Below are 144,179 nucleotides of genomic sequence, written 5' to 3'. Positions count from 1 at the left end.
AATGTTGCTCTGAGTTTGATTTAGAGTCTGATTTCTGTGTACTACCCATCAAACTAATTCGCACACCATTCATTTTGCCATCCAAGTTGAAGGTGTCTAACAAAATGCACTGATTAGAACGTAATAGTAATGACAAGGACAAACTCAGTCCAAAGCCTTTGCAGTTTGTTCACATTGCAGCCTTGCACTATATATGCACACGAGTTTGCCCATGCACTTAAATGCCGTACAACACTGAGAAGAAGCACTGATGTGTGACAGACTTGCCTGATGGCTGGCAATGTGCTTTGCAGGCCATATCAATGGAAGTGTCTTCCTTGCTTCCCCTAAATGCACTCAGACAGTGACAAAGACAGAGGCTGCAGTCTGAATCACTGAAATGGACAGCCTTAGGACGCTGAGTGAAAGTCAGACAGTTTAGTGGAAAGTAGTTAGAGACTGAAGCCTAGTCTCCCGGATCCTGGTGAAACAGGTGAGTGTTGCAGTGGTGCAGAAGCTGACATATGCCAAGGTGGAGGGATAAGACCTCCTGGCTTCAATGTCATCTGTCGCCATTAGAAAATATGTGCCCATGTGGTCAAAAGAAAGAAAAATTATAGAGAAAGGGCAGAAAACCTAGGGAAGAAGGAAATGCAGCTCTGTATTCAGAAAGATAGGCTGGTATATTTCATAATCCAGAGCTGACAATCTAAACTATCAGTAGTACTCAACATAAAAGTGAAAACTTACTTAAACTTACTTAAAACTTACCAGCTTGACATTTAAAATTGTCTTTATAGTTGTGGATGTTGGATCTTTTTATCAGAAAAACTAAAGAGACTCAATGTTATTTAATTTCAAAGTCTTAAAAGGTCTCAACCACTGTGCAGTGTCAAGGTACATTATTGTGAGGTCAAGCTGGCACTTAATTGATATATATATATTTGATAGAAATGCTGCCTATTCCTTCCCTAGATTAAAAAGAAGCCATGCATTAAAGAAGCTTGATTCATTAGACATTTGTACTAACAAAGACAGATATTTTACCAGACTGCAGTTATATTCAATATACCCAATTCTCTATGTCCCTTCAACTTTGCTCTTTTGGTACACTCTCACTGCTGTGATATAAATTTCAGATGGTGCACTCACCTGCAGTCTAAAAACAACTGGCCCTTATCTGCCCACTATCAAATGTCCAGCAAACACGATTAGAAACTGGCAGGTGAACATAGTGGTGCATTCAGCAGCTAAGTGGCTAGGTATTTCCCTCAGCACCTGGTGGCAACCAAAACCAGGAGTAAATGAGAACTATTACTTCATGCTCATGAGACCTCTGTATCAAATTATAAATATTGTTGTGTTCAAAGGTTGTTTTCCTGTCCCCAAATGTCCCGAGAATCAGTTCAATAAGGACAGATCATTCGAAAGAATTGGACATGATTTATAGAAGAACAGAGTTTGAGTAAAAAGTTGTTTGGTGATTACGCCAAGTTACACAGCAGAGTGGAGTCCAAAGTGGTAGAAGTAGGTCAGGACCCCCCGGAATCTCGACACTGGTTGTAGCGGAAGAAATGTGGCAGGTGGAGACTTGGATGAGGATCTCTAACTGGCCAGAATGAGCTGGAGGCAGGAAGGATGCAGGTTGCACGAATGAGACCTGACAGGTGGAATGACACTGCCTCTGAGTTGTGGAAAATGCAATTAGAAAGACAGTAACGATAGCTGGTAACTTGGTGGGAATTGCATTACCAAGCTTAGAAAACATTTATAGGGACCAGGCAAATAACATTGTGAGTGATTTGAGACACCCACTTGCCTCCTCCTTTGAATTTCTACCATCTGCACAGTGCTGTTGCTCACCCATTGTTCACCAAAAACAGGTCCAAATGGTCTTTTATTCCTCAAGCCATCAAACTTCTGAACACGAGCAACACATAGGCTGCCAAGCTGGCCAAAATCGTCCTTAAAATACAAGGAGAGTGAAAGCCTCATCATGTGCTTTATGTTTTTTGTTGATTCATTTTTTTCTTTTCTTTTTTGTCCTGTCCTGTCCATGTAGCAACCAGAATTCTAGCATGAAGGCCAAAAAAATTCCCAACAGATTAACTTTTCCAAGTGGACCATTATGGCATTTGCTATAATGGTCCTCTTAATAGTTATTAGATCTTTATTAGGAGTTTTTTTATTTTGAGTTTTTACAATTACAGCGGACAAGACTGGGAGATGGAAAAGAAAAGAATAATGAAAGAGAAGTTGGAGAGAAAGTTATCAGAAGGGGAGGGAGAGGGAAAATGGAGAAGAAGATGGATAGAGAGAGAAGACAACAACAACACAGCTGACAAACCACAGCAACAACCGACACATGCATTAATTATAGTAAATAATAAATATTAAATGTTCCTGAACAGAATACTTGTTTTACTCATTTAGTGAGTAAATGAGCCTCAGTCATTTGACATCGTAACAGATGAGGTTCCTCTTGCTAAACACCTTGGCCAGCATACACTATGAAAAAGTCGGTTTCTTCTATAGTAGATTAACAAGGAATGGCGTAACCATGATGGAGAGGAGACAGCAGCTCTGACCATATTCGGTCTAAGTTGAGCAGGTGCAGGCTCACCAGCACTTTCAGGTTAGCATTTATAAGAATGTCTGAATCTAGCAAATGTTGACAGTTAACCATGTCACCCAATGCTCAAGCCTTTTTAATTCAGTTCGTTTTTTGCTATTGTTACATTTTAATATACTTTTAAAAAAAAAATTCATTTGTAGATCAGTGTTTCTGAGCTCATGAGCAACAATTTTTTTTTCAGGACAGCTGCAATAAACGTATGATTTATAGGATATGATGCTGGACATTAAACAGAATATAAAGCACTTATAATGAGATTAATCTTAAACATATACTGAAGCAGTAATGCTAATCCATTTAACACCGATTTAAGTCTTCAGCCAGGATGGAGTGCAGAAAGGTGAAGACGTCCTGGTGGGGTACTGACAGGCAGCACAACGGAGGTCATTTCTGCTTGCCTTTGTGTAAAAGTCACTGCACGCCACTGACATGGTGTATACAAATGTGTAATGATTTCTGCTGTAATCAAATTTCTTGACGGGAACAAATAAATTGATCTAGCTATCATTAGAAACACATGAAACAGAGACTGACTGGTTCACAGAATGCGGGCCAGAAAATGATTGGGCCAGAGTGATGATGACAGAATTACGTTGTTATTATTAATGTAGATAAGGGTAAAGAGTTAGACTTCTGCTAATTAAATCAAAATGTATTTCAACATTTGGTAGATTAAAAATATTCCACAGATTACAGAGCAAGCTTAGCTTCAACTTTACAGATGCAATAAGTAAACTTTTTTTGTCTGTTTTCCCATCCTTTGGGGGCCTATGCAACGTTCTTCAGTGGCTTACAAAAGTCATTTTCACTAAATCTAAAATATTCTGTCATCACCAAAGACTTCCCTTGCAGAGCCTGAAATAAAGCTGGATGAGAAAAAGTTCATTCAGCAGAGCCAAACTTCAAGAATTCACACACACTTGAGCATATAGGCACTATACTTTATCATTCAAGTAATGCAAGCAATTTCTCATTTTATTCGTACTCCCCCCCAACCCCCTTTTGATGACAAGCTGCAAAGCCAGGCCCTTACATGACACACTTTCTTTTTGAGCCTATAACACCTTATAACCCCTCTTGAGTTCCAATTTATTATCAGGCAGCTGAATGAATAGTAGTTGAGGGACTTACAACCTATAGGTTGTAAGTCCCTCAACTACTATTCAACTACTCAACTACTACTAAAGGGAACATCATATATGATGTTCCCTTTCTTCCTTTTGTAGTCAAGGTAAAAAGGACACAGCTCAGCAATAAAGCCGTAAAGCTAATCACAGCTCAATGTGTGCCCAGCATGCATTTAATACTTTAATACATTTACTGCGCAATCTACATTGTGCCTCTACCCATCCATGCACTTTTATAGGTGGACTTAATAATTAAAACAAATTTGAGGACGTTGTTCTTTAGTATAACACAATTTAATTTACTGACTAGAATTTCCAATTAACTTCACCCACATCAAAACAAAACGTTTAATTGTTTGTGAATTAAATAACATATTTGGTCCTCTTTTCTTTTATACCACAATATGTATCTGTTTGGAGAGTTTGGCCTGTCAAAAATGCTACTTAATCCGCCTCCCTCTCGATTTAGTAAAGACCTCGCTTCACCTCCATCACTGCACTGTGAAACATTTTGTTCTGAATACAGAGCCTTCTGCTTCTGCCCAGTGTCTGCCTATTTTTCTTTTTTCATTTACTTCTTTTCTTCTCTTTTGCCGCAGGGCACAGCATGTCATTGTGCATAGCCGGTATTGCTGACAGAGTGTGACGTTTAGGTGAGAATGCACAATGGCCTTGCAGGTCACTTTTATTCATTATCAAACTTAGATCACAGTGAAATATTCAGCACAGCTCTTAATACGCGTCACCTGCATTGTCACTGTCGAGGTTGAGTCAAATCTCCCGAGTGTAATATCTGCCAATAGCCAGATGAGCTGATCACTTATTCTGAAATTACTTTCCACCTTCCCCAGAGCTCTCCTGTTGTGCTTTGAAATTATCTCTCTGGGTTCTAATATGCTGCTTTCAGAGGTAATCTAACAACATTACAATGTTAAATTGCTTTTGCTTAAGACTTGTGGAAGTGGTCACTATAATAAATCATTTTCTTTATGCAATGAAGTCAAATGGATGCTTTTGTTGTTAGCGCAGTTACTTTACAATCACTGCTGAGGAGGTGCAGGTGTTTGCTTTGACTTATTTATTCCTTATGAATATATGAAATGTAATCACTCAAAATAAATATTCTGTTTGTTGACAGCCACTGCGTCTCCTACATTAATATTCTTAAATGTGACCAAATGTAGATCCAAATAGTGTGTGTGTGTGTGTGTGCGTGTGCGTGTGCGTATATATATATATATATTGTTTTCATTTACAGAATTTGATCCATTCAGTTCATTAGGACTAGAAGACTGTTTTCTCCCATTGATGTGTGTGCAGTGCAGCAAATGAAGGATACTAATGCGTATGCTCTACAGGCCTTAAATTGAAGAGTCCAGCATCCGGTATTCATTTCTGCATAATACATTAATAATGAGTCCTTGCAGGCAGTGAGGGTGATGGTGTTAGCTTTTGGTTAGACCAATCTGTAATGTAGGTACGCCTTTTATTATTCTGATTTGATCTGAATCACTAGGTGTGTGAGCGTTGAGAATGACTCAGTAGGTTTTGAAATAACAAAAATGAATAGGCCTAATAATGTTATACATGAGATGATTAAGTTTAGATGTTATTAAATACAAACTGTAATTTAGGCTGATGATAAGCATTTGAGTTTATTTTAAATCCATGTTTAAGAATCTATTCTGTACACATGTACTTTTGAATATAAGAATATGAAGGATGGATGTGACCACCATGACATTTGTGATCTTTAAAACTTTTCAGTTGAGCCTTATGGCATTGACAGACCATATTTAAATGAGAGGGTGGAATGCTAAGTTATCAACTATTACTATCAAGTTAGCAAGCTGCAGCTATTAAGTGTATTATGAGTACAACGCAGACTATTAAAATTTCATTTTCACACACCAAAACATGACCACAGACTTCTTTGTGAGAGTATACTTCACAGCAAGTTGCATTACTTCCATTAAAAAGCCATCAGCGCCACAAACACAGTGGAGAGGTCCAGCTCAATTACTTAAATTAGAGGACTTAGAGCTCAGCAGACAGCTGTTGGCTACATTTACTCGTGTCGGCACACCTGACATTTTAACACACCTAACTATAAACCTTGAAAAATTCCAAATATAGGGATTTACACAAAAAAAATAATTCACCCACTGTACATTTGTTGTGAAGGGCCAAACCAGCTATAGATGAAGTTCTTCCCTGGAGTTGGACTTTTTAGAGGCAGTATCAAATCATCATTTCATGTTGAATTGCTGCTTTTGGGACTTCTGCACTGGCTTCGTATTCATTCATCCAGCCACCCATTACTGTCTGCCACTGGTCTATCTGTGTTTTGATCTTTTGTCTTGGAAGTGCAGAAGCTCTCCACCCCTTTAGGGTGGAATTGGAGCCTTTTCCACTCCCTGGCTGGACCACCTGTGCCTCATCAGTTTAATCAGCTGCAGTGCAAAGGGACCAGCTCAGCCACTCAGACCATGTCAGATTATCACTTAACTCAGTGTGCTAAACAGGCCAGTCTCTTTGCTGATCCTTTTGTAATAATTTCCTTTGAGAACAAACAATGTGTTCATTATCTCTAGTGTCTGCCTCTGCCGGTGGTTTAGCCATCACACTCACCTTTCTCCACAGAACGTTGGTTATCTCTCTTTCCTTAACCAATCGGACACTCAACTGCTTCCTTCACTGATCGTCCTCCTCAAACTAACACCTGCCTGCTCACTCTCTGATGGCTCCTTCTTTCTCACCGATGACAGTACTCCTCGCTGGCGCACTGGCGATGCACTTTGCCCGGTGCAGTGGAAACCGTTATTGTGTGCCGCAAGCAATCGACCCTTATCCCCTCTCCACCATAAGACTCATGTTTGTGTGTTTGTGTGTGTGAACCACAAGGACCACACTGCTGTCCTTGTGCAGTTCTTGCGCTTGAGTCCATTAGCCTCCGGTTTAGCCGGTCATGACACCATCCATCCATCTTCTTCCGCTTATCTATGACCTACCCCAGCTGTCATAGAGCGTGAGATAAGGTAGACTCTGGACAGGTCGACAGTCTATTGCAGGGCTAACACAGGGAGATAGACAACCACTCATACTCATAGCCAACTAAATGCCTTCTTACTGTACCAGAGAGAAGCCACACAGACACAAGGACAACATTGACCCCTTATTGCTAATATGAGGAATTTGGAGATACAGTGGGGCAAAAAAGTATTTAGTCAGCCACCGATTGTGCAAGTTCCCCCACTTAAAATGATGACAGAGGTCAGTAATTTGCACCAGAGGTACACTTCAACTGTGAGAGACAGAATGTGAAAAAAAAAAAATCCATGAATCCACATGGTAGGATTTGTAAAGAATTTATTCGTAAATCAGGGTGGAAAATAAGTATTTGGTCAATAACAAAAATACAACTCAATACTTTGTAACATAACCTTTGTTGGCAATAACAGAGGTCAAACGTTTACTATATGTTAGGATGCCTGGGTCGTTGACCCAGGGTATTTGAGTTTATTATATTATTTAGACTTTTTAGTCTTTGGTTTCTTTGAGTTCTGTCTTATGGTTTATGTCTCTGTCTTCTTTAGTTGCTCTGTCTCCCCTATCACCTGTATCCCCTTGTCTAGTTCGCGTCTCTTAGTTCCTATATCCCCGTGTTCAGTCAGTGTTTGTGTCTGCCCTGGTCCCACGTCTCTGTTCCCTCTGTAGTGCCTGCATGTGAGTCTGTGTTATGTGTTTCCTGTTTTACTTTGAAGGTCTCTGTCTTATCTCAGTGTGTTCAGTTTACGCTTCCTTTTGTCTCGTCAGTTCTGATTTGCCCCAGCTGTTTTTCCCTCCTGTTACTCATTCCCTGATTGCTCCCTCTGTGTATTTAAGCCCTGTGTTTCTCTGTGTCCATGTCGCGATCTACCGTTTATTTGCTGTGTGTTTTTGCCAGTCCACCGGTGTTAGTTTATTTGAGTTTTTTGCAGTTATGTTATGTTTGCGTTCAGCATTAAAGCTGTTTTGGTTTAAGTTTGGCTTTGGAGTCTGCATCTTGGGTCCTATCCCTGTCCGCACACAGCCGTCACCTAACACTATAGGTCTTTACCAGGTTTGCACACACAGTAGCTGGTATTTTGGCCCATTCCTCCATGCAGATCTTCCCGAGAGCAGTGATGTTTTGGGGCTGTCGCCGAGCAACACGGACTTTCAACTCCCGCCACAGATTTTCTATGGGGTTGAGGTCTGGAGACTGGCTAGGCCACTCCAGGACTTTCAAATGCTTCTTACGGAGCCACTCCTTTGTTGCCCGGGCGGTGTGTTTTGGATCATTGTCATGTTGGAAGACCCAGCCTCGTTTCATCTTCAAAGTTCTCACTGATGGAAGGAGGTTTTGGCTCAAAATCTCACGATACATGGCCCCATTCATTCTGTCCTTAACACGGATCAGTCGTCCTGTCCCCTTGGCAGAAAAACAGCCCCATAGCATGATGTTTCCACCCCCATGCTTCACAGTAGGTATGGTGTTCTTGGGATGCAACTCAGTATTCTTCTTCCTCCAAACACGACGAGTTGAGTTTATACCAAAAAGTTCTACTTTGGTTTCATCTGACCACATGACATTCTCCCAATCCTCTGCTGTATCATCCATGTGCTCTCTGGCAAACTTCAGACGAGCCTGGACATGCACTGGCTTCAGCAGCGGAACACGTCTGGCACTGCGGGATTTGATTCCCTGCCGTTGTAGTGTGTTACTGATGGTGACCTTTGTTACTTTGGTCCCAGCTCTCTGCAGGTCATTCACCAGGTCCCCCAGGGTGGTCCTGGGATCTTTGCCCACCGTTCTCATGATCATTTTGACCCCACGGGATGAGATCTTGCGTGGAGCCCCAGATCGAGGGAGATTATCAGTGGTCTTGTATGTCTTCCATTTTCTGATGATTGCTCCCACAGTTGATTTTTTCACACCAAGCTGCTTGCCTATTGTAGATTCACTCTTCCCAGTCTGGTGCAGGTCTACAATACTTTTCCTGGTGTCCTTCGAAAGCTCTTTGGTCTTGGCCATGGCGGAGTTTGGAGTCTGACTGTTTGAGGCTGTGGACAGGTGTCTTTTATACAGATGATGAGTTCAAACAGGTGCCATTCATACAGGTAACGAGTGGGGGACAGAAAAGCTTCTTACAGAAGACGTTACAGGTCTGTGAGAGCCAGAGATTTTCCTTGTTTGAGGTGACCAAATACTTATTTTCCACCCTGATTTACGAATAAATTCTTTACAAATCCTACCATGTGGATTCATGGATTTTTTTTCACATTCTGTCTCTCACAGTTGAAGTGTACCTCTGGTGCAAATTACTGACCTCTGTCATCATTTTAAGTGGGGGAACTTGCACAATCGGTGGCTGACTAAATACTTTTTTGCCCCACTGTATAATAACTACATTTGTTTAATTCAGTTTGATTTATTTTACAGTTGCATTAAGACAACTGAAAAGAGCCACATTTTGTGAACAGCCTTTGACCTCTGATGGGTGAGTATGTCTGATGAATGAATAATAAGCACACCCTAACTGGTCAGATGTCTTTTTGAGTTTGCCTTTGAACTCATTTGTGTAACAATAGCTAGAATATATGTTCCTGCTTCATGACTTCTGTATTTCAAACCTATAATTACTTGATATCTTTTTCTCTTGTGTATGAAAACGTTGCCTGTGATTCTATAGTTTGTGGTTCAAGTCAGACCTTAACTTGTATCAGATCTCTTGTGACCTCATATTAATTTGAACTCCTTCCTAAAGTTACTTACAGCTAGTTAAAAATACTTATTATAAAAAAAGAAACTAAAATATTTATTCAGCTGACAGTTAGACTGTGTAACTGGACACCATAGTCAAGCTAATTTTGCCATATGGATGTTAATGAGTTAAACATATTTTTCTCTGGCAGTAAATTATAAGGGTTCAAGATTGTGTGACTCACAAACCATTTGGAGCAAACTGAAGCCACACTCTTAGTCAAAAATATGAGGGAACTGAGTTCAACAGGGAAATGCATCCTACTTGGATGGAAGACCAGCAGTGCATCTTGAAGCTAAGCTTTTGGAAGCAGCCACCCAGAAGTGGTGCCTGAAGCTAGAATTATACTGCTCCACTCTCAGAGTCAATCTTTGCTGTGGGGAAATTGGCACTTTTGGCCTCCTTAAGCAGGCTCAGCATCCAACACCTGCTGCAGTCTTGGGTTACAGGTGCATTTCTGTCCCTTTAGGGCACTAGTTAGCAGCTCAGCCCATCATCCCAAGACAGGAATGATGCAAACTCATGTCAAATGTTATCTGAAAGACAACAGAATCCATAGCATGAGATTAGTGATTATTTGAAAATGCATTTGACATGTACAAGCATGCAAGCTCTTGGGAATATTTTGCATATAAAATACTTTTTGTCACCCACATTTCATTTAGTGTATCCTGGGAGTATATCCCCATTTGAATTTTGTGATTTTTATCACAACACAATCAGCAGAGCAATGTGCTTATGCAACTGCCTTAAAAAAAAAACATGTCTTTCTGGAAAACCTTGAGAGAAATGTTTTTCTCAAGGCAGCTTTTTCATTGCCTTCACAGTGAGAAACCTTTCACAGCAAGCCTTAAATGCTTGGGCCTACATGAGGGCCATCACTCACTGACGCCTTCTGCCAAAGCCACTTTCTACCGATGAAGCTTGGCACATCTTCTTTTTTAAAAAAGTCAAATTCTAAGCAGTGTTTTTAGAGTGTCAAGACCTTGTGTCATGTCGGTTCAAAGACAAAGGACCAGAGGAGTCCCAGAGAATCAGATTCTCCACTTTTATTCTGTCAATCACAGCGTCGCAAGCATTTCTGCTGTGGAAGGATTTTTTGAAGGCACTGGAGGGAAAAAAAAGGGGACACAGAACGAGATCAGTGAACACTTCTCCACTTTCCCAGGGAGGACTTCTCCAAAGGTCACAGTGCCCATTCACACACCAATTTACATTGAGTAGCACTCTCCACAGTTCTTCTGCGCCAAGAGTTTTGCCCAGAAAGCCCGCCATAAATCAGTCATGGACTGAATCCAGCATCAAGTAAAATCTAAAATCTCTTCTTCCATATAGACAATAGCTGCAAAGGAAGCTTTTTTTTCTTGAGATATTTCTTTGTGATGTTAGATATCGCTTGGTTTTGCTTCTCTAAGTTTAGTTTGCAATTGATCTAGATCAAAGCACAGAACATTTCACAAAGAATCAGACTGTGAATCCCAGCGGTCACTTGAAAGCACTGACAAAATCAGTAAATAAAGAGTGATGATAAATTCTCCTGACATTTATTCAGTTAATCTGTGTTTGAACATTGTTGAGCTGTTTGTATGATTAATATATCACTGCACGCTTGTCTTAATTGAGGTAAAGTGAACAATTATTATGATGATCAAGTCAGAGTTAACCCTCTATTTTGCTGTGTCTTCTTTTTGTTGCTCTGCACCTTCAGTTGTTTTCCCAGGACACCAGATATTAGACTTGCATGTGCATCTCAGCCAGCTGAATATATGCATACTACAACACATGCAAGATCATGAATATGAAAACTGAGCACACCAGGTGGTGAGAACCTAACAGCAATGTATGATTTTTCTTAGTATATATGTAACAAATGTGTAGTCATGTGGAACTCGGCACCAGAGCAACTGCTTCAGCATCACCACATAGACAAGCAGCATACAGAAAAGCCATTATCGTCTGTCATCACTCTCATAGTTATTGTTTAGACATTTTTGTTGCCAATACAGAAGGTGTGTTATCTTGCTGTGATAAACAGAAAACAACAAGTATGTAGTACACTTCAACCTTTTCAAGTGAATAAGTCAGTGAAGAGTTTCTGTGAAGTTATTAAATGCTATCCTTGAAAATGTTTGTAGAATGAAGTTGATATTGTGAAAAGTTGATGTTTTTCCAACTCCAATCAAGTCATTGTTAGTACTTATTAATTACCTTAGTACTTATTTAGTGCCTTATTAAGTAGTTTTGTTCTCCAAACCTAACCAAAAGACTGACATTGTGAAACATTAATTTTAAAATCAGGTGTCAAAGTCATGTCACTGTCATTATACTGATTAGTTGTGGTAGAGGTTTTCGTCTAACTAGAGCTATAGAAGTAATATCAACTGATAATAGCTATTCATTTCAGGTATTATTCAAAATATGACACAAAAAGCTATAGGCGGATACAGTTAGCAATTTATGAGATTATTTAATAGGAAAAGAACAAATACATGTGTTATCACAAGTTCAAATACTTTTATGTATGTAGATAGAGAGTAGCAACATACTTACCTTATGTCACTTCTAATGTAAAAATCACAGACAAGCTATAAATGCCCATATAACATGTCTTTCTTGTCCTGCTCTCTCCCTCTTCCCTTTCCACCTCATCCTCTTCCTCCTCTTCTCAAGCCTCACTTCCTGAGCTGAAGTCGGGGCTCTGACACATGAAAACGTGTATAAACATTTTTATTTATTCTTGATATTATTGCAGTTACTTACAGGGCTTTGGAGCGTGATGTCACGGGGGTGGGCGTGGAAAGGATTTTGGCCTGATGCGCCATTTTCGGGGTCAAAACATCTTATAGCCAACAATATGGCTGTATCTTGGTCATATTACCCAGCAAAACCCAGTATGCAGGTTCATCTGTAACAGTCCTTGTGCCACGATCAACACTGTTGCTTCTACATTAAACAGAAGAGCAGCGACATGGGTGCAGGTCTCCGCGACTCCGGCCATACAGGTGCAGTGGGCGGCTTCAACCTTTCCTGTGATGCTCACAATGACCCATGGCTGCAATGCTGGCTCATTCAGTCTTTGAGAGTGCAGTACCTGAAACACACACAGACAAAGTTCATTTAAAGACAAGAACTATGAGCCAAGGCCAACACAAATGTGTTTCATCTACTTTATCATAAATGTAACAAAGTGTAATTTTTCATTTTTTTATGTATTCATCTATAGAACGCTGCATGTTATATTCTAACATGCGGCGGGTTCTCTGTCAGAAACCCACCTGCAGAAAATGAACCTAAAGTATCTAATGCAAGGATGTAATCACTTTAGAGATGGAGAAAGCATAAAGTGACAATTATGAATCCCTTAATATGATAAGGAGATTCTGCAGGTCATTAATCAATGTATAAAATTAAAATAAAATGTATTTTTTAGTGACACAGGATACAAACATGGAAGCAATATGTATTATTAGAATTATTTATAATAAATATAAATAAATCATTGGAATTTCTTTAACCATAAAGAATAACTAAATCCTTCAGGACAATGTCACATCAATGCACTGAACTCACTATGTTATCCCTCTAACAGCCTCCACATGTTCTCACTGTAATTTCCCCCTTATGAATGAATTTATGCTGCACTAATCTGAATGTTTGGAGGGAAATCAAACGCATTTCACACGTAGTACCTGAGCTGACTTACCTTTGTTTGAATGACGACTTGTAAGCGCTGACTCCACAGACAAGGTACGAAAATATGTCAGGCTACATCAATAGCGGTTGGTCTTCAGGGTTTCTACTCCACGGCCGTATTTCATACGGGTCCACATTTCCAATGCACGCTATTTTCTGCGAGTACCGCCGCTTCGCCTCTGAACGCAATCGGTCTCCATACAGTCCATTCTCTTTTGAGCTGCTTTTAAGCATCTTTCTTGTAGTCGTCGTTCCAACACAGTGTGTTTGTTTTGATTTGTAGACCCCGAAAATGGCGCCACGCTCCCACAATGCATTGCGGCGTGACGTCAACTCCAAAGCCCTACTGTCAGCAGATTAGACACACGACTCTCCCACCTCCATTCAGCAAGCTAGCTACAGAACAACAGTTGATTATAAGCTAAGTCATGCCGAGCAATGTAAGGCTTGAGTATCCTATAAAATCACATTTTTCCTCTAATAAACAGTTCAATTACATTCTCACATCATATGAGTTTATTTGCTAACCATCCAAGTCCAGCAATTTTAGATCTACAATGAAGAAACTTTGACTAATGCTGACTAACAGCAGCTAACAGCGGCAAAAACAACAGCACTTACTGACAGACAGCCGCCTCCAGAGTTAATGGACATCGACACCAGACATATTGCTAAGGTAAATGGCAGGCTGACAGTCTACACTCACTACAGATGAATGGTCTCCATAACTAGGATAATACACTTGATTTAGGAAGGGTAAAGTCGGCTGGTTTCGGTCATTATGCAAATGTACTGTTTATAAGATTGGGGAAACCTGCAGTCAGCTGAGACTGAAGAAGTCACTTGGATGAGTGACGAAACGTTTCTCCCACTGAAAACGCTACGTCCAGATTAGCACAATCAACTTTTGGAGATTTACTTACCTGCATGATTGAGCATGCATCAAGACATAATCCAGTAGATTGAAGTATGCAATGTATTGATATCTAGTATTGACATTTTACACACCATACCTTTCATAAATCATCTGATACATCCTAATTCTGATTAATATGATGAACTGACAAAAAATACATAACTAAACTAAACTAAAGACAAACTGTGAGAGCAGGAACACAAAGCAGAGAACCAGGAGAACATAGGAGGTAGACTCAGGAAGGCGAGCAGACAATCTGACAAAGACAGAGTGAAAGACAAAACTAAAGGCTTTTCTCATATCTCTAATTTGTGCCTTATTGTCTCCTCTGTCCTCTGTCCTGTGATCCAGAAATCAATCTCAGTGTGCCATGCTGAAGAGTGTCTCAGTGATATTGCAATTCCTAAAATGCATCTGGAGGACAGACGAGATTTGAGACAGCAGGCTTGCTAGTTGTAATCGAGGATGCACAGGTGTGTCCTTTGCAGAAATGTTCTTACCTTTGATGACAGCATGACACACAGCTGCAATAAACACAACACAGTGGGAGGAGGAGTCTTCTGAAAATCAGTCCTTTGTATTTATAGCTCGTTTCAGTTAGTTGATCAACTGCATGACTGAAATGACTGAACTGCATTTCACTGTACGTCTGTGTGGGTGATTAAAATTGGCCTCATATCGTATCATATTATACCGCATTGGGAACTTAATCAGAAGTAGTCCCATATATAAAAAATGTCATGAATGCTCTGAGATCATAAAATACAGCAATAGTTTATTGATTTGTTGAGCTAGAACAATTTATGATGCAGCTGAGCCTACGGTCATATTTAATTGACATGGCTTTAAAATGACAGCTCAGAAGCAAAGATGTCTCATTCAGTTAAACAACGCTGTTGCCACAGCTTCTCTCTCCTCGTGTATATTCCTCATCTCCCCCTCTTGCATCTTTGGTGAGAGACACTAAGGCTGTGCTCACAAATTTCCCTCAGAAAGTTCTTAACTGAGTGAAGTAACCCAGACGTTTCTGCTTAGCCGACTATTTGGAAAGGTGCTTCAGTGCTTTCTTATTTTAGCACAGGATATACTGGCACATCCTTTATGAAAGGAAAAGCGATAAGGCCATCCCATAATTCATAGCAACACATCATCAAAGAAACCAACTTGTGGCAGTAATGGCATGTGAGTGTTCATTTTTATTTGATGCCATAAGCTGCTGATGTGTTTTTGCCTTGTGGTGTTTTCAGTCGAGGTCAAGGAAAAGCGATTAGGAAATGGAGGCAGGGAGTGAATTTTATTTTATTTTTTTGAAAGAAACAAGGAGATAAATCTAGGATGTATAACTGAGAAAGAGGTTAAATATCCACAGAGGGTTGATTGAGATAGAGGTGGGAACAAATCACATGTGAAAGCACTTAAGGTGGGGCAGATGGTCAGTAAACGAGGGAAAGGAACAACGGCACAAAGTAAACACCACAACAAGAAACAAGGAAACCTTGTAGCACAAAAACAAGCAAAAGTATTAAAGGGACATGTCAAAACCATCATATAATAACATTTGAAGCAGGTGAATAAGACCTTGATTTCCCCCACTTATTCTATAGTTCATTATAGTCATGAAAATAACAAAACTGATGTCTTAGAGCCAAAGCCTTTAGCATCTTTATCTGCCATTGTCCTGCATTTCCAAAGCGCTATGAACACATGTAAGTAAGCCACACCTTGGGCTGCGATTCTTAAATTGTCATAAGTAAAAGTATCAAGATGGTATATCCGATATGTTAACATGTAACACGATTATATGTTACTTGTCTAGGTATGCTCTGCTTTTATGTGTATATATTAGAGATGGCACGATACCACTTTTTTATGTCCGATACCGATACCGATATCATAAATTTGGATATCTGCCGATACCGATATGAATCCGATATAGTGTTTTTTAATCAACAAAACTGTTTTTTAAAATATCTTGCTGCATTTTGCAAGTCTGCAAGTTCATACTCAAGTTTAAAACAACAACTACACTAAAGCTATTCTGTTATACCTGTATACAAAAAAAATATTTCATAGTTCAGCAATACTGATCAATCTAATAAACTTAGACCTACACCATCCTCCCTATTCTGGTATTTTATGGTAAATGGTAAATGGCCTGTATTTGTATAGCGCTTTTCTAGTCCCTAAGGACCCCAAAGCGCTTTACACAACCTGTCATCCACCCATTCACACACTGGTGATGGCAAGCTACATTGTAGCCACAGCCACCCTGGGGCGCACTGACAGAGGCGAGGCTGCCGGACACTGGCGCCACCGGGCCCTCTGACCACCACCAGTAGGCAACGGGTGAAGTGTCTTGCCCAAGGACACAACGACCGAGACTGTCCAAGCCGGGGCTCGAACCGGCAACCTTCCGATTACAAGGCGAACTCCCAACTCTTGAGCCACGATCGCCCCTTAGCGTAAATATTAAGCAACCTAACTAATAGGGTTCCAACTCCCAGCAACAACAAAAATAAATAAATAAAAAATAGGGAACCACCCCTCACGCTCCACCTCATGATGCTTAATCGACGTAATCAACCTTAATTTGATGCAGTGTGAAAAAAAATGCACAGAAATCAATTATTTTTCAAGAAATATTAAATAGATTCAACATCTTTCTTCAACAAAATTGCAGACTGCACAGATGGTACCTTCCCAAAGTAAAAAGTACTATAGCTTACTAGGGTATATATATTAGACTTAATAGTCACTATGTACAGTAATTGACTTCTATTCATTTTACATCAAATTAAAACTTTGGGTGTCAGATAATTATTTATTAAAAGCTAGACATTTTAAATGAGAATAAGAAAGAAAAGTATGTCTTTGTGCCCCCTTTTCCCAGTTAATGCCCTATCGGCCCCCCTGGCTAAACTTTGCTAGATCCGCCCCTGTACAGTTACCAGCCGTCAGCTACGTAGAAAAAGATCCTGGTGTAGAAATTAATATTAAATAAATTCTAACAACAGCTGATCAAGCTTAAACGTGCTGCTGTTGTTCAGCCGCTGGTTTGCTCTTTCTGGCGCAAAGTGGACCAAAAACAAACGAGAGACGGACTCGCGACAGAAAAGCCGATCAGCTGATTTAAGCAGTTTCACGATTGAAGTAGCAGCCGGAGAGCGAGAGGCAGTCGCTTGTTAAGCTTAACGTGGGAATGCTTTACAAACATTCAGAGATGGACTTACACACTTGCTTTACTTCTCTCGGGGATAACTTTGTCGGAGATGAAATGCCAGGTTGCTAGCGAAGCTCCACATGCTATCCAGACCACCGACAGGTCCTGCATGCCACAGCTGCTCTATCACGTGATGCATACGTTCTGAGGTGAGTTACGGCGTGTTGCAAGTTTTGTGAGGTGCTTTCGTGATATTTAATGGATCGGATTACATTTTTTATTTTTCTCCGATATCCGATCCAGTAATTTAGGTCAGTATCGGACCGATACCGATACGTAATATCGGATCGGTCCATCTCTAGTATATATATATATATATATATATATATATATATATATATATATATATATATATATATATATATATATGTGTGTGTGTGTGTGTGTGTGTGTGTGTGTGTGTGTGTATTGCAGGCCTTTTATGACTACTGCACTAAACACTGTCTCCCTCCTATAGCACAAATGCATTCTTTTTAATGTGCAATTCAAAATTGGCTGTAGGTGTTAATGCGTGGGTTGATAATTGTCTATTTTCAGTGTTATCCCAGCTCTCACCTTATAGCTCCATCTGCTACACAAACCTAAGCTGGATAAATGGTTCAATAGGTGGATGGATGCATGGATGGATGGAATACTTTGATTGTGGCTGCTGTTTGTAAATTGTTCCTTAGAAGTCCCATTCTAACTATTTGTTTAACTTTCCTAGAGTGTGCGACTAGTATGGGTGCTGTGTTGGTGTGGCTTAAAAAAAACACTTCAGTATACTGTAATGAGCCGTACACCGGCATTTTACGCTACACATCATATTTGCACCAAAATGTCTCCTTCAGATGCCTCAGGACATTTCAGTAGAACCTGAGGAATTCTACTTGAACTGGCTATTAGTGCGCAAAAAAAGATGACCAAGCAAATGTTTGTGCTCCTGCTGCCTGATGCCTCACCTCGTAGTTATATTCTGCAGCGTCATCCAATGAAAACTGCTGTTTGGTCTCTGGGAAACAGCCTGAAGCCCCCTGGTGATGATCCTTGACAAGAACACTCAGACAGTTTTACACAGAAGTTGACGTTTGCTTTCTCTGCAAGTCTGAGGTCCATTGTGAAATGTCATACATGGAGGTGACCAAAATAGGACATCAAGGGGTCTAAAAATAGTAACTGGTCTGGGAAGAGGTCAACATGACATGACCTGAAGAAGATCAAGAAGAAATCTGTTTGTTATAAATCAGGTATGTTTATGATTTTTCATGACCTGCCTTGTAACATCTTTACAGTATATAGCACACTTATGTTTACGCATTAACACAAAGCGTGGACATGTAATTATTCTGGTATTTGGCCATAAACAAGTGTGGACTATGGAAAAACAAGATAACGTTATAATTTAATGTAACAGTTCAGTTTCAGTTTCTCAGTTTCAGTCTGAGTCAATGTGGTTGACAAACCAGCCAATATTCCCATCCTAAGAATCACACAAGTCATTAGCATGGCTGCAGAGCAAAGTGCCCATCTATTTTAGAAAATTGAATTATATATTTGGATGCATTTTTAAAGATTTGTACTTGGAGTTGAGTGGCAGACACAATATTGCTTTTGGACTTAATAAGACAAATGTAATGGTAACACCTCCATTATCCTTTTATTCAATAATTTTGTCTCATAAAAAATGATTTTCAGAGTTGGTGGCCTCCTAACAGGTGGCATGCTGCCACGGTCTCAATGCCAAAATAGATTATCCTAAAGGTGATGCTATTTTGCAAATGCATGATAATGAGATTCTCACTGAGTTGCAAATCTGTTAGCGTCAGAAATTTCACTGAACGGCATTATAGCAACATCTGCCGTCCTGTCATGACAACTCTATCAAACAAGACAAAGCATTCGGTCTCAGTGTTCATTTCCACCCCAAATTGTCCTGTATCATTTCGCTAAGAACATTACAGTTCAAAAATAACACCCAAAACTTGGACACGACATCTGGTTAAACTTGATCAATGTGAATCCAGAAAAGAGATTTTGAGGGAGGTCAAAAGCGATGGAAGAAAAAGCTGCAGGGGCTGAGAGATAGATGGATATCAGCTGGGTGATTGAAATGCAGAGCAACACGGACGGACAAGTTGAGAAGCCGGTGATGCATCATTGATTGGCACCGTCTCAGAGTCAGGACAGATACTGTATCACCGCTGAGGTGTTCGATTCAAATTGACAAATGTTCAATCATGTTTTGGAAGGGTAGAATGTGTTTAATTATTGGGTGAAATGAGGGGTATATGTGACCAGTAAGCAGGGCAGAGGGGAAGGGCAAAACTGTAACTCCTATACACAAATTGCAGAGAAGCTTGGCGCTGTCAACAATCAATACATTAATTACGGTAGTGTGTGATAATCAAGGAGCGATGCTGATGACAGTCCTACTTTGATTAATGATTTCACTGGGAATCGGTCCAAGCTCAAAGCAAATGTGCCAGAACCGTGACATTAACAGTATAGCATATCTGGTATACGACTGTTTAAATGTCTCTTGATAGACCACGGTAAATGGGTTAAGGCACAGCCAAGAAATGAATGGCAGCACCATAAACAATCAAACATTTAATGGCACATTCCATTCCACTTAGTGTATTCAGTTCTGTGCAGTAATTGATTTTAAAAGCCAACTAGTTTGGTATCAAGAGTGCTGAATCTGTGTCTGGATAGAATTGAATGCACTGTAAGCATATTAAAGTCATGTTGAAACCTTTAATACTTCAGCTCACACAGTGCTTTATCTTCCTTCATCTCACAATTCGAGCCCTTGTGTTTTTTTTCCTCTCTTCCTCTAAATCTTTTTTCTTTGCAAGCATTACAAACACAGCAGAAACCTTCTGAGAAAATGCAGTGTGGCACAGATTGATTATAGGTCTCTGTTAATACATTGGAGACCATCACAGTGTTGGGATGCTGCCGAGTTTTGAGGGGAAATGAATAAATCTAGCAGTAAATGCTTGTCTGATTGAACTGCACAAACAGCTGACTTTAGCTTCTTTTAGAATTTCGGTAAGTCTACAAACTGATGAGAAGTTTATAGCGATGATGAGTGTAAATACTTTTGTATACATTTCTGTTTGTCAGTGGAAACCTGCTCTTTCATTTCCCCCCATCAATCACACGTCCCACACTGCGGTACTTCTCGAGGCGAAAAAAAAATTAAAAAATGTTTCCAAGCAACTGCTGAACAGCTGAGACACAACTATCAAAGACAAGAATAAAAACACAGCACAGTTGTGTGCAAGGCCATTTAGCTGCTTCTTCAAAATAGTTTGGGGGTTAAGCTGAAAGAATCGATAGCTGCCCTTTCTGGTTCTTGTAAAAACATTTGTTATACTATGAGGCAGCACTGAAGTTATTACTACAAAACAACTTGCATGTTTAGCATGATTTTGTAGGTTTAAGGGTCTCATTCATCATTCAGTGGATTTTTTTTTTATCTGACTTCCACGGTTGCATTTATTTTTCAGTGTCAGAAATCATCTCTTTAGTTTGTTTAAACACAGGCAGGAGGCATTTTTAAAATCCAGGCACTCATTATTTTGAAAGGCAACGAGACATAGCTGTATATTGCTTCTGAGAGGAATGTACTGGATTTTTCATTAAGCCATGAACAGAAGTCAATATGGTACTTACATGTTTGGCAATTTTTCCTTCTGCTTTGAAAACTTGCTCCATGTGTTGCTGCTAAAGGCTTGGCAAATGATGGATTCACTCTGTCGCTTCACTCAAGCATCTCTTATTATCAGTATACTGACTTTGAAACAAACATTCTCACTTGGTAATCTTTCTTGCAAAACTGTACAGCAGCCACATCAGCACTCTGCTGATAATGAACTAATGGCTGCCAACATATTGCATGCGCAGCACCAGTTCTGCAGCACAGAATGCTTAGCAATGCCAGCCACATCCAATCAAGACATTGCTCCAGAACTCTGTGGAGGTTACCAAGTAAGAGGACAGAGCAAAGGAAGCACATATGTAATGAGTTGCAGTGGAAACTAGAGCGGGGTAGATAGAGAATGCGATAGAGGAGTAGAAAAAGAGTGAAACATATAAGGCGAATGGACTGGATGAGCTGGCGAGAGCGGATTGCAGAATTGCGTCAATGATGAGAAATGGTGAAATCAATTCTGCACAAATTGAGGCAGATTGATTTGTGAGTGAAAAAAAGGAAATAGTGATGAGAGTAGTTACGGGAGAAAGGAGGGAGCGATGGAAGGGTGGTAGAGAAATGGATGTCACCTATAGGTGACTAGACGCCAGTGGAGAAGTTTATTTTTAGGTTAGTTTAATGTTCTTACTTTGGACTAATTTGTACTTTGATAAAAGCATCATCAATAGCTATCGTCATTTATTAACTCTTTTGTTTATTTATTCTCTTTTATTCACAATTCATTTCCTCTCTTCGTTAAAGCCATGGTAATATTAGTCCCTAGTGATCTTTAAGATAAATGAGAATATCTACAGTACCATTATTCTTTCACCTCCTCTTGGCAGAGTTGCTGGACTGTGTGGGTTGCCTTGTGTGTCTGACAGTGTGTATCATCATTCGATTTTTACTTTTCTTAACTAGGGGAACCTTGGAGAAGCAATTAACAGATAATAATAAATCTGATGATTCCCAGTGGCGTAATTGTTTATTGTACTCAAATTATAGATGCTGTGATAATAATCACAGATGATTTATGGATCATTACAACTCTAAAAGAGCTGCACATGCTCACATGGTCCTAAAAAGCAACTATTAATTTAAACATATAGCTCTCATTTTGCACACAGCCCACTGCCAGTCTTGCTGGACTACAGTCACACTGAGAGGCAGGAGTGCATTTGTGCATCTGCTAAATTCATTACTGCAAATATAAAAACTACCTGTCTGTTTGTCTGTGTCCCTGGCCTTGCTCTCTCTCTTTTTCACTCATCCACTTATTCCCTTTTTACACCTCGGGCAAAAAGCGAGGTTCCTCTCCTCATTAACCTCCCTGCCTCTCTCTAGCTCACCTCAGGCCAGCCCCACCTTAAGCTGCACTCATTACTGCTGAATGGGCTCAAGCTGGGTAGACGGAAACTGAACTGAAGTTGGGAAGCAGAGAGAAGGTAAAACGGGGCAAGACAAATAGTCGGTTGAAGAGGGAAGACAGTCATAATGGGTGAGAGACGGGATAAAAAAAGAAAGAAAGTGAGACAACAACTGGGGGGGAAGAAAGGTGCTTTAGTGTGGTTAAAGGAGAAAAGAATAAAAGAGACCGAGCGACCAAGACTACCAGGGCAGAGAATCCATTAGAGAACTCATGAGTGGCTAAGATGATATAAGCAGACATGCTCAAAGCTTAAAACTGTGCCACTTGGCGTGGTTATCCTTGATAGATACCTACCTTCAGAAAGTGTTTCACAGTGTGGACCTATCTTTTCTAACATTTTCACCAGACTGAAGTGCTTTTATAGACCTGTCTGCAGCGCCTTTATTGCTGAGTCAGAGTTCAGTAATCCCAACAGATTTATCATTGATTAATGAGTTGCTGCTTTAAGTACAACAATTATGGATAGAAATGGATACAAAAGTACTCTTGATGATAATGAAGCAAACTGTTTTGTTTTTGCCACTGCTAAATGTTCTGCTTTTTGCTACCCAGATCTATAGGATATGTAGGTGATTAATGGCTTAAGGAATGCTCTTTAAGGGCTATCATTAAGATTTTCATCTTCTGTTTTTTTAATTAGAAGGGGATCGTTTGCGGAGTGAGGGGCAGAACTTGTTCTCAGAGAGAGGAAAATTAACAGCGCTCAGCATCAAAAGCCTCCTCAAGGCCACAAGGCAAACAGCGGACGCTAACTAAGGGAATGATGTGACATGAAACATGACTGGCCGTTCTGACATCAGTCTTCTCTAATAAAGTAATTATGCTGATGTTTTTTTGTCATTATACTTCAATAACACCAGTGACTTGGATCTAGAAAGTAAGAATGCTGCGATGATGGAAAAATTTGATAGAGTGGAGAATTAAGCACTGAGCAGCTCCTTCAGTGGGAGACTGCGGCACCCACGGTGTGGGACGGAGAGATTTCGCAGGTCTTTCCTCCCCACTGCTGTCAGACTCCACAACAAAGACTTTAACTGAACAAACACACACATCCACACATGTGCAATAACACTAAGTGCAATAATCTTTTCTGGCATCGTTGTATTTTTACTCAGTTGTATATAGCATTCGTATTCTATTTTTATCTTATTGTATATTTTTATTCTATTTTATTCTACTGTATATAGTATATTCTTTTATTCTATTCTGTACAGCTGTGTACTGTATTTATTCTTATTGTATTCTAATTTTTGCGTCATAACTTTTGCACTGTCCACTTCCTGCTGTGACAAAACAAATTTCCCACGTGTGGGACTAATAAAGGTTATCTTATCTTATCTTATCTTATCTTATCTTATCTTAAAACGAATGAAAAATAGCAGTTGCATTTTAAAAGCCATGAAACAGAGTGAGCGCAAAAGAAGGAGAGAGTGTTAAGCAGCAGACATGATTAAATTCCATCATCTATTATGGCTCGGCTCGACGCTTTCATCTGGTTTCAAGGCCGAACTCTCTGACGCGCTCGGGCTCCGTTCTCAAAAGGTGACTCTTCCTGTGCCTTGTTTTTTCCATTTATTATTACTATTACTCCATGCCTATGAGGAAACACATCCATGTATATATGCCCATGTATGCCCACACACACTTGCCCAGACACTCATCATTAGCAGGGGTAAGATCCTTTCAATTTGACTTTCAAAGGGAGAAACTTTTAGTCTCCCTCTATTCACTTCTTATTTTTTTCCTTCCGTTAAACATTTTTTGTTCCTCTTTTCTCTTGTCGAGCTTTTCTTTGTCATCTTCTCTTCAGATTCTAATGCACTTTCTCTATTTCAAGGTACTTTGCAAGCATGGAACGTTGTGGCAGCAGCAATCGGCAATAAAAACAATTGCGTGCTTAAAAAGGATGTTATAACGTTAACTAGTGAGGCTCTAGCAGCAAAGGTTGTGTCAGCGGTGGAAATGAACTAAATTAGCAGGTTCTGGTTAAAGAATCCCTTTTTTAAAATTAAAATCTAAAGCTGTTCTATCCCAACATTTTTTCTCAATTTTAAAAGTTTGCACAGGATGAAAACCAATTAAATGACAGGCGAAGTGTTAACGTCACTCGACCTCTCTCGTCTTCTTCTGACCTACCACTCCCAGCTTTTTCCATCTCATCTTTTTCACATCAATCAAATATCCTAACACCCCCTCCACACACACACACACCTCCCACCACACCTAGTCCCACAGATCCAGCTATCAATCTTCGTCCGTAATCCCCCATATGAATCTCCTACTTCTTCCCCATTCTTGCCTTCTTCCATCTGCAGTCCTCCATTTTCCTGGCAACAGGGAGCTCATATCATAATTCCTCTTCAGCTTCTTTCTTTCTTATCCCTCCATGTTCCATATCATCCTTTCTTGCTTTTCCCCTCCCTGTCTGTATGCTTCCTTGCACCTCTTGGGATGACATAATTCAGGGGACAAGCCTTTCAAGACCAAAGACTCTCACTCGCTCTGCCTGTGTCCCGCTTCCCTTCAATCCTTCTCTGTGGGGTTCTCAGAGGGACAGTGATTACAACCAAGTGACTGATGCCTCTGCCATGCCAATTAATGTGGGGGGCTTAAAGATGGAGCAAAGAGAAAGAAGGAAAATGTGCCTGTGCCCGCATCTCCACACATTACCATATTAAACAGGCTGGTGGGGCATCTCAGCCCAACTGGTAGCTTTAAAACAGACACTTCAGGGACAGGTTTCCCCAGCCAGACATACTCCAAGTCAGACATGTTTGCATAAACTGCCCCACTCTCTCCAGACAAGCTTGGCGACGTGTCCTTCTGTGTTTGTCCTTACAGTCAAGGTGCTAACATTTGACATTATAGTATGGGTCTGCTTTGTAATTGGGTGTGAAATTACTGTCATTCCAGCCTAGGCACTAACATTGTCTGAGTGACTCTGCCTGTGGGTGATAGGTGCATAGAGTCAGGCATACACTGCACATTTGAGCACAGACAAACCTGGCCATGCTACAATGCATCATACACCAACGTGTTTTAAAGTTATAATCCATCAAACTAACTTCAATGTTCCTCCTCCTGTTGAGTAATGATGCACTCAATCCCACTGTGGCCATTCATACTCAGCCATGCATCATGACCCGCTTCGTACATCAGTTATACTGAGCAAAAAACCCAAAAAACAAAACACAGTGACTCTAACAGTTTGCCACAAGAAAGCCAGGAAAGAATCAAAGAAGCATGCTAGCTCTGTTTAATTGCACCGCGACAGCACCGTGACGCTTGTTAGCCAAGTACAAGAAGAACTACAAGATAATGGTCACTCACTGAAGTCACAAAACATGGGAATGGTGATAGTGTAACATTTTTGCAGTGAGAATTGGATTATTAAGACAAAAGTTAGTTGCAGTAATTGGTTACTGTGGCTAAAAGAACCTTCACTTACAGAGAAATTAAAGACTGAAGCTAAAAACAGAAAATCTACTAAAGGTCAGAGCTCTGATATGACTACTCTAATTAGTGTTACTTTGGAACAAGATGAGGTCTTTCTCCTCGGCAGTGTCTCCTGCTGCACTGTCAGTAAGAAGGTCTTTTCATTCTGCTAGTATATTACAAATTTCTTTTTCTAACAAAGGTGCCCAGTTCCTCTTTAAGCAGCCCCGCGCAGCCACTTCGCCTCAACCAGTCTTTTGCATTACTTTGCCTTCAGCCAATATTTATAATTACTGCTGAAGTGCACGCTCATGCTCATTCCTGACCTTAAACATGTACTTTGCAAGTTGTATTATGTACTTATCTTTTCGTGCTATTATGTTGATTTTGTTTCCTATTCCATTTTCTACTCGTTCATCACAAACATGTGCCCTCCATCAACACAGTTTGAGATGAAAAGGGGTCTTATTGAGCCCTTGTTTAGTGCAGCCTCTCCAAGTCTGCAGGATCCCTCAATCCCAGCTCACTTCTCAACGCTGCACACTGATGCAGAATTAATATGATTGCTTGTGTTCTTCTCTGCAGTTTCGCCCTCCGTGGGACTAAAACCAGACACTGGACCATTAATGCCTTCAGATAAAAAATAATAATAATAATATTTAATAAACTAGAAAACATCAAACCAGGCTTAACAGCCATAATGACTCTAAAGTGAATAATCAGAACCTATGACGAGATAATAACGCTCTTTAATTCATTCCTGTATATTTCACCCTCAAATGATAAGAGAACCCCTATTCAATGAATGATTATTTATCTTTGTAGCTCCAACATGAAATATCTGCCGTGTGCTCAAATTGGCACCTCTCAAAAGATGAAGCACACAATAGGAGAAAATGATGGTCGGGCTCGTGCTGCTTTATCATCACATGCCATAAACACTAGGTGATTGTGTACAGTTTTTCAGTTGTTTATATGTAGCAAGTACACTAAAAACATAGATTTATATTTCACCGAACATCCATCCTCTACTGTTGTTTTCTTTTCATCGTGATTTTTTTATACTTGTGTATTAATTTATGTTTTTGTATTTATATTTTTGGGAGCTTTGATTTTCTTTGACTTCCCATCGATGTCACTTGAGGTCCTGCTGGGTAGAGGTGGGTTTATGCTATATTGCTTGTGCTGTTTCATTGTAAGACTGCAGCCTTGACAATTTTTTTAAAAAGCCTACTGATAAATTTATATGTGCAGTGTAACACTTGTTAACCCACTTCCTGTGTGTCCTTCTGACTCATGTTTTTATTTCACTTACAGCCCACAATTTGCAAAGCTAACTTGTGTAATTTTGAGGAAAAAAATAAAGAAACCTAAAAACAAAATGGGACAAATGATGTTTCCACTGATTCACAGGCTTCTAGTGCTCAGCAAGAATATCTAGTAACTTGCCATACTTTGGCCTCACTTTTTCATCGTGGGAGGAAGCAGAAATTTCCATATGATGATGCATGTCACTCTTTGTAAAAATTAAGAAATATTCCTCTGGCTCAGCTCCGCTTTCCTGCTTACACTGTGCTCAAGGTGTCATGCAGTTTGATGGGAGCTGACGAGGTCTGAGGGTAATTGGCTGTGTAAAGTCTGCCTCAAAATGCAAATTTATGTCAACATTTTCTCAGGTGTTTCTACTTTTATCGCAAAACTTGGAACAACAGAGTACAAACAAACTGCAATTTGTGACAGGTCTATAAACAATATTTGTGAGTACACAGGAACTCAGTTGAATTACTGATTGCAATCATGAATACCATTAATGAAGCTTCCCAAGTGCAAATACTGTATCTCTTGTTTGGATCAGAGTTTTTAGCGTCACACAGAGCCAATCCTTCTATGCTAATGTGGACGCCGTAAAATGGCTGTCCTGCGGCATTTACTGAACGTCCAAGTGAAGAGCAGGAGGAGGATATGCTGATTAGAGGAACAGTATACCATGCTGTGCTTGGCTGAGTTGTTTTGTGCAAACAATAGCAATATAAGCCCTTTTTAAAAATAAAAAAATAACATAATTCAGGCCAAAGACCAGACCTAGACGGCATTTATCAAGCTCTTTTGTAGCGTTACTGACCACTCAAAGCACTTCACGCTATAAGCAATCTACACAGTGCTTCGCTCTATACACTTAAGTGCTTTGTTTCACATCTAAACCTATGGGCAATTTAGAAACACCAATTAACCCCGCATGAAGGTCTCTTTAATGTAGAAGGAAACCCAGGCAGGCACAGGCAGAACATTTAACTCACACAGAAAGACTTCTGGAAAGACCTGTTGTCTTTATGCTGGTGCTCCTGTGATCTTTATACCTTTGGCAAAATAAAAAGAGGACTTGTATTGATTGTATGTCTCTGTCGGATCGTTTTCTTCATCACAAATAATGAAATCAGACAGTAGGATTTTAAAACAGTAGCCAATGGTTAATATTATAAACATTATTGGCTCCTGATTCACTCTACTTTATAAGATCTAATTAATATAGAATACTATTTATAATCAATTCACCCTCTATACATAACTAATGCTGAGCTTTGATTAGCTGATTCATTAATCAGAGTTTTCTTAGTGCTTGTCCGTTCACCTTCCTCCATCTTTCATCTGAGGGAGATATGTAGTCCATTTATCCCCAGCTGTATTTATTCTAACTCTCGATTATAAATCACCAAGCAAAGCTTTATTACTTATGCACTTAGGGGTAATAAAGCATTAATTGGTTATCCTGGGAATAAAGAAACAAATGGAACAGTTAATCAGCTAATATGAAAATAATAGTCTCAAGGATGTGATCAATTCTGCAAAAAAAGAATGTACTCCAGGGCACTGAATAAGCTGTATGTTACTACCGGTAACTGAAAAGGCCAGCCGATGTGATGCAATATGACTGTAATGAATTGCCAAATGTTGGGAAAGTATGCAAAAAAAAATGTTATCAAAGTTTTCTGAGATTCATAGCTGCCTATCTGTGTCTCCTTTTTAGCTTTAAAGCAAGATGATTAACTCACAGTGTGAATGGCCCTTTAGATCTTTACAATAGGCAACTGCTTTTTCCGCTTTTAGTACCAGATGCAGCACAGACACTAACATGTTTACAAATGGCTCATTAGGACTCCTGCATAAATATAAAGTGTCTCTCTAAATGGGTTTATGTTGCCTACCATTAAGTCAGGAGCGTAATCAGATGGGGAATTTTCTGCAGCGCCACAGACATCAATCAGTCCAGCGCAAAACTTTAAAGTGTGCGGTTTTCTCGTGCTCTTCACAAACTTCACCATTTTCTGTATCCCCTGACATATATTTACATCAACTGGGCAATATATTCCCACGACAAGATAGCCTGTCATTCTCCCTCATTTCGTTTTCATACATCATGTACAAAGCCTACCAGCAGAGCCGATGTGGCTTCACCTGTCCCTTAGCCTTCACCTGTGTTCCCCTGTAGTTAAAACGCCTGCGTGTCCGCCCTCTGGACTGTTTTCTCTGAGTACTGCAGCATCACCAAACCGGCTATAAATCACATTGCATTATCACCGCGCCGTGCTTTGCCTCTCGCTGTGCCCGCCCACCGCACGGCTTCGATTGGCCTGTGCAGGTCCTTGGTCGGCCTCTCTGAGCGGGACATCGGCGCAATCGTAAATCCCGCCTCCTGCTTCGGGATCGGTGATTGGAAGAAGGGGTTTTCTGCTAACTGTCAGTCAGGCTCTTTTCTTTTCGTGAGTCTCGCATTCAGTGCTGCTGCCTGCGACGCGCTGAGTGCGGAGCGAGGAGACGCGCTGCATACCAACAGAGACATACGGAGAAGGCTAATTTTTGGCCAGGACGCACACAGACCCCATCCCGCTCTGTGCCAAAAACAAATTTATATCTGGTCATTGGACAGTTTACATTTTAACCTTTCTTCTCATGCATTTTCTGAAATATTTTTTCTGTCCTTCAGTGAACTAAAAAGCCAATCAAGTGTCTGGGATATTTGTTCTTTCTGCTGTATTTTTTTTCTGGTTGAGGGATTCTGCTCCGAAGAAGATAAACAGCCCTACCCACCCCTCTCTCTCCAACGGGAGTCACCAAAAGGAAAAGTCAAGACTGATGTTTTCATCCACTCACATGTAGAAGCGTTTGGACTATTACTGTTGACACTCGTTCACTGGGTCTTTGTTTTAATATATATATATTTATATATATTTAATCAGATTTCCCGCAACTGCACCCTAAGGGAGGAATACCGAGACATTTGGCTGCAAAAAAGGGAAAAAAAAAAAACAAGCATAAAATCAATCAGAACTCCATCATGGGCTGCCCCCTCTTGCGGAACGTGTTTGCTGCTCTGATTCTGGTTCTGCTGTCTAAAGGTAAGTTCCTTATGAGCTACTTTATTGATGTGCTGACGGTTCTGTGCTGCTGCGCCTCTACGCATGCATCTTTCATTTTCTGAAAAGCGGTTGTGGAGGTGAATACTAATGACGATGATGAGGAGGGGGGTGTTCTACCTGCTTGTGAATCACGCGTGTCTGCCGTGTACTACGCTCCAGCCTTCTATTTGCTTACACACGGAGATGTAGAGAAATGCTGTGTGTGTTTTTGTGCGGGCGCACACCAGTATGCGCGTACACGTGAGCGCAGCGCCAGGTTCATCTCTAAGCCAACCTCGTGGTTGAGTGTATAAGCACGAGTGATGCATATTAAGATGTTTACTACGGAAAGAATTGACTCGCATCCGCGGTCTTCTGTTAACATTCCTTTACGTGGCATGGACTGCCCGGTACCCCCGCGCGCACGACGCAGCATCAGTGCGGGTGGGGGTTGTGAAGTTAACGTGAGTAAGGGTAGTAGCAATGCAGAGACTCGGGAGATAGCCTGTGTTTTGTTCTCTCACTTCAAAACCAAGGCCGAGAGACACAGAGGGCTACATGTTGAAGGATGGACAGTTGGGAAGGCTTAGGGTTTCCAATATGCGCTCGCTGGGTAGTCAAGCTTTAATTCCCTGTTTTATTACTGCTATAAAACATCCTCCCAACAGCTCTACAAAAGAGACAAACACACTTCATTCATCTCCTCTGAAATTCCTCCACTTAAAACTGTTTAGTCCTCAGATAACTTTCACAGCCCACATGATGTGGAGGGTATTTAGGCTTCTTTATTATGAGGAACACAGACTTGAGTGCTGATTTTCAAAAGTCTTCTAATATCTTCCTCTAATAATCTCTCCATGCTATGGGATGTCCCACCATATATTAACCTGTGCAGCGGATTCTCACCATGCACTGTAATTTCCCCCTGCCCATCCATCATGGAAAAAACACACACAAACACGCACATACACATGAGCACACAAATATACACACCTGGCTCAATTAGTCCTGCCTTAGTCCTGTGGGAAATCAGTATATAAATAAATTACTCTGGCCCTTAATAACAATAATTGATGTGTCAGTGCAATAAGATGTGAGGTTAACAACCTGCAGATGCAGACGGGCCCAAGCCCCCTTCGCCTGGGCTCCTTGTGGGCAGGAGAGCCCAACTGGTCATGGTTGGCTTGACACAACAAGCCCCTTCTCCACACCAGGCAGCGAGCAGACGGACTGCCCTGCAGGATGTACACAGCACACAAACACAATAGGCTCAGCACCTCACAAAACGAGCCCTGCAATCCCATTGAGTCTCGTTTCAGTTTTAAGCCGTTTGCGTTTGGACCCATGGGTTTTGTGATGTGAAGGTGTGACCGATAATTTAAGCCACAGTTGCGGAATGATTGAGTATTGATGGGAATTGTGCACACCAGATTCGTCTTGGAGAGAGTTCCTGCCTGCTCCTATGAGTTTCTGTAGGTCCACAGTGTGTCCATCTTTTGAGGTAAAGAGCATGCATTATAAAGGAAGAACAAGACTGTTAAAAGGGCACCGTTCCCTGGTTGATAAATCATGCAGCAGTGGAATAATCTTTTGAATCTGTGCCCCTGACATTCAAGCAAGTGTCGTGTGCGTGGTTTAAATGGTTAACCAAAACTGTTTAGTAGATTTGTTATTTCCTGTGAGTTTTTATTTCCTGTTTAATGATGTACAAGATGAAAATCTCTAAATGGTTGTACAGCTTTTACGGTATGTTATTCATTTGAAGACATTTCTTCCTCTGGAGATATTTCATCCCCTTATTAATACTCATTTAGTCATTCATATCATGAATGACCAACATTTTTAAGAGAGCGGCATTGTACTTCACAGTGCCATACCAACCAGGTCAACAAAGGTCTTTTCTGTGCTGCATAACACCATTAGGCTATTCAATGGTTTCCTACTGGCTTGGCGTGTGAATGCACAAACCTCTCCATGGGTGTTGCAGCCAGACCCTGGCTTGACATCATATCTTTCTCTTCCTCATTAATTTTCTCTTTTTTCTTAAAATGCATGAGTACCATTAGGCTAGAATGGTGGATGGCCACTCATATGTGCAGTAAAATACCTGCATATTTCTTGCACAAAAGCTGCCTGCAATTACTCCAAAACTGTTTCATCAGTGAACCAGGCCAGTGATGAAAGATTAAGGCTGGAGTCGATCTCCACACACCTCCACACAAAATTAAACAATTTACCCTCTGTTCAGATGATTTCTGTTATGACAGAAACCTGAAATATCTAATAATGAGAATAACAGCCTCGCTGATTCAGTGAAAAGTGAAGATGACAAGAGAAATTGCTCCAGCTTAAAGGTCACAGCAGAGGACATTTAAGGTTATTTCAAAGGATATTATGTTAATGCTGTATTTGGATGTTAAAAGAGTTCTACCTTACAGACATGGATCGGCTCCATTGCAAGAAATTCAACTTTGACAATATACTGAATACAAAACATAGTAAGTTACTAACGTTTAAATAGCCCAACAGATGGATTTTCCCACCAACATGATAGAGGTCGTTGTAAGAGGAAGTGTGCAGGGCAGGAACACAGGTGAAAACAAGTGGGGTCGCTTTGTAGCCCGCCATCCTTATTGTTTCAGCAACATATGGGGGCCAAGTGGGGTCAATGCACATTGCACATGTTAGCACGTAAGCACCTCCTTCTTCCCTGTCTCCTCTCCCTCTCTCTCGCTCACTCTCTCTCTCTCTCTCTCTCACACACACACACACACACACACACACACACACACACACACACACACACACACACACACACACACACACACACATTCAACTGGATCACCAGTCTTGGCTTGGAGATGAAGAGAAGGGAGATGCCAGCATCAACAGATGCCTAGTGCTCCTATTCTGGAGGGGTCTCTGCTTTTTCTCCCTCCCTTTGAAATCCACGGTCTCTCTGTGCTGTTGTTCTCCATGTTTGGCTTACAAATGGTTTGCCATTTTGGCAGGTTTTATGTATCTGCAAATGTTGGAGTAAGAGGGCCTGGATTTGGGCTGAAGAGCTTTGGGGACTAAGGTTGGAGGTATAACCAGCCTTGAGAGGGCCTGTGGTCTGAATATTTTCCCTGAAGGTTTTGCTTTTTTATTTTGCTCGATGTTGTGTGGTCGACTTTAGTGCAGAGCATTGAGCGTCATAAACGGAATAATTTCCTCACATGTAGTGAAGCAGATCAGACCTAAAGAACACTCAGCTGTGACTGGGGCGGCTGTGGCTCAGGAGGTAGAGTGGGGCGTCTACCATTTGGAGGGTCAGATGTTTGCTCCCTGGCTCCTTCAGTCTGCACATTAAAGTATCCCTGGGCAAGATACCGAATCAGGAGTTGCCCCTGTTTGTTGCTTTGCTTTTTTTCAAACCTCATATTAAAAAAGTGGAATAGAGGGGAGAATAAAGTTGAGATTTTTCCAGTCTTAAAGTACAAGAAGAATTTTGCAAATGTACCAAATGTTATTACTTCTGACTTAAGACAGTGTGAAATCACTTGAATTGTCTAAATTAAATACTACCACCAGAAATGAAATGGCTATTGTAACTTTACTTGAATTGTGAATGCAGCACAATGAATTATGATTCATGGCAACCACTAGCAGTATTTGTATTGAATCAAGGTTTTAAGGATGCATCTCAGGGACTGTAAAATGCAACCAGTTCATTTTAATCTTTATTGTCTGCAGTAGGGAGCCTCTGCTTCCGGCATACAAGAACAGAACACTCCAAAGTTGATTGTTGGGTGCATAAAACAGATTAAAAGTGCAGTTGCGGTAGCAATAGTATTAAATGACCAAAAGACCAAAACAGAAAATGACTTCTGCTGTGTTGGTTCTTGTTGCCTTACTGTGTGAGGTTTTCCAGCCGTTTTCCAGCATATCCAATTAGTTTATCAGGGATGAATAACCCCTCAAGCAATGACCGTTTGATCTGTCGTGCTGAAGCTGAAATCTGCGTCTCATAGAGTTTGAAGCTATCTGAGGTCATGGGTTCAAGTCCTTTGAGGATGGTTACCTAGAGTACTGGTGTGGTTGGTAGTTGGGTTCAGCATCACCTTACTGCCCTTGAGATTGTTCCTGTCGGTCATGATTAACACTTTCATGGGCCTCACATATTGGTTTGGCAGGATTGGCAATTACATGTGATGTCAGTGTTATAAATAATAATTACTGCGAGGTTTGTTTACACTTATATTTATAGTTAAAATATAGGATATGGAGTTCAGCGTAATGGAAAGTAACCAGACTGCTTTCAACCTGGGACACGTGGTTATACAGACTAAAATTACCACTGTAATTCATTTTGTTACAACCTCCCCTCATCTTCCTCTTCTCCCACTCCCAGCCTGAATATGAACTTTATTGTTGGTTTCTCAGTGTTATGAATCCTTATGTTTTATTTATTCCAAGTGAAGGATCATTCAAAAGGTAGCTGAGTGGGTGTATAAGCAGTAGTAAGCAGTGGCTTGCGTATTCATGTGGACTTGTGCCCACAGAGGGACATATGGACTATTGAACATATGTGTGCACACACCGTGGAATAGTCCCTTTACTCGGGCCATTGGGAAGATGAATTTCAGCAATTTTCCCACTAAAGGTGTTAGCAGTAAAATCAATGGAAAGCCAGTGAAAACGTGACATCTTTTCATATACATCAGTGTGTCTATTAATAACTCTCAATGTTCTTCTCAATAGCATTCACATAGAGAAATCAAATAAGTCTCTGAACAGTGCAAATTTCTTCCATTTGGGCCACGAGACTTCAGTCCACAGTGCAGATTTAGCTATCTGCAGGGAAAAGGAGAAACACGAAACAGATGTTTTCTTGTTTGGTTATGTGGAGATGTTATACATTTAGGAGGAATGAATACTGTTGGAAACAGAGAAAGAGAATAGCTTGTGATTTTCTTGCCTCTATTCCGCTTCCTTCTAGTCTTTTTTTGTGCCACAGAGTTAGTGTCACTGGAAACACAATTCAGATTAGTGCAGGCGGCTTGTCCTCAGGGAGCCGGGAGGGACGAGGGTCCCGCTTTTCTCCCTGTCCTCATTACCAAAAGACAAGGAGCTCGCCGGCAAATCAATGGAAAAGGCTTAGGCACTAATGCAGGCCATGTCTGGCGATGGGACTTAGCTTTGTGTGCGTTTTTGTGCCTCGGTGTGTTCATGTCCCATTTTGTGTGTGTGTGAAAGTTTAATCATTTGTGCTACAACAGAAGGCTGGAGAAAAACATTAGTTTCAAACGACTGCTGAATTGCTCGCTGTTGGAATAACCTCAAAAGTCCTGGTTAACTGCGCTGATATTTACCATGGGGGCGTATGATAGCACAGAAGCCCTTTAATTATGCAGAGATAACGTAAGATTCATCTGTGAATCCATTTAGTCCAGTATTAACGCCGTTCCCATTGCAATTATAATGGCTCCGGGCATTGTTGCCATGGCTACTACTACTACTTCAATAGCCAGCAGTTGTGTACAACTTCCTTTACACAGTCAAAAAAAAAAAAGTGGAAAAAAAGAGCAGCACCTTGGTCTTTCCCATCAACAGCCCCCTGCAGTGTATGTTGGTATAAAAATATGTGGAACGATCCACGTGTCTCACCGCTCAATCTGTTCTTGCTCTGCTTGATGCGGCTGTCTGTCTGTTGTTCTTGCATTTGCCTTCATCCCTCGCGTGTCCTATTTTGTTTACACAGGTAAAACTACTGGGTGCAACAAATGCTAAATAATGGTTTTATGTTGTGGATTTTCAGCCGCGCTGCTGCCTCTGACATCTCGTGGCGCTGGAGGTGTTCCCGGGTCTGCGCGAAGGGGAAGGGAGAGTAAGAAGGAAGGGGGAGAAATAAATAAAACTGAGGAAAACAGATCAATAAATATTTCAGCAGCTGCTCCCTTCACAGACTTCTCCTGAAGCCATAAGAGATGGAAAGAGAGACAGGGAATGGGGAGGGATGGATAAAGTGGAAGAAAGACAGGGGGAGAACAGGGGTAATTGTGTTCCAGACACTCATTCGCAGTGAATGAGAAAGATGGAGAGTGAACGAGAGCAACAAAAAATGGGGATAATTGTGTCCCAGACTTTTATAGACAGAGAGAAGAGGCATGAGTGAGGGGTGGAGAAGCGACACAGGGCGTGCTAACGAGCACCACATACCAACATTGTCTTCCATGGGAACAAAAAAAGCCATCTGAGAGCAAGAGAGAGAGAGAGCTCCCAGACTTTGGCACTCTATAATAGTGACTATAATAGTAAGAGTCTCTCTCTTCCTGACTTTCACGTAATTTTAATTCCTGTCAGGAGTTAGCAGCAAACCGTGTGGGTGTTTGCAGTTTGTGCAGCGAGTATCTCTAAATGATAATGAGCCGGTCAACAGCTGAGACGGCCAACATGTTGCTCCGAATCAGGCGTGGCCACTGTCATTGTCACTGTGCACCCACTCATCATGAAGTCCTGGTGCCCAGGATGCATATTACATGCAGCTTTCGGCGCACGTAATGTATGTTTAATGCCGAGAGCAGAAAAGGAGAGGAAAAAGACAGAGGGAGCTTATGAGGATGGACAGGCCAGAGAGATAGAGGAGTTATGAAAAAATGATTGAAGGAGGGCTGTTGGGAGGGAGCAGAGAGACAGATGGTGTGAGGGAGGAAGGGGAGGAGGAATTCAAAGACCCGCAACAGGCAGTGATCGAGATGGATTGATTCTGCAGCCAGATGATTAGGTGGAATAAAAAACATGGCAGGTTTATCCTGCCAATGAAAACTGTGTTTGGGTGATATTGCTGTGAGTGGGAGCAGTAAAATTGTTTCAGGGTCACTCGTTGTGTGATATTGCAGCATTAAGGAGCTGGTGCTAATGCGATATGCCACTGATTAGGGAGTCATTCCAGTGAGGCAGCACACCTCTAATAAGACGCTCATGCAGTGTGCCCACATAATAACAAGTGGATTGGTGCTTGTCAAGAATCCAGACTACATAAAATATCATATTTAGATAGCCTTTTAAGTTGCCAACATAGCAATCAAATGTCAGCGCTACGTGTTTCGTTGTTGCTGTTTGGAAAGCTACATAATTAGGAAAACAAATCATGTTGATGCCCAGTTGCAGACAGTACTTGGTGCCATCCACCCAAGCTTGCGCTGCTATTTAGAGACATGCCACAATTCTCTTGTAGTTTGCGGCTGGCATGTGGCTCTGGCTCCAGCTGTGAAGGTGCCGGTGGGATTTCTTGTATTAAAGTGTCTATGTTAGCATGACATACTGACAGTAAAGACTCAGTTAGCCAGAATTTCACTAAGGATTTGTCTGTGACAGCCCATAAATTGTCTTGCAGGAAATGTTCCACAGCGTCTGATTCCTTTCTCCAAGCACAGTGTGTTTGATGCTTAAAAATTGCTGCAAAATCATTTTCAATCAGAAGATTAAAGAAAATACCGTATTCGTGATATCGTGGTCCTATTGTGTTAATTGGGATGTTAGGTGAGATTTCATTAAACATTCGTGCACTATAGAATCTTAATTGGGTTTGGGAGAAGAGGCTTCCTGTATTATTGTGTTATGATATTTCACTAATTAAACATGGAGTTGGATAACACTAAAAGCCCTTGCAGCTTTTCCCAGTTTTTGTAATGCACTGAGCGAAATTCCATTAGTGTTTGGACCAGCATCGGAACAAATAGGGGCACATTTTCCGACTCTGATTATTTAAGTCATTTCAAGGATATAGCATGCTTTTAAATTGCGCTTCAATCACATTTTTCTTCCTGTATTTACTGAGGGATGCGGATGAATAGGGCTTACCTAATTTGTTGTGTAATATCATTCCTGGGGTGCCACTGTGAAGAATCAGCTTCTTTTTAACATTTCAAGGCTGTGCTACAACCCTTGTCAATTACTTTATTTCTTGTCTTCTGTGCTTTAAGAATGAATATTAAATATATAAAGGGTTTTGCCCAAATTATGCTCAGTGCAATATTTAATATGATTCTGGGGACGCAAATAAAATTCTCCTATCTTCCCGTCCTCATTTGGTTGCTGTTCACTCCTAGTTGCAGCAGTTATTGCAAAAGTAGAGCACACGGAGATGTATCAATAAAAATGATTGCCAGAGCCTGTCATCCAAAGTCTACTGAGTTAATATAATGTTTGATATGCAGATTAAATATAGTGCTTGAAGCCACACATAGCTTTAAAATTCAAGTTTTTTAGCAACTCTCCCTTTAGAAATGACTTTGTGAAATCGTTTTGTCACAGCACCAAAACATCTCACTCTCTTCCCATCAAGGGGGCACAGGCTGTATCGATGTGACCTTTATCCGGCCAGCAGACCTTCAGTTCCATTAAGAAATAATGAAGGTGTCAGAAAAGGGCAATTAGCTGCTTAATGTTGGGCAACAGTACTCTAATACAACATAGTGTTTTTGCTGACAAGTCAATATCTATCTGACAACAAGCACTGTATTTTAGGACAGACTAAAATCTTATTGGAATAGCTGGCATTTGAGAAATGACTTGGATGAAATGGGCTTCTATGCCTCTTTAAGAAGAAGGCTATTTCTGCTGCGGTAGGTTGGAAAAACAACTATTATAGACTTTGTGATAATGTGATGATGAGATGCAAACAAAAGAAAATGTGGGAAGCATCAAGACAAACGCACGCAGACGCGCGTACACCTTTGCAAAACAACAAAACAAATTTAGTATCAGGGTGTTATCAAAGCGAGACCCATAGTATTGAAGAATAAGATATTCGGATATCTGAACGGCTGGAAATAAAAAGAAACCCTTATTATGCCTCATGCTGGCCTGTTTACTGTAAATATCTGCTTGATCAAACCTTCAGTTAGCTTTGTTTGTTATTTTGAGTTTGACATCTGTAATCAGAATTGATCCGTATGCTACAGGGAGGCAGCTAAATCAGACATGACAAATGCAGGGCAGACAGTGCAGGTGCTTTCTCAATCAGGCCGACGTGATTGATCCTCTCTTGAATCCATCATGATCAAGCTTTATTGACATCGGGCTTCTATTAAGATTTCTTTTGACAGTAGAGAGAAAAGAAAGATGGCAGCTTATCACAAATGAAAAAAAAAGTTTGAGTAAAAGATTGTATTTCACTTCAGCTCTACAGAGCATTTATAAAGCCCCCAAAAATGTTGAAGGACTTGTTCTAGTGCTATTGATTTTCCTTTAATTAGATTTTTTTTCTTTTTTTACGATCAGAGCAGTTTTGTGTGCTGAATTAATGTGAGTTATGATGGTGAGACCACACTTGTGTTAAGGCGCTGACTTCATACATGCAGAATTCTGGATGTAACTGAAACATAAACATTTGGTATAGAGCTGAGAACATGATTCACTTGAGAAAATCAGATTGATATCATGTACTCAATAAGAAGCACTTTTGCCAATGTCCATCATTTAATGCCTCATTTCTGCTCCCTGAATCACAGCAAAGCTTTTATTCTAAAAATGTCTGTTGTCAGCGTTTTGACAATAGAGTTTGATGTAGCGCGATGATTTTTTTTTCTTCCCCCCCTCCTTAAAGATGGGACTTCTAAATGAGCAAAGATTCCCTTTCATATGAGTGTGCTGCACGGGCTGAAAGCAGAGATGGCACAACAGAAGCTGTCAAGCCATATAGACTAAATGGCTTTGAAATGCTGCCTCTTTGAAACTGCAACATTTCAATTCAGAGGACAGCAATTATGCAGTCAAACGTGGAAGTGGATAGAATTGCATTACAGTAGCGCCACATTTAATATAATGTAAAACCCAGCCAGTTTGTGCTTCACAAGTTATGCTTTAGTACTTAGCCTGGGGGACCCCGCAGCCCTTCTAACTCTGCCCGCACTGCCAGAGCCCGCTCTCATCTCGTACTTAAAGACACGAGTGCATAACCTAAGGACATCTGCTTGCCTTTTCTCAGGTTCCTTTGTTTCTGCAGGGATGCGGACATATGTGATAAAAGTACCATCAGCGTTGTTAAGCTGTCTGCTCTTATTACCTGGGGAACACCACATCTTCACAACCGCTAATAAAAGCTGTCCCACCCTTGCTGTGGGGCCCCGGTAACATACTCCCTTTGCAGCAAGCTTAATGAGATATTAATTACTTTATTCATGCCATGTTCGGTCCAACAAAGAGAGATATATCCATTGGTGAATATACTCCCCTGGCGGGCTGTTCACCTTAAATGGTAATATGGCTTTTTTCAATATCACAGTAGTACAAATAGTTTTAGAAAAGCTATACACAGATGGGCGACAAGTCAATGGAAAACCAAGCAGCAATGTCGTACTAGGTCTCGGGCCTCCATGTACCTCTATAACGGCTTTCAGCTTTTCTTTTAGTGTGTGATCTCTGAATCCTTTGATGATTATGGAAATTATGTGATTCATATGCTGTGACCTTTGCAGTCACAACATCTCAACACAATTGAAAACCTGTGGGAGATTTTGGACTGACATATCAGATCGCACTCTTTAACCATCATCCTAGATGAGAACACTCCCGTCTGGATAGAAATGTTTCATCATGTAATAAAGGTGATCCCTCAGAACAACCTGGTATTGATTTGCAGTGAATCTTCCCTCTAGCTGGACACGAGGACCTCAGACCTGCCAGAAAGTACCCCCCCCCCCTCCCCACCCCACAGAATAATAATGCCACTTTCATGGCAGAAGACAAGAGTTTAGGTTTTTCCTTAACTTTGTTAGTCGTCTTCTTCATTATTGTGGCACATTTATGTAAAATTGGCAGTTCCCAACTATGCTATTAAAATTATAATCAGGATGTTTTGTTAAGTAGTTTAGTTTCTTTACACAAATTTTTTTTGTAAACAATAGCACAGCACCAACATACAGGTTTGACCAAATTGTACAAATAGGACATCCATGCTATGATCTCAGTCTCTAGTTTCTTTATGAAGCACTTTTCACAGGCATGTAGTCACAAAGCGATGTGCGACAAAATAGAATAAAATAAATAAAAGAAGCAGGAAGAGACACAATAAAAAAGTAGGCCTATAACAGACGAGTACAGTTAGTAGCAATTCAAAACCAAGACATGGAATAAAACAGAATAAAAGGAAATTGATCATTTAAAAAGCAGTCAACAGAAAGCTCGGTTGAACAAAAAAGTTTTTTATCTGTTTCTTAAAGGAGTCCTTAGAATCAGCTAAATGTAGCTGTATTGGGAGACTATTCGAAAATGCTGGTGCCAGTGTGTGAAAGACTCTGCCTTTCCCCCAAGTCTTCAATCTAGTATAAAGAACAACTAACAAATTCTGAGCCTGCAATTGAAGAGTACAAGCAGCAGTGTGTTTAAGGAGAAGATGGGCTAGACAGACTGGAGCTTGTCCATTTAGTGCTCTATATGTAAGTTTAAGCATCTTAAAACCATTTGTAAAATCCACCAGGGGACAATTTAGAGAATATAAAATAGGAATAATATGAGGCCACTTACTAGAATGCAACCGTAGTCTGGTTTCAGAATTTTATATTGCTTGTAGGCGTGAAAGAGAACTTTTTATCTATGCATTTAAAAAGTGCTATGCAAAATATTAACAATTGGTACCATGTTTATTTCCTGTTTTTTACACATTATTTGTATTTTTTTTCTTATTATTATTATATACTAAAAATATGGTGCTTAGCAGTTTGGATAAAGCTAATCTAAAAACCGATCTATTAATAAAATAGATGCTAACATACACATTTATGGAAATTTAAATGCATATATGGTCTTGATGAATGCTCAATCATCCAGGTAAGTAAATCCTCCAAAGTTGATTGTGTTCATCTGGATGTAGCGTTTTCAGTAAACTGAAATGTGTAACTGAAAATGCTACGTCCACGTGAACAGAATCAACTTTTGGGGAAATGCATATATGATTACATTTTAGTTCAAAGAAGTGTGAGCCACAGCTAAATTTAAAGGATAAATCCCCTGAATACACTAACACCGGTATAAAAGGCTAGAAAAACTACAACCTATTAAACTGTGTTTTCAGCTCACATTTAAAACAACAAACCAATGATTGAACCTACCCGACTGAGGATGGCTTTTCCAAATGATGTCAAAACAAGATTGGCATGGCAAAGAATAAAAGCAGCTGCCCATCATTTCAAAAGCAAAGTTTAGCGTTAGATGTTGGGAAGTTTGCAAGACAAAGGGTACTGGTGTGACGTTTGAATTACATGGAAAAAATATTACTTGGGAACAATCGATCGTGACAGTGTAACACTAAGGCACTTACATTTCAGGGATACCAGGCTGTCCAGTTCAGAAGCACAAACTATTATGAATCTGTTTCACCTGCTTTGATACAAATGAAAGTGACAAGAGGAGCACTGGAGAGGCAAAAGCTGAGTGTTTTTGCAGGTGGTGGTCACAGACCATTGCTCTCTCCTTATCCTTGCAAAACCATTATATTTTGGGGGGGGGGGGGGGGGGGTTGTCATGTTGTTCGCTCTCCCGTGCACCTGTTGTCACTTTCATTTGCACCAAAGTAGGTTAAATGGATTCACAATGGTTCATGCCTGATGGTTAACTGAATTTGTGTTGTACTGTGATTGAGCGTTCCCTTATTTATTTATTTATTTATTTATTTATTTATTTATTTTACCAGTGTATGGAAACTGTGTCCGAAAAAGTAATGTTTCACATTCAAAGACGGGGTTGGCAGTGACCTTTATAACAATCCCAGAGACAAAAAAAAAAAACTGCATAAATGATCATTTTTCATTTGACTGACATTTTTTTGGTAAATAGATTCATGCACAACACACAGAGGCCTGTAAAATAACTGACTTTAGGGTGACACTGAATCGAGCCCCAGTGTAATCCTTTTTGCATTCAGGTCAGCAGAAAGCATCACCTGTAATGGTTCCTGCATGTAAAAAAGTGGAAGGTGAGGACAAAACTAGAAGGTTAGTGGTTTCACTGTAAGGCCACTTCTGAGATGGACTGTGCTTTGTCCAAAGAATAATTGAGGCAGATAGAGTTAGCTGAGATCGAAACACAGCAGATGGAGGGTTGTGTTTGGCTGCGGTTGGTTGTTTTATTTATTAGCTCTGCCAGGTTGGTTGCTGCATTCATTTCATGCCTGTGTTACCCCACCTGCATCTTCAGTTGACTTCAAGTAGCTCAATAACAAGGGAATACAAGGTTTTCCTCAAAAATAATAATTAAGCAGTGCCAAACTGTGCATTTATTGTAATTATAAATGATTAATGTGTTTAATTTGTATGTATTAGCTTTAAGCCTTTGATTGCGTGCACACACTGGCCTTTTGATCTCTTATATTCCCTTTTCAGTTATAGGTTGCATTATTGAATGCTGATTGCCTTTGATATAAATGCAAAGTCCTGATTTGAGCAGCAGCTTAACTGTGGGTGAAAAATCAACTCAGCTGTCGTGCATTGACTAATATTTACTCTTATCATGTTCCCTGGCATGTTAGCTTTACTTTCGTTTAATTTCACAGTTGTTCATCATAAGGTTAATTATGAATGATTTGAGGAGATTTTTTTGCCGGGTTCAATTGAAATGAAATATTTAGAGATTAAACAGTCCTCAATAGCCCCCGTTTCCAAAATGAGATGGTAAATCTGTGTTAAATTTGAGTTGCTTAAAAATCAGACTCACACATCTGCTGTGTCACGGATTGGGTCTGTGTATTTAGATTTAGCCCTGGCCAGAAAGACAGGTTGCTTGTGAACTGGTAAATTGGCAGTGGCAGACCAAACTGAAAGGTGGTCGAGTCTGACCTCGTGGTCAATTAATCATGATTAGTTTTCAGAGTAGAGGCTGTCAGTGGCATACTTTTTCTATCACACTGAAATTAATTCCTGGAAGAAAAAAAGCAAGCACAGCCTCAAGAATCCATAAAATACTTTCTGACATGCATAATATTTATTTATTTCATATCGTCTGTTGATCTCCTCTGCAGGTTTCCCATAACTAGTATAATAGGGAACAAGTGTGTCTGAGAACTGTACCCTACTTGGCTTCTTTTGTGTCTGTAACAGGATGACCTCCCTGTCTAAAAGATTGTCTGAGACTGCGATTGAGGAAACCAACCCGAGAGTTGTCTCATGATTCATCAAAACCTAAAGGGAAACCATTCTCTCTTTCCTTTTTTCTCATATTCCCTCCACATATCAAACAGGCAGCCACTGCTAAAAGATTCATGCATATGGACTTTAGGGTCATTAAAGAATGATCCACAGCAAAGCTGTTTTTTTCACCCTCATAATGAAATCCAATATTCATGAAATAGATTTTCCTCTCTGCTTGCCCACTCACTCCAGTCACAGATGTGCGTTTACTGTGTATTTAGTCCATGTGTGCACAGGCTTGTTAGGCTAGCATGGGTTAATGGTATCCTAAAGGCGCATTTTCAGGCTACCCAGTTAATTACACAGGGTTGACGGATGACCTTGCCACACGTTACTTGTGTAAAGCAATGTAGAGTTGGGTCGTATCTAAGCTCTTCGAAGATTGGGGTCAGAGTAGAAAAATACATGCCAAGTGCTTCTAGTCGGAGACGGCAAGATAATCAGATAAGCAAATATTTATCTAAAAAATATGGTATGCAAATTTAAAAATTAATATTATTATTCCATCTCATCCTGACCCAAGTGTCCTGCCACAGAGAAGATTCATGCATGTAATGAGGGAGGAGATGCAGAGTGCTGGTGTGACAGAGGAGGATGCTACGGTTAGGGTGAGGTGGAGGCAGATGATTCGCTGAGATCATATCCATCAGCCTATTTTTAATAATGTAAAATTCAACATATGTTGAGCTGTATACCCTTTGCTGTGCATTTATCAATCATGTGGGCGTAGTACTTAAAGCTCTTTACCTGTAGCATCATTTTGCTCAAGGAATTTGATTTGCTGCATGTATGATTATCCATTAATCATACAGCATGACTCGGATGTTAAGGCCTAATTCTTTTATGACGTGATACTCTCAACAGTGACAACGCAATGTAATAACTCCTGAAACATAAAGGGAACCACGTCACAACCCTATCTCTAATCAGTCTGTAAAAGAGGATCTGATTTTTCAGGATCTGACCACCAGGTGGCATTTTCATATTGTTTGGTTTAACCATACCTTGGTGGAACTCCTTAAAAATATGCAATTTATCAAATTTAAATTCTTTAATTTCTTCCAGACATATACTGTTATTTATTGGACAGTTCATCAGTATGGGTGACAGGAGTTAGGGTTGGACCTTCACTGTCTGAGGGGAAAGGGGTGGAAAAGCTTAAAAGCTTAAAGTAATAACTCACTTCTGTATAAAATGGCCATGTAGGCTTAATTTAATTTTAGGGTTAGCAGTCGGATTAGATTTTAAATAAAGGAAAGCCAGTGACACCAGTGTTGATACCCCAGGGCAGTAATTGTGGTTGAATATTCATGAAGTCATATGGAGGATTGTGTTTTACAATGAGGAGCGAAGGAAAAAAAACAAAGAACATGTAAAATCTGGAATCTCTGTGATTAAAATTGTGCCAGTAAAATACCACTATCATCACTTGCATCAGTAGCAATTTTAATCAAGTCATCTTTTTTGTCATATCATCAAGACATTATGCCACGTTTGATCCTCACCACCTTCATTATGATAACCACCAACACTGTTATCATCAACACTGATAATCAGCTGAATCTTTTCTCGCCATCTTCTTACTGTTATCTCCATCTTTATCACCATCTTTATAATTCCAAGCATCACACTGAAAGCTCTGTGTTTTGTTGTCGCAGCAAGTCACTGTGTTTTTTACTACAATTACATACTCCACTGAAGCAAAGGAGGTAATCCTTTCTCTCACTTTGATTATATTTTATTACACCCGTTCTTCAATCCACCATCACTCTGGTCATCACCCCTCCTCAATTCCATGCACTCTCTCCTGGAATTTCCTGGAATATGACCCCTTTTTGCTCCTCTGATTTTTGACTCGTTTCGCTTTCATTACCACTTTTTCTGTCCGTATGGGTCTTCTTTAAAACTCATTTCCTTGTTTTACTTGAAATGTCTCTTTCTGTGCCTTTGGGTGTTCCTCTCTCAACCCATCTGCTCATCATTTCTGTTTCATTTAACCCACCCTCCTGTTTCCTCACTGTTATGTGATGGACCTCTGTTTCCCTTGCACTCATTCTGCGAGATTGCTGTGTAGCACCAGGCATTCTGCTCTGTGTGGAGATGTTTGGGCTGCAGATGGTATGCAACAGGGGTGCAGGCTCTTCAATTGGAAGGGCAGAGTGTGTTTGTGCACATTTGTATGTGTGCATGGCCAGCATGCACGCATGTACATGAGCGCATTTGTTAACCAGGCCTGTTCACAGTGTGAATCTAAGTGAATCCAGAATCCTGGAAGAAGTACTCATATCAGGAGATCTGTGCCTGTGTGCACACATCAGAATGTTCACGTACACACCGGCTCGCTCCTTGGCGGCCGCTTGTCGGGGCCTGGGGCCTGGGGCTCGCTCGGGCCCCTTTGGAGGTGGGGTGCCCCCGGCCTCTCGGCCTGGGGCTCGGTCACTCAGGCACAGCTGGGGGCCGGCGGAGCTCACGGGCGCGTCACTGCAACTCCCCCTGACTTCTGCTCCGCGGCTGCTGGGCGAGCCCTCATCTGGGACTCTCCTCAGCTCTTACTGGAACAGTGGCGCGGCTGCCCCTCTGTTGGTCTTCCATGGTCTCTTGTGTTCTGGGGGCCTCTGGATGTCTGGAGTTTTGATCTCCTCCATACCCGCTTCACACCCTGGAGGACGGGGCTGTGGCCCCCCCACACTCCCTAGCAGATCATTACATGGAGAAACCTTTGGAATGCAAGCATGCTGATCCACACAGGTATGCACACATGGGTATTCACAGACGCGGACTAAAGCTTTCTTGGCTGCTGCCTCAAAGCACACTGTGCGCTGTCTATCTTGCGTGCTGCACAATATCGTTTATTATTTAGTAAATATTGATATCTATGACTAGCTAGTTTATTGTGATGGTGCTTTGTTTTCTCTATTATTATGTTGCTCTTTGTTGTTTGCTGTCTCCTCTGTTTGTTTTTTTTGTTTGTTTGTTTTTTTTTCTCTCTCTTCCCCCCCCCTTCTCACCGTCTCTTCTCCCCTTTGGTTTTCTTTCTTTCTCTCCCCCTCTTTCTCTCATTCATTCCCCCTGTCCTATTTATTAAAAAAAAAAAAAAAAAAAAAAGACAAAGGATGAACTGAAGCTCTGCCATCACGTAATGTCGCATACTGCTGTTTCTGATGTCATTTAGAAAAAAAAAAAAAAAAAAGAATGTTCACGTATGTGTGCAGCTTGCGTGCATGGCTCCATCTTTGCGTGCATGTGTGTGACGACAGAGCGATGGGTCACGTCAGTGACGACTGAGGCTTTGAACACACAAGGAGGCTGTGAAAAGGTCAACACAGGGTAATCCCTCCTCCTCCTCTGAATGAGTCATCACAGAAAGTGAAGGACAGCGGAGGGTCCAGTGCAATGCGTACCACACGACCCCCTGAGAGCATGGCCACCCATGGGGACAAATGTCATGTTATCTCAGCGACTGTGTCGTTCACACCTCCATTGCCCCTCACCAATACACACACACAGCGGCTGGAAGAAGAGCATTTGCTCCATTAGCAGGTGTTTTCAAATTGGCTCTGAGCATTGACAGACAGCCATGCAATGAACAAGAGCTTTCTATAAATACAATCTAACAGGCCCGCTTCATCCCATCGTGAGGCGCAGTAAAAGGAATGCTCGCATGCACACTGAATCATGCACACACACCTGGCTTCACACAGGCACACGTGTACACGCGTACGACGCACAAGTTCGACAAACAAGTGAATAAATCAAGGCTTGAATAAATCAGGAGATCTGGAGGGTTTTTTTTTTCGTTCTTTCCTGTTGCCTCATCCATTCCTACTGCTTCATCTTTCAGCCCCAACAGGAAAAGAGAAATTGAATTAAAAAGTGCTTTTGATATCTCTTCCTTGCTGCAGATAAATAAAATGATCAGACCCTGTCAACGGGATGACTTCCGCTCCTGTTTCACCCTCCTCCTAGTCTTTTCAGCACACCCTCATCCTTCCATCTCTGTACCCCCTGCCTCACATCCCACTCCTTTTCTCTGATTGGAATCTGGAAACCCATTTGCTGTCTTGCTCTCAGACCCAACTCAGGCCGTGTCAGGTAGTCTGCACACGTCCCCTTCAGTGCTTGTTCCCTCATTCCCCTCCCTCTCTCCTCCCTTTCCCTTTTTTCTCTCTTTTGCTTTCCGCTTTCGTCTTTATCCCCTCGCCGTCTGCTGCAGACTCTGTGGAGAATTTGCCCAAATTACCTGTCATACTGGCAGCTACGTGTAAATAAGCCCGGAAAGTATGTCGCTTTTTCTGTGTCCCACTCCCTCCCTCCTTCTCTCTTCCCTTCCCTCTCCCCACCTCTACACTATCTTGTCTCACTTCAAACCAGTCCTCCCCTTCGTTTCAATCCATCACATCTTTCCCTGATTTCTTTTTTTTTCCTGTGGCCTCAACCTCAATCTCCCCTTCTTTCTTTTTTTGCATCTCCGCTCCCTCAGTTCTCCAACAGAACTATGGGGAGGCCGGGGAAGTCTTTGTGGTTCTTTCTAGTGGTGAAAATTAGTTTGTTGCTGGCTCTGTGGGAGGAATTGCATGCAGAGAAGCAGGCCATTGACTACCTGTCATTTAGCCTCTGGGCTTAGAGAATGAGAAATTTCAGCTTTTGGTCTGCTGTCCTGCTCCAAGCTGCTTTGGATGGTGGGGAACTGGGGAGCAGAGTGTCTTGTCTGTACTCACTAAAGAAAAACCAGAGTTTTGTGTTATTTCACTTTCATGTGCTGAATTTATATGTACTTCATCCAATAAATCTTCATGCTCGTTACTTTCCTTTTTAACTATACCCATATACTTTAATATGTAATAGTGCTTTCAGCAAATCCCCATAATAGTCAAGATGGATGGAGGTGGAGGTGTGCCAGTGAGGCCAGGGCCAACCTCTAAGTTCAATTTCTGCGTTGGAAGGTGTAATCATCTTTCACCCAGGGGTTACAGGTGCAAAGACTGTGATTTGGAGTGAGGGAAGTGGAGGATGTTCCAGAGAAGTGGAAAGAGCGATAAGGGAGAAGACATGAAGAGAAGGGGTCCTTAAACCTTGTCCTGGTAACAGTGGCAGGCTATAGCAAGCCATTTTTTAAAAGTTTATGGAGACCCTCCCCCACCACATACTGTACATACACACATACAAATGCAGGCACACGTGCACACACTAACTATAAGCATGTATAGATGTTTGTAGAGTTTTAAAACCTGGGCTACTTCTTTCATCACAGTGTACTGTGGGTTTAACATCTTTAGATTGATTTAATACTGGCCGGCAGAGCTGGAACTCTGGAACTGGGGGTTTGCCTACACAAATCCAGGAAACCACCTCTGTTGCAGAAATTGAACACCTTTTTTTTTAGCTCTTATCCTGAAGTCCAAAAGCCCATTTTCAGTGTTCATTCAGTCTGGGATTTCATGCTGTGCCTCTCTTTGTCATCAGATAATTTATACATTTGTTCATCTTTTACACCTTTTGTGGAGGGCTATGAGTGTGAGGTGCTGGCAAAGGTTTGCAGAGATGATAGCACCTGTTAGCTAAAGGGGGCTCAATCATGAGCAGTCACGCACCACCTCACTATGATCCTGCCATGTGGGAAAGAGGGCAAGATATGCACACTGAGCCCAAGCTGTAATGGGGATGGAGTATAAGTCCCCTAATTGGGGACGGCCTGCAGGAGGAGGTGATAAAACATGGGCATTTTTGTTTGTTTTTTTGCCTGTACATGAATCTCAAAGGATATAAAACACCTTCTGAAGAAGCATACCAATACAAAATAACATATAATTTTCCATAACATCTTGCTAATCAATCTACAGTAGTATAATATGTTTATGGCTCACATTTATTATGGAAGAAAACTAATGCTTCCTTTGAGTAAACTGTTAACATGCCTGGTGTTATATGGACCTCAGGCTGTTTTTTCCACATGCGGAGAAAAAACAGAACATGTAAGAGATAAAGGTGGATGAGCAAGTGTGGGGGGACATTCAAAGAAAGCAACAGGTGCTATTTCCCTGGTGCATCACCTTTTATCTCTGCAGCTTTTTCTCAAAACCTTAAAAGATGACAGCGAATCTTAAAGGCAACACAAGGTATCAGGTGTTGTGAATTCCAACCTTCTGCACCTCCAGACTCACACACGCTGATAAAATCAGTGTGTTCCAGGCAGTGTCTTCAGATTTTTCTTTTGAGGCTAGCCTCTACCCATATTAGTCCAATCCCTCTACTAGTTAGTGAGTCAGGAAGCCAGAGCCAGAGAAGCAACAGAGAAGACGTTAAAAACTGACAGCAAACTGAGAGAGACCCCTTTGATCAGGGCAGCTCTGTGACTCCACACAGCCCTATTTACTCTGGTCTCCCTGACACACAGGACCCTCTTCCTCACTTCCTCTATGGCCCACTGTTAGTCTGACAAGCTGACGCCAGGTTTGATTTCTCCCACGGTTACTATGCCAAAAAATATCCTTAGAACAAAAACCCAAACAAACATTCTCAAATTAAAAAAGAATACATGAAAAATGTGGGAACCCGTGAGGAAAAAAAAAATCTATCGGCATATTGTGCACCATTACGAGCGAAGAAGGAAACATGCTTTTCCTAATGAGCTCAGGATAAAATTCCCCTCCATGCCATGTTGGCTTTTCATGGCTTGATTTCACATCCATTTATCCGCCCCCTCACAGCAAATGGGCTTGAGAATTTATGCTTTTCTACGACAGTGGTGCTATCAAAGCGAAAGGCTGCCTTTGGATGGAAGAAGAGATAATAAAAGGGGGTATACGACTGGATCAATACCACAGCATTCGTTTGTGTTCAGGCAGCAGCATAAAGGTGTAACAGAGATTGAGCCAGATGGTGAAAAGACATGCTCTAGTAAAGAAGTTTTGTAGGTTTAATTTTGTTTCCATTTCCTGAAAGAGTAATTCATGTCCGAACTGCCAGGACATCCTTGGCTTCTTTGAAAAAGCGCCGCATTACGTTTTACGCTCTGCTGGTGTTTGGTTCAGTGTCTCCCTTTTTTCCCCCTCTCTGTTTGATCTTTTTTGTTTGTTTGTTTGTTTTCTTTTCATTCTTGCACGCAGGACACAAACAGTAAGGCGGAGCTGGATCACATACAGTTTTGGCTCTCCAAAGATGATTGAATTCCTAAGCCCATTTCCCTTCAGAAAGCGAACGAGGGACGGCAAAAAATTATGCATCTCCCAGGCGCTGCAACAGTATCTTCTGCCTTTTCATTCTCTTTCCAATTTAACTGCGTAACAAAATCCCAAGTTCAGATTGAATGATATGACCTGCTTATTCACTCTTCTGTTGTACTTAATACAAGCAGAAGCATTTTTTTTCCAAGCAGTGACACTAAAAACAAAACTTTTATTGGATTTTCTCCATAAATTAAATTTAAACTTTTTAAAAGGAAAGGGCTAAGAGACACAGGGGTTTTGAGACATTGATTTCTGCACATTTCCTTGATGGGAATGCTTTGCAGCTGTACAAATGAGAACATAATGGTATCCCCATGATGCAGTCTTATTGGATTACTCCAGTTTACAGGAACGTGTCTGGTCTATATGTTGGCAGTGCAGTGAGTACCTGAACGTTCTCAGATTTTGATTGATTCAGCACCTTGCATTACTACAACGCTTGTTACTCATCAGCATTTCCCCAACCACTAAATTATCTGGAAAACCCAGAGCAAATTAGCCCTAATATCCAATTTACGAGCTAGCCTGAGTGTTCGTTCAACAATGTCCAAGAAACGTGTCTTCCATGGTGACTCAAGGTTGAATTCTCAGAATTGTTGCAGCTGGCTACACCATTTAATGACAGTGAGTCTCCTAAGGAAAGTACATCTGCAAGGACTATTACTCATACTCTTTTTTTGTTTTGTTTTTTACAAATGACATATTAGAGCAATGTGAGTTGATGTGATTCCTGAAGTTTGTGGATTTGTGCTGTAGCTCACTTGGAGACAGACCATAGTTTTCCTTTACTATTAAGAGGAACTCTGAATGTGCCACAGAGAATATCTGGGATCCTGTCAGCTTCTCTACATTTTATTGGAAACAGAACTGAGTGCAAGTAAGAAGGGAGAAAGAGTGAAGGCATAAAGTGGGGTAAGATAGATGGGGGAAAATATGTGTATTTGTTGTAATGGAGACAAGAAGTCATGGCAGTGTCGAGAGAAAACACTTTGCTGATGACAGCAACGCTGAAGAGTATCGTTAGCCGTGGTGGGAAGTCGTGCAAATGAAAGTGAAAGGTGAAAAATGATTGGTGAAGGTAGATGGTCAGAGCAGCTGCACATTTTACAGTGACGATGAGAAAAAAGAGACTGGGAGAAGGTGACATACAGACACAGAGACATAAACCCGGCTCATGTATTATTGCTGAACATATTGACTAAGCTGGGAAGACAGAAAAAAAAGAGAATGACTGACTGCTGTGAAACCAGGTACTGATGGATGGGAGCAATGGATGGCAGAATGACAATAGTGTTATTTAGATGAATGAGGCATTCAATCTTCTTCGTGAACAACATTGTTGAGACTAGTGAGCATTGAGTGCATTGCATATAGTTCATCCTAACTCTGTAAACAACGCCCTTTCAGAAATTTATAAGGGAGGATTTGTTACCCTTCTAGGTTAGAGGCAGATGATCTGTCGACAGAATGATTGCCGCCAACACTCCCAGGGAGGGCAAAACGCATGTTTACCATTGCTGATTGTTTTTTGAATGACTAATACAGGCAAATACAAAATGGTTGTTGTCTGTACCACTTTCTCCCCACAGGCCACAACCTCTTACAGAGGCAATTAGAAACTGAGCAAAGACATAGACGTGCGAACGGTGGGAGCGCTACGTCTGGCTCCTTCTCCCCTTGGGGGAAAACCAGTGTCTGTGACCTTGAGCAAGGTATGCAATTTTCAGTGAGTGAGCATGTGACAAGTGCAGCAGTTGCACTGAACAGAGTCTTATCAATGTGGGAGTCATCTCATCAAGCTGACATGCAGATAATAATATCACTGAAAGAGGAGAAAGACAAAATGTTTAGGGGGAACCGCTCTCGGCTCGGCACGTCTTTCTCCGAACAAGCTCTCGTCCTTGGCCTCAGCCCGGGTTTACTTGTTCTCTGGGACTGTGTGTGTGTGCGTGCAACATACCCAGCAATGTGTTTTCATTCTGTTTGCGTGCATCCCCGTGTGAGTCTGTGCGTGAGTGATCTGTGGTTAGTGCCATCCCTCAGGTGTCTGATATCTGATCGTCTGGATTGATCGGCCCAAGGAGAGCGTGACATTCAGCTCGTACTATCATGCCACACACTCACCCGCAAGAAGTCTGTGGAACGACAGTGGTGGTACAGCCCTTTGTTAAAGGGAGTTAATTAAGTCTTTTCGAATCACATGTGAAAAAAGGGGAAAAGGACAGAGTAACTACTAGGAGTTATGTTAATTTTCCGGAAGAGTAGACCCTGTGGTGGGGCTTTCCACAGCTATGATGCAGTGTTGGGGGGGTTCCCCCATACTGCTGTAAGGTGAGTCCCCGGGGGATGTCAGCTTCATCTTTAGATGAGACATAGAGGCTTTTAGTGCGGCTCCAGGCAGGAGAGATAGTACCCTGCATGCACTGATCTCTCATCTCTTTATAAGGAATTGTCATCCATGACAATAAAGTGCACCCAGGCATGTCTATAAGACATGGTGCCCTAAAGCGTAAACGTCAGAATGTCTATATGTCAAATGAAAGTTTCAGCATGTGTGGATTGTTGCTAATGGACTAATGGAGTTTAATGGCCATGGTAAAGAGTGCATAGTACCTTTTAAATTCAGTGAATGTGTAACAGCTCTGACATCTCTGTATTTGCTTCCAGTATGTTGAGAGCTTACAATGCATATGCATTTCTATAGTTTTGGGATAAGAACCTTCTTTTGATGTTTGAGTCAAGAATTCAATCTGTGTTGCATCCTGCTTTCCATGTCTTATAATATTTTTATTTTTTGTTTTATATGCTGTCTCTCTTTTGTTTTGTTTGTTTTATTTGTTTGCTTTTTGCTTTCTCATCTATGTAAAAAAAACTTTAAAGGAAATCTTCTTTACTTATTTTATTTATTTAAAAAAAGATCCCCTCAAGCTACCAGAGGCCTGGAAGCTTTTGGGACCTGTGCAATAACGTAGCTGTTTCTAGTACAGGAACAAGGATCTTGACAGGGATGCCAGTCCTGGGATCTGCTTGTGCCACTCACCCAGTTTGGAGGTCACTGCCCCAAATGTTCCAGTTTCCACTGGAAGGACGGTTAACTTCACCCTCCACATCTTCTACCAACCCTCCCCTGGCCTTTGGTATTTCTCAGGCTTTTTCCTTCTTTCTGATGTTGCTGTTATTCGGTATAGCTGCATCTATCATTACAGCCTTCTTCTGCTTGTCTGCCACTACTATGTCCAGTTTGTTAACCATCATTAGTTTATCTGTATCACAGGATCTTAACTTGGTCATTCTCAACTATCCTAGGAGGGATGTCCTATTTTGACCTTGGGACGTCCAGGCCATACTTGGCACAGATATTCCTGTATACTATGCCAACCACTTGGCGTTCCATGTATTTCCTGCCTGCTAGCATCTTGCACCCTGCTGTTACAATATATGCTGGGTTGTCTCAGGGGCATCTTTACACAGCGTACACCCGGGGTTTTGCCTGGTGTGTTAGATCCCAGCCACTATCAATCTTGTGCTCAGGGCTTGTTCCTGTGCTGCCATGATTGTTGCCTCCAGGCTGTCTTTCAGTCCAGCTTTGTCCGAACTGATGTTTTGTCCACTCCTGGCATGCTTGATGTCATCTGTGTAGAGGAAGTAGCTCCTGATTCTTCCTTTCCGTACTCGGTATCTGTAGCCAGTCTTGTTAATGATCTGGCTTAGGGGTTCAGAGCATCTGCTTGGTAAGTCCCACGCTTCGTGGTGACTTGTGCAATTGGCTAGAAATTGGCCTCTAATGTTGTCTTGTACATTCCTACCTCAATTCATGATGAAGGCTCTTAGGGTCCTGTTGATCTTGTATAGTTCTAAGCATTCCAGGATGTTTGAGGTTTGTAGTCAACTTGTAGTCAATCCAGTCAGTGTACAGGTTGGTAAGTTTGGTCTTGGAATCTCAAGTTTTTTTTATCTCTGTTTACTAATAGCTGTGGGGCTTCTTTTTTTTATCTCTGGTATTTCTGCCAAATCCTTTCAATGCCCTTGTATTGGGCCATGTGCCTATTCATTTTAGCATCTAAGATCTCTGACAGGACCTTCCATGCTGTGCTGATGTAGGTTTTTGGTCAGTAGTTGGACGGACCTGGGCCTTCTGAGGTCCTTGGGAATCAGAATTGTGCGGCCTTTGTTGTGGCCATTATGGGTGTGTTTCATCCATTAGTAGATGGTTCATTTGGGCTGCCAGACGGTCATGGAGTGCAGTTAGCTTCTTTACCCAGTAGGTGTGAATCAGGTACTGGGTAAGGAAGGTGATGGTTACTGGATCCTGATCAGGGGCTAGATTTCCCATTCAATAAAAGGTGTTGTGGGCAATAATTTAAACAAAATCTTGTGGTAAAACCTCAACACAAAACATATGATACCATTAGTGATCAAATATATAGGATATCATTTTAAGACTCAGAGTGCATTAATACTGAATGATATATCAGAGATTGAAGCAACGCACGGTGCCAACGTCTTTTTTCAGCGACACGGTGTCAAACTATATTCTGCACCCTAGTAAAGAATCCACTTGCTTTCACACACTGGGGAAACTTATTTCAAACTGAAAATTATGACAACTACAGGGGCAATGAAATTCTATATTAAGCCAAAAAGGGAAACCGTTTCACTTTCAGGACTAGAATAGTGAAACTCCTTTCTTCATCAAGGTCTGTTGTCAAAAGAAAAGGTGGTGCAGCACAGTGCCAAATCTGCCCATGTCATGAAATGTGCCGCTGGCATCAAATCAATCAGAGTAAATAAATACATAAAACAACTGAAATGTGATCTCCAGGATTTTTGGATAGTTGTCCTTTAAGTCTTGGTCATACATTATTTGCAAATAATTACATGTATTTTAAATGTACATTTTTATGGAGCATACTCTTTTGAAAATAAGGATGTGCGCTTAATCATACAAGACATTCCTGGACTTCTCATAGTGCAGCGGAGGCCAAAAAAACATAAATATTGTTTACCTGTCTCTACAATTTATAACAAGGCTTTAAATACTCCAGGAGCTTGCTTATTGGGAAGGAGCTAATTAGAAAGACATGACATTTTAATGGAAAACAGTTACTGTCAAATAAAGATCTGAGGATTTGTTTGTTTGATGGATCAATTCATCAGTTTTGTTGCTGGATTAAGCTTGGCTCAAAGTAATTCTGCAGATGATTTCCTTACATTCAGTTGTTCGTCCACAATTAATGTTATATTACCTTTAAATTTCCTCAAATTTGATCAGAATGTTTAGGAGAGAATTAAAGAGAGGTGAAAACGAAGAAAAATTGAGACCAAAAATAAATAAATAAAAAGAAAAGAAAACCGATTCAAGATTTGAAGGACAGGTTAAGTCAGAAAAGAGAAAACTGATTAAAAATCAGTCTCTGGCCTCACTGACAGGTAGAAAAGCAGGCGGGAAATAATGAGAAGGTAGAAAAACTTTTATGGTCTAACCTAATGATTTTTTTTAAGACCTAATCTAAATCTAATCAAGTTCTAGACACAGCATTGAAACACCATAAAATACTTAACAAATGTGTTGGCAAAGGGCGCAGCTCTATGTAACAACTGCTATTTATTTATTGCTGAGGTTAGAGGGTATTTACATTAAAAGCTGATTAGTTACAGGAATAAAAGTAACCAGTCCTAATAGTTTAGTTTAGTTCACAAATCGGTTTGTGTATTTTAATTAAAAACACTGAAAATGACTATTGACAGTTAACTGTGTTTGAATTAAGTATGTTATTTTTTTCACCACAGCTCTGATTATGGGCTGAAGTGATATAATGTTCCTTTATGTACAGTCTTTTCTGACGACAGATCTAACCCAGGCCATCAATTCAGTGAATAGTCTTTTCTTATGTGAGCCACAGGGCCACTTTCTCAAAGCAGAGCAGTGGGACAAGCACGACAGCTCTCCCCATTCAGTCTTTTTTTCTTCTTCTGTAAGTTCCCTCTTACAAAGCTTTCTCAGTAGTTGCCAATGGGGGAAAAGTTCTGCATCTGCATACACACGAAGACCTGTGCTCACATAGCATGACACTATAGATAATCGTCTTATGAAGATTTTTTTTTTGATGAAGAGTCTAATTCTGTAAAAAAAAAAGAATTATTAGTTGTTATCAGAGAGCTCCAGGGGTGCTAGAAGTCATAGTGGATCCCTTTGGATCTAGATCAAGAGTCCTTCTAGTTGATGATCCCACAAGACATCATTAACATTAGCTTGGATATCTGGCTGCAGGGACAAATACTGTCTCTAATTCCATTTCCTGAGTAATTCCAAGTCATGAAACCCTCTTTAAAATGTGCAACCTAAGCTTGGTCATTATGGACTAAATTAGGTAATTCAAGATTAGTAAAAGCAGACAAAGGATTTCATGGACAACTAATGAGACATTATTCAGTTTTTGTGTTCAGTTTTCCGTGTGCTTGTGCTGTTGTTGCTGCAGTGCCAATAGTATTTTTGTAGCTGGCATTGTATTGATAGAGCTGACATCGTAGTCTGCATTCATCTGGCCAGCAGCCATGGTCATCAGTAGCAGTTATGCCCGTCTTTGATCATCAGCTGGGAGGGCAGTGCATCACACTTCACAGCACCTGGTTGCCTCACGCCCCCAGATACGATACACCTACCACTCTTCCCTGCAGTCTGTTGTGTCCTTCCAAACTCCTTTAGCTAGTCCTGCACTCCAGATGTCCGCCACAGCAAACAGGATGGAAGCAGGGGTGGGGGTATGGAAAAGCAATATTTTATAAACTGGAATTTGCTGAAAGAACCGATCAAAGACTCTCTTGCCTTTCTATTTAAATAATTCCCACTGTTTTTATTACTAAAAGCAGCTATGTTGCAAGGATGCACACTATGTATTTGTTGCAATTCTAATTAGGGACTTGAAGAAGAAGCCGAAGAAGCAGCAGGTTCAGAATGAGGTGAATAATTTTTGTGGCGAGGCAAACAGTTTGTCACACTATTAGACATGTGGCCTTTAGATGTACCCTTGCTGATGTAATTGCATATGTTTAAGTCACTACTTGTTTTGCTCCCAGAGATCAAATGGCTTGACCAACAGTTTCTTAATGCGTGTATTTTCTGAGGTCAATGCCCCCTTTCTTCACCAGTCATTATATGCACAGCATCTTCTAAACCTTTCATAATTTGCTAATGTAGCATTTCAGCTCTGAGGTCTGCTGTAATAACACATTTCTCTGAACATTTAGCCTTATCCAGCGTTTTGCTCAGAAAGCACTATTAATGTTCCATTCCAATTTGTTATTGGTAAACACTGTGAAATTGCATGAGTCAACAGCTTCACTGAAGACCTGATTTGCATGAGTTTGCCTTTTGAAACAACATCCTCCCTCTTAAAGTATGTTTTAGTCAGTACCATCTGGTCCTTAGTTCAGTGCTGTATCAAGCACTGAATAGTCAATCTTGCACCAAGAACGGAAGGTTTCAATTTTCTTCTCAATATATCCATTTGTAGCATTGAGTGTCAAAAAAAAACAGAGTAAATGATATGATCTAGGACGTGTCATGTCATTTGCCGTGCTGAGTAAACCCTAATGACTATTTTGTGGATGGACTAACATTCGTCTTCCCTGTAGATCTCTGATTCCCGTCTTTAAGTTTTTCCTGTGAAGAGTGTTTATTTTTCTCATCTTGAAATGCCAGACAGTACAGACCATAAAAATCTCTTCTGCGTAGCAGTTGCAGTGAATGTACCTAATGTGTATTTTTATCACGCCTTTGAAAATGGGTGACTGCCAAGTGGAAGGATAATAAGATGTGGAACGTGCGGGTGAATTTTAAAACAATTCCAATTTTGCCCTCCGTTTCCATTATCATAATCTTCAAAGATGCTTGTCTTGTTCATTTTGCTCATGACCCCGGCAAGTAAGTCATTGAATTTCCTGAAATAACTGCAAATAAGAGAGCCATCAATAAGATCCCCAGTGTGTAGGAGTGATAGGACAGCAGAGACTTCAGATATGAAAGGACATCCAGTTGATGGCTTTGCAAATGATCTGAACTCCACTGATGACATGAATGCAAATCTGTCAAGTTTTCCACTTCCTTCTGCAGTGCTGGCTGACCCCCATAATTAGATGAGTGCTGAGAGATGTGTTCGGCTTGTGGCAGAGCTGATGTGAACGAGAATGTTTTTTACATAGTTTAAAGGTTGTAATACACAGGGCGACTCTGATAGTAACACTGTACCTTGAATAGACTGTACCTTGAATAGTCTCATAAGACTGCTTTACTGGGCTCTTTCTTTCCTTTTTGTTGCCAGCGCACTGCTGCCAAAAAATGGCTCCAGTATGTATAGAGGATTTTTCCATATCAGTGGTAACAACATAACAGAGAGCCCTTTTTGATCATTAGATAAATATATCAGCCTTTTCAAAGCATCTGTCTTTAATGTCATCTTTACGCAGGCAGCCATACAAAAGCTTTACATAAGCTAACGCTATCCAAAGATCCAAAGACTGCTTGCATCATACCTGCTAATTAGTGCTACACAACATAATAAGAAAAATAAGCTCCTAGAAATTCACTCTCCAAAAACGGGAAAATAGGAGCACAAATTTCTTAGAAATCCTGTTAGTGCAGTAAAGCACACAGTAAACAATTTTATTTGCCAGGTAATTCGATTAAAAATGCTCCAAAAAGCACCAACACCTCAAACACAGTTTGAGCGGTCCAGTTCAGTGACTTGAATTGATACGGGTGAAGCCAGGCAGACAGCTGCTGGCTACAGCTGCATCCTATTCACACTGCCCATAACTTTAAAATCACACCCTATACAGCTGAAGGAGTAAATTAGCAATAAAGCCTAAATCATTTTGGTACCGTGCTGTAAACATATTTATATCTGCTGTAAAGTTGGGCGACATGGAAATCTATTCCAAGATTTACTCACTTTTGGAGCCAACATCAGGAGGCCACTCGAGGAACTGCGATTTCTGGGATATCTGCAAAGAAGTGGAAGGCTGGACTGCAGTGAGCACAAAGAAAACCTAGGAGAGGTTAAGGAAAACAGAAAAGTGCATCTATACACAGAGTTTACTGTGCGTGAAAGCCAGGGGCAGGGGCATGAGGCATGACTATGGGAAGGTGAACAGATGACACCAAAACAAAGGATGCAAGACAAATAGAAATTGACACAGACAAGGTACAGAATTCACAAAATCATAAAAAGAACCTCAAGCCATTACAATTTTCAAACTTCTGGATATAAATCGGAAAATATATGCGATTACAGCATAATTAGATTAGATTTAAAAAGGATTGTGATTCTGACATTCAGCATTCACACTGTACCGATTCTGAAGCACCTCGAAGCAAACTTGTGATACGTGATGTACGCTTATATAAATAAAACTGATGTGAGCTGACTTCTTACCCACAGCTGTAGTGACCCAAAGCAAGAGCAATTATGAGACAGCCACAGAGGCCAAACAACACCAAAAAAAAAAGGGAAGCATGCAAACAGGAAAATCACAGAAGAGACAGAGATCATGAACAGACAGACAACACTGAAAAGGACAACTGCTGGCCAGAATTGTAGCATAAAAGGCAGCCAGGCCTGCAGTAAACATGGGCAGAGGAGGGCTCAGCCTATCCAAATCAGACGTAACTTTGGAACAAATCACACCTGCTCCAAAATGTGTGTAAAAACGGTTTAGTCTTCCTCATATTTAAAGATAGTTGGATTTTGTTTTGTCTATTAAAGTTTTATGGTATAAAAAAATTTAAGAACAGGAAGAAATTTTAGCACAGTTCTCCCTCTTTGCCTTTTTTGGCTCCTATGACAGTCACTTTTTCGTTTTCTTTTCCTATTTAGAGTTTCCAATATTACTCCATTTTTTCCCCCATCTGACATTTCTAATGCCTAGGGAAAACACAAGCGCCATCCTCTTGCTGTCTTTTTTGCGTAATTGAGCCTTCATTTCCCCTTTGAGATTTTGCTCCCAGTAGTAATAAAGTGTTGCATAATCAAAGCAGTGTATCATTCCCTAAAAGCAAGCCTTATGCCTATTCAGTAGCCTACACATCCTTCATAATAATCCCAGCATTACCAGTTTACATTTTGGAAAACACTTTCTCCATCTAGAGGAGACAGTCTGTGATTGCTTTTGTCTTTCAGAACATTATGAGGAGATCATTAGGAAAGGATCATTTCAGACATCAAGTGGAACTGGCCAATGAACCAAACTAAAGCCATTCCACTTGGAGATGGATTAATGATAATAACCAATTCTAATTTTATATTTTTCGGTCTAATTAGCTGATTGTGTTGTTGTAGTCTATACACATGGCTTAAAACTCTTTTAGATGAACTAGACTGATTGAAAATCTATTTGATCAATCCCATTTTTTTATATTGACTCATTAGAATGACTTATTTTCCTTGTGTAATGACATCTTTAGAGAATATAATCAGAAAAGTCAATATTGAGATATAACAGGATAGTAAAAACCTCTACAGATGCATTCCAGTGGGAGTATGTTAATGATAATTGCAATGTTCAATTGCATTTGAACTAGTTTTTTCCACCACGTCTTTTTTCTCATGCTTAATAGCGGCGTGGTATCTGTCATTATTCATTTACATCATGACTTGTACATGTTACATATGAATTAGGACTACAGAGTTTTGTTTCTGTGGATAGGGAATTTTTGGTTGGCCCGGGACTTCCATTGCACCGTTTTATGAGCTTCCATTGAAGTACACAAAGCCCCAAGGTGAGCTGGAGCATCCAATACTTGCCCTACTTTACTGAAGCACCCTTATTCTCCATTCCTCTACCAAACATTTCTCTTCTCTTAATACAATATTATCAAAAATGTATTAAAATATACTCCTTATAGCTTTGTGTTTGATTAATTCTTGTGTTTTACCATTCGGTGAAAATTATCCTTGAGCTAACTTTTAAAAAAGTGTCTGTACCACTTTGATTTGCTGTTTAATGAGAAAAAACCCTCTGAAATTTATATTTAAATAAGTTTTTTTTTTTCCTAAAATGAGCCACTGACCATACTAATCATTTTCTGAAGTTTTCCATGAATATGGGAGCTGCTCTACAAAAGTTTGCTGCACTATGATGGTTTAAAAAGAGAAGAAACAGCAAATTGTGATAAGCTGCGCAATAAATTATGCTTCTGGGTCTTTACTCTAATTAGCTACCATACTAGTTTCTGTTTTGAGAGTTGACTTTATTAGTCTTGTGAGTTATGGGTTGCTATTTTTTCGCCATTTTAGTCTCAGTTAGAGATCATTCCAAATGATGCGAGTGACAAATGTGTGCACACACCGTGCCACTGTGTAATACAGTATTCTCTCAATGTGTACGTTTGATCTTTTTAAGAAACTATTTAATTGTGAAATGCAGCGATGAATGTCTAATTGTGTACATTACAGAACCGTATGGTGCTGCTCTAGGTCAGATGTGAGGTGCGCAGGGTTGAGGACACACATAATGGGAAATACGACTGTGCTGAGAAGCAGTTGCTGCACTACACACAAAGTTCTGCTATAAGGCGTGCTGAATGGTAGTTTGGGATCAAGGGACACAGCAGGGGACAAAGAAAACTCTTGATTTGCTGTGTTAGAGAGCTTTACCAAGCACATTTCTACGTGGTACTGGAAAAAAGAAAAAAAAAACAAAGCTGAAAGTGGTGGAAAGAGAAATGCAGTGCAGCACTTTGATCCATTTTCAGGTTTGTCGCGGCCACATGGCGCTACGGTAATACAAATTGCCATAGCGTTACAGTAAGTAAATAAAATAAATAAAAAAAAACAAAGTCGCAAGACCACATTTGAGGTTATAGGATTGTAATTTAACTCAGGGACAAGGTAACAAGCATAAAATCCCCTACACCTGGCTGTGGCGCGTGTCCAACTGGCTGTCGGCAGTGTGGAGCCAGCAGCAGGCCTAAGGACTAAAGTGACATGCTACATGCTTTTTTTCCTCCGCTGGTGCTTCTCCCTTTGAGACTTATTGTTTTATTCTGTCACTTATTCGCCTCATGACCACCCTAATCTAATGCAATTTAAGCCACTTACATTTTTCATACAGTGCGCATTAGCGACTTAGTACTGCCTCAATGGACCAGGTTAAGGACCTTCCTGAAGGGCAATGTCATTGTTAAATGCTCCCTCATCTTGGGTTTTATCTGTTGTCTTGTACATTTTTTCTTTACTGTTCTTTCTCCACCCTAGTGTGGAGTGGATGCAAGGGCTCCTTCATGCTGGGGTTCCTCAATGGGTGGCTTAAAACCCATTTGCAGGCTTGAATGGCCTGGTTCTGCTCCAAAACACAACCTTTTGTTTTCATGACATTTTTTTCCCCTTGTTTTGACTGGACAGTATATAACACTGCATGAGAGGAAAGGCCCAGACTGTGGTGGTATGGGAAAATAAAAAAGAAACATAAATCTCTCAGTGGCTCCCCTAAGCCAGAGCATAGTGAGTAAATGACAGAGTTGTGGCTTAACGTTAACATGACATGCACGGATAGAACAGAGACATTAAATTTTACGCGTGTTAGCCTTTATTTGTGTGTTTTTATGAACGTCTTCAGCCCTGATGTGCATATTCAACCTTGTAAGGAGACCCTCCCTTTGCTCACCTAATACAGCTTGTTAACTTATGCTGTGGCAGTCCAAGGGCAGAGCTTATTTTGCATTCAATATTCTCGATTACATAATAGTTATGTTTTACTTATGAAGCTGTGTACAGCCCAGGTGAAATAAATCCATCAGGGACAAGACATGGAGCAGAAAACAGATGTTATCCGGGGCTTTAAATATTAATAAATAAAAGAGTGCACTTGTTAATGTTGGTTGCAAAGATGTTAATGGCCTTGCACTCCACCACTCTTTTGCCCTCTTGCTTTGGTGCATTTCTGCTTTGCTTCCTTCATCTTCCATCCCATTGGTCTATCACGCCATCGTGGAGGTTGTCAGAGATGGAGGAGAGTAGTCTGGCTATAGAAACTCACATTGATCTGCTTGCCTGCAGTCCACACCCAAACCTGCTGACTCCCAGCAGAAAATAAAGGGAGACAAAAAAAAAGTCAACCTTCAGCTCTTTTTATCCTTCTCCACCCTTCCATTATCACAACCATCGACAATACAGGTCACTCTCACACTTTTTTGGTGCTTCTTCCTTCCCTGTGATCATACCATGCCATTTTCTGTCACAACAACATCATCCTTATATCAGATGTGATTTTCCCTTCTGTTTGTTCTCCTGTTAAGCATTTTTTTCTCATTCTAAGATCCAATTTTGCAATTCTCCTAACCGTCTCTCATATTTCTACCTCTCATCCATCTATCTTTCACCCTCTCTTTGCATCCTCTCTGTTCTGCTTCCCCCTGCACATCTATTGCTCTGAGTACACAAACACAGATGATGAAACACACACATATGCTTGCATGTACACACACACACACTTCCATTTTGCTCCGCTCCTGCCCCCCCCCCCCCCCCCCCCCTCCACACCCCTGCTGTTTGCAGCCCATATTGGAGGCTCAGTCATAGGGGATTAGCCACAGACTTGATCAGAGTCTCAGTGGTTGCCAAGGTTGAATCTGTGTGGCATGAAGATTTACACCAGACACTTAATAACACACATGTTAAGGCCTTGATCGTGATGTCTGTTTCTTAGCTTTACAGGGCAGGCCGGACTGCTCATTGTGTGCTTTGAAATTAGCTTTCTGAAGACATGAAAGGTCCATGCTGTACAAATTATCTCTACACCACCAAATACAGCATTTCAACCTGAATATGTTTTGGCGTGCATCATCTATCTGATCCCATCAGTTTTACCTTCTGCCCTCTAGGTGTCACATTATCCCGAAGAGAAGATGGACGTTCCAAAAATATTCACTACAAACGAAATTCCTGTAATAAAAAAAAAAGAGACGTATATCTAACAGATTTATTAATGGATTAAAATGAAACAAATGAAGGTGTTATTTGAAGATCATAACACTTTGTACCCTTGGATTTTTGGACATATTAAATGACGAGTTTTGAATAATTATTTTTTTTCATTCAAAATGGATAACACTTTGGAAAAGAACTCTTCAAATATTAACCGATCGAGGATTTCAAAGAGAAAGCGCAAAATTTCTTTGTCATGAGCCCACTGCTGTGCGGTCGCGTGCACATGTGCCCTAGAAGATCTCTCATTCTTTTTCTCTCTCAGAAAAAAAGGTATGATATGAAATTCTTTGAAAATAACTTTTACTGAAATTTTCTTGATTGGTGGGATGAAATGCTTTTTTTTTTTTTTAATCAATCACCATTTAGAGCTATTAAAAGACTGTCAAAATACCTTGATGACGGCTGCTCTGTCCAGAGCTTGAGCATTAATTCAGAGCCACTGTGATTTAACACATTGCATATTCACTATCCAATAAGCATGGCAGGAGTACATTATATATTCAGTTTTCCATCATACGGCTCTAATTTATAGAACATTTTCATCAAAGCCTGAGCCAAGCTGCTGGATCAATGGGCGTCATGTCTCCTGATTTAGATTGATACTGAACGACAGGAGAATCAGTAACAATTCAGCTCGCGTCTGTTTACAGTTTGGTATGCAGCCATGCTATTACGATACAGCAGCTGCCAATGAGTTGACAGTCAGGAGGCTAAGAGCTTCCCCTCTCTCTACTGTGATAAGACAGATCTGATCCGCTCCTTCGCTTGGCTGATGTCAGCAGTATCATTAGAATAAATGAATCACCATATTGCACTGTCTCCGCTTCTTCACTTCATGCATACAAGAGGAGGAGACTATTGGCAGAAACCTGTGTACACGCTCTGCTATTTTGCTTTTCATTTATTGACCTCTGTGCAAGAACACATGCGTTTGAGCTGTCCAAATCCAGTCAAAAAAACCCTGTTTATTTACACAAATGAGTGTCCATGTTCCTCGTTAGTTCTCCAAACGAGGACTTAATTAGTTAATTGGCTTGTTACGCCGATTGCTCCCAGGGCAGCCGGTGTGGGTTGGCTGTCATTCATAGGAGTCTTCAACATGCAGTAATAGAGGAGGAGCTCTCCAGACCAATGTGAGACAAGGAGGCAAGCAACAGGGGGAAGCACCGTGAGAAAAATGTGGTAGTTGCTGGCTGATTTAATAACGTGTGGCAGTTCAGTGGCTCGACATTCCAGAGTGGGATCCTTGCAATCTCTCAGTCTGCTCTCAATTTCACAGTAGAACAGTGGGTGAGGGGTGACTTTCAATTAGCAGAATGAGCTTAATTAATCAGTGAGGAGGTAATCTGTAATGGGGACCAGCGGCACGGCGTGCTCATCACCGTGACAGGGTGAGAGGTTTTGCTGGGTCTGTCGACATGTTGTGGTGACCTTTACTGCTGCAGATGGGGACCCGCAAAGTGCACACATGACAGCCCAGAATCACTCTCATCCTCATTACTGAGCAATATGGTTGAAGTTTTGTTCATTGTCATACATATTGCAAGTAACCTATGCATGACGCCATTGTCAGCTACAAGGTTTGGCACGTGACAGCAATACACAGATTTTGACTCATCATCATGTACTTGCTGTATACCTCATATATCGGAGGAGAGAGCTGTAAACATTTCTGATTAAATGAAGAGTGGTCATTTCAAGGGACCAGAGAACCAGTTTTATTATAAAAGCAGTTATTTAACTTAAATGTGTGAAATTATGTTCAGTCACAATAAAGGAAATGGTAAATGGCCTGTATTTGTGTAGCGCTTTACTTAGTCCCTAAGGACCCCAAAGCGCTTTACACATCCAGTCATCCACCCATTGGTGATGGCAAGCTACATTGTAGCCACAGCTACCCTGGGGCGCACTGATAGAGGCGAGGCTGCCGGACACTGGCGCCACCGGGCCCTCTGACCACCACCAGTAGGCAACGGGTGAAGTGTCTTGCCCAAGGACACAAAGACCAAGACTGTCCAAGCCGGGGCTCGAACCGGCAACCTTCCAATTACAAGGCAAACTCCCAACTCTTGAGCCACGATCGCCCGAAGGATCGAAGGAAGCATAATATTAGCATAATGGTGATATTTTACCACAAGAAGTGGGTGCAGGTACTCTTCTCCTATGTCACACCAAGTTGACTTAGAATTACATAAACATAATTCACGAATATGGCTGACATAGAAGAAAATGATAATGGTTTGTGAAAAGTTTGTAGATTTTTGTGATGCCCTAAATTATTTTGGCTGTGAGTAGGTCAAAAATAAAGGCAAGCAAAGTTCACTGTGTTACGACTGCTGTCGTAATGTTATCTCATTTGCAAATCTCAGTGTGCAGGTGCCTCTCCATGATTGGTGGATCCAGAGGACGGATCATACAGATTGGCTAACTAACTGGAGATGACTTATATGATGACACCGCCATGGACGGGCAGTCATTCATCCTCGGCTCATCCCAACCAGCAGACCTTTTGCAACGCTGTTCGCCTTAATCAGGAGTTTGTAGGGGTGGACTGCCTTTTGTTTGATTATAGTTTTCTCCTGTTTTTCTTAGTTAGGGAGGCAAGTTCTGTCATTTGGTTCGATTCTTTTGGTTCGGTAAGTCTGGTAAATCCTTGGGCTCCTTTTGTTTGTTGTTTTGGCGTTGGCCCGAAGTTATAACCAGCTCCTTCTTTTGTGTCAAATAACCTAACAAAGTAATATATTGTAAATAAATCACTGTTAAACTTTACCAATTGTGTGATGTGGCTGCTTGGGGTCTGATGAGGATGGATCACCCTTATGTTGTGGACTGGCCACCCCTAGACGGGCCATAACAGCTGATTTTGATAACAGCCCATGCAAGTCAAAGACTAGACCTCATTTTAATTTCTCCAATTTCACATTCAAACCATCTTCTCATGTATCTCCAGACCACTGACAGCACAGCTGCTGTTTTATATCACTCTTTAGAAATCTCATCACGGCCACTTTTACTGTGCTCTCGGCAACTTCACTATGAACATCAAAACTGAGGAAACAGAGCAAGCAACAACTTTTCAAAGTGACCTGAAGTAGGCATGATCAGTGGGAACAAGAGCCTGCTCATTAAAGCGCTGTGAATTCATCCCCCAGGACTTGCCGATGCAAGTTTTACTGTTGTGTCCTGAGGTTTCTAGAGGAGAACAGTGCCTTTATTCTGTGGCTCACAGCACACTGAAGATGTAGGAGGATACAGCCGCACCAACACAAGCGCCACCTGGCTTACCCGCAAGTCTTGCCTCCTGTGATTTTGTCCATTTCCTCATGGCTAAAACCGAGTTGTAGGGTTGCTGTTTTGACTCACTGGTGTTGATCTGGAAGCATAAGTGCAAGGGGAGCAAACAAGACTTCCAGGGAGCAATCTGAAAAGTAAGAGGGAAAAAGGGGAAGTTGGCCAAAATCGCATATGGCCTTTGATTTTTATGGGCCAATTAATTCCTGTAATTTTTTCGCCTCTCAAGTTAAGCAGTCTAATGCAGTAAAGGAGGCTTTTTTTGGCTTTTGATGATGCAGTGGGCCTCAGCTGTGAAAATTTCAACTCAGATGAGCTTCATAATATCTTCTGTGCTCCTCACTGTGCTGTGACGCAACAGACTAATTGGCCTGATGTGTGAATTTGCAAGGTCACATTAATACAATGTAGAAGTATGCTGGAGCATGAACCTATTTACGCATGAGTAAATATATGTGGAGAGCTCGTTTGCTGCGTGAGTTTGCTTGCTTCATATGTATGAGGTGTGTACATGAGTTACGGGGAATGGCGTGGGTGTTGATGGTGCATTCGCATTGGCAGTGGACTCGACAGATCTTCCTCTTAAGGCTAAAATGTTTGCACTTGACTAAAAGCAGAACACCCACATGCAACCAGGCTTTTCATAACTAGCTGGCTGTTATACAAGTTGAATGCTGATGCTACAGCTCCATGGGATCTCTCCTTTTTTTTCTTTTTTCTGCCTTTTCTCTGTCATGATAACTGCATCATAGATCACTTCAGAAGCAAAGTTTCACAAATGATGTTACAAGGGTGCAAATTATTGTCAAATCCATTTGCTTTCTATTCATCACCGTAGCATTGTGTTTTGTTTAATTGACTGTGAACCTGCTGGTGTGCATCCAGCTCGTGTTCAACAGACGCCAGGCCTTGCAAATGAGTCTGGGGGGAAATAAGAGGAGGCAGCAAATTAGCCAATTCGCATGCATGTCAGAGTGTTGAATTTAGGGTGACGGTGGTGTGATGGACTTGATAGACAGCAGAAACAATGTGAAAACACCAACAACTGTGAGAAGGTCTACTGCTGCATATTTTCTTCGTCACTGGCACAGAAGAGCATTGCACAGAGGTTTGTGCTCCTCTTCTCTATGTTCTGCACAGTCGCTCTCATGCTGAATAGACTACTAATTACTGAGGTACATGCACATAAAAACATTATTTTCTCCTCATTCCTGTTGCATTTAAATTTATGCCTTTGTACCAGATCCATTCACTGGAGGTGAAAATTTGTGACACTGAAATTAATTTGCAAGACTACTGCATGGTGAGTAAATGCTGAGCCAGAAACAAGCAAATGAAAACATACCATATGAGCCAGTTTGGATGTATATGATTTCCTTGATTTGCCAGGCGAAGCCTCTGTATGACTTTGAAAACTCAACCAGTGACATGGAGTGGCAAAGAGATCACAGATCACAGGATTTAATTGCCACTGAAGGGTCAATATGAGCTTGTGGAGTGTGTCTGTGTGGGTGTGTGTGTGAAAGAGAAGGACAGTAAGATGGAGACTAACGGAAAGTGAGTGGCATCTTCCTCCTACTTGCTTTCTGTTTTAGCTCTTATCACATCAAATGTCCCATCACTTTAACATCAATTTGTCACTCTCTCCACAGCACAACTCCAGGGCCTCTTTCATTAGCTGCTATTTTCAGTTGCAGGCCTTGTTTTTTTCTTTTTTTTTAAATTATACTTATTTATGCATTATGAAGCTGTCAACTTTAAGAATGCTGTCAGGATCTCAGCTACATTTGACCCTTTCTCCAGAAGGTCTTTAGTGGTGTGCAATCATGCGTCGGCTTGGTCTTACCGGCTATCGCTCATATTGACTTCCTTTTTTTAATATCCTCACTCTAACCATTGGGCCACCAGGCATTTTTAAGCCTCCATCAAATGAAAGTGAGAGTTGATATTAGGGCTGTTCGATATAACGATATATATCGGATGACGATATAAAAACCTCTATCGTTTCATTTTACGCTATTGTTTGTTTCGTGTTGTCGCAAAATAAACTGTTTACGGCAATATTTTTTCATCGTTTTGATCAATGACTGTTTTCTACAGTCATTGGTTTTGATGGTCACTGTAGTGGCTATATTAATTTCCTAAAGTTCTCTCTTTCTCTTATATTTAATATATCCACACTATGGACGGACAAGCGCCTGTTTCTATGCGTTGACATTAGCAACAACGACGGTAAAACTGTCGCGTTTCCGCTTGTTTATTTTCCACATAAACCTTTCACAATAAAGCTCAAGATCCTGTTGAGACTTTTCAAAATAAACTGAATCACGTGAAATAGTATGCAGAGTTTTGACGGATGAGAAGCAAAAAAGAGCCGCCAGGTGCTAAAAAATAAACCTTAGACTCAAACATTAGAACAGGCTTTTCCCCGCAGCACGCCGTGTAATAAATACTCACAAAGAAAACGGCGGCTGTTACAACTTATGTCTAAAAATATATCGTTTTACGCATCAGTTAAAACACTTGACTCCAGCTACACGATGCCCAGCTAGAAACACTCCACGCAAGTCGAGCTGCCCGAGATCGGACGATAGATGTCTTATATCGGGATATGAGATTTTGGTCATATCGCACAGCCCTAGTTGATATTCCTGTCTGAGTGACATTTAAACTTGTGCAACTTGATATGCTAGCATTGGACTTCTTGTTACAGTGAGGGCTGCAGCCTACCACTTCAGGACTCATGTTTTCTGGAAGTCATATAAGTAGCCTAGGCTGTTCGGATAATTAGCAAATTGAGTGGTTTCTTTATATAAGTCAGTAAGCCCATCATGTTTGCCTCCTAGCAGGCTGACACTGACAGGCATGCATTTAATAACTATAATTAGTGATATCCCCTATTCCCTCATTCTGACAAGAGTTCATCTGTATGCAGAAAGGATTGTTGTGTCAAGATTTATGTCCAAGCTAATGTATTTCTTTGCTGTATAGGAAATCCCCATTATCCATATAACTATGGTGATTCTTATCATAGCAACACTGCTTCCATTCAGTTTTGTCACAGATTAGCTAATAATTACACAGCAGGGGTAATTATCTACTGTAATTGTTATGAATATTGTAGTATCAATAACTTTTAACTCCCGACTTTTGACTTTCAGAAACCCATGTGTACACCGCAGCTGTTACTGCAACAAATCAATACAATGAAAAAATTTTTTTAGACCTGCTGTAAGAACATGTGAAGCTGACCTTGATTTTTATCATAAAATTTTAAACCATTCACTAGGCCAGTATGGGAAATCCACCTCATAAACCTTACGTCTAGTGAATGTTGAGTGGTGATTCCCCTCCTAAGTAGAAAGTTAATGTAGGAAAATGTTAAAATTTAGTCCACAAAAGTCAATTTTCAGCATTTTAGGGGCTCATTTTAATTATACAGCTAAAATGCACGGTATATTAATAGGTTACATTTGTTGATACAGCTGGATAGGTTTCTTCTGAGGACAATTACTGGATATTACTGGTATTTTTTTTCTACAGAGCAATTCACCACCTGGCATCAAAGCCTATTCCAATATCAGCACCTCCTGCATCCACCCAAGCTGTGCCAAGAACTCATTAGAACTTCCACTGAGTAAAAATGAGCATCTTGGGACAAAGGGAATGGAGAGTAAGCAATACCACTGACTTTCAAAAATTTCAGCAAGTGCATCCCACAAATCCATACTTAATAAAGATTTTCAGCACAGGTGGAACTGGATCACTCACTTTGGATTGGAAGAACAATTCACATGGGAAAATGTGCTGACCTGTATGGTGGTATAGGCTTAATGCATTGATTAGCACAGGGGTCGGCAACCTGCGGCTCCGGAGCCGCATGCGGCTCTTTAGTCCTTATAGTGCGGCTCCGCGTGGTTTGGGAAAATAAATTAGATTTAGCTGAAGTGTATTTTATTTATGTTAGTTCTTTTTTAACTTGTAGTTCTAAATTGGAAGATTATTGTGATATTGAAATATAAAAATAAAATTATATTTTATTAATTTTTCATCACGCAAAATAAGCGTCACACTCGCGGAAGCCGGTGTACTGGGCGAAACGGAATGCATTTATCGACACTTTCAACCCCAGGTAGGCCAGTTATGGATCTTCGGATCCACATTATGTCAGCAGCTATTCTCCACCATGAACTATGTTAAAAACAAACACCGCTCACGCCTCACAGATGACAGCTTCCAGTCCTGCGTAAAGATGAAAGTGACTTCGTACAACCCCGATTTGCAGACGCTGTGCGCAGAGGTTCAGGAGCAGAAGTCCCATTGTAAACATATCACGGCAGACGCGACGCTGTTTCCATGAACATGCTTTTCAGCATCTCTTTATTGACCGCTTTTCACACACGGTTGCTGTACGCATACAGCCGGCTGTAGCTTTTCAGCTCGCAGCCCGACATATACCAACAACAGCATAGATAGCACAGACGTTAAGGCGGCGAGGCGTGATTGCGGGTGCCGCTCAGGTGCGTCCGCCTCCCCTGCAGCGGCGCTGCAGACGATGCCCCGCCATACACATTAACCAGGTAAATTAGCAGAAATGAAAAGGGAGCATCAAAGACAGGGACAGCATCATGCACCAGTCTTGATGTGTGAGCTTTAGACCTCATAGCTTTATAGTAATAAAAAAAAATTTGGACAGAATCAAAATTAAGCTCACCAACCATGTTTTTGTAGCTGGTAAATGGTCTGTATTTGTATAGCACTTTACTTGGTCCTGAGGACCCCAAAGTGCTTTACACTATACACAATCATCCACACACTGGTGATGGCAAGCTACAGTGTAGCCACAGCCGCCCTGGGGCGCACTGGCAGAGGCAAGGCTGCCGGACACTGGCGCCACCGGGCCCTCTGACCACCACCAGTAGGCAATGGGTGAAGTGTCTTGCCCAAGGACACAACGACCGAGAGTGTCGGAGCCGGGGCTCGAACCGGCAACCTTCCGATTACGAGACGAACGCCCAACTCTTGAGCCACGATCACTATCTTGCAAATCAGTTATTCAAATAATTTTTTAAGTTGCGTATGCTTTTCCTTCTATATATCCTATGTATATCTATGTATATTTACTGTTTCCAATGTGTGATGCTCAACACGGCCAGAGTTTTAAATAATGAGATCAGTGGATGTATAAATAACCTCTTTGAGCCAAAGGTTCAGGCTTCACATTGCTCCAAAAGTTCAGTTTCCAGCTTGCTTTTGAATCTATATAATATCAAAAAGAGGGTATCACAATATCAATAACCGGACCTCATTATGACCGTATCATGATTATCTCAGGCTGTGAGCTGAGATTGGAGCTCCACCCACCAACTCTGGCTGACTCAGAAAGTTTTTCCACCACTCTGCAGCGGATTACTCGATAACTCTTGGTTGGCCAAAAATGCTTTTTCGATGGTGTAGAAAAGTTCAATTTGATTGCGTCACTTAAAAATGAATGTTCAGGACAACACTAGATACACTTTCTTTTTTCATTCCACCAACAGCCTTTTTCTTACCCAGCCCAGTGTGAAGCTAATCCAGGCTAATGATAGAATACAAGGCTCTTCCATCTGTAGCTGAAGGGCAATGTTGAAGAAACAGAACTCAAATGACACTAACATTATTCACTGTGTGACTTAATATTTGGTCAAAATGGCTTCTGACCACATCTTCTGTGAAGGCAGTGGTTGTATTTGCAATTTAGCTAACATAATTTCTTTTTAATTATGTTGGGGTTTTTGCACATTGAAGTCTACAGCAAAGTTTGAACATGAATATGTAATTTTCACTGGTCTTTCTTGCTATCAAAGTAAATGAGAATATGTAATATAGGACATATACATGAAAAAACTGATGAGTATTGGCTAGTTCAACTATAGAAAAAAAAAAGTCCAGCATCCCGCAAAGTCAAATATTTGAGCACACACTAATACAAACAAGATTTACATACCAATTATTTTTCATGATATATATTTAAAAAATAATAATAGTGGGTTAGGGTTAATTAAACAAAAGGTCAATCTGGACAGTCCAGAATTTTGTTCTATCGGGGTTAAATTATCTACTGATATTTTTGCTCTTATGGTACAGCTTGTGATATTTGTTCAATCCAACCTGGAAGTTAAATGAAAATTTCATTTTCTTCATTTTTATGACTACGAATTTACTGCTAAATAGTATTCAGTGTTTTAGTTTAGCAATATTGTGAAATATCAGTATATATTATTCAGAAATGGCCACTATTTGCTTGTCGCAATGTAACTTTTTTTTTTTATTCGTGTGTGCTCAAATATGTGACTTTACAGGCCTGCCTGAATGTTTTTCACATCTTAACTACCTAATGCGCAGACATCTATTGATGGATCTGTCCCAAATTATTAATCCCCGTTCTATATGATGGTAATAATGGACAGAGAAAATGTCAGGCTTTTATCTTTAATAGTCTTTGAGATAGTAGTGTTCAAACATTGCCATAGATTTCAATGTGCAAAAAAAAGAGGCATGAAAGTAGGTTGATGGACCATTTTTCCCCAAAAAAATATGTTCTGAAAAGTAGTTGATATGCAATGCTAAAATTTCACAGCGATCATTATAAATGTTCAGATTTTCTACCACAAATTTCTTAGGCAACTCAGACACGGCTCTGTTGATTTGAGAAGGAATGAGTCATGTGTAAAAGTTGTTGTTCATGGACTTAATACACAGACATTCAAAAACAGCAGAATAATACTTTCCTGGCTATGTTATCTTTGTTTTTTCTTGACAGAAGATGACTTCAGTCATCATTTCTTTGCATTTCCCTCATAGACACCTTTTAACAATAAAAAGAGCTAAAAACATGTCTGTACAGTCTTAGGTTTGTTTTCAGAAACTCCACAAAAACAAATGTTGGCTTAAAGGGAGGGTGGACTTCAGGGAAAAGCAGCTAAACAGCTTGGTTCAGACACTGGATAAACTAAGTGGCTGTGTGAAGACCAAAATAAGTTAAATACGGATTTTGTTTTTTGACTGTGAATCATGCAAAGGTACTCTAAATGAGGATAGATGGTGCTATGATAGTCCGTCCACTTTAATTAATGCACTAATACCAAAATATGAAAACAAGCAATATGTAGTTAAAGTATAAAAACCCCTTGACTTCTCAGAGGTGCATCATATTCTATAAAATCATGTTTGTAGCATAGCTGTCCTGTGAGAACCACATATCTCTAAAGAGTCAGCTTTTCATGAGCTCAGACAGCTCAGCCCTTTTTTAATCTTTGTGACAATGCATTTTCCAGCTAATCCAAGAGGGTTATTAAATAGTTTATTTAGCTTAAGAAGTGGGGCAATTTTCTCAGCCCATAAAGCAACATTTAATCCTTCAGTTTATCACAAACATTCAGCATCACCACATTTGGATATACAAGGTTTTCACCTGACAGGAAAGGTATGAAAAGGAAAGGCAGTTGTATACATGTGGGTTTTTTTTATTCATATTATATAGCCAACATTTATTTCAGAGGAGAATCGGTCAAGAAGACACCTTTACAAGGTTAGAAAAATTATCAAATTAACTTAACAAAGTCGAGTAAGACATATAGCATTTGCCTTTGGAATTTTGTGGCATACAGCCATCAGGTAGCACAAGTGCCTCGACTTTGGGCTAAAGTTCAGTACTTGAGTGCTTACATTCCACCACAGAGTGCAGTTAATCAGTGTTGCCTGTCCAGTGCATGTGTAATAAGGCAGCTCCGGTCTGCAAAGCAGGAGTATTAACACGCTTGAACGGACTAATTAAAGGGATCATTGTAAATCATTTCTGTGGCTGCTTAGCGGTCAAAGCGTGTCCTACGCTCTGACCTTTAGCCTTTGCCAGCCAACTCTGCTCACTACACCCGCCTGCTGGACCTGTCCGCTGGATTCAGGCTAACAAGCTATTAGACCATCCAGATGGTAACAGTGGCTGGGGAAACAGGCTTAAACAAGGCTGATCCATTGTCTGCTGCAACTCTGTGTGCGGCTGAAGCCATTTTGTCTCCCTGGAAGCCGTCTCAAGCTCATGGTTGCAGGCTGATATGAAGGGGAAAAAAATAATTCTATGCGTTTTTCATTGAAGTCATTTCACAAGCACTTATAATCTCTTTAGAGGGAAGAAGAAGAAAGCTACTGCTGCGGTTCCTTTTGTTTCCCCTCTTTCCCATCAGAAGCACTCTGGAAAGGAAGCAAACTGGAACAAAGAGACAACAGGGACCAACCACAGAAAAAAATATAAATCTGCTGATTTAATCAGGTTACCATGCCTGTCTCTCACCAAGTGGGTTTACTCCCTGCCTCCAGAACAGGAGGGGGCTCCGGCAGGCATCTCACTGATCTAGTGTAACCATGAGAAGAGATAGTGTCAGTCTTCTGGGGGGCATGCAAGTTCAGGTACTGTTTAATTATCATCTCATTAATGCATGTCTTCTAGACTTAAAAACTAAATGAAACAGCCAGTGTGAATTATTAACCAAATGACCAGTTGAATTTGGTAATTAAGGCTAGGAGTGAAAAGGAAATGAGCAAGCCAGTTGGACTCTCAGAGGGAAATCAGACCACACCTGGTGCTGGCTAACCTTCTCCTGCGTGATGCTCCAGCCCACGGAGCCTCAACATGCTCCCACAGCTGCAGGCCCACTAGGAGATCCCAGCACTGGAAGACCAATTTAGAGCCAAGTTGGACGATGAAATCATGGAAATAAGACTGGCTGTGCATATGAAACACATAATTTCTTGCCAGTCCTACTCACTGAGCTAATCATGAAATCCTGCAGGAGTGAAACTGGGTCTCGATGTGCTATGCAAGCATTCCAGCAGCACCTCGATGTAAATATGTGTTAGGTAATAAGTAGAGATGGCACGATACCACTTTTTTATGTCCGATACCGATACCGATATCATAAATTTGGATATCTGCCGATACCGATATGAATCCGATATAGTGTTTTTTAATCAACAAAACTGTTTTTTAAAATATCTTGCTGCATTTTGCAAGTCTGCAAGTTCATACTCAAGTTTAAAACAACAACTACACTAAAGCTATTCTGTTATACCTGTATACAAAAAAAATATTTCATAGTTCAGCAATACTGATCAATCTAATAAACTTAGACCTACACCATCCTCCCTATTCTGGTATTTTATGGTAAATGGTAAATGGCCTGTATTTGTATAGCGCTTTTCTAGTCCCTAAGGACCCCAAAGCGCTTTACACAACCTGTCATCCACCCATTCACACACTGGTGATGGCAAGCTACATTGTAGCCACAGCCACCCTGGGGCGCACTGACAGAGGCGAGGCTGCCGGACACTGGCGCCACCGGGCCCTCTGACCACCACCAGTAGGCAACGGGTGAAGTGTCTTGCCCAAGGACACAACGACCGAGACTGTCCAAGCCGGGGCTCGAACCGGCAACCTTCCGATTACAAGGCGAACTCCCAACTCTTGAGCCACGATCGCCCCTTAGCGTAAATATTAAGCAACCTAACTAATAGGGTTCCAACTCCCAGCAACAACAAAAATAAATAAATAAAAAATAGGGAACCACCCCTCACGCTCCACCTCATGATGCTTAATCGACGTAATCAACCTTAATTTGATGCAGTGTGAAAAAAAATGCACAGAAATCAATTATTTTTCAAGAAATATTAAATAGATTCAACATCTTTCTTCAACAAAATTGCAGACTGCACAGATGGTACCTTCCCAAAGTAAAAAGTACTATAGCTTACTAGGGTATATATATTAGACTTAATAGTCACTATGTACAGTAATTGACTTCTATTCATTTTACATCAAATTAAAACTTTGGGTGTCAGATAATTATTTATTAAAAGCTAGACATTTTAAATGAGAATAAGAAAGAAAAGTATGTCTTTGTGCCCCCTTTTCCCAGTTAATGCCCTATCGGCCCCCCTGGCTAAACTTTGCTAGATCCGCCCCTGTACAGTTACCAGCCGTCAGCTACGTAGAAAAAGATCCTGGTGTAGAAATTAATATTAAATAAATTCTAACAACAGCTGATCAAGCTTAAACGTGCTGCTGTTGTTCAGCCGCTGGTTTGCTCTTTCTGGCGCAAAGTGGACCAAAAACAAACGAGAGACGGACTCGCGACAGAAAAGCCGATCAGCTGATTTAAGCAGTTTCACGATTGAAGTAGCAGCCGGAGAGCGAGAGGCAGTCGCTTGTTAAGCTTAACGTGGGAATGCTTTACAAACATTCAGAGATGGACTTACACACTTGCTTTACTTCTCTCGGGGATAACTTTGTCGGAGATGAAATGCCAGGTTGCTAGCGAAGCTCCACATGCTATCCAGACCACCGACAGGTCCTGCATGCCACAGCTGCTCTATCACGTGATGCATACGTTCTGAGGTGAGTTACGGCGTGTTGCAAGTTTTGTGAGGTGCTTTCGTGATATTTAATGGATCGGATTACATTTTTTATTTTTCTCCGATATCCGATCCAGTAATTTAGGTCAGTATCGGACCGATACCGATACGTAATATCGGATCGGTCCATCTCTAGTAATAAGGAGGAGGAATACAATGGAGGCAAAGTACGAGTCAGGTTTTGCAGCCTCCGGGGAAATCACAGTTCCAAACAGCGCCGTCACATGACAGACTGAGGTCCTCATATTAAGAACCAAAGCTAAGGTTCTTAGGTGTCAAAAGAAAGCAGGGGGCTTTGATTTAATGTGCGTCAATGTCAGGCACCTTGTGACAGCTGATGGGGAGATATACAGTGGACTGTGTACCATTTAACCCACATGACACACTCCCTGATTCACTCTGGCTGCCTGACAGATCCGCAGCCTCAACTGGGTGAGCTGACTGACATAGTAACTCACAGAAACATGAAGTCTCATTACAGGTAGAGGGGGGAAACGGAGACCCACGAGGCTGTTCCAAGAGCATCTCACCCTCCCCGTGCTTCTGGAGGTGATGGGCAGGATGCTAAAAGGGCAGAGGTTGTGTTTAAAGATTGCTCTTCTTAGATCACATGGTGAAAAAATTATAATGAAAGAGTGAGTGGATGTTAACATCATCAATGGAGGCAACAAGCGGCCGTCTAGCCAGATCTGAGGGGGTGTGTTTGTCTTTTTCAGATCAATAACTCCTAAAATGATGCCCCGAAAGACAATTTATGAGGCATAAAGGACAGACACATTGGGCCATTTCCAAGTACCCAACCTTGGATTCTGAGATATCTTTGTCTGATTTTCTCATTTATTTTTTACCCCTTTACACACTTTCACATCTGATTATCCATTATTTATTGTCATTTCATTTGTGCTCTCTTTGCCAATCTCTAGATTTGGCAGCCAAATAATCCAACCACTCTTTCATCTTTTAGTGTTTTTTGTCACCCTTCTTCATCTTTCTCTGGCTCCCCTTTATCTTGCCACAGCTACATCTCTTTCACTATCCTTCCCTCTTTCATTAACTCCTCCTCTCTTTCGTCTCTGCCCCCCATTCCTCCCTCCCACCCCGCTATGCCGCTGTGCCAGCTGTGTGATGAGCCAGGGGCTGATAAGCGGTGGTCAGCCTCTCTCCAGATGGCAGCCTGAACAGCAGCTGCCTGGGGGGTGGGCCCGTGGGTGGTGATGGTGAGGGGGGTGATTACAGTGTTGTTGCATTTCCAGGTGAAAATGGGCACGCACAAAAGAAAATCAATTGTCGGCAGCATGCTACGTTTTGCCTGTTTGAGCCACAGTTTGACACACACAGGCAGCCTCTCTGCTATGCGGTTTCTCCTCTGTTGCCGTGGGTGCTGTGTGTGTGATGGTTCAGATTTGTGGAATCTCCACTCGAGAACACCACTGCCTCTGGTTCCGGAAATGACATCCTTGCCTTCCCATCTGACATACTTCTACCACGGCAGCCTGGAGGAAACAGTCTCAGCGGGGATTGCCGCCATATGTGGAAGAGACAGCAATCTAAGTGTGTGCAGTGTCGGGTTAAGCGGACCTGTTATGCAACCACATGAGCGATGTCTGGAAAAGGAAACACAACCTCCCACAATATTTGCTTTTGAAACAAGTCACTGACTTGTCATAATCCTAATTTACTTTGTCTGCATAGCTGGATATGAAGCAGGGCCCTTCTATTCACATCCTGGTTTTTCTCTGTGTGCATTCACAGTGTGGCTCTGAGTGAGAGGCCATCGCAAGGAAAGAACTCTTAAAACAGAAACTAGTTTTAGACAAAGTGAAATTTCTCACAAAACCAACTTTTACAACTATCATACGATAGTCAAATCTTTAAAATCAAAGTGACATCTGGTACAAAACACACACACAAACAAACACGTACTGTAGCCCTGGCATGTACCACTGAGCACACACTTATATTTATGTTCACCTGACTTGCTCCGTCGATTTCCCCAGAATGTTTCTGCAATTTCCTCCAGTTTCTCCCCTCTCTTAAGCCCCCCTTGTCTTAAATTTGGATCCTAACAAGGGCTAAACTCTCTCAGCATCTCATACATCCACTTCAAACAAGGCCTGTTTTCTTAGAGCTGTCGGTGGGAAAAGCCAGCGCCAGCAATAGAGGGTCTCCAAGGGACTTGTATGAGAGGCATACAAGAGAAAAGGGAGTGGGAGAGTCAGAGTGGAAAGAGAAGGATTGGGAGAGAAAGGGAGTGAGGAGAGATACCCCATGTGCATGACAATGAGGAGACCATTCAATTAGCATCGCTTTATGGCCCCTGATGTTGATTACCTCAGACAGGCCAGCAAGTACCATCCTTTTACTGATTAAAACCAAGAGGAGCACAGCAATGAGACTCTTGGAGGGATTGGTCAGACAGTGGAGGCTTTCTAATTTCTGTTTCATAAGTAAGGAGAAACAAGGTCAATATATTCTTGGAAACAGAGCCCACTTGTGTTTGTCACTCCTACCTCCAGGTAATTGGACGTAAATGAAACACAAGTTGGGAAAAGCAGTCAGTAGTTGTCTTTTTTGAAATGGCCTTAGTATGTATGCCTTGCATGATTCTCATCCACCAAGGTAAGTGGTGCTCCACATGTGATTAATTACACTCAGAAATGTCATTACCCCTCACTGAGTAATCAGGATGGCTTCCAGAGGTGTTCTGCACTGATTGCCAAAATGTGTCAACAGTGTCAGGCTTTAAAGATTGTCCAGTTCCGCGTGCGTTAAGGTGGATGATTTTCAGTTTCTAGAGTGGACACAGCTTGATGCTCTCCGACTTCTTTTTATTAAAACAGTCATCTAACCACGGAAAGTTTGTGCAATCACTAGTGTATACAGTCATTCAGACATCCCTCATGTGAATGCACGGCGAGCTGATAATTGACTCTGCCATATTATATTCAGCAGGAAAAACTCCGTCAGAGGAGCAAAAGCTTAAGATTTGGTGTTTGAAAAGCAAGACCCCCCACCGTCTTGTGTCAGTTTTGCACCATCAGTTAAGAGCCATCCTGTGCCATCAGGCAAAATCAGGAAGACATGCCGTTCACCCGAATGGCTTGCGAGTTCCTAAAAATATTCGCCGTGTGTTTGAGTTCTCACCTGCTTTCATGTTTGTCCTCCTCTGTTTTCATGGCTTCAGTCAAGGTGACACTGTCGTCAAATGTCAAGCGGCATAATTGTGGGCACTGGAAAATAAACACTGACATCAGAGCCTCAAAGGCCACTTGCAGCAAAAATCTGTGTCTTATCTGCCTTCTAAAAAGGACTGTGACAGACAGCTTTGACATCCAGTATGGGGGCTGATGTAAGAAGAAGAGCAGAAACAGGAGGGATGGATGCGAGCGGGCAGCTCGAGCGTGTATGGGTTTTTGTGTGTGCGCGTTGTTTTTTTTTTTTTAAATTCTCACTGCCACTGCCTGCCTGCATGTCACTGATGGTTGTTGCTTATTTAATAATTGATCCCAAAGCCACTGACCCACTCAATTAAATCCTCCGCAATTCCATCTTACATTTTCCCTTTTCGCAGAGAATATAGAGAAGACAAATAAATAAAGCAATTTCAATGTTCAAACAGTTGCGGGGAGGGATAAACAAGCGGAGGGAATTGGTAAATATGATTGCTTCGGTAATTAAAGAAAGAAGGCGAAAAAGGAGTGGAATAAAAGGAAAGGGGAACGGACGGGAGGATGTGTTAGTCATATCTGAGACGCGTTTGTGAGGAGATTACATGAAGAAAAATAGAAGCGGATTACAATGGGGCAAGAGGGGAGGAGACATGAGAGAGGGAGTGCACTGAGGCAAGAATTGGATGAGGTCTCGGAGGCCCCGAGGTGTAGACTTAGACCTACACTGTGAAAGGCCAGTGGATGCGATGTGTGTGTGTTTATGTGTAACCATACAACAAAAGCATATGGGACAAAGAGAGATAAGGAGAAATAAGGGTCTGATATAAATTAAATATACAGAAATGTTTATAGTAAAACTACATAACTGCTGTTTGTGCACGTGAGTTTGTCACTCCACTTTTTTTTTCCTTTTCCTTTTTTAGGGACAAGGATACCCATCAAGTTCCCCATTGAGTTCCTTATGGCCTTTGCTGCCACAGCTTTGATGAGGGGGGCACATGCCAGTGCACTCGTGTGTGTATTTCTGTCTTTCTGCATACAGTGTGTGGTTGCGCGAACATTTTGTGTGGCTTTGTGAGTGCACTATGGTTCACCGCTCCTCTGAACCTCATTCACTCAAAAGTGCAGGCAGCAATGGAAAGTGAACAGCGGGTGGACGTGCAGTGGGGTGGAGAGAGGTGTGAGTCGCAGCAGTGTTGGCGGGCTGGGAGTGGTGTTTTTTTTACGTGGGGTTGGCGGCTGGCAACCGGAGGTGATGCTGGAAACAGTGCTATGATGGCAGAACTTGGAGGAGGGGATATGGCCAGTGAGTAAGCGGCAGACTAGATCAATGACACTGCGGGTGCGGCTAGAACAAAGTGCCCCAGCCCTGTGTGTTGATGTGGTGGAAATTGCATCTTCAAGGAAACATGCTTGATGAGATTGTGGGATCAATAGAGGACGAGGGCTGCCAGGCTGCTGAGCGGCTAGAGAGGCAAGGGAGCCGAGTCTGGGGCTGAATGAGAATGGGGAGCACAGACCAGGGCTCCATAACCTTCCTCTGATGGTCTAATACAATATGTCATCTCACCCACCAGAGGGGTTCAGCCAGAGAAGTGGGAGGAACGGGCCTGCCAACAGTAACGGCTGTTAAGGTCTTCGGAATCCAGGAGTAAATTGAACAGATTAAATTCCACCACAGCAATCTGGGGATTGGCGGAGAGGTTTTAAGCAGGCTGTGGTGCTTAATGGGCCCGTTATGCATGCAGCAAATGTTAGCGATGTCAACAATCTACCATCCTATCTCGTTTACAATGATGATATGGATTAATGAGCACAAAATTTAATCAGTATCTTCACATGTCAGTGGATGGCCATGGCCACACGCAGCAGGATGATGGACGGTTTATGTTTGCATTTACTTTCTGGAAGACATTCAAAAATAATTAACAAGTACACAGCTTCTTTTTTTTGTCTTTGTGTCCTTCTCTCTCTCTTTCAAAATGAACATAAAGACACACAAAAAATTTTTCCTCAACAAGTACTTGATCACAAACTCATTCATGAGGTCTCTATGAGACAAGCGCACACATGCACACACTCACACATACAAAACACTCATCTAAGTCGAGCAATGCGGCAGAGATTTTTCCCCCTCCCCTACTATACAAGGCTGTTTCTATGGCAACAAGATCCAGTTTCTGGCACTGAAGAGGGGAAAGTTACAGGAAGTATGAGCGGCCTCCAAGAGGCGGGCATGGGTATTGTTGGAGGACTGAGTTGGAGAGTTTGGGGTTCAAGAGGAAGGCTGCTGTGTGGGGACAGATTTCCGCTGAATGCTCAATTCAATGCATGGTCTTAATCAATAGCAGCTAATTATTCAGTCTACCCATTTCTTTCAAGCTTTGTATTTAATCTCTTATGATCTCTTTATCTGTCTTCGTGGTCTGTCCTTTAGTTTATTTAGATTCATCAATGGCTCCAGATTGACATCAAGGAATCTGCAGCCAAAATTTAAATGCAAATGGAGGGCCTTTGTGGTTCCACCTCAAGGCCTGACATGTAGGTCAAGGGTGCCTGGAGACAGACAGCTTGTTACTCATTTCTTTCAGTATGTCAGTTTTCTGTCTTTCTCTTCCCCATTAAGATTCTCCCGCCAGTACTTTTCTCTCCTCCTTCTGGGCTTATTGAATTATTCCGTTCACTTTTGAGCTGGTTTCGTGGAAGATTTATCAATGCCTCACCTATAATCTCGGCAGCGGAGTGACCAAGGCTTTGTGATTGCTTGAGAATCCTTCAGTCCTGAATTATAACACTAAGCATGGGTAAACATATTACAAATGCAGCACCATGCAAGTGTAGCTTCATTATCTGCCTTGAGAATTTTCTTTTTCTTCCCATGAATATGAGCGCCTGTTTGTGCTATGGAATATTTGCCTGAAGGGGACAAGCTGATAGCTTGGCAGTTGTACTGGTGAACAAACTGGAGGCCATTTTCACAGCTAAGTCTTGACTTAGTGCAATATTAATATCTCTCTTCATCACCAGCCTCACCTCTCCCATCACCTCACTTCCTCTCCAGAGAGATTTCCAATGTGACTGCGACAAACATCTAAGCTTTACTTTTCTATCTTTTTGTTGCTCTTGGTTGCTTCGGCTTACATTCACGGTGTCTTTTTCTCTCACCTTCCTTTTTGTTCCTTTTCTTTCAACTCATTGTCATTTCATTTCCTTTCTCTTTTTTTTTGATTGTGGTGTCTTTCTTCCTTCAGCTCTTTTTCGGCATATGCTTCAAAATGACTGTGATTGACATACCTAAAGAGAATCCCATAGCTTTCATGACTTTTTAAAAATGATTATATATATATATATATATATATTAAGGCAAGACATACACACGTATTTTAATACATTTCGTTCACAGCATTCCCCTCTACTTGATCCCAGTGGATTTAAAGGTTTGCACACTTAACAGCTGGTTTACAAGGTGAAATGTAGAGTGCAGTTGCAAAATGACAGTATTTATGAAGGTTGAACTCAAACATTGTACTTGCATCAAAGACAGACATATGGGGTACTTGATCGTACTGTTCACTGACAAGACTTATGCCCAGGGTTAAGTGGAAGAGTATTTTATAAATCATGGACTTTCACCTCGATCTTCATCACATAGTACGTTCTATTGCTGCTCTTCAATTCATCTGCCCCTCCAGGGGAAAGCCCAAGAAAAAGAACTTGACAAGTTTCCTGCCTTCTCTGTTAAACATGTCAAAGTAGTGCTGAACTATTCAGAGTTATAATTTAAACAGGAAAGATTGGGGTGAGCTGGGCTAGGACATATAGTGTTTGCAAGTACATAAACTGCCTCCACTGCCTTTGCCGTCTGAATAGAGATATCGTGCTCTCTTGGTGAACCAGTATTCAGAGTGATTTAGCTGGAATCTATCTGCCCAACTTAAAATTCTATGATCAACTCCAAAACTTTGAAGATGCCTCTGACTGGCTTCTGTAAATGAGTTTTTCTTATTTTTTATCTCCTCTTCTTTTGGTTCATAATCCTCCCATGAGTCAGTGTTTCTTTTTCTCTCTATGTTCTCTTGGCTTCTTTCCCTCCTTGCGTTTCATCTCCACACTCCCTCTACCACTTTTTCTGCCTCTCTTGCTCCAAGTCTCCCTTGTTTACCTTTGTTCTCCCTTGAACGGACTTAGAAAAGCCCAATTCTTCTGACCCTTGGTACCCTGTCCTGCCTCCAGCCTTTCCACGGGAATGAACAAATCTGATGATCAATCCTGTCTCCCTTATTGCACACACAATCTGACAAACACACACACACACACACACACCAAACTGTCTAGCTGCCTGCCAGCCAATTACCACACCACATCTCCAACACCGCTACCTGTCCCTACTCCCCACCTGTGTGACTCCATGCTTTAATCTGTTCTCAGCTACTTCCTTCTTCCGTTACAATCCACACTTAGATTAGTCTACTTTTATCACATTTAATTACTCACTGTGCCAAAGTTCGGCCTCCTACAGGGCACGGACCTCCGATTGTCTTGCACCTTCACCTCCTCCATGAATCCTCCGACAGCTCTTGCCCTGTCTTCAACTTGTTCACAATTATCACCTTAGTTTCTTTCTCTTTTTTTTCAGCTGTTTGTTTGCTGCTATCTTTCCAGAGCCCTGCTGAGCAAGCACCCCGGTCTTCTAGATGTTTTTTTTTCTGCTCAGCGCTAATTGAAGGCTCTTTGACACGAGCACCCATTTTGTACAACTCCTCCTTGAGTGTGTAACAGACATGTAGTGCGATCTCATTAAATACGCATCTGTTACATAATGAATGCCTAACACTTGCTAATGGGTATCTCTGTCATTTAGCCTCATGTCATCTTGTGTTGTAGGAGAGTGAAGGCAGTGAATGTTTCCTAGATCAGCTCAAAGACTTGAATTGTAGTTTTGCCATCAACTGTTTGCACATGATGTCAAATTTATTTATTTTTTTGTATGTATGGGTTAAAGCTTGGCAGTTTAGTGAACTGTGGGTTGTTTGATTTGCAGGCTCATGAGCTTATTGTTCTGTAAGCTTGACTAGACAGACACAGTGAGTCTTAGATTTTCTAAAAATGGTCTTCCATCACACTTCAGCGCTTCATTATACTAGATATATTTTAGTATGAGGCCCCAGCTGCTTCTCTAGCATCTCCACTGCAGTGTGGGTGTGATGGCAATGAAAAATTGAATGTCCGACAAAAGCTATTGTGGCTTCGGCTTGCAGCCCTCTGAGTTCTTTGCCCTTTTATTACCTAATTTGTTTGGCCAAGTGTAGTTGGATTAGACATGTCATCCTACTAACTGGCACTGGTAGCCACAAGGTCAGTGGTTAACAGCTCACTTGAACTATCCTGCTACCTCCTGAAAAGCACATTTTTTCAGTTGGAAGGTACTTTAAAAGTGAGAGCAAGGAGACACAAGGGCTGGGAGGTTAGAGGCCGTGTCATCCAGTTAAAGCTGTTTACATTTAAGCAAGCCTTAAGGAGGGAAGGCAGGTCTATTGCTGCTGTAAAACAAGATTGTCACGATTGCTGTTATATTTCCAAGAAGAGAGATGCTTGTTTTTGCCTTATTGTATTCATTATAAGTCAAAACTGCTAGTCTAGAGCCCTCAAACCTCTTTGATAGCCCTTTTCCAGCAAATAGAAACAACCACATTGAACAAGGATTAGCCTTTCTGTACAGGTGTCAGGTTGTGTTAACAGCAGAGCACTTATTTGTCCCATTCATCTGTAGTGTTTTTGACCTCTTATCCTCCATCTGAGCAGCCGGCATCCTCCTTCTGACTCTTCACCTCAATTTGCTGCTTCACATCCACAAGGCCCAGGCTTCAAAGTTCTTGTGACTGATGTGCCTGTCTCTCCTCGTGTTTCAGAAGTTCCTTTTGAAGTAAAAGTTCAGTCTGGAACATTTCACGACCAACTTATTTTCTATTGATTCCCATCTGCCTTGGTCGGGTGGAAAAGGAGATGAAAAAGAGAAAAAGGAGAAAAAAAAAGGCAACACCCCCGAGGATGGTGGTGGATCGATGCTAGCTTGACCTCCCATGGGGGGTAAGGTTGGGTGTATTTCTGGTGAAAGTAATTAACCATTTCTGGCTTGACAGTCTGACGTAAAGCAACATACTAACTATAATAATTAGGATGTTATTCAAATTTCCAAAGCTACCTCAACATTCAAGATATCCATGCAGCCCCCTCTCCCATCTGCCTTCATATTGAACTCACAAATTGTGTGACTGCGAGACGTTGGTTGTTATTGAAAATCATTAAAGAACATCAAATTGTGTGCTCAAGGCCAACTTTGAGAATGATTAAGGAAAATATCTGTATCCAAAGTAAGCACAGACAATGTAATGCACTGCATTACTAAATCTTGCCTTGCAGCAGTTTCTCTACTTTTATTGCATCTCTGAGTCTGCTGTCACCAACCTGACACACTGATCGGGAACTCGGAGCACTTTGTGCTACAGCCGTGAACTACAGCGCAGGGGGGAGAGTTGCGTGGAGAAACAGAATGATACTAATCACAATCCCAGATGCTTTCCCTTAAAAATACAAATTAAATTGACATGTTTTTGGCAAGCCACTTATTAATTATGGTAATGTGGTAGACCTCAAAACCTCAATTCACAAACTGCACAGCTGCACGCAGGAGTCTTCTCTGTGTACTCTGTATCCCTTCTCTGTGTACTCTGTATCCCAGCGCTGTATTCCTAGAGACTCCTTACAGCGCTCCCTCACCAGTCGTCCTCCATGGCTTTGGCCAAGCGTGCAAATGGCAAATGGACAGTGGGCGCCCCAGTGGCCCTTTCAGTCCATGTCTTATTCATGAGCATGGGTCAGCGCGATGCCCCTCGTCACACACCATGTCAGCAACACACTCTGTCCTGTGCACTGAAGCCTCTTACCACACTCCCCCTCAAAACCTCTTTCTACCCACTAAAACTCCCGTGACATTTTGACTTTATATGCTGCTCTGCCGCTATCCTGCCTAGCAAAGTAGGTGATAATAGTAATAGCGAGTCGTAACAGCATGAAACACTCAGATGAAAAGTAATCCAATGCAGCATTCAACTCGCAGCTAGTCACTCCTCCACTCTAAGTCACACAGATGCTGCATAAATATGATAATGTGATTACTGGTGGGGTTTTCTTATATCGCAGCACATCAGTGAGGAAAATGTAATGTTGTGGTCAGGCTTCAGGCAAGAATGCAGCCTGCCCATCTCATCAAGCATCTCATAAAGAGCAGAGAGGGGTTAGATGATTACATGGCTCTGTGGTTTCATGAAGATGGGTCCAGTTTCCCGGGAACCATGACATCAGTAGTCTGACATTCAGGATAAAATGTCTACTGTGCAGCACTGGCACTGCTAAGCCAGTGAAGTCAATAAAGTAATAAAGTTGTATTGAGTACCGGGCTTTGTTTAAAGGTCGGGTCTCTTTTGGTGGCCAAGTGAAGTTGCTGGCTGTAGAGGAGGCAGTCGCATTGTCAACAATAATATGTGAGCTTCGGAGAACTGCAGCATTAATTGTGTTCAATCTAAGAGCAAAAAAATTGAAAAAAAGTCCTTTGTCATTTTGACCCGATGTTGCAACAGTGTTTCTCAAAGTTATTCTGCTGTGCTCCTTTTCCAAGGCAAAAACAGTTACAGCCTACACCCCACAATTTCTGTCAGTCACTAACAATAAAGCATCCATTATGAATCTTTGTGCAATAAACATCAAAATGATAGCCTCGATTAGGCTTTGTTTTCATTTGTGTGCTTCATGTTCTGTATAGATATATAATTAAAAAAAAAAACATTAAGTGCTGGTGCCATGCCCCATCAGTGGGGCACACCCTGCATTTTGAGAAACACTGTGTAAAAGCAACAATACTGACAAGAAGTTTCCCCCTAGAGACTTTCTTTTAGAGGGTGTGCATAGGTGAGTAGAATGAAGCCAAATTAAGGAACTTCACCTTTATAGTAGCTTCATCTTTTTTTTCTTCCTTCCCCTAAGTTCTGGCAGCTTCATTGAGAATCAATTGATCGATTAAATTTTAATAAGACACCAGTGATGGGCTCTCTGCAGGGTTTAAACATCCAATCTATCATGGCCATGGCACTCCTTCTTTCGCCTTGTACTCAGCTCTATCCGTCTCTTTCTTCTAAATGGTTTGGGAAAGGGAAAATTATCTCTTGATTAAAATTTAATTAAAAGCCATTTAAAATGTTCCCTCCTCCTTCAATGCCCTTAACAGAAACAACTTTCCCCTCTAGGTGGGGAGCATCCCACTTTGGTGACCACTCAACTATCCCTGGGACAATGATTATTTCGCAGCTTCTTTTATTGCACCTATAGATCAGTGCAATTAAGGTCCAAAAAGAAGGTTAATGAAAATGCCTTTTTCCTCTTGCTATAGTAAATAAGCACTCTCTTGGGGGTCTGCATGGAGATCCCACTAACTGTTCACGACTATTAATCCTGTTTCTTCCCCAAGTCTAGTTTAAATTTTAGTTGAAGAAAGCAGAAATCAACTCGAATCCACTCTCGTTTTATTGATTATAGTGGCTCTGACCTCTCTTGCTCTAACTCGACTTTGGCTGGAGATCGTATCGTGGGCTCTGTCCCCATGCTGTCTCGCTTGGGTCGAGTGAGATGCAGTGGCAAGGGTCAGGATGCACAGCCACACAGAGGTTGCAACGAGGATCCCATCTTCTCAATTAGCCTCCTCCTGAGTCTTCTGGGCCTTTGGGGGCTCAGGATTTAATTAAGCAATTGAATCGATGATTCCCATTTGGCTGGCTCAGGCTACACTGGCTCCCCCTGTGGAAAGTAGCAGAAAGTAATGTGCGTTTATGTGGACAGCGTGCCATATCTCTCTCTCTGTGTCCCCTTTAACCACCCTGGTAGCAACGAAGCAGTACTGCTTCTTTCTAGTAAGTCACATTTGAGTGTCTGTGAGCTTATGGATCAGTGTGCCTTTGTCTGTTCATGTGTGTGTGGTCATCCTCCGGCTGTGCTGCTGTGCCTTAATGACCCGTGCAGTGCCTGGGAACTGGGGGTGTCACGGCATCGTGACTAACAGCCTGGGCAGATTGGCTGTTGCCAAAGCCACATCGCACTCCTGGCACACACACACAGGCACACCCACGCAAACACACATTTCTACAGTGTGTATCCTGCTGCTTAGATTCCTCTAAATGTGCTTATGTTGCTGTGGATGGCTGCCTTAAGACCTTATTATGAATTTATGTGTCTCCAGGCTAAAGATGTGTGCGCGAGGGCAGAAACGTGTATGCGTTGAGTGCATCAGTATGGAAGGATGAGATTGATTGTGCAGTTGTGACAGACCGCAGCAGGAGGGAACATGTATGTGTATAGCTTAACAAAACATCAAACCAGAGCTGAATTAACCTGCTAGGGGTTCCTGGGGGAAAATAGTGTCCCCTTTATAACTTCCTGTTTTTTCTTTCACCAGGTAAAATGTGCATGTTGAAGCAGAGATTTGAATTATTCTTGCTGATTTATATTTATATAAATGTAGACAATTACAATTGTATTCAGTGATACTGCCCTAACTTTAAGGCATCAGTCACCGGGTCATTTTAATAATCAGAAACTTTTATGTTGGAATGGACTTGAATGATTAGGATTTGTTATTAAGATTCACTGTGCATTCCGGCGCTACACTTGTGAGAGTACAGACGGCTCCCAAGGCATTATTTGTTTTTCTACTTTAGTTGTTTATTTAAAAAACTGCCTCAGCACATCTCTGAAGCATAAACATTTTCAACAAACAAAAAGAATTTTACCCTAAAACAAGGTCTTGAACTAACAGATGTTATTGTTATTTGAAAAAGTTTGATCAGATATTGCACTTCTGAACTATTATTCTTCAGTCTTTGTCATTAAGTTTTCCAGATGACACTAAGAGAATATTAAAGTCAAATTATCTACCATTAAGCTGTTTTTGGACATGCTTAGGAGCCCTGAACTTTCTAGATGTGATAATAATAATAATGATAATTGGTCCATCCATTTTCTTATCCAGTTATCCTGCTTACGGTCACACATTAGTTGCAGCTGACATTGGGTGAAAGGCAGGGTACTCACTAGACAAGCTGCCATTCCTTCTAGGTCTTACAGAGACAACCACATGCATCACATCTTTACCGATTTAGAGTCATAAGTTAAGCTAACCAGTTTGTCTTTGGCCTGTGAGAAGAAAATGGGACTAGATGAAGGAAATCTATGCAAGCACAGACAGAACAAAGTAACTCCATTGTGCTGCCCCAAATGATATGTTGTTATAATAATAATAGCTTCAAAAGCATTAGTAGACCTCTCTCAACAAACTTTGTTTTGACAGTTAAAAGTCATGATCATCTACACAAGGAGAAGTCACATGGTGGTGATATAAGTGTGCCCAAGGATAAGCAGACTAACAGCTGGCAGGGTAAATAAGGTTTTTAATGCAAAACGTAAACAGTGTTTAGCGCGCCACCTTGAAATACTCTAGCAGGAAGAACTCCAAGGCTCAGTTTTCCCCCACAGATGCTCACATGGACGAACCATCGCCCTGAGGCACTTTTTCAAAAATCCCTAACAGGATATCTTTTTGCGACAAAGCTTGACTCCACGGGTGAAGGCATAAACCTTTGCTGATTTAGTCCTCTGGCACTTTTGTGGCATCAGGTAATTTCTTCATAGACGATCACAGGCATCTCACTAATCGACAAGGTGGAAGTCTATGGCTTGGTGTTGAGTTTTGGCTCCTTAACTCCTCTTTGTTGTCAGTGTGTTCAGTTTTCCTGAACACACAGAAGTGAATCAGTTTAACATACAGATTTCAAAACAGGTTAGCATACCAGTGAGCTTGACAGTTGAGCTAGATGGAAGGCTTTTAAATGCAGTTGCCGATCGAAAACCCTTACCAGCAGTAGTCCTTGAGTAGCGGATGATTATGTTTTAGTACACGAAGCTAATGTTTGCTAGCATACCACTGTTGTCAGATATTTATGTCTCCCAACCATTTTCTTTTCCAGAATCATTCAGCCTGTAGTGTTTGGTTTTTTCCCTGTAAAATATTGCTTTCACTTTAAATCAGTTGAGGTCCCTCTCGCACATTAATTTTAATAATATCCTGCAGTGTGTGTTGAGCTATTATCTCCAAATCTTGTAGCATGTACATGATTTAGATCTGAGAAAGAAATTCTCTGAAGTTTCCCCTTTTGTGTGCATGATGCAACCTGATTTCTTAACTGAATGGGATTTTAAAACTCCTGTCGTTTGAGCCCAGCATTAGTTCTATTCTAGGTAACATTTAAGAGACCAGAGATAGAGGATCTTAGGGATCTGAAAGGAGCATACTTAACAATCAGATAATTAATCACGAGTTAGTCCATTTAAGTACTAAAAGAAAAATCTTAACATAAATTCTAAAATACTGAAGAGCCTTTGAAATGTGTTTAGTTTTGGTGCATCATGAATCACATGTTTGCATTAGGAACTCTTAGGTAGGACTATCCAAGTGGATCCATGTAATGATGAAATACAAGTTCTGGGAGCTTCACAGACAAGAAAGGTTGAGGCAAGGATTCAAATTTTATTTTCAATTACAAGGTTGGCTTCCACATATGTGCTGCATTGTGTTTCACAGTGATTCTCAATGCAAGCTTTGCGTTTCCCTGAAAGTATGCAAGAACTCCAGGCTGTTGTGGGTTTTCCTTATTGTGAGGCAAGATAAAAGGACCTTTGGTCAACAACAATAGAAAAATCAATTAAGCTATTTGGAAAAACATTACTTTCAAGGAGTTATTAAAGTTCAACAAATATAAGATGACAAAAATAACCGTTTCTGATTTTGCCATAATCAAGGAAACTTCTAAGGAAACTCTTGTGACGTATGCTGCCACCACCTCATAATAGAGATTGTTAAAGTTGCTTTGTCTACAAAGGATAAAAAAGCTGACAGTCATACATACACTAATAGAGAAGAAAGTATGTGACATAATTGGCTCCTGATATCACAGTCCCTCAAGACTAAGTAAAAAGTAAAGGAGGTCCATTTGTTGATGTTACACTTGTGCACATTTTATGTGTATTGTTTAGTTATTTAATTTAAGATAAATAATAAATATCCTTAATAATCACCTCTGTTCAAGAAAGAGGTAAGCCACGGAACCACAAGTCAGTATGTGTGTGTTTGCCTGGAGTTATTCCTTTACCTTTTAAATCTGTTGGAACAGGAGCATTATAAAAGCATCTTGGTTATTCTAAGGCTTAAAAAGAAAAATTAATACTCAGACACTAATTGATTATATTAGATACTCATTTGCAACCGTATTGATCCCAGCAGTGCCATCTTCACCTCCTGACTCAGTCCATGAACAGAGATCGTTCACCTTCAGCCCAAAGATTGTACCTTACAGCTAAAGCCAGCATGATTCAGAAGGCGCAACTTCTACTTTAAAGACGAACACTCTTCAGTTTCAGGTCGCACTCTTCACAGTCTCACAACTGCTAAGCGAGTGGTTGGTTAGTGTTTGCAGGCAAGCTGGTATTTACCATATAATCTGTGCGTGACTGTGGCAATGGCAAGGAGGTTTTCAGTGTAGCATTGTATATGTTGCTAACAACTTCAAGCAAACCCTCGGCAACCAGTCAGGCAATAAACATTTTTCCCTAGTGACTGGTGGTTACCATGGGGTCAGTGACCAATCTTTAGGCCTGCATGACCGGAACTTAGCAATCAATTTCACAGTGACCACCAGCAACCACTCACAACCTGTTGGGGAATGCTCATTTTTCCCTAGCGACTGGTGGTTGCCAGGCAGTCGCCTGTGTGAGTGAGGCCTTTGACAAATAATACTTGAGCTTAGGAATATAATACGATGTCACTAAAATAAAGTAGAGGGCATATTATTAGATCTTTTGGTTAGTCTTTGTTTCTGCTATTAAAATAATCATAAAAAAATGGTAACTTTGGGGTTTTTTTTCATGTTCAAATAAAGTGCAAGAAGGTGGTGGAATCATTTATTTACTATATCATGCATGCACTTGTAAAATTCACTTATGTTCAGTGTTATTTAGTCTACATGGCAGTTCACATTAACAATCTTTTTATAGTAAGGTGGAGCCCCTGAAAAAGACAGAGTGAATGATAATCCAGCAATCCTACAACAGCAGGCAGGAAAAATTCTTTTTAACACGAAGAGAGCCATAACCAGGCTCAGGCAGTGTCGGGAGTGAGGGGAGAAAATACAGATAACAAACAACAAACATTTCAAACGAGACATCAATCTTTTACTTGTTATCTTCATATATATATATATATATATATATACGATGCACAGAAACACCCTGGTGTGCATGCTTTCATTGGCTTGTGCTGGCCTGCATGTGTGTTCACATGTACAGTATGCTGAGCAGCTGAGTGATGACCACTGCAGTGTTTTGGTCAAAGAGCTTTTGGTTAGAAATCACAAGGGACTGAAGGGACTTGATTCACCCTTTGCTTGGTATAGATACAACCCCTACTCACAACATACACATGCTCGCTCGCACACACAAACACGCGCACACCCACAACTCTTGGAGATATGAAGAGAGCGAGGAACAGAGACCGAGAGGTGAGGGGAAGACGGAACCCACATCCTTTTAACTGGGTCTCATAAATCACAGACAGCAGCATGGCAGGATTACGTTGTCAAGTAAAAAAAATGTGATTTTGTGTGTGTGTGTGTGTGTGTTTGTGCTATATAGGTACTTTTTTGCGATTCTGCCTGGTAGGACAGGTGGCATTGGTGCAGCATTGTTCTGTTGTTGTTTGTTGGGGAAAGAGTACATAAAGCCACCTCACAAGGTAGAGACAGCTGAACAACTTGAAAAGACTCAAATGAAAAGCTGAACAGGTGGAGAAGAAGCTGAGAAGGAGTTGTAAAGGTTTCACGGTGAGGCAGAGGGGGGCACCCAGTGTGTTTGTATATGTATGAGAGAAACTGAGAGTGTGAGAAAAGAATTAGGATGGTTCAGTTGATTCATCACGAGAGAGAGAATGAAGAAAAATGCTTGAAAATGCATTTTGATAGCATGGGGGAAGTGAAGTGGGAGTATATTTAGAGGCGGAGGAGAAAAGATGGAACGAATGAGAGTGAGAGAGATGGCGGGGGAGAGAGTCCATCATAGATCTGTGGTTGCAGCCTTCAATCAATTATTAACGCCATGCAGATTAGCAGCCGAGCCGACAAACGATGCAATGATGGCTGTCAGTTTCCCCCGCACCGCCGCCTACCTCAGGGAATGATGGAGAATGAGAAAACGACAGAGGGAAAAAGGCAGAGGGGGTGAGCAATGATGAGAGATGAGATGGGGAAAAAAAAGTTGGAGCAGACTTGTTCTGTGGTGTCCTTATTCCTCTCAGAGAAAGACTGAAGGAGTTACAACGTGTCTGCATGTGAGGAGTGTGATATGTTAATAAGGCAAGCTGAGCAATGAAGTACAATCATCTGCTCTCAGCGCTGGATACGGTACAGTTTAGTTCAGTAGATAGAGATCCCGAGGCCATAGTCTAGGAAGTCGTTTGGGAACATGCTGTAAAAGCTTTCTAAGGTACTTATTGTGTTAAAAACTCTGCTCTTCATTTTGGGGCAATATTGTAAATCAGTAAGTTTCATAGCTTTTTGTGCTTTGGCAAATTTGATAATCAGTGAATAATTTAAGCCATCTTTCAAAAAAAAGTGCAAAAAATTATCTTTTGGCCTTTTAAAAATGTAAAAATATGCATGTTTTATGTCAAGGCAGAGTGACTATTGATGGCTTAATAGAGCAAGGACTTCAAATGTGCTGTTCAATCAATTTTTTTAAACAGAATAAATCACTGTCAACTGATAAAAAAAAGAACATTGGTTGTTAATAAAGTAATCGCTGGTTTTATCTCTAGACTGCTCCATGTTGTAGAGATTATACATTTACAGCATGTAGATCTAATGCATTGATTTTAATTATTTAATGCACTCAAATAAGCAAAAAAAAAAGCATTGCCACTGTGCTATTTTTGCTACTTAGATTCACAAGCCAAATCAGTTCACATCTTTATGAAACCTCTAAAAGCTCATTTTAGTTTCTGTTGGTTCATTTTGTGGCTGATAGTCTCCCTGTATTATGTTCTTCATGTCTTTTATCTTTTCTAAACAATGTTACTGCCATTTGCTTTAAAATGATGTAAAGCACTTTACAGACTTTTTGAAAATGATCTTTTCCTCCTGTTTTTAGAGTCACACTAATAAATTTCCTTTGCTTATTTATTGTTTTAAGCTGTTTCTAAATTGTATTTCCAGACTTAGAGATTTGGGAATTCACAAATCTCTAAGTCTGTGATAGAAGATTACATCTGTGCCTATCTACTGTTTTAGTTTAAGAAATAGTCATTGCAAGGGGGGGTTTGTAATAAATAAATAAATAAATAAATAAATAATAGTAATAAATAGAAAACATAGTGACAAATTATAAAGGAAATTTGGTTACATACAATGTTACATAATATGATCTACTAATAACTGAGGATGTAGCACGGTATAGGTGTGAAATTTTAGTGCAGAAGCCACAAAGAAAATCATGTAACACCAAGGAGAACAAATATAACTTCAAGTCTGCATCAGTAGACTTGAAGAGACTGTTTTCCTGCTGAAGACCCCAGTGTCTGGGATTTTCTTCCCATTTTTCTTCCCCCCATGGGTACTTTGTCTATAAATGTCAGTAGTAGTATAAAAACGCAGCAAGGTGATGTTGCCCACTTTTCTAGAAAGTTGGGAAATATATAAAAAGACTTGAACTTCAGACCTCTGCTTGGGAGAACGGTTTTCAAGTGCTGCATTGCAAGCAACCAGCATTGTCAAGGGAAATGATGATGATGACGATGCAATCTGCAAAGGTAAGAGAGAGAGACAGGAGAAAACGGGGGATAAGAGGAGGAAAGTAGGTGAAAAGAGGAGAGCAAATCTTTAGACTGTAGGTTTGTTTGGCCCTAAAATATATAACATAAGGTCTATCAAGGTCACCACAGCTTGGATGCCCTTCATTTGGCGCAATTAACCCATATGCCCATTAGTGCTATATATAGCTATGTATAGAGCATAGAATAGTGTTGAACGATGCCCTTTCAGCAGGTTAAATATCTCAAAATTTAAAAGTCACTTTGTATTACCCCAGAATGTACTGACCATATAGTACATAATGTTCCGTCCTATATTTACATTATTATCTTTATTCACACAATTATGTTACACTTGGCTAGAGGAAATAAAACACGCTTACCTGGTGATTACACAAAGGCTCAGTATAACTGGTAGACATTTTACATGTCACCAAATCTGAGCTCTATCTGGAAATGAAAAGCTCACACGAAATGTACATTTTGTCCTGCTCATTTTCTGTTTTTAATGTTAATGTTTAAAGTTTTACATCAGTGGTTCCTAACTTTTGCACATTATAATCTCTCAATATGAAGTAAAGTTCACTGGTAATTACTGCTTTCAGTGTTGTAAATGGCATCAAGCTGTAAGCAGATCTTACACTGAGGCATTTTCAGCCTTCTTTTTTCATTTTTTTCTTCTAATGTTGTTTCAGTTGAGTCGTTTTTGGAGGCCTGAGGCAAGAAGAACAAGTAAAAGTTTCCAGTTTTTGGAGGAAAATGCAAAAGTCAAGAAAAACACAAAACAATTTAAGTGGCTAAATAATTTTTTGTAGTCTTCTCTGTAATATAGTGTTATCATCTGAGGTTTGTCACAAACCACTGATAGAGACGATCTGGAAGACCTAAACACTGATTTTCTGCCACACCTAATTAAGTTATAACCAGGGATTAAGGACTCCCAGGCTTCTACCGTTCTACCTTTAAAAGCCGGAGAGCAGTCAAATGATGGAAGTGGAAGCTAAATTGGCTAGTCATTCATATGTATATTAGGTTGTTAAAAAGGAATTCAGGAGGGAGGGGAGTGGGGGTGTGTGATTGAGGGGGTGGGGGAGTGGAGTGTTTCAGTTTGCCATCTTAGGGAGAAATCAACACACATGGGTGTAGGTCCTTTGTTGCTGAGATTTATTGATAAAAACAGTACAAAAAACCAACCATTTGTACACATATTTACAAATAATAATAAAAAGCGAGTGAGTACATTACAACATTTTCAGCAATCACTCACAATCCTGGCATGGCGTGGCAGCAGAGGTTGAAAACACCTAAGAAATAAGATAAATTGTTATTTCCATAGCCCTTTTACACACAATGAAACACATAAACATAGAACCACAAAAGACCTGCAACATACCTGAGTGGTGAATTCATTGCGATCTGTCTGTCTAGTGGATTGAGGAATTTCCCTGCGAATCCTGTTGACTGTGCCGAGGATGGTGGTTTTCCGTCTAAGAAGTTTTTGCGCAAGTGAAAGCGATGTGAAAAAATTGTCCGTGGTAACATTTCTGCCCTTGTCTAGGAATGGTTCCATCAGCCTCATTACTACATTTTCAGAAAGTCTCTCCCCAGTGGGACGATTGGGGTCCTTGCCAAGATATGGGAAGACATTGCAAATGTACTTGGATTTTAGGTCGCAAGCCACCCAAAACTTGATCCCAAACTTGTCAGGTTTACTTGCAATATACTGCAGGAAACAGCACCGAGTCTCTGATGGGAAAAGCTGTTCATCAACGGTGATATGTAGACCAGGGTTGTAGCACGTGATGCAGTTGGTGACAAATGATCCCCACACACTGGAAATTGCAGCGAACTTGTCAGTCTTTGCTCGATCACAGCGGGTGGACTTGTCATCAAAGCGTAGGTGTTGCATGATGTCTTGGAAGCGGTTTCGTGCCATACAGGGAGTGCAGAATTATTAGGCAAATGAGTATTTTGTCCACATCATCCTCTTCATGCATGTTGTCTTACTCCAAGCTGTATAGGCTCGAAAGCCTACTACCAACTAAGCATATTAGGTGATGTGCATCTCTGTAATGAGAAGGGGATGCAGAGGGATGCAGCAGTCTCAAAATTGCAAAGCTTCTGAAGCGTGATCATCGAACAATCAAGCGTTTCATTCAAAATAGTCAACAGGGTCGCAAGAAGCGTGTGGAAAAACCAAGGCGCCAAATAACTGCCCATGAACTGAGAAAAGTCAAGCGTGCAGCTGCCAAGATGCCACTTGCCACCAGTTTGGCCATATTTCAGAGCTGCAACATCACTGGAGTGCCCAAAAGCACAAGGTGTGCAATACTCAGAGACATGGCCAAGGTAAGAAAGGCTGAAAGACGACCACCACTGAACAAGACACACAAGCTGAAACATCAAGACTGAGCCAAGAAATATCTCAAGACTGGTTTTTCTAAGGTTTTATGGACTGATGAAATGAGAGTGAGTCTTGATGGGCCAGATGGATGGGCCCGTGGCTGGATTGGTAAAGGGCAGAGAGCTCCAGTCTGACTCAGACGCCAGCAAGGTGGAGGTGGAGTACTGGTTTGGGCTGGTATCATCAAAGATGAGCTTGTGGGGCCTTTTCGGGTTGAGGATGGAGTCAAGCTCAACTCCCAGTCCTACTGCCAGTTTCTGGAAGACACCTTCTTCAAGCAGTGGTACAGGAAGAACTCTGCATCCTTCAAGAAAACATGATTTTCATGCAGGACAATGCTCCATCACACGCGTCCAAGTACTCCACAGCGTGGCTGGCAAGAAAAGGTATAAAAGAAGAAAAACTAATGACATGGCCGCCTTGTTCACCTGATCTGAACCCCATTGAGAACCTGTGGTCCATCATCAAATGTGAGATTTACAAGGAGGGAAAACAGTACACCTCTCTGAACAGTGTCTGGGAGGCTGTGGTTGCTGCTGCACGCAATGTTGATGGTGAACAGATCACAACACTGACAGAATCCATGGATGGCAGGCTTTTGAGTGTCCTTGCAAAGAAAGGTGGCTATATTGGTCGCTGATTTGTTTTTGAATGTCAGAAATGTATATTTGTGAATGTGGATATGTTATATTGGTTTCACTGGTAAAAATAAATAATTGAAATGGGTATATATTTGTTTTTTGTTAAGTTGCCTAATAATTCTGCACAGTAATAGTCACCTGCACACACAGATATCCCCCTAAAATAGCTCAAACTAAAAACTAACTAAAAACTACTTCCAAAAACATTCAGCTTTGATATTAATGAGTTTTTTGGGTTCATTGAGAACATGGTTGTTGTTCAATAATAAAATTATTCCTCAAAAATACAACTTGCCTAATAATTCTGCACTCCCTGTAGTTCCAATTATCTGTGGGTTTCCCAGGTTTGCTGACCAGCAGTCATTTACACTACCTTTCACCCCAATAGAAGCGTACGCTGCAGATGGAGAGCCAACGGCTAAGGCCAGGAGAAGTATCTCGAGTCGCCTTCAGAGCTTCCTGTGTTTCATCACTCTTGACATGCTTCATAGCATTCAAGAATGGACTATTCAACATGCACAGCAAACGGAGCATGTTCATTGGTTCATGGACCTCCCTGAACTAATGGCATTTATTGCAATTGTGATCTTGCGGGGGGTTTACAGGGTTCCATCTGTAAATGACTGCTGGTCAGCAAACCTGGGAAACCCACAGAATGCAAGAAAAATCAGGCCACTGTGCGATGTGTTCACTGCTACAGATACACATGTGGTAAATGCAGACGACAGATACCGTGGCAGTGCCAGGATTGTGAGTGATTGCTGATAATGTTGTAATATACTCACTCACTTTTTATCATTATTTGTAAATATGTGTACAAATGGTGGGTTTTTTGTACTGTTTTCATCAATAAATGTCAGCAACAAAGGACATACACCCATGTGTGTTGATTTCTGCCTAAGATGGCAAACTGAAACACTCCACTCCCCCACCCCCTCAATCACTCACCCCCACTCCCCTCCCTCCAGAATTCCTACGTAACAGCCTAATCTACATATGAATGACTAGCCAATTTAGCTTCCACTTCCACCATTTGACTGCTCTCCGGCTTTTAAAGGTAGAAACACAAAATAATGTTGCCGTGGGGGTCTAAGTGTTAAGGTATGATGTGGCAGGTGAGGGTACCCCAGGATCCGATTTAGTAGTGCAACACAGAAAAATGTCTTGCCTCAGTGCTTGGATTGTAGTTGGTTAGCACCGTTACCTGACAGTAAGAAGGTTCCCAGATCAAACCTTCTTGCTGGCTGCTGGCTCTGTGCTAGCTGGATTTTTCTGGGGGTTTTCTGGTTTATTCCACCACCCAACTTTTTTCCTTTTTCCTCAAAAATCTGTTGTACAGAAGCAGACACATACATGCTGCTGTGAGATATAAACTGCTCAAAAATGCCTGAAATGATATAAATTAATAGTCAGATTTGCAAATGAATGTTCATTTCATTTTTTCCCAGTTTCCAAAACATTTAGAATTGTATTTCAGTTATTTCATTGTACAGGACTAGGTTTGAATAAGGCAATACATGCACCTGTACTCCACAATATATAACCAGCTACCACTATCTTGCTTCCTTTCCTACAGCTTGTCATAGTGAAAAACTTGAGAGTTTTACTAATGAGCCCTATCAGCTTGAATTCAAATTGATGACGCCACCCTTGACCTAATCCAACAGTGAGCATAGAAGCATCAGTCTGACCTGCACCAGGCAAATTTTACCAGGCAATAGTGGTTCAATGTGTTCTGAATGAATGATTTTTACCCACTTTTAATTTCATCTGGTTTATCAAAATGTCAGTTGCTGGCCATTCTGAATTTTTTCCATCTTACCCTTTGTCCTCTCATTCTTACATCTCCAACGCTGCCATCTGATAAGTACCAAGGCAGCGAGCCAAGTTTTACATTAAACAGATTGCATGTTTGGTGCCATTTGTTTTTTTTCTTTTAAAAACAGTCAAAATTATCAGTTTTAGCCTGTTTCCCTTCTGTGGCTCTAGTTAGATGTATATGATATGATCTGCAGCATGTGTCTGCATGGGATATAATCTGCAATAAACAGGAAATGGGCTTATGAAGGTATTGTAATAAGGCTTCGAAGCATTTTGTAGATCAAATAGTTGTTACAAATCTGTCTTTGTCCAACACTTCACGCATGCTTTCATTACTGATGCCTTTACCCATTCCTTAATGCGTTTGTAGGCTCTCAGAGACCAAGGGCAAAATAAATTATGCATGGATCAAGCAAGGTGTGTAAGCTGAATTCTGAAAAAATATAGATAAGGGTGTGGTGCTGGTTGAAAAGTTAGAGTGTAAAACACAAGTTAAGGTTTGCTTTCCTTGCCCGAAGGCTCCCTTGCAGGAAAAGAGGTTTCAGGCTTCCCAGAAAGGAACAAGGCTTTGCAATTAACCAGAGTGCCACTGATGGAAAAAAAAAGATGATGAGAGAGTGCTGGTGAAAAAGAGCGAAATGAGAAACTCCTCAGGAAGAAAGTATGGGGTATTTGTGGTCACACTGACCATCTGACTGAAGTGTGTATATATCAGTATCTCCACGGACTGGATGAAGTGAGGTTTAAGTAAGGTCACATTCTCCAATGTGTTGGTTTCTATCAACTTTTGAAAGGAGGTGATGGCAGGCTGTCTAGTGCTGTACCGCTCTGTCTGTCTTTCTTTCTCTCTGCCTTTCCCTCTTGTCAAGCTAGGGCCCTGACGCCAGTGGCTGCCTGCTGCACCATCTGTAGCTGAAAAGTGCCCAAAATTCATTAGTGAAGAGAGGCAAGGGAGACGAAAAGCAAAAATCCACCAGGAGAGTGACACAGAGGGAGAGAAAAAAGCAAGCAGGGAAAAGAGGGCAGGGGCAGGCAGGGTAACAGAGTTATGAAGCTTTTTAATGAAACATCTCTTTCAAAGGAATGCAGAAGAGTTATAACAAGGAAAAGGAAGAGCAGAACGGAAGGGACAAACTTAGAGAAAACAGAGTCAAGTAGGCGCTCTGAGAAAATGAGAGGAGAGAGAGATGAGGCAGAGTAAAAAAAGAAAAATGAGAGGAATGGAGTGAAGCAAATGGAGAAATGAGGCGGAGACGAAGTGACAACAGAGAGAAAAGCTTGAGGATAGGGGAGCCAAAGAGGGGAGAAGATGAGGAGGACCCACGGTGGTGGTGGTGGTGGGGGGGGGGGCTCTGCGTGGCAGCAAGATGTTCCTTGAGCCTGTCAGAGTCTGACTAAAGATCAGGATTTGTGTGACACATCTGTACTAAATCTCCAACAACGACATTCTGCCTGCCTCTGTCTTTATCTGGGGAGCTGCGTCTCTCACTCATTTTTATCTCATTTCTCTGTGTTTTTGGAGGCATTTAGTTGTTTTTGATCTGTTATCCCTGCTCTGTTTCTGTCCTGCTTTCGTTTAAAATTACGTCATGGTATTTCTGCTTTGTTTGACATAATCTGCAGCGGTAGGTGACACAGAGCATAAGAGAGCAGATTAAATGCCGTAAAGATTCTGAACCTGAAGACTCACAGGTAGCTGGATTTATTCTGCCCATCCAAAAGCAAGTCTCTTTCATTTCCCTTGTACATTATTTATTTTTTGACTCCTCAGATTTCTATTATCTTTGCCCTCTTTTCTGCACTTCATTGCATTTCATTTTTTTCCGTCGCCCCATTCTCTGACTACCTCAGCATTCCCAGGCAGTGCTTCCTCGCCCTCCACCTCACTTTCTGTCACCTCCCTGAACCTCCCGCACCCCCGCCTCCCCAGCCCTTCCCCTCCCCCAGGCAGCTCTTACGCCGTCATCTATCTGCAGCACTGACTCGTGATTCCCACGAGGGCTGCGAGGTGACAGGGATCATAGAGCTTTGTGGAACTTGTATGCTCAGATAAGCAGCTGAATTAGACGTAGGAGAAGATCAGCTGTGGCATTGCAGGGGAGAAGAGATGAGCAAGGGGTTGAGAAGATAAGAAAGTAGTGAGGGAGAAAAAGGAGGTTGAAGAGACATGGCAAAAGGAGGAAAAAGGGACATTATGGCTGGATATAGCAAAGTATTTGCTAAGATGTTTTACAAAGATTTTACATCATTGCAAATGCAAACACAGACAGATGCAGACATCACAAATGTGGAGTTGTTCTAGGCAAGCGGAATTGCTGCACAGACACTTATGCAGCAAACGCACAGAGCCTTTGGCACAACTGTGATAAATGAACACTCGGGGTTAGTTGGGAGTTTGTAAATAGAAAAAGTAACTGGTGAGGAGAGTTTCAGCGGTTAAACCTGCTGAGGTCTACACTACTTTTGGCAGAGTCATTCCGACTCTCTATTTGAAGTTGCTGGTTATCCTTGTTTCAACATTTTCCAGTGGCCACATGAGGCACATTGTTATTCATTGTTACTGGTAATGTATAGCGTACTTCTTTCTTTGTTTTTTTAGGTCAGTACCAGGACAGGTCTGTCTATATTAGCATAAATTCTGTTCATATCCAGGACCAGCTCCTCACACAGGAAAAACACCATGTCATGACGGTTCTTGTTTGGTAGGTTTATTTATTAGTTTTGCTTCTTCTGAAATCAGAAGTGACCATATTTTAATCAAACAGTGGAGTTAATGTAATAATAATAATTATTAATAATAATTATTGCAAAGTAGAAATATTTGAATTCCTCCCATCAAAACTGGAGCACGGACTTCTTGGACTTTGGACATTTTGGAGGGAGTCAGGTTGGGATATTTTTCCACATTTAACCTGTGATGTGTCATAAAGCAAGAAATTGTCTGCTTTAGACACATTTACACTGCTGGAAATGCTTTTGGTTCTTTTGGGAGTGACCTGGTTAGTGTGAGCAGAATGCAGCACACAAGATGACCACTTGTTAACGGCAAATGCACCGATCTGTTTGCTACACCGTTCGTTCACATGTCAGCACAATCCCACATTACCCAGAGTTTGCTCTAGGAAGCTGGCAGGTTAAAGAAATGTCTATTCCAGTTGCATTCTTACATGCAGCTCTGCCAGGTGATGTCCAGAAAGGTTCAGGACTGCAGCCTGTGTGAGAAAACTGCTTTTTCAACGTCACAAGCTATATTATTTGCAAGGAAATTGTATTAAAAATTCTCCAAAAAGAAATGCTGTCAAATTCAGTTACTCTAAGTAGCTGAGATAATGACCAGTAGATGCAGACTGTCGGCATCCAGCTGTCAATTCAAGTGGCTACGCAATAATGCAAATAATAGTGCAAGCTTTCAGCCATGATATCATTTAAGCTAGTGTGTCGTAAAAAAAAGAAAATGTCGGGTTTCAAGGACATAAGTAATGTTTCCTGGATCTGACTTTCTGCTCTCTTGCTCTAAGAATGCAATTTTAGGGAACTACATGAAATGACTAGCTTTGAAATAAAGTCCAACAGCCATATCGCTACAAGGTAGATACACTAAGGAAGTAAATAACCTTGCTTTAAAAAAACCCCCAAAAAACCCCTACAAGACCTGAAAACTACAGACTTGTTGATGAAATTGCACAACATCCATCCATCCATCCATCCATCTTCATCCGCTTTGTCCGGGGCCGGGTCGCGGGGGCAGCAGCCTAAGCAAAGAGGCCCAGACCTCCCTCTCCCCAGCCACCTCCTCCAGCTTATCCGGGGGAATACCAAGGCGTTCCCAGGCCAGCCGAGAGATATAATCTCTCCAGCGTGTCCTGGGTCTGCCCCGGGGCCTCCTCCCGGTGGGACATGCCTGGAACACCTCACCCAGGAGGCGCCCAGGGGGCATCCTTGTCAGATGCCCGAACCACCTCAGCTGGCTCCTTTCGATGTGGAGCAGCAGCTGCTCTACTCTGAGCCCCTCCTGGATGGCCGAACTTCTACCCTATCTCTAAGGGAGAGGCCAGCCACCCTTCGGAGGAAGCTCATTTCTGCCGCTTGTATCCGCAATCTCGTTCTTTCGGTCACTACCCACAGCTCGTGGCCATAGGTGAGGGTAGGGACGTAGATCGACCGGTAAATTGAGAGCTTCGCTTTTACACTCAGCTCCCTCTTCACCACGACGGACCGGTGCAGCGTCTTCATTACTGCAGCTGCAGCCCCAATCCGTCTGTCGATCTCCGGCTCCCTTCTCCCATCACTCGCGAACAAGACCCCGAGATACTTGAACTCCTCCACTTGTGGCAGGAACTCATCCCCGACCCGGAGTGGGCACTCCACCCTTTTCCGGCTGAGAACCATGGCCTCAGATTTGGAGGTGCTGATCCTCATTCCCGCTGCTTCACACTCGGCTGCGAACCGTTCCAGTGCGAGCTGGAGGCCCTCACCCGATGAAGCCAACAGAACCACATCATCTGCGAAAATCAGAGATGAGATTCTGAGGCCACCAAAGCGAAAGCCCTCCGCCACTTGGCTGCGCCTAGAAATCCTGTCCATAAAAATTATGAACAGAACCGGAGACAAAGGGCAGCCCTGGCGAAGCCCATCACCCACCGGGAACGAGTCCGACTTATTGCCGGCAATGCGAACCAAGCTCTTGCAATGGTTGTATAGGGATCGAATGGCCCGTAGCAATGGGCCAGACACCCCATATTCCCGCAACACCTCCCACAGGACACCCCGAGGGACACGGTCGAATGCCTTCTCCAAGTCCACAAAACACATGTAGACTTGCACAACAGCATAGAAGAATTATTGAGTTTTCTTGAAAAATATTAATCTGATCTTGTTTCTCGTTATTGTTTTTGTTGAAAAATGTCTTTTTATTTAGGCCTAAATGTACTGATTCAAGCACAATCACGTCGTGCAGGTGGTTAACTTATCTCAGGGGTTCGATTTTAATCCTTTGCTCTACACTCATGTGCAAATTTGGGAAGAAAAACATCTGGCTAATGTGTTGTCGGGTTCATTTTCGAATCAAGTTTGTGCCGATTCAATAATGAGTGAGTAAATAAATGAGACACCTTGGAAAAAAGGTTTGAACCGCAATAACACTATAGCCCCTTAGTCACTAGCTTAATAGCTGTAATAAATGCAATTTAGAGTTAGTCTCGAGTCTTGATTTTTATGTTAAGCTAAACCTATAAAAACATTTTGATTAGCAGCACTCAACTTTAAAACTTTTAATCTGTTTTTTGTAAACATTCCTTATAGTAAAGAATATGCTTTCAGCAGTCGTTGCCATACACACCAATTTTAACACAGTTTTTTGACATTTGCAATACACCCTGGTGGCTGTGCGTGTTTTATTATTAATATTTCAATTTATGTCTCAGGAAGATGGTTACGTCTTGATGTCCCATTGTTCCCTGGCGCATTTTACGCAGGAAATTGTAACGCACTTGAAAAAAACTAATTATTCTTCAGTTCCTTTTGCTGTGGTTGTCAACAACTGTCAAGGCGATAGAACAAATAAATTGTATGCGTGTATCTAAATTTAATACCTGCTATTATATTGTCATATCGTTATATGCATTTGAATAAGGGATGTCTGCAGCCTTCACATGCTTGTGCATGCTTTTGGGCACGCAGTAGTAAAATTGTTTTGCAGCTCATTCACACATGAGGGAGAAGGAGCCAGAGATCATTTTCAGTGCTCCACATGAAGGAGCATTAATCCAATTCAAACAGCTCCAAGGAGACGGCCCTCTAATAACTTATGGTGACTTAGGAATTTGTTTATATTTGTAACAGTGCACTGAAAGATTAATAACGTCCACAATAGGAGTTGTACGGCAATATCTGCAAGAAAACACAAAAACAAAATGCAGAAACTAGTGATGTGCGGATCGATCCTGAAATATCGATTCCTCCGATACCAATCATTTATGTTCTAGAATCGATTCTCACATTAAAATATCGATATTTTAGTAATTTAGGGTAAATTTGTAGTTTATCATTAACAGGAACACAGTGAAAAGAAACTATAACATTCGGATTGTCTACATTCAAAGGAACTACTTCCTCTTCCGCCTTTCACAGTTATGTGCGAAATACAGCTGTATAAATGTCTCGCAGCCCCTTGGCGCGCGCACTCACAACAATGGCTGAGCGTAATTGTGCGGATGTATTTGACCTCCATAAACACCTGAGACGTGGTTTGCGATACATGTGGCAAAAAAGTGAGGTGTTGTGGCCATACCTGCCAACCTTGAGGCATCCGAATTAGGGAGACATTCAAAAGGGCTGTTGGGGGGGGGTGATGAATACATTTTACAGTGTTTATTTATCAGATAAAATACGTTAAATGTCACCGTTATTATTGGCCGGCCCAGAAACAGCGGGGGTGTCCAAATTCAGAGGCTGCTTCCACCTGAGGACTCGGCTTTCGCGGTCTAAAGAAAGCCGGGTAGTACGTCACGAGCTCCCTCGGTGGAGTGAAACTCTGCCGTCTGCTCCTTGCTATCTAAAATATAACTGGGCGCTGGCGTAAACTCTCGACCGTCTGTTTAATTAGTTTTCTGTTTGACGTTTATTCAGCTGTGTGAAAACCCCGGAGGAACCATCCTGAGGGATTAATAAAGTTTAATTTAATTTAATCTAATCGAATAACTTTAATCTCAGCCAAACCGATTTACTCACGAACAAATAAAACACTGAAAAAGCCAAACAACACTTTTAAGTTATCAAAGTGACTTATACATGTTTAACCTGAGTAATGAAAGACTGCGGGGGTTTGAAGACGATGTGTCGATCGGCTCAGATATTTGAAGTTTACACAGCTACATTCTCACCTGAAAATATGTTAAAAGTTTTTTGCGACCCAGAAAGAGAAATAAGAGTGATATTAAAACTAAGTAGCTGCCGTCATTGTTGGAGACTGGAATTGGCTGGGCCGCGCTATGAATTCTGCGATATGGTTTTTCAATTTTGTTGTCCGGGTGGAAAATCGGGAGAAATTCGGGAGAATGGTGGCTCCGGGAGATTTTTGGGAGGGGCACTGAAATTCGGTATTCTCCCAGAAAAATCGAGAGGGTTGGCATGTATGGTTGTGGCAACATCACTGACCTTGTCAAACACCTCAGAGTAAATCATATCACAGACTATGACGAGCGTATATTGAGGTGAACTGAAGAGGAGGAGAGGGACAGGTGCTGCTAGGGCGAGACAGACGTCTCTCACGGAGTCCTTCAGTGCTGCAGGGAGGCAATGTTTTCAAATAGCACAACTTCAATTTTTTTTTTATTTCTATATGATGAACTCTGCATTATTAAGTGATAAGAACAAGTAATCTGATGTCCTGTAATCATTATGACGCTATAATGTGAGATACAATAAATAAAAGTTTTTGTACAAAGTATCGGTATCGGATCAGTATCGTCGATACCACCCTGAATATTACTTGGTATCGGATCGGAAAGGAAATCAGTGGTATCGCACATCACTCAACAGTAAAATCATTCAACAGTAAAATCCCTCGTGCCCAACTCTGTGCTGCCCTGGGTTCCTTTGCTAGTTTTTCTTGTGACTATGTCAGTAACTTGGGTGTACTGCTGGATAGCTCGCTCAAACTCGATAAGCAAGTGTCTGCTGTAGTGAGATCTAGCTTCCACCAACTGCGCCTTATCTCTAAGGCTAGGCATTATATTCCGCATGAGGACCTGGAGAAGCTTATTCACGCTTTTGTGACCTCCAGGTTGGATTATTGTAACTCCTTGTACTATGGTCTTCCCTCTTCTCTTCTTCTTAAACTGCAAACAGTCCAAAATGCAGCAGCCCGCCTTTTGACTGGTACCAGGAAATTTTGCCATATTACCCCTGTCCTAGCTAGCCTGCATTGGCTGCCCATAAAGTACCGTATTCAATTTAAAATATTACTCCTTACTTTCAAAACTATTAATAAATTAGCGCCAAATTATCTTAGTGAACTTCTCAAACCACATACTCCTGCTAGAACACTCAGATCTGCCACTCAACTACTTCTGACCCAACCCAGATCTCGACTGAAGTCCCGGGGTGACCGTGCGTTTGCTCTGGCTGCCCCGGTACTGTGGAATACCCTTCCTCTCGACCTCCGCGCATCTGATTCCATTGCACTGTTCAAATCACGATTAAAAACCCACTTATTCAATCTTGCCTTTCCCTCTAGTTAATATTTCTTTTATGATTTTATATCATGCACTTCTATGCTCATTTAAATTCTTGTTTGCTCTGTACCTGTTGCTTTCCTATGTATTAGTGACAGTTATCTGTTTGCATATTTAGTACTTGCTTTGGTCCTATTTCTATTATCCTCCTCCTATACTCTATTTTACTTGTTAAGCACCTTGGCATACCCTTGGTTTTTAAGTGTGCTTTATAAATAAAGTTTATTATTATTATTATTATCACTAGCAGAAACCCATGTGTAGAGATAATTGAAAGGCAAATTAGCCAGTGGCGTTGTATTTAATTACACATTACTTCTGTCACAGCTCTAGTTATGCTACTGACTCCCTCCTATTCCTCGGTAGCCTCGGGCTTTGGTAAAACAGCTTCATCAGGAGCATGAGCCAGCAGATTCATAAGTGGCTCAGTCCACCAGGGTTGACATAAACGCACAGCTTAGTTTCACCCCAAGTAACTGGCTGCATGCTTGTTTCCCCCTCAAACAGACTATGACACATTAATTCACCTTTACCTCTCTTTTCATCTTTTAGTTTTTCAGTATTTTCTGGATGCCAAACACAAACCCCTCTCAGTTTTGCTCAGCTGCAAAGATTAAATGGACTCTCTATTGATTGCTCTTTTCAAATGCACTGGCCTTTCTAAAGGAATATCAAAAGCATACCATCACCTAGTGAAAGAAGGGGCTGGAGGGTGAAATAGGTGGAGGTGTGGGGGCCCAGACTTTTCTACAAAGTCTGAATTTATTTTTTAACTCAGTGGGCCTCTTTGCTCAGCAAAATGAAGAGGCCAACCAGTTATCATGTGAGCGAGACTATCATGCTGTCGAGAGAATGGATAAGGGCTTTTCTGCAATTGAGCAGTGGCAGTACGCTGGTGATGCCAAAAGCTAGCCGGGGTGTCATCCTGCTCCCATCTGGTGTGCAACAATAATGCTGAGAGTCAGACAAGGGAGCCCCCGTGATTTGGTTAAGGAGAATACATTCTAGCCAAGAAAGCCAGGTAGCTCATAGAAGAAAATGACGTCAAGCAAGCTCCCTCCAACTTACAGGCCTGAGCTTGTGCTGGTGGCTTGAATGTCTGCCACGTGCTCTCCAACACAGCTGTAGCCAGACAAAACTGGCACAGCGGCTATGTGTGCAGGATCTAGTGGTTACAACTCACAGCACTGGAGCAACAATGGTGAAAGCTGCTGCGATTCCGAATGCAAATGAACCCCATCCACAGCTGTAAGGATAGCTGTGGGCACAGCCAGGCGGGATCTAACTGCACACAAACAGGGAGAAGTGTGCAAACACTTGCACAAAAACACACACTTAAAATACACACACACAAATATTCACAAACATGCGCGTAGCAAACAGATTTATACAATTTTGCAAATGCACAAATTCACATTCATTATCTCTTTGCCCCTCTCCCACTCACAGACACACACACACACACACACACACTGATGCTTACTTCATCTTTACTTGCCAGCATCTTAGTGCACTGCAGCATGCCTACCTTCCTTTTCTCTACCTCTCCCATTCGGTCCCTCTGGAGCTCCCTGCTAAGCAGGTGTTAGCTGATTTCTGTTCCCTCAGGTAATTCTGTTTTGTTCTTCGCAGCAAGTACTACTGCTGTGAATTATTCTGACAGCACCTTACTCTTGGGCTCTGGCCCTCACCTTCTCCGCCCTCCTGCCCCAGACTATTTTCCTTTTCTTTCCCCGAACTCTGCGCCTCCATCCATTCTTCCATGCTTGGATCTCCTCCCTTACCATCCCCTGTGGTGTGGATAGCAAAACCTATGGACAAGCAGCCCAGCGGTCCAGAACACATTAGCCTGCACACACAAACACCCGTGGCTGCCACAGTGAGTATACACACCCTCAAAAATGTTAACTCAAACACACATGTCGAGAAATGTACACACATACATCAATTCACGAACACACATGTCCTTAAATGCAATTCAGGGGCACTTGAAACCATCACATTCCAGCAGCACACGCAGTTATTTTTGCATTCATTGAGCTTAAAGTGTGTTGATGGAAAAATGTTGCCGGTTTTCGGTTGCCAAAATTTGGTTCCCTCCTGTTTTGCTGTTTGCAAAAGGCAGAGACAAAGAATGACTTATTTTAGATTGCTCATTACCACGGCAGTTTCAGACACCAGCTAATTGCCCTCCATTCAGTCATTACAATTAACTGGTCTTTTTGCTCTGTTTGAGTATATTACATATTTTGCATATTTCAACAAAAATATGTCATTATCAGAATGAAATGAATGGAAGTGGAAAAATTAATAAGCTAAGTCAGTAGTTGTGCTGTAAAGGCTTATGCATGCAAAAAAAAAATCTAAACAAAAGCTAAATTAAATCTTTTATTCTGCTCCACAATGACTCCAGACTTTGTTCGAAATTCACTGAATGTATTTGCAGCGTATCTTTTGTCTTTCGTGGAAATTGTATGATTTCACTGTAAGTTAATGTCCAGATTAACAGAAGTGGCAGTAATTTTCAGGCTTTTGTCAGACTCTGTTTTTCTCATTATTCCTACTTTTCAAGTCTATCATAAATGACCATTGGCAGCTTATATTGCCGTGGTCATCCATTTCACACGCATACGGCCCAAACACTTGACAGACTTTTTGATGCCTCATTCCTTTTGACTCCACTTTACAGCCAATGGTCCTATCAAAAATAACTGTGTCCATGCTATTACACTTCTTTGTTTCCTGTCACAATCGGCCGGTAATTGCTGTTTTTATTGTAGCCTCTTAAAGGCTGGAGTGTAAACTATAGGGCAAGCCTCGCCACTGTGCTGGAAACTTAATCGCGTGGCTGGAAATATTTGCTCGGTCTCTCAGCGTTGCATGAGTAGATGTGCCATAAAGATGAAAAATATGGAAAATCAGAACATAGTGAGAGTTTTATTGCAGATTTTATTGTGAAATGTGGGTAACTCTTATCTTTATTTACTTTATAAAAATGACTCACTGTTTTGTTTTACATGTAAGCTTTGTGTTCGGTAATTTGTAACAGTAGAGGAAAGTTAACAGAGTTAAAAATGAACATTGTGTGACATTGAAATGTCCTAGCAAGAAAAATGACAGGATCAGCCATTTCAGCAACTGACGAAAACAAATGACAAAGCCTCCGAGCAGATGTAGAAATTATGACTGTTGCCCATCGGGAAATCGACTCCTGTTCATTTCCAACTTCCCTGCCAGAAGTTGAATCAAGACTCAATGCTACTTGAAGGATAACTTTGCTTTATACGTTTTTCTTATTGTCGACAGACATCAAGAAAAGATAAAAACTAGTATTGTTTATGCACTCCAAAAGCCTGATTTAGCTATTTTCTTGGTGCTATAGAACCTTGCTATTATCCCCAAATTAATCAAAATACATAACTCACTCACACTACTATACAGCATGCTGTATTTGTGCAGTATAAAAAAATGTCAGTACTATTTGGAAAATGCTTCACAGTCTAATAACAGTAATCATTTTCGCAGTTGGAGAGCCTGTAAAGTGTATAGTCAGATGCATGTCTCTTTTCTTAGCCTACTGTGTCCATATGTTTACTTTGGGCTACATTTCCTTTAAAGGTGTACATGTGTTCAGTCCAACAAGCATGGATATATTGTACTATATGCACTCATCAGCCACTAATTTAGTTATAGCTTGCTAGTACTTAATTGGACCCTCTTTTGCTTTCAGAACCACTTCGGTTCTTCGTGACACAAATTCTGCAGATTTGTCAGCTGCTGACTAACCAATGATGTGAATCTCCTGTTCCACCACATTCCAGTGGTGCCCTATTAGATTCAGATCTGGTAACTGTGAAGGTCATTTGAGGCCTCCAGTGTACTTACTCCCATGTTCAAGAAGCCAGTTTGAGATGATTTGAGCTTTTGACATGGGGCATTAACCTACTGGAAGCAGCCATTGGAAGATGGGTACACTGTGGTCATAGAGGAATGGACGTGGTCAGCAGGCTGTGATATTTAAAGGATACTCAGCTTGTACTAAGTGGTCCAGAGTCTTCTAAGAAATGTCCCCTACACCATTACACCACCATCACTAGTCTGAACCAGTGATAGAAGGCAGGATGGCTCTAGCTTTTCATATTGATTGTGCTAAATTCTGACTCTACCAGGCAACATTTTTCCAGTTGTCTATTTTGGAAATTCAAATTGTAGCCTCAGTTTCCTGTTCTTAGATGACAGGAGTACAGACTTCTGCTTCAGGGTTTAACATGTTTTGTGTTCTACTGCATACCTTGGTTGTAAAAAGTGGTTATTTAAGTTATTGTTGCCTTCCTGTCACCTCAAAGCAGTCTGGCCATTCTTCCCTGACTTCTGGCATTAACAAGGCACTTTTGCTCAAAGAACTGCCACTTACTGGGTGCTTTTTCTGTTTGTTTTTTTTTCTGTTCTTTTTCTGTAAATCCTAGAGATGGTGAGCAGTTTCAAAAATTGCACACCTACTGGAACCAGTTGCTTCAGTCCCCTTTCTGCCCTGCCCTTATGAGCGGTTTGAACTTCAGCAGGTTGTCTTGACCACACCTAATTGTCTAAATACAATGAGTTGCAGCAATGCAAGTCAAGCTGCTTAGATATTTGCATTGGCATTATTATTTTTATTTGCAGAACTGTTTGGTCACTTTGTTAACCACATGTTAAAAGGCAAGCATGACCCACATGCAAAAAGCTTTCCCTCTATTTTCTGTTTAGTAGGATGACGATTCCCACACCCGGTGGCGTGATGGAAACACCGAATTCTACTTTACTTGGACTGTGATGGCTTACAAGAGCCTCACAAGAACTACACTTTGGACACTGTGTTTGTAGTAGATTCTGATGTAGTGGAGCTCAATGGAAACCATCATTAAGCTAAGAAATGTCAAAAGAAAATTTATAACGATCGGTGCTAATAGGATCAGAGTTCACTTTGTGACGTGTCAGGGATTTGTAATATCCAGCAGTCCATTTTCTTATCCATATTAGGGTCTGGAGGTTATCCAAGCTGTCATATGGTTACCAGTTAATCATAGCGTAAACACAGAGAGACAGACATTCACACCTAATAATTGCCACTGTTGCTTATGTAAACTGCAGCAAGCGCCAAAAGAAACATCACAACCGCTGGCACGCGCTGTGCTTTGATGTCGTTTTTGGCTTGTTGTGCATCTCTCGATTTTTGTTACTTTGGTACGCTCAGCCAGGTTGGAGACATGAGTGTACGAGTGGGTTGGACTTTGGTTTCATTTCAATGATCAATGTTGAAGCAAAAAAAATACCCAGATTGAAGAGAGAGAGAGATGCAGCAACAACTTGAAAAGTGAAATATTCTGGAGAAACCTTTGAAACGCTTAAGTTAATGATATCAAGTGTATCTACAGACTATCTCTCTTAGAAGACCCACTGTAAAATAGAAAACATACACACAAAATAAACTGAATGTAACACCAAGGTGCACATCTGCAGCTTTGATTTACTTGGCGCCATAGAAGGCATCATGCTGCTGTTAGGTTGTCTTGCTGTAGGTATGATATTCCTTTTGTTGCCAATAAAGTATGTTATTGTCAGAGGAAGTTGGATGGCGAGCTAGTTGCAGTGAATCAGTATTTTAAGCTTCTCTTTTAAAGCTGTGACAGCACTTAACCACAAATCTGTCAAATTACCAGTGCACTGGGTGTATTTAGGGGGGTCTACAGGGCCTTGTGTACGGCAGGCAGGAAGGCAGGCCGGCACGCGCCTGTGTGCGCTCGCTGAAAAAGGAAGTAACAGTTTAACTGCTATATTGATCTCAAGAGTGCTAAGGGGTTTAGGCGCCAGTCCAAGGAAAATAGGGGGTAAAAGAAAGCGGTGTGGGGCTCGTCCCTGGTTTTAACACGCTCGGCTTTTCTCCCCAGCCACGCTTGATTCAATGGTAAAGATCTGTGGCTGCCCATTGAAGTTGTACAACTGGTGCATTGAGTACTGTATGGCTCTGTGCACTCTGCAGTGCTCTATTGATTGATGTGTGAAGAGGGATTAGTAGGTGGGAGGGAGCTGAGGGAAGGGAGACGCTGGGTGGGAATGAGCGATCAGAGGCGGAATTGTGGATGCAGCATGTGTACAATAAAAAGGGGCAGATGTCACATCTTTAGTGAGGCCAAGCTAGACACCCGGGGGTGATGACCTGCTTTTCTGTACATGTTGATGGTTTTCATCCTTGTGAGTTCAAGCACTGTTAGCAATTGCATATGTGTTTTTATATATCTGGTCCCTGCAACAGCAGAAAAATACACGACCTTGAGTGACGAGCAGCTAAAAGTCCATCCTGTCCTCTCAATGCCTGAGAATGAGCTTACTAGAGCACTTAATGCCAAAATAAGCTTCAGTCACGTAAACACTCATTTTAGTCATTCCACTGCGTTGCTTCAGCAGGAAAAAACATATTTGGTCTGAAAGGGAAAAATGATATTACCAGACAGATTCAAAACAATTCATTCACCGTGACTTCCCTGACATTTCTTAGATTTCCTGTCAAGTGGAATCCCGCCGACATCCATTTTGCTTCACCAGCAATTGTGAAAAGCAAGCGACCTGCATATCCATCTTGTTGTGCTGTTTGAGTGAGGGATCCAGGTGGTTTCTCACTGCTTGCCCATCACTCTCTCTTTGCTCTCCTGTTGCTCTGTCCCTGACAGGTGGTGCTGAGGGTGGAAACAGCCAGGAGGGGAGTCGGGGATTTCATTGATAGGGTGTAGACGGTTTGAATGAGCAGTGAAGTGAAGGAGAAGAGGACAAGGAGGAAGAGGGTAGGAAAGGGGTTAGTGGTTGGGGAGCTCCAAAGAGGTGGACGTGAGGTTGGATTTGGGCCGTCCAGAGTTAATGGGATCAGACGAGGTAGAGAAAGTGATATCGGTGCTGGTTAATGTTTAATCCCCCCATCCCCAACCCCTTGTCTCTTGCCTGCAGTTCCCTGCATCTGATAATCCTTGGGCTGCCTCTCTTCATCATCAAGGTGTCGAAGGGAAGTGCCTCTGTAAATATTTAATTGGCTGCAGCATGCCGGTGTTAATTATGCGGGTGTGTTTTTCCTTTGCTTTGCTCTCTGCCCCAGCATTTCTGACTATGTCCTTGCACTTTTCTCCCCTTTCATATTAATATTTCCCTATTGTTCCCGCTTTTATGGTTACTACTAAGGCCAATACTGGTATTATCACGCAAAACTACTGCTACAAAACGGCTATATCTGCTTCTCTTGATGTAGTTACTGTCAGTACATGCTGTAATTCTGTATTCCACTACAGCTTTTTCTCTTTCTCAGTAACTTTCTTTCACCTCGCCCCGGTTATTAATCTTCAGCTTTCCCCTTCCACCTTGTGCTATACCTCTCTCCTTCTCTTTTCAATTTCAAAACCACAGCAGCCCCCTTTAAAATGGATTATTGTTATGGGTTTCATTATAGCCTCTGCTGTTATCCGTCTTGACGCCAATCATGCTTTCAGAAGTAGCTTTCCCTCCTCTCTGTGTTTATTTGATCGTCAAGGGCAATGCGAAATAGATGAACAGTACAAAGACAGCCTTTCAAGGACTTTGCAGGCTAAAGTTGTACAGCTCAATAGGGCTATACTCATAAGTGTCTGCCAGTAGCAAGTGCAATTACAAACAGGCGCATGTAAAAGTCAAGAGAATACAAATCACATAATAGATGTCTCGTGGGTACTGAGCAAGCAGCCTTGCAATGCTTTTACAGACAAAAAGACACAATGTAGGGGAGCACAGAGACAAAAACACTGGACCACAAGTGGAGGGAATTATGACCAAGTCTACATTATGGGCAGCAACAGATAATGCGTTATCCACAGATGAGCAAAAGAGGTTTCTGCTTCTGCAGGGTGTATAAAAACAGAATTGAGTAGCAATGCAGTAGTATTGTGTAATCCCCTAGGCATCCCCGTACAATTTTATTCTCTTAAAATGTCAAATCCAGACTTGAGGCTCAATGCTATGTGCAGACAAAGGCTTAAGGGGGTCATCTGGACAGGATTCAAGGATGCATTTGTGTCTATCCATGTGCATGTATGATTCTGGAGGAAGGAGGTTCCATTTGTGTGCTAAGCAGGTCGTAGCAAGGACGAGAGATACCAGTAGGCATGACAAGACTGTATCTGGTGTTGACAGCAGCGAGCAGGGAAATTCAATATGCCGGTGGCCACACCAACACCAGGGCTGGCTCTGTTCTTTATTATTCATTCTCATCAATGTTTTTCCCCATCCTTGTTTCAGTGTAGTAAAACAAAGTGAAGATAAAATATGTGTGTGCGTGTGTATGTTAGGTAAGCTAGGTAGCTGGTCGTTCAAGATTCCCCGTTGGCAAGCACATTCCTTAGCTGGGTGTCAAGATTTCTGAATCATCCAGGTGGGTGCAGTTTATCATCCTATATGCTGAGGGCCCCAGGAGGGAGAAGAGAAAATGGAGGATTTGAGTTAGGGATCAATAAAGCTGAATGCAACAGAGAAAAGTGACATCTGAAGATTCTGTTTTGGCCATGAAACAGCACAATAGTGTTTCCACACAGGCCTCATTATTGTTTTGTTTGGCCGCGCCTGTTGTGTTTGACCAACGACATTTGAATTAATAGCCTGAAAGGAGTAAACACCATGGTGGGAGACACATGCTGTCATTCAGTAAGATGATGTTTACATTTTGTTTTGCACTCAACACTCCCAGTTCACACTGCGGAGCCAGTCTTTTTGTTCCTTCGTCAGAAGCAGGTACTGACTAATTTCCATCAGAAAACATTGTTTTATCAGGTAGTTTAGACACATGTACTGCTGCGTGTAGGACACAAATTCAGATCAGGTAATGCATGTTTGTGTTCATGACTGGATGACTTGGACAGTCATTTCAAAAAAGGAGTACAGTGAACCCAAAGCACATATATTTCTATTTACAAATTAGGGCTGCCAGAAACAATTATTTTGTCAGTGTCACCGATTATTTTTGCGATAAGTCAACTAATCAGATCATGCATCCATGTGCACATGTGAAAACTATAACTTTAATCTGAAAAAAGCCAAACAATAACATTTTTAAGTTATCGAAGTGACCTATATATCATGTTTAACCTGAATAGCAAAGGACCGCGGGGGTTCTGAAAATGATTTGCTAGGAGTCCGGTGTTCTCACCGGCTCTAGTGAGCCTTAATCTTCCAGTCAGCTCGTCTCCAAAAACGTCGGTGCACTTTTGTGATGTCCTGATAAACTGAGCAGATATTTGAAGTTTACACAGCTACATTCTCGCCTGAAAATATCTTAAAAGTTTATTTTGTGACCCAGAAAGAGCAATAAGAGTAATATTAAAACTAAGTAGCTGTCGCAATTGTTGGAAATTGGAATTGGCTGGGCCGCGCTATGAATCCTGGGATAGGTTGGGCCACGAAGGATACACCCGACCCATCCTTCAAATCTGCGGAAAAGGAGGACGCATTTGTTGGAGTCTTCGAATTTGGACAGCCTTCCTCGCGTCACTGTCACGTAATCAGCCTATAAATGCGAAGGATGCAGCCCCTGAATTTGGACACAGCTACGATACCGAGCTCCTTCTTCTTCTTTGGCATTTAACAGCAGCGGGCATCCTTGTAGATGCATTGCTGCCATCTTCTGTTTCAGTCTGTTATTACGCTCTTAAATCCTACTGCTTATTCCTGTGTCCTTCAGGATCTTGTCAGCTATTAAATTAGTCATCAACGATGACATAATAGTGACTAGTCGACTAATCGTGTCAGCCCTATTACACACACACACACACACACATATATGTATAGATAGATAGATAGATAGATAGATAGATAGATAGATAGATAGATAGATAGATAGATAGATAGATAGATGCACGTTGACATCATTGTTTAAACCTCTTTTCTTCACCTTTCCTTACAAAGCACCATGTAATTTTGGGCATGTAGCCCATCCCTGTGGACGTGGTTGTATGCTTTGCCGTCTGTATTTTTATCAACACGGAGTCGTCCACCTGTCAGGCTCATAATATTATGACTGCTTTTTACAGAATGCTTTTCAGGAAAGTGTATGGTCCCCGCACTGCTCCGAGGGCACCTTTGTCTCAGGACAGAAGTGTTTTCTCAAATACAAATGCTGGTCCCGTTGCATTGATGCATTCGAAGTGACAGGGGTCAAAAAGGGTTATACAGTGGTGAGCGTGTGCTTGAGTCAGGTAGATATTATGCTAAATGTTTGTGTAGGTGTGTTCCTCTGTGTCATTTTTTTGACTCCCGTGTGCCTACGTGAAGTCACATTTGTATTTTCCTCAGGGAATGCAAAGGGAATCTTTTCTATTTTTGTTGTCACGGTGGCCTCTTTTATCTCGATGGGTTTGGTCCATAGAAGAGCGTGTGGGTGTACTCACAGACTTGCTCGTCTGTGATTTGTCCTGTGATTCACTGTGGGAGAGGAAGTGTGTGGTGAATGTGTTGACCTGGTTATCATGTTTTGCGGCGCTTAGGAGCGCAGGCAGGGTGATACAGGTTTTAGAATGCAAGGTGCCAATCGAGCTGTGAAAATGGGAATTGAGTAGGGAAATGGGAATAGCTCCCTGCTGGTTTGTAACCTTCGCAATGTTGTGTGGAGCATTCAGCGTATGCACACATCTTTTATTCAATCGATGTGGGTGTATGTGTGTGCTGCATGCGTGTCTCTGTGCTTACATTATTTGATAGAGTGCACCTTTTCTCTGCATGTGCGTCTGTAATTGTGTCTGTGGGGTAGCATATTCATGACATGTCACACAACAGAATTGAATGAACCTAAATATAGTCTAGTGGGTAGAGAGTATAGAGCACTTGAAAGGGAACAGCTGAGGGATTGAGCTGAGGACCATCTAAGTCTTAGATGGAAAGCATAAGCACTGCAACGGTGTGCAATATTACTCCAGAGTAAAAACCACAGACAGCTTTTAAACACTGGACATGATGGCTAATGCGCTACGCCCCTCCTTTAAGCTGTTCTGAGAGGAAGGGAGAGATGAAGCCAGTTCTGGGATCCTTGGCCAGCCTAGATAGCGTAGCAGCAGCACCCATTAATGCGATTACAGCTTTTAGTGGGAGATTTTCAGGGCCAGTTTTATTCTGAGACGTCATTAGTTTATCCTCCTTTCTTGTTCCCTGTCGGTGTGTCAGCAGACAAATATACACATTCACATCGAGGAGCAACCTAAACCTAGACACTCTGATTGCTTATACGCAAAATGAGCCGCATATGCACTGGTTCACATGCATGTAGCCAACGCATGACTTAATGAACACACATTCATGATTATAGCCTATATTTGCCATTGTGCAGCCACAGAAGTTATTCCACACTTATATTTACAAAAAGCCAAAGAGAACAGGCACAATTAGTCTTTATTTAAGAGATGATAAATTAGTCTGTAGTGCAGTTAGCACAACTGTCTGCGCTGCAGTTTGAAAACCTTTTGATTAGCGGCCCAAAATGTGCCTTATAATTCAGAAGCCTTTATCATTATTCTTTGTAATCAAAACATGATTTCACAAAGACCCTCCTTTAATTTAAAACTCCCATTTCCCATTTATTTAGTGGTGCACTGCCATTCATTTTGGGTCTCATCTGTTCGAAAATTCTTATACGGCATGCTTAACATGTCGTGGAATTTGTGTGGCTGCCTAACAAACCGTGAGGTTCTTCTTAGCAACTCAGTGCAGCAGGTTCATTTCATAAAGTCACCATTTATTAAACCTCAAGGCTAGACAGCAGCAAAAGCCTATATTGAGGTCATCTTTCAGGCAGTGGGAAGAAAAGATTGTCAGAGACGGAGGGAGGACACAAGCCGCGATATCTAGTGTCATGCTGTGTTTTGGCAGAGTTTAGATGGACAGAGCCAGGCGTCTTACTGGGGAGCGGCTTGCCTCAGTAGGCAATATCACTGCCAGCATATAAGGTCTTTGAGTGCGGTCCAAAAAAGTTTGCGAAATGACTTCAAACTGTTTACTTTTTTTTCTTCGTACCTGAGCGTGTCAGACACTCAGGTAAGCACTCAGGTGCTCTCAGGATTTGTGTCTGTTCTTGTGTCAGTTTGTAATATATGTTTGTGCTACTGCAAGCATGTGCCTGTTTTCTGTGTGTGTGTGTGTGTGTGTGTGTGTATTGGTAGGCAGGATGAGCATCCCTTCTGTTACCGTTGCTGTCCCTTCATTTCACGCTCCGGCAGCTCCGCGTGAATCCTCTTCCCTTTGCTCATTATCAGTGCTATTCAACGAACGAGCAGCCCACCAGAATGCAGGGTAAAACCAAATCATTATTCAAGTATGGGGGTCAGTGCAGACATTGTGACTCTTTTGTTTAGTATATTTATTACTTTCCCTTCAGAGCAAGCAGGATGCAGGACACATCTCTGGCCTGAATGATTTTGTGAGGTGGTCGATCTTTAAGTATCTTACCTGAGATAGATGAACACTAGCGGAGTGTCTGGTGTTTTTATTGGATGCTGATTGCACTCTTCTCTGATTTTTCTTGGCAGGGTCCAGCGTGCACGGAGCAGAATTCGGGCACCTGCCGGACAACATTACAGTGCTGGAAGGCGAAAGCGTTACTTTGAGGTAACTCTTGATCCTACACCTGCACTGACTGATTACATGAAAAACATGTTTGCCTTCCCACCACCTGTCACACTAGTATAATTGCCAATCCTCTGTCACATAACTTCAATTAGGCATCCTATCCTGTGCCATATCTTCCATCTCTGTTTATTGTAGCTAACTGACTAATATCTGTCAAATGTCACTGGAGTCACCCAGTCCTTCTGAAGTCCAGTCCTGCTCGGTTGGTGGACCCTCACTGCATCCAACCACCACTACCTAGCTGTGAGTGATAAATCAGAAATCACAGCTTTTCTCTGCTTCCAACCAAGCAAAAAAAAAACCCCAGCCAACTTGCTTTTTTTCCTCCTTGCATAGATGTGATCTGGCTTGGCAGTACACTCAGCAGTGCTAGAAAAATAGTGGGCCCCCCCCCCCCCCCCCCCCCCCCAAAAAAAAATTCAAGTCAACATTACTTCCATCACCTTTAAACCTACATATCTCCAACAGCTCTGAGCAAATTCTCAAGTTCCCTTTTCCTTTAAAAGAAGACTGGCCTTCCACAAAGATCAAAGCTATTATTCTGAAGCCAAGTACATTCTGTCAATTTTCATTAACATGAAAATGTCTCTCTAAAAAATTTAAATGAAAAACGCTGGAAACCCCATTCTTTTCAGGAAATTTAACTTTAATGGTTCTATTAATAAATAAAGTAATGTGTATAGGATTGTTTTGACCCCCCCCCCCCCCTTCCTTCCTTCATACAAGGTCTTTTAAAGTTTTTCTTTAGACACTGGCTACTTTTTTACAGTCCTTGTACTTGAACATTTTCAAAGAAAGGTTTTATTGTTTGTTTGTTTTTAATGTATTTATATATTTATCGTATATTTATTTGTTAAGTCAGTTAATGACCTATGAATCAGTTATCTGTAGAAGAAGAACCTACATCAAGGGATAAGCCAGTATTGTGTCTTTACAGAACAACGTAGAACCAATTTTGAGGCACTTTGTTACTAGCAGCCTGTTGCAAAAACACATAATTTGTTCTCATTTCTTAGTTGAAACTATGAAAAATGCCACAGAAAGCAGAGTTTGACAGGCGTAAAATAGTTTTTTTGCACCAACAAAGTGATTCTCACAGAGCTATTAGCCAAACAATATGACATATCTCAGCCTAGTGTGCAGTGTGTCTTTAAAAAATTGAGGAAACTGGACGAGTAGAGGACAAAAGTGGCAGGCCTAAAATACTATATGCAGCAGATAACCAGTATCTGAAAGTCATGTCCTTAAGAAATTAGAACAAATTCAGCAAAGACCTGACACAGGACCTGAGAGATGCATTTGGCAAGTGGTTGATCCATCTACTGTTCACTGAAGCCTCATCAAAAATGGTCTCGGTGGAAAGGTGGCTGCCAAAAAGCCATTCTTAAGGAATGGAAACAAGAGGAAAAGGCTGAGAGAGAAACATCTGAGGTGTGCCAAATTACTCAAGAACTGGACTGAAAATAAGTGGCAACAGGTTTGACGCAGTGATAAATCCAGATTGGAAATTTTTGGGTTCAAGTTACTGTTAATATGTACAGAGGAGGTCAGGAGAGAGATACAGCGATGAATGTTGAAAGCCATCACAGTGGATGCTCAGTCATAGTGTGGGGCTACATTTCAGTCAGTGGTGTTGGGTATCATGTCAAAATGATGGAATTATAAACTCAGAAAAATGCCATCAGATTTTGATCAACCATGCAATACCATTGGAAGGCGTTTAATTGGGAGCACCTCCATTTTTGAGGATGATAATAATCATGAACACAGCCAGTGGAGTGAATACCTGGATAAAAAAAACACACACAATGGAACACTATCATTCATGGATTAGACTCCCAAGAGCCCGGACCTTAACATTATATTTCATTTCAAGCAGTATGGGATCATTTTGACACAGTGCAGAACAAAAGACAGCCAACAGCCAAAGAAGAGTTTTGGAAAGTCCTTCGAGAAGCCTGGTGAACTATTCCTGAAGACTAGTTAAAGAACTTACTTGAAAGCTTGCCTAAGATACTTCAGGATGTGTTAAAGGATAAAGGTGGTCATACCAAATATTGGCTTTCAAACTCATTAGAAGTTCATTATACAGTATACTGTATTTCCATTTATATTTTCATGTTTCCCATTGTCTTAAAAACTATAAACAAATGAGGGGTGGCTCAAGAGCTTTGGCTTATTCTAACAGATAACATGCAACACCCGGTGATTGGGTGTGGGTTGCACTGTCACTTCACAGGGTATCTTAGAGAGTTACCCCGTACATGGGGAATAACGAAGTTGAGAGATAGTCTTGACATGATAAAGAACGTTTGGTTATTTTGTAATGTTGGTTCTCGGAAGGAGAGACTGTCCAGCCTCAGGCTGCTTGGAGACACATTCCGATTATACCTGTACTGGTTTCATGTCTGCAGAGCTGTTTTATGCGTAAGCTGTGGGTCGTGGCTGGCCTAGCCGGAGTGTCTTAAAGAAGTATCAACTAGCCATGGCCTGGGGGCCGAGGTAATTCCCTGTACATATGGAATATGTAAGGAAGTGGCGAAATAGCCTCTCAATCAGAGAACCAAGGTTTCAAAGTAACCGAATGGTCCCAATGTTAATTAGAGGGTTTAAAAGCTTCGACAGTGGGGCTGTGAAGGCATGTTTCTTTCTGAAATGTGTGTGCAAGTTTAGTCTGTGCCGGTCAGCAAATATCTGTCATACAAAAGACTAAAGAGCTTTATAAATAAACTACATTTTAATGTAAAATCACTTGTGCCCAAGTGGCACAAATACTTGTGTTATGCTTGAGACAATGCTGTTTTGTTGGCTTTGATGCGGGCCATTAAGATGAGGCGCATTTGATGCTATTATGGTGCTCATTTCCTCTGGGCTTGCAGTCCTCTAGCAACATCATCAGTGCAGAAGTGATTAATTTTAAAAATAGATTAATAGAGCGTTTGTACACAGATAATGAATTTTTATGATGTATTCTTTCTCAATTCAAGCACACAATGCACAAACAGAAAACTAAGCATAATTTAGTCTTAATTATTTCTCTTCCTTTATTCCTCTACCTGCTAGGAACACGAACATTCGCACATGTCTTCTAGGGCATTGGTTAATAGCTTTCAGGTTTACCTGTTTTATGGGGTTTTTTCTATTATGGTGCTACCATTGCTGGCCTGGCAAGTGATCTAAGATTTACTTTAGTTAAAATTTATCTAGATCAAGTCAGTTAAACATAAAGACAACAGTTGAAGCTGGGTAAGGACATCTAGTGGCCAAGCCAGGTCAAGCCAAGTCTCACCTTTGGCACCTTACACCTCTTCTGCACCATGCCTCAGAATTTCAGCCGCTTTTACTCAAACATGCCAACAGGCTTACATCAAGACTTAAAGAGTGTGTGTTTTAGACTGTATTTAAAGTTTTCTTCCAGAGAAAAACAATGTAACTAAACTGTAACTAATAATTTACAACCGCTTTTTGTAGTAATGTGTTGCTAACAAGCTGTTTTATTTATAATACCATTAAAAGAGTTTACAGACAAATCCAATAAAAGTACAAGTAAAAGAAGCCTATGGTATTGAATGGAGAAACATAACAAATACAGTTACATAGCCTACAGTTACTTAATGGATTGATGAGTATGATAATGAGGTGACTCATAGGCTATAGCCTTGGCAGTCACAGTCTTTCCACCTAATTGAACAATCAGCGCTCGCTATCATTATGAAAACACCAGAAGAGGTACTATTTTAAGAGACTGTTGTTTCTTTTACTAAAACTCAAAGACTGAAGCACACATTCAGCTGTAATGTGCAGGCTGCTCTGGTGGCTCGTCGATGCTTAACACTGTACTAAAAGAGAGGATATGCCTAATATGGTCATCAGGGGCATAACTCTTTGAGCACATAAGTCCCACCCATCTCCTATTTGAACCGTTTGCAAAGGGCAGCCAGTCAGAAGAAATGGGTCTAAAGGGAGGAGAACATGAGCTAAAACAACTCTGTTTACAAGGATGAAGTGAAGGGCAGCAGCCAGAGCAGATAAGTAAGGATCTGTTATAGTCCAGGATTAAACATGTGGAGCTTGAAATGAGCATGTGTTTTATATAGATAGCTATAGATAGATATATGTGTGTGTGTGTGTGTGTGTGTGTGTGTGTGTGTGTGTGTGTGTGTGTGTGTGTGTGTGTGTGTGTGTGTGTGTGTTATTTGTAAATTTACCAGCTTTCACCTACACCAATGAAATATTTCAGCAGGTTTAAATATGTGGGATCAGCCATCCAAGGCAAGTGACAGTGGTGAAGAAGAGAGTGCAGGCAAGGTGAAGTGGGTGGAGACAAATGTCTTGGTGATTTCTGACAGAAGGATAGCGGCAAAAGCGAAAGGTGAGGTTTACAAGCTGGTAGTCAGACCTGCTATGATGTATGGTTTGGAGACGGTGCCACTTACAAAAAGACAGGAGGCCAAGCTGGAGGTGGCAGAGCTGAAGATGTTAAAATTTTTTGTTAAGCGTGACCAGGATGGACAGGGTTAGAAATGGGTACATCAAATGGACAGCTTAGGTTGAGCAGTTTGGAAACAAAGCATCGCAGAAGCAAGGCTGAGATGGTTTGGACATGTGCAGGGAAGAGATAGTGGATGGGACAAACAATCCTGAATATAGAGCTGCCAGACAGGAAAAAAGAGCACGACCACAGAGAAAGTTCGTGGATGTTTTGAAGGAGGACGTGTGGACGGCTGGTGTGATGGAAGAGGATGCTAGGGGTAGGGTGAGATGGATATGATTCGCTGCGGTGACCCCTAAAGAGAGCAGCCGAGAGAAGCAGAAGATATACTGTTTATATTACACTTGTTAATGACTTCCTGTTTTCCCCGCAGATGCCGTATTGACGAGGAGGTGACCCACAAGGCCTGGCTGAACCGCTCTAATATCCTTTTCACGGGGACAGATAAGTGGTCTCTGGATAGGCGTGTGACGCTGGTCAATAGCAACAACAGCGACTTCTCCATTCATATTGACAAGGTGCAAGTAACCGACGAGGGGCCCTACACCTGCACCTTCCAGGCCAATAACAAGCCGCGCATCGTTCACGTCTACCTCATTGTTCAAGGTCAGCAGCTGGGTTCAGTCAGAACAGGAATCTATTATAAGTGGCTGTTTATTGCATCCGGTACTCTTGGATAATTTCTCTAATATATCCAGAGTGCAGATTTGATTGCCAGTGATGCCGCAAAAAAGTATATATTACACCCATGGTACTGTAAACTGCCCTGGATCTGATTAAAAAGTTTAATTAGGCTTTTTGCTATTCATCCAAACATAGTGCTGTCAGGAGGGTGTGATTGAAGTCTGACTTCCATGGAAGCAATTAAGATGGTTTCTATGGCAGTGTGTGTCAGCATTAGTTTTCTGTAAAATCATGATTGAATGTATACCTAAAATCTATGATAGACAACTTAGTCATTAATGTTTATGATGTCTTGGTGTTTAAGGTATTTATATTTATATGAATGTGAAATTACTCGTGTCTTCAAAGCTCAGCTGGCCTGTGTATGTGTGTGTGGCTACAGTGACAGAAGACTAGTGCAGTGACAGATGAGCCCATTTGTTATTTTCATATGGGCTGTTAAGATTACTTGTCTTTATAAACAGAAAGTTAGGCAGATCGGATGGATGAGCCTGTATGTTGAGTAGATGAGGTACACAGGAGGCTGTCCAAGTGCCTGACTAAATAACTGACAGTACTGGACCTCGACTGGAGCTCAGTCATCAAGTCAGCAGCTAAGTGAGTGAGTGTGTGACTGATCCTTAGTGACATGATGTATCGATGCAGGACTGCCTGGAGGATGGATCTAAGGCCTTTTCCCCCTGCATGTGTCAGATTGTATGCATATTTTGGGGCTACGGAGTGCAAAATGTAGCCATACATCACCGGCAGATTGAGACCAAAAACTTTTAATAGGATATATTAGGTTAAAAATTACAGGGATAAAAACACGAGGTCTGGCTCAAAGCTCACAGGTGGCAGAGACAATGTCATCTGCTTTGCTGGAGATTTCACATCACACTGCAGCCAAGTAACACTCTTGTCTGCAGGGTCCAAAGCTTGGCACAGATGACCATATATACCCAATTAAATGCTCAATTCCAAGTCGCCCACATTTCCCACCCTTGCTTGATAACACACAAAATAATTACACCCTCAAGTCAGTGTATCAAGCAGGAGCAGCTTTACCACCACTCCAATCTGTACTTTATTGCTGCAAGTATTCAGCTCCAGCAAGATAGAGAAAAGTATCTTCGGTAGATGTCTCACAAAAAAGCAATCTCAGAGCCAGGCTCATTAAAAACAATGATAATGGGCTATTTAAATTCAAGGGCCACCTCGTTATCAAACTAACTACATGCACAGCATCCCCAACACTTTGAGTTAGGGCCAAAATGGTTTTCAGGGGTGGTCATACTCACTGAAACAGTAGAAGTAAACATTCCTCCAGTACCACTTTTGCAAGTGCCCTTTCTTTTTCAAGACAAAACTAGAGTCAGTGTCAAGAGAGGGAAATGGTAATATCCATTTGCAGGAATTTAGGATTGCTGCAATGGAATGAAGGAAGAATATTGTTGCACAGTTCAGTAAACACTCAAGCATAGATCATTAATCAGCGGATTGTGTGTCTGTCTAAGCTGCAGAGATTTGCATCATATGTTAAACACCTTAATAGGATGTAAAGCTGTACCTTATCAATAATGTATTTCGAGGTCATATTTTAATGGTGCGATCTTGTTTTTCAGTGCCAGCCAGAATCGTCAACATCTCAAAAAATGTGTCAGTGAACGAGGGAGAGAATGTAAACCTCTATTGTCTGGCAGTCGGCCGGCCTGAGCCCACTGTCACCTGGAAAGAACAGAAATGTAAGCTACCCCTTCGTGCTTGCTTGCCTTAACATACAGAGATCTAATGTTCACAGCTTCACCTTTATCTCCCTGCCTTTACATTCATCCCTGACACTCATTCGCCTGTTAAAGCCTTTTTTTTCTCCCAGCCTATAAGCTTATCAGCATTCAGCTCATGTTCACGTCTTTATCCCTGGCTTCTGTGTCATCATTCTTAAACCCAGCTGTTTAGTTTGTCCCCATCTTAAATTCATACTCCCGCATTTCCCCATGTCCCAATGTTTTGTCCCAAATAACCACACATTATACGTAATTATCCCCACCGCGCCGCCCGTAATCATCAGCATCTGTCTTCATCCACCTTGTCAACCAGCATCGTGATGCCAACAGCCACTTTTGGCACCAAATCAGCTATTTTAAACCTCTTCTGGTGTGAGGAATTGGAGCTTGTTCAGGGTGGTCAGGAAGCGCATCTTGATAGATGAAGTCAGTCAGTCCATTTGATCTAATCAGCGCAGCATTATTCCATGTTAGCTCTCGTTTTCGTCATCGCCGATGTCCAAAGTCAAGCAAATAACCTTTATCTGGTCTCTAGAGATTGAAGAGTTCACTTTTTGGTCTTTTACTTTTTTGCCAAAATTGCAATTTGTAGTTTCTGTCTCATCTGTTTGACACATAAAGAAAATTGCTATGTACTGAATATACCACTGTGCTATGACTCAGAGTTTCAGCTGTTTGTTTTCAGAGAAAAGGTTGAGATGTTAATTTATTTTCTTGCTGTTTCTGTGTTGTGGGATAAACTGGAAGCTTAAGAGCTCTGTGACAATGGGTGAATTATCAGAATTGAACTTTCTTGTTTATAATATCAGCATGTGTGCTAGAAAGTTTCATAATATCCTTTGCAACTGACAGATGAATATAATAGGAAGCTGCGAAGCAATAAGGATCATTATTTTACAGTTTTTCATTTTTTATTGTTGGTTTCAGCACTTTTTTGCAGACTTTTTTTTTCACACAACAGAATTGGCTAACTTGTAGCCTGACTACAGCTGTAGCAACACAGATCAAATACAGTAGCAAGCAGCAGTAATAAATAGGTCAGTGTGAACAACTACTGAACACGATGTAATTATACTGCCGATAAATGCACAACCTACTGTAGTGCTGCACTTACAGACAGCTTTGGGCTTACTCAGAGGCCTGTTCCTTCTCTCTTTCTGTTTGTGACTGGGTTATCATGCTGTGAACAGTATGTCCTTCGCTGTACAGTTAGTGCTTATGAACCTACACAGTACACTACAGTACCTCAGGGAGGGACAAACCCAGGAGTGATCACACATACCCACAGACACACAAAATATAGAGGAGAAAAGGAAAGCATGCATGAATGCACACCTGCAGCAAACACGCACACAACCTCACATCACAAACTCTGTGCAGTTGTCCTCTCTTGAAAGTCTACAGCATTTCTCCTCTCTCAGCAATAATCCTCCCTCTCTAACCACCCCACCAACTCAAACTGCTTCCCCACCCCCCTATAACCCCTCTGCTTGCAGAGAAAGAGATAGGGCCCACATTGCTATTCCGTAGGAGTCTCTGCAACCAAGCCATCAGTTGCAGAGGACCAGGGGTGGTAGAGAAAGGAGGGGGGTCGAGCCCAAAGAAACAGCAAGAAGCTGCCGGCCATCTGTCCCCATTACTCAGAGACTGCATAGAGAAACTGCAGGGAGGGGCAGTGAGAAGAGGAGTTGAAAGTTGAGCAGAAAATGCGTATGCAGTACACCAAGACGTGGTAGAATAGGAGGAGGAGAACCACCTGAAAGGTGAGGGGGATGAGGGGGATATGCTAAAAGTCTTTGACCCCTTTGCGTCCCGTCTGCAGCTACCAGACTCCTTATTCACATACAGATAGTAATACCGCTCGGCGCTGTTATTTGCAGCCGCCGTCTCCTTCATCTTCACCAGAAGCACAGATACAATCTTTTGCACCCATTCACTCTCTCTGGCATCCATCAGTTGACCCACACAGAGGCATACAGGCATTTTGTCTTATCCAGTTAAATACACCAGCACAGCCCAGGCTTATCATTTGACGTACCATCCATTAAATCCTGCAGTAACACAGTCTTAGAATAGATGCTTATGGCTGTGGAAGGAAGGTGATATTCTTTTGGTGTCAACTAAAACTCTCGGACAGGATGATAAGTATAATTGTTGCGTATGCTTATAGAATATATAAATAGGTTAGTTACAGTTGATGGCAGTAGATTGGGCTTTGATATTTCTGGTAGGTGTTCTATGGGCTGGGATGCTAAACTCAACAGCAGTGCCGTCATAATTAAAATATGGTTTGTTTGGCTCCAATTCAGTTCGAAGGCTGGCAACAGGAAGGCGGTAAGCAGAGGGAAACAAATCCAAATGGGCGACAGGCTTAAACACTATATGGGTACAATAAAGGATAGATGACTAGATGATAGATGACTGTCAGATGACCTGTGTATGTTGGCAAGAACACTGAATACTGAGTACAATTTATCATGCACATGTAATTTGGGAATAAGGAGCATGTGTGCAGGTGGGTGGGGAAATTAGGTAACTGGAAAGGAGGAAAGAAGTCTGATGGCTTCCAGTCAACAGGTGGTCAAACAGTGTTCCCAGAAGCACCTTTATTTTTTCAACTGTGAAGTGTTTCCACTAAGCATATATGTCGGACACTGTGCTTTCATAAACAAATGTTTATGGATTTGTGTTAACGTGCAAGACTTGGACTGCGTTATATCTTGATTTAACAATCTGTTAATCTATTTCCTCAAATCATAATACTTTCCCAGCTATGAGCACATTTGTTCATTCTAAACACAGTAAAACTTTAAAAAATTGCTTCCAAATATTTAATGAGTCCCCCAAAAGACCTGGGAACTGTGAAATGTAGCAAATGTTAATAGGTTGTCCTTTGTTTTTACATCCCACGATCAAAAAGGAGCTTGAAATTTAAGTCCATTGCTGATCAAGCAACATTTCGCAGATCCAAAGTGCAGGAAAAAACATGGGAAAAACAATTTGAAGTGTTCTTGAGGAATTTTAGTCATACACGTGTAAAGCACTGGGGTGCACTGGCCTTGAAATTCTACTGTATCATTTAGATCAATTGACACACATTACAGCTGCTGTATGCTACCAGAATGACTGGTTTTATCATTTGTTAGACTGCCCACCCATCTCTGTTTTAACCTCACATCAGACCACTCTGCCTTGACTGTAGTTTTTGTAATGGAAATGGATAAGAGGAGCCGAGAAATCAAGTGCCCTGATAGTCTAGTCAAGCTCAAAGTGCTGCCGGGGAAATAGAGCACGGTTTCACTGTTGCGGGCCAGAACTCTTGATCCTTTTCCCCCCTCTTATTCACAAACCCTGTCTCTTCCAAGGTGCAATCCAACTATCTCTGGTGGTCAGGAGTCAGGCTCCTTCAAAAGCCATAAGTGGTTCATGGAGCTATATTTTACAGACCATTGTGGGAGTGCCAAGGGCCGGCTCCGCTCAGATATGATCTCCCACCAAAGTGGAGAGAGGTGTGCAATGCAGGTCCAGAGATCTCAGGGGATGGAGAGGGAGGGGAATAAAGGGGGAGTGCAAGGACTGCTTTGCGATATTACATCATACATAGATGCTATGGATGAAAAGTCCATGAAAAAAACCTAATATCAAATAACCAACCTGACATCTGTCACTGTTTCTCTCGTTATGTTGCCATTTCTCTCCTTTTTTCTTTATCTGTACATCTGTGTATCTCTTTCAGTCTCTTACACGGTATCGCTGTCAAATTACCACACTCTGTGTCTGTAATTCTCAATTTATAACTCGATTGCTCTCGGGTTTTTTTATTCTTTGCTTTGTCCTTTTGATTTCTTTCGTCACCTGTAACAGCCTCGTGTGTAATTTCTCCAGTGTTAGTTGTCTGATTCTATCTCTTCTCCTTCTTCCCTCTACGCTGCCACGGCTCCCTCCTCCTTGCAAAGCTGGGTGCTCTGCCTGCTTGACAGAGATGTCACAAGAGAGCAATATTTATTAGACTAATCGAATGAGTGAATAACATCTCACCCACCCCACCCCATCAACCACGGCTCACCCGGGTGGCACAAGCAGCCATCACGGCGGTTGTCGCTCGCTGCTCAGCCTCTGCTGCAGCAGCTGCAAATAATCGTCTCCAGCTCAGTAGCCGCACTAATAATCCTCCAGTATAATCTTCAATTAGAACCGCCACGCTAATCTCTGACAGGAATAATCGTGGCGTTTAGCGTCTTTTTTATGTGTGCGTGTTTGCGTTGGTGTTCCTCTCAAACGTACTCAGGAGCTGTTTGTGTGTTTGTTAAGGGAAGTAAAGGTCTGCTGATTGACAGTGACTTGGTTTGTGTGTTTTGGGAACTGGGTGGGGGCTTTGAAAGGGGAAAGTGTGCAGCAATTTAAGAGCTGGATTTCCTTGTTAGTGGTGAGATTATATATTATGTTGTGTTCCACAGTCTGACTTCTTTAATGGGGTAAAGGCAAAAAAAAAAAGGCCTAATGGTTTCGGAGGCTGTGAGACAGCTGGCTGCTGTGCTTACAGGAGGAGGGGGTGCACGCTCGCTATCATTCTTCTTCTCCTTGCACTCTTTCTCCCTCGCTCTCTTTTCCACTGTCGAACCAATAACACCCACAGCATCCATTCCCTCACATGAAGGAGCAATAACTTGTAGCCTGTCCCCTCGACTCTCCTCTCTGAAGAGATTCTGTGGCTGTTTTGTCGCCCAAGGAAAAAGACTGAAAGTGTGAGACTGACTAATTTGTTTTTTTGTTCACCTGGGAGTTTGTCAACATCAAATAATCGCCAAATATTCTTGCTCGCCGCGTAATGTGGTGAATGAGCAGTTCCCCCCCCCCCCCCCCCCCCCAACCCAGTGTGTCCAACGCTTAGAAAGCAAAGCTTACAATTTCCCCCGACAGTATAAAAGTAGTAAAAGAGTCATTGCTGTCACATTGTGTTTACTTACTTTGCATGTGCGAAAACATCAACTGAAGAAATGAGCATTTGGGCCAGGAGATAAAAATTGAATTATAATATTTTTTTCGTAATTATACACACCTTAATGCTCATAATAAGTATCTTCATGCACTGTATTGTTGCATTGTTAACTATTTGAGGTTTTTCTATAATCCAAATTAATATTTCTAAATTGCGATAAACAATAAATACATGAGGAAGTTGCCATTTGAGTATTGATAATAAAAGAATGGACATTCAGCTGTTCCTTTATTTGCCATGGGGTCAGATTTCACACCAGGTGCCCTTCCTGATACAGACCTCCCATTTATCCAAGCTCAGGCCGAGCGCTTGGTTTTGACCCCCTGAGGCTGTTTTTGTGTCTCATCTTGGTCTCAAACTGTGAGTCTTTCACATGTAGGGCGAATGTGTTAACCACAACTTAAGTAGTAACCAAGGTCAGCCCAACGTCACTTCTTGTAAATGTTCTTGAATAATGCATTATATGTTGTCATCTAATATGTGCATCTTGGCCTCTCAAATGACATTAGCCTCAGCTAAAAAAGCTTAAATCAGTTGCCTGCATCACCTTGCATATGATTTTTAGTGACCTTTGACTTCTACCTAATAGATGGGACATTGCGTGAGGGGGAGTTCCTGGAGATCACAGAGATCACAAGGCAGCAGGCGCAGGACTACGAATGTATCACCAACAATGGTGTGGCCCCTCCAGACCAGCGTAAGGTCATAGTCACAGTCAACTGTAAGTATCCCACCTGTGCGCTGCACAAAATGAACTCCATGTCCACAGTGATGTATTAATAATATATGTTAATGATTTAGATGCTTTATTATGTATACATTTTAAATTTGTTCTCTGCAGGTGCTTTTTAACCTTGTGGCTAGACCTGCCTTTTTGGTTGAAGTGAAGCTAAATGTATACACATTACTCATTCCAGTCTCTCTGTTTGTGTTTTCTCCTATCCTTCTCTACCAGACCCTCCCATGATCACAGACATGAAAAACATGCCAGCCCATTTGGGGAAGACAGCCATCTTGCGCTGTGAAGCCATGGCAGTCCCGCCGGCCTCCTTTGAGTGGTACAGGGATGATCATAGGTGAGAACACTGTCAATTTAGGTGCCAATTTGTCTGCTATGAAGCCTCCTGAATCTTTCAGTTATAACATTTGGTACTGTTCTACTTACACGGAATAGGCAGACTGGGCGAAGATCACGTATACGCTGGTTGAGGCAGGTGTACCTGTTTGAAGCCTGATATTTGCTCGCCAAATCAGCATTCCATTTAATATCACAGTGAATTACAGGTGCGCCCTGCTTATCAAGCTAGAAAGACATCGCTAGCGTTGGCTGCAAATGCCTGAGGGGAACTTCAGCTCTCATGCAGATTTAGTCATGTCCTGTTTCACAACCTAAACCCACACACGAGTGGGTAAACTCATGGTTGCTCATCTCCATCTTTTACATACGATCTATGATCCACATTTAAAATATCCTTTTTTATATATATATACATGAGTTGAAGCTTTATAGAAAATGCTTTTCCTCAAGGGGTTATGTTAAGCAAACAACTTGCAGGTGTCATTAACTCGTGTTTTTGTTTTGTGGCATTGATTTGATTGGTTGACAACTCAGTGCAGCGCCACAAAAGTAACAGTTTGTCTGGTTAGAGGGAGTAATTATAAGCCACAGCCAAACCACTGTTTTTTTTTAACCATCTGTCGATAAACAGTAACAAAAAAAAAAAAAATGCAATAATTAAAATGTGACTTGAGGATTATTAAAATCCATCCAGTGCGCAGCAGGTTAGAGAAGAGGGGGGAGAAAGAAAACAGATTTAGCCATTTAAAACTCAATAATGTATTCATCTTCTTTTGCATTTTTGTTTTAAAACCCCCAGAATAAGGAAACATTATTCATAAAATTTGGGTAATTTTGTGTCTTCATTCTCATAAGAGAATGGTTCAAATTGAACATTTTCAGACAGAGAATTCATTTTTCAGCCATGTACTGTAGATGTGGTTTTGGCTGCTGCTGATGTACCTAACCTCTGGCATTAGTATATATCTGAGATAATCATGTATATATTGCCATCTCCGGAGAAATATTAGCTTGTTGGCAACATATTTCCTCTATATTACAGACACATAAACTGCCCCTCCAAGTTTGTAAAAGGTCCCAGAGAGCGTAGAGGAGTCAGGGTGATTTGGCATCAGGCGAAGCACGACACAGAAGTACTTAGACAAGGCTTTGCTAGCCAGAGAGAGTTGTTAATAGAGTATAATAGGCCCCAATAGGAGGTATCAGTCATTTATGGGCTGAGACTACAAGGTGAGACAGAACATAGAGATGAGGGCTATTTTGCACGTTCGTCTCTCTGAGCAAAAAGTTTCTTGTTCACACTGACTCGAGTGTGATGTTATTTTCTGTCACCAATTTTCTTGTCTTTCCTTTCTACTTTCTCCCTTTGCTTTTGTTACTGCACGATGGCTACCCAGGCCGGTAGAGAGTGACAACACCCTAAGGATCAAAAATGAGAAGACACGCTCGCTGTTGCTATTCACCAATGTGACAGAGAAACATTTTGGCAACTACACCTGCTTTGCCTCAAACCGTCTGGGGGCTTCCAACGCCAGTATGCTGCTGTTTAGTAAGTTATCACACACGACTAACTAAACGCAGGGGCTTCAGCACACAGCAGGGTATATGTATGCAAAGAGATTTCAAAAATACACTTACGTTTGACATCAATCATCGTGCAAGACTTGAAACACGCATGACCCACTACCACAAAATTATATGCAATGACATACTGTTTTTCCCTCTTCGCCCACTCTGTTTACGCTCTGCACACAGCACAGCATTTTCACAGCCTCTTCCTGCCTCCTTCTTCCCATTTTCGTTATTCTCCGCCCCATTAAAGCTTTGCTTGCGTATATTACCATCTCTCTTCCCCGAGTTCCTTCAAACTCTCCGTCTCTCGTCCGTACACATTCCCGTCTGCACGCACACACACAGACTGTCGCTCGACTCTGTCCCGTTACCCAAGAAGTTGTCATTTCTCTCGGAGCCCAATTCACATTAACCGTCCCCAATGAGCGATTTCCTACCCTTCCATTTCCCGACACCCCCCACCCCCCCTTTGGTGCATTCAGCATTACCATCTTAAGTGAGTCCTTCATCTATCCCCTTTCTTCTTTCATTCCCGTGCCCATTATCTCGGCCAGTCTCCCTTCAATGACTCACTCCTCCGTCAGACCCATATATCTTCCTGCTCTCTTTTTCCACCACCGCTGCCACTTCTGTCAGCCTATCTCTCCATCATCTGTCCTTCTGCCTCCTTTTTCCTTCCTAATCTCCTCCTGCCATCATTAGAACACAACAAACTCCTTTCTGTTCTGGACCGGGCACAGAAAATCGCAGCATAATCGGATACCTTTGTGGCATTTCTATTCATACCCTGTCCCTCACTGTCATTGCCTTCCCTGACTTTCTTTCCCTGCTTTCATACAGATTGTTTCAGCATTTAAAGGTGCCACATGCAGCATTTTAACATCAACAACCACTATCACATCAAAATTGGCATATTATCATAATTACCCCCTACCAATGAGTCCATTACTGAGACCATTGGCAGTCTGTACTAGGTTTCACTTCACACTGATACTTTATAAGCCACCAGGTTAGATTTTTGAAACCTAGTAGACTACATAAAAGCACAAGAGTGGGTTAATTAAGGGTTCTTACAGTTGCCCATTCAAGCATTATGCAATGCCTTACTGCAAGTACCATATTCTTGATGGTATGCTGAGTTACATTGAATAAGCTGCTGTATTAACTTTTATTCATGACTGTTCCTCTTTAATAAGGTTATGCTGTATCTATAGTGGTTCAGCGTGTAAGCTCCATAGATCCATCTCTAAAATAGGACTACACATCCCATCTCAGGCCCACCTTATCATAAACAACACATGTGCCTAGCAGCACTGAGGTGATACCTGTGGATGGAATCTGACTAAATTATAAATCAAAACACACCCTGGAGGACCAACAACAGAATTCCTGCTTAGCCTGTCCCTGTACTATTAATCCAGTTTTAGGTTATCACTCCAGCATTTAATGGCTTTGCAACTTCAGATGAACCACTTTAACTTTCTTAAGTTTCACAATAGCCTTTTTTCCCCTTGCTTTTAACACACAGGTGTAAAAATGAATAATTTATCTGGGTCACACGTTGTGTGGGTTTCCAGCGCCAGCAGTGTTGCACTGTTTCGCTGTTTGACAGGCTAAATGGAGTGAAGCGTGATGAATGTTATTTACATTTAATATGTCAACCCTGAACATGTTTCATGCAAGCTTTTCATGGGTTGTAACTTGACACTGAGTATATTTGTGTCGCTAAATTAAGAAATGTAATAATTTAGACCTCATGGTGAATATTTGGATATGTCAAACTGGTAATATTATTAATTGCTAAATTTCATTTCAAATGCCCCTTTCATTATGAATGTTATGACATGTCAGAATCAGACGAAACGTCCATCCATTTCTGGCTTTTCAGTGTCATTTGAATATATTAAATGTTGGTTTAATAGCGTTACTTTCTTTTAAAATTAACCCAGCCCTTATCTTTTGATAAGGTGCAGTGATTTACTGAAACATGCAAATATAAATGTGAATACAGTATATAAGGCACGAACTACATTGTTAGAGTAAAACTGTAACAACCTTGAAAGTCAGTATTTGGTAAAACCACCTTTACTTTTAAACACAGCCTGAATTCTCTTAAGCAAGTTTTTTTTTGTCATTTCTTTGAGTAGTCTTAAAGAACAGTTCTCCAGGGTTCTTGAAGGACATTCAAAGCTCTTCTTTGGATGTTGGCCGCTTTTTATTCCGTTCTCTGTGAAAATGACCCTTCAGGAACGTCAAGGTCCACAACTGATAGTACTCGATTGTGTGTTTTCTATCCAGGTATTCTTTTACTCTTTTGCCAGTGTGTTTGGTATCATTGCCACGCTGAAAATCAGACACTTTCAAGATGGATTGCATGTTTGCTCAAAATCTGATGGTACTTTTCAGTGTTCGTAATTCCATCAGCATTCACAAGCTCTCCAACACCACTGGCTAACAGTGTGTTTTGAACTCACTTCCTGTGTAGATATTTCAACCAAACATTCTCTCAGTTTCTATGTCGAGTCTTTGATGGATTTTTCCTATTTCTTGAGGACGTGGCTCTCAGTTACTGTTCAGTCACTTGCCCTTTTGTCCTCTACTTTTCCAGTTTCCTCAGATTTTTTAAGAACACACTGCACACTATATCAAGATTTTACTTAATAGCTCTTTGTTAATCACCTTATTAGTGCAAAAATACTATTTTATGTCTTTCGATCTATGTTGTCTAAAACGTTGAACTACATAAAGAGGAACACATTATGCTTTATCAACAGGCTGCTACTAAAAAAGTGCCTAAAGACACAGTTAGGCAGCTTTAGTTGTGCTTGAATGGTTCAGAGGTCAGTGCTCACAGTTGGCTTAACAAAAAAACAACAACAACAAAAAAACCATTCTCCTGAAAATAGCCAGGTAGGGGCCAGAGGGGTGGATCAAAACTTTTGCACAGTACTACGTGCTGATTACCATTTCCCTACTAAGTACACAGTGATATCAAATGAGACCAAAAGCTCGGCTGTTTCATCGCAAAAACAAATACACCCCCCCCCCCCCCCTGCCTTTTCCTAGCACTTAGAAAATAGGAAATGTAGTTCATATTTCAAGAAACACCATTTCCCTAATGTAAAACACATTGTTTACAGTAATTATGCCAGAGTATCAGAATTAATTCTGTTAATTAACTGTAATATGTTTAAAAATTTATACAGGCTGTCACAGAAATAGACTCCTCATTTTGGTTGTAGCGTTCTTTGTGTTTTTAACAATGTGTTTCCCCGCTGCCCCCCTGTGCTCCCCTCTCCTCTTCTTTCCATTCTCTCTGTCCAGGACCGGGGGCCCTACAGGGGCGAGGGACCGGTTTACACGCAGGGATAAGTGTCATCGTGTGCGTTTGGGTTTCCCTCTCTGCTGCTCTTCTGCTGAAGGTGTAATGATCAAACTCCACCTGGAAACGTCCCTGAGCACCCCACCTCTCCCTCCCCGCCCTCTCTCCCACTCAACGGAAGGAAAACGGAAATGAAATTCTTTAATTGCGAACCCATCACTGTGAACAAAAAGAATATGCATTATTCCAGGAGCCATTGAATCATTGCATCAAACACAAAACTCCCCCCATCACCTCACCCCACCCGCCCAATCCCCCACCCAGCGCCCTCAATTGAATTTTAAGGTCAGCTCACACTCATTATCTCTTTCTCTCACTCTTTCCCTCACACACGTACAGTCTTTCCTTTTGTTTCCCAGAATGCCTTGCAGATTTCTCTGACTTGGTACTTAGCCTCTTTGTTTTTCCCATTATTACCACTGGGCTGATGTTAATAGAGAGTGTATATTAAAGATAATTGTGTTAGTGATCAACAACAAAATAGATTATCTAACAAGCGGAAGATCATTTATGTAATATATTACATAGACTATTGACTGACCTACAATGTTTGCCTTATGGAAATTATACGTGAAATCACAATGTTACGGTGGATATTTAATGAAATTATATGATGATAATGATGCATTATGATATGGCACTGGCGGTCATGTGCCCTTTTTAAAAATTGTCCAGTTGGTGGCTGTGTGAATTGTCACCCTTTGATCTCACACCTTACATACTCACACACACATACGTATGTTTTTTTGATTTTTAACTGTGTAGCAGAAAAACTGCTATGAATGATGTCAAAATGTATTTAAAAAAAACGGCTGGGTAGTGATGGCGTCAGTCTTAACTACCCCTCTATGTAATTTGGGGAGTTTATATTAAGGTTTCGCATGTAGACTCGCTCACTACCCAAACCTTTTTAGCTACCCGACTACCCCTCTGTTCAGCGTGCTCTGTCTAGTCCCCCCTCGCATCGCTGTAGTGTTCTCTGCTCTATGTCTCCTCCTCCCTCCCTCCCTCCCTACGCTTCCCACCCAGTGTAAATATATGCAGTACAGAGGCCATGCTGGCGACTTCAAGTTGCCTCGGGAAGAACAACATCTCCCAGAAGCCTCGACTACGCTCCAGTGTTCTGAAGCAGCAAGAGACTGTCCACTGACAACAATATCTTCTGTTTCAAAAGCTGAGGCTCCATCCTCTTTGTCGCTTGTTGATAGCATGTACCGGTTAGAGATGTTCCTGTTGTGAGTCCATACTCCCTCTACACTCCCTTCCTTCTCTCTCTCCTCCCCTTCCTCTCCCTCCTTCCCTGCACTGTGTCTGTTTTTCTCTGCAAGGTTACCTGCTTTTACTTTTTTGGTGTTAATAATACTACAGATGATGACGATGATGATGTTAATAAGTATTTGAATAACTATGAATAGTAATTCCATGTGAGAAAAAAAAACGAACAAAATCTGATGGTAAAGAGTCGTGCGTGGGGAAAAAAAGAGTTCTTTTGTACTTTACTCACACACATTGAACAAGTACAACGAAAAAACAAAACTACAAAAAAAAGGTGTAAAGTTTTCAAAGTGACGTGCTCTATTTTACCATGACAAGCTTTTTAAAGACACATTTGAAACACTCTGAGGGATCATTTCAACCAGCTCCAGAAGCTATGAATGATAATGTAATTTATAATTTGTAACAGTTTATGTATTTGACTCTTTTTGTCATGCTGTTAGCTGCATCTCACACACACATTTACTGCACATCCCTCCACTTATCATAGTGTGTCTTTCTCTGTTTTGACCAGCTAGATAAATGTCATCCTCTGGTCATGGCTGTAAGTCATTCCTAGTTCTGCCAGACCGCACTGAGATAAAGATGTAATTAGCCATTACCTGTGGCTGGCTAAGTGAAGGAGTCCGGGCTCCAC

The 144,179-nt window shown here is 41.4% G+C and overlaps 1 protein-coding gene and 1 long non-coding RNA gene across 2 annotated transcripts in view; one reads left to right on the top strand and one right to left on the bottom strand.

Moving 5' to 3' along the window:
* LOC309717828 overlaps positions 1-6,105 on the bottom strand; it is a 13,073-nt gene extending 6,968 nt beyond the window's left edge. The window contains exon 1 of the long non-coding RNA XR_014279820.1: positions 5,904-6,105. This is a non-coding gene — a long non-coding RNA (uncharacterized lncRNA). The remainder of the gene's footprint in view (positions 1-5,903) is intronic.
* Positions 6,106-29,533: 23,428 nt separating this feature from the next.
* Positions 29,534-142,511, top strand: iglon5 (IgLON family member 5). Its single transcript, XM_082551414.1, has 8 exons — positions 29,534-30,293; positions 124,195-124,273; positions 129,160-129,392; positions 131,075-131,194; positions 136,825-136,956; positions 137,191-137,311; positions 138,711-138,862; positions 142,210-142,511. The coding sequence occupies exons 1-8, from the start codon at positions 30,233-30,235 to the stop codon at positions 142,311-142,313; spliced, it is 1,002 nt and encodes a 333-aa protein (XP_082407540.1). The 5' UTR covers positions 29,534-30,232; the 3' UTR covers positions 142,314-142,511.
* Positions 142,512-144,179: the final 1,668 nt, after the last annotated feature.

This window comes from Aulonocara stuartgranti (genome assembly GCF_965226115.1).
Source record: "Aulonocara stuartgranti genome assembly, chromosome: 11".
NCBI classification, from domain to species: domain Eukaryota; kingdom Metazoa; phylum Chordata; class Actinopteri; order Cichliformes; family Cichlidae; genus Aulonocara; species Aulonocara stuartgranti.
Note: the sequence above shows the minus strand (reverse complement) of the source record. Positions and strands in the feature narration are given on the sequence as shown.

Excerpts from the sequence above, each read along its gene's own strand:
- iglon5 (XM_082551414.1), top strand. The coding sequence starts at position 30,233 with ATGGGCTGCCCCCTCTTGCGGAACGTGTTTGCTGCTCTGATTCTGGTT. Across the intron at positions 131,195-136,824 it reads CACCTGGAAAGAACAGAAAT|ATGGGACATTGCGTGAGGGG; the intron begins GTAAGCTACCCC and ends TCTACCTAATAG. Across the intron at positions 138,863-142,209 it reads CGCCAGTATGCTGCTGTTTA|GACCGGGGGCCCTACAGGGG; the intron begins GTAAGTTATCAC and ends CTCTCTGTCCAG.